Raw genomic sequence first — 144179 nt, 5'->3', positions numbered from 1 at the left:
TGCGACCCCTACTCTATTGGACTAAAATTCGGCAAAGTTTTAGATGAAATCACAAGGTTAAAGCCGCCCGTATATCGTTTCTTGATTGCACACTTCTGAGTTGAGAAAACTGTAAGTGAATGTAACTCTTTCCAAGTGAATGTTCCCATCCTTGCCTACCAGCTTTTATAACTTAACGCAACACGATGAAATTGAATACAATAACATTATATTCTAAAAGCTTCATTTAACCCTTCAGCAGCCACACTGTTGTATTTTGTACAATAAGTTAAATAAAGCTTGTCCAATACTATTCGCTGGAGAAATTCCTCCAGAAATTTTTGAATTTTTGAATTTCTGAAAGAATTCCTGAAATAATTTCAGAAAATAAACCATTTTCCTACTGGATAAATTATGGGAGGAATACCTAGTGAAATTCTTGAAGAGATCTCATGAGGAAATTCTAGAAGAAATTCTAGATATACTTCTGGAGGATTCCTTGGAGGATATTCTGTAGAAATTCCTGAAGGAGTTCTGGGCGGAATCCCTAGTAAAATTTCAAGAGGAATATCTTTAAAAATTCCTAGAGGAAATCTTAGAGAAATTTGTGAAGGAATCCTAGGAGGAATGCCTGTAGAAACTTCTAAGCAAATTCCTGGCGTAATTCCTGGATGAATTCTTAGATTCCTGGAGAAATTCCTTGAGGGGTGAATTCTTGGAACTATCCCTGGAAGAATTCCGGGAGAAATCATGGGAGAAAATGCTGGAGGAATTTCTGAAAAAAATCCCTTGAGAAATTCCAGGAGGATTTCCTGAAAGAAACCTGGAGAAATTTCTGGAGGATTCCCTGGTGGAGTCTCTGGGAATATCCCCCGAAAAATTCGTGGAGAAATTCCTAAAGTAATTCCTGGAGGAATATCTGGAGGAATGTCTGGAGGAATGTCTGAAGAAATCCCTGAAAATTTCCTGAAAGTATTCCTGGAGAATTTACTGGAAGAATCTCTGAAATTCCTGGATGAATTTCTGGCTTAATTCCTGAAGGATGCGAGGAATATTCTGGAAGTAATTTAGGAAGAAATTCCTGGGGTATTTCCTGGAGGTATTCCTGGAGAAGTTCCTGAGGAAATTCTTAGATAACGTCCCGAAGGAATTAATGGAGGAGTTCCTAGTGGTATTCCTGTGGAAATTTCTGGAGAAATCTCTAGAGGAATTCTCGAAAGAATAACTGGATGAATATCTAGAGGAATCTCCAGAGGAATTCTGAGAGATTTCTGTTCCTATTTCTGTTATTTTTCTATTTCTGAAAAAAATCTCTTGAGAAATTCCTGGAGGAATTTCTAGCGGAATTGCTGGTGGAGTTCCTGGAGAAATTTTCGAAGGAATTCCTGGAGCAATCCCTGGGGTATCCTTGAAGAAATTTGTGAAGAAATCCCTGGAGATATTTCTGGAAGAATCCCTGGTGGAATACCTGGAGGAATCACTGAAAAATTTCTGAAGGTATTCCTGGAGAAAATTCTAGAAGAATTTCTGAAGAAATCCCTAGAAGATTTCCTGGAGGAATCTTTGGAGAAACTTCTGGAGGATTTCCCGAAGGAATCTTCAAAGAAATTCCTGAAGAGATTACACAGAGAAATCTCTGGAGGAATCACTCAAGCAATTCCTGATGGAATCTCAGGAGAATTTCCTGGGAAAATACCTAGAGGAATTGCTGACATATTTTCTGAAAGATGTCCAGGAGCAATTCCTGGAGAAATTCCTGGGGGAATTCCTAAAGAAATTCCTGGGGTTGTTCCTGGAGAAACTCCTGGAGGAATTCTTAGAGGTATTTCTTTGGGAATTTCTGGGAGATTTCTATTTCTATTCTTTAATTTTTCTATTTCTGAAGAAAATCCTTTGAGAAAATCCTTTGAGAAAATCCTGGAGGAATTTCTAGTGGAATTTCTGGAGGAATTCTTGGATAAATCCTCGAAGGAATGCCTGAAGGAATCTCTGGGGGAAGTTGTAAGGAAGTCCCTGGGGGAATCCCTCAAAAATTAGTGATGGTATTACCCCAGGAATTTCCTGGAAGAATTTATGAAGAAATCCCTAGAGGATTTCCAAGAAGAATGCTTAGAAGAACTTGAGGAGGATTTCCTGGAGGAATCTTCGGAGGATTTCCTGGAGCAATCCCTGAAAAAATCCTGAGGGTATTCCTGGAGAATTTCCTGGAAGAATTTATGAAAAAAAATCTTCAGAAGAATTTCTGGAAAAATTCCTTGAGAAATTGTTGACATTATTTCTGGAGGATGAATTGGAGAAACTTCTGCAGGATTTCCTGGAGGAATCTTCAAAGAATTTCCTGAATAGATTCCATGGAGAAATCTCTATCTATAGGAATCCCTTAAGCAATTCCTGATGGAATCTCGGGAGAAATTCCTGGACAATACGTAGATTAATTTCTGACATAATTTCTGAAAGATGTCCAGGAGCAATTCCTAGAGAAAGTCCTGGAGAAATTCCTGGGGTAATTCCTAGAGAAGTTGTTGGAGAAATTCCTGGAGGAATGCCTGGAGAAATTCCTAAAGATATTCCTTTGGGGGTTTCTGGAGGAATCTTTAAAAGAACTCTTGGAAGAATTACTGGATGAATTTCCAGAGGAATTCTGGGAAATTTCTATTTTTTTTTCTATTATTTTTCTATTTCTGAAAAAAAATCGTGGAGGAATTTCTGGAGGAATTCTTGGATATATCCTCGAAGGAATTCCTGAAGAAATCCTTAGGGGAATCCTACAAGAGGTTTGTAAAGAAGCCACTGGGGAAATCCCTGAAAAATTACTGATGGTCAGTGAAGAGAATTGTCAGACAAAAGAGACACAAAACAAGCAACAAAGAAGGTGCGACGATTAGTCTTTATCCCTACTGGTGACAGATAATGACATGATCTCGAAATTTTTTGTTGCAGACAAAACGGAAGCTGAATTTGTTGCGTACTTTTCATTTCGTGAATAATCAATTATTACTAACCCAAAGTCGAAACTGTTTGATGATAGAGCTTCACCAGAGTTACAGTGTTTACCGACTCGAAGTTACCGTACGAAAATCGCAATGCAAGGCTTAAAAATCTCTATACTCGTGGTGTACGATGTTAATCTCATTATTTTCAAGTTGGGACAAACTTATGTTGCATGGGTTGTTTTGTCGCAACAAATACAGGTTGCGACATTGTCATTATTGTTGCGCGATGGTTGAATTTTGATTCACTGCTGATGGTGCTCCTCCAGGAATTTCCTGGAAGAATTTCTGAAGAAATCCTTCGAGGATTTCCTGGAAGAATCCTTAGAGGAACTGCAGCAGGATTTCCTGGAGGAATCCCTGAAAAATTCCAGAGGGTATTCCTGGTGAATTTCCTGGAAGAATTACTGAAAAAATCTCCAGCAGATTTTGTGGGAAAATTCTTGGAGAAATTGTTGACATAATTTCTGAATTATGTCCAGGAGCAATTACTGGATCAATTCCTAGAGAAATTGCTGGAGAAATTCCTGAATTCCTTGGGGTAATTCCTGGAGAATTTCCTGGAATAGTTCTTGGCGAAATGCCTGGATAAAATCCTGGAGGAATTGCTGGAGGTTCTCCTTTGGGAATTGCTGGCGAAATCCTTGATCTCTGACGTCTTGATCTCTGTAGGAATTCCTTCAACAATTCCTGGATGCATTTCTGGGGGAATCTCTAGAGGAGCTCTGGGAGAAATTTCTGAAAAAAAAATCCGCTGAGGAATTCCCAGGGGATTTCTAGAGAAATCTCTGGAGGAATTCCTGGAGAAATATTTGAACGAATTTCTGAAGAAATCCCTGGAAAAATCACTAAAAAGTTCCTGGAGTAGTTTTAAGAGCAATTCCTGAAGGAATACCTGTATCAATTCCTGGAGGGAAAACTGGAAGATTTCTTGGTGGAATTTCTGGGAAATTTCCAGAAGATATTCCTAGAAAAAATCCTGGAAGAATTTCTGAAGGAATCCCTGAAAGATTTTCTGGAGTAATTCCTAGACGAATTTTTGAAGAAATTCGTGGATGCATCTCTTAGGGAATTCGAAAAGGAAGACCAGAAACAATTTCTGAAGAAATCGCAGATAGAATTCTTGAACAAATTCGAGAGTAATCCTAAGAAGATTTTCTGAAGAAACTCCAGAAAGAATCCCGGAAGCAATTTCAAGAGGAAGTACTGAATCAATTCCTAAAAAAGATCCTTAAAAAATACTAGGAGGAATTGCTAGAGGAACCCTAAAACAGAGTTCCTGGGAGTATCTTTGGAGGATGTTTTAAAATAAGTTGTTCCAGAGAGAATCACAGAGGCAAGTCCCGAATTAAGCCCTACAGAAATTCTTGGAGAAATCCCTGGAGGATATCCTAGAAGAATACTCGTAGAGATTAACGGAGGAATCTCTAGAAATACTCCTGGAAGAATCTCTTGAAGAATTGCTGTAGGAATTTCTGAAGAAATCTCTATACGCATTTCTGAATTAATCCTTGGATGAATTTTTAAGGAAATCACTGCAACAATTCCCAGAGGATCTCTGGAATAATTCTTAGAGGACTGAAGAAATTCCTGATGGAATCGCAGTAAAAATTTTTGAAGAAATTGCAGATGGAATCCTTGGAGAAGTCCTCAAGGAATTCTAAGAGGAGTTCGTGGAAGAAATTCTTGAGCATCCCTGTAGCAGTTCTTAAAGAATCCCCAGGAAAAATCCTGGAAGCAATTCCTAGAGGCATTCCTAAGGGAATCCCTAAACAGGTTTTGGAAGAAGTATTGAATAAATTCCTGGATGAGTTCCTGAAAGAATTCCAAAAAGAACTCCTGAAGGAATTCTATAAAGTGTTTCTGGGGAACCCTTGGAAACACAGAAGATATTCCCGGGTGAATCCTTGGAGGAATGCTTGAAGGAAAACCTGGAGGAATCCCGGAAGCAATCCCATAAGGAATTCCTTAGGAAATCCCAGGAAAGCTTTCTTAACAAATTCCTGGAAGAATTTCTGCAGGATAAAAATAAAGGCATCCATGTCTGCATTAATTTTTGGACGAATTATTGTTGGAATCTTTGGATGAACAATTATTTAAGGAATTCTTGGAAATTCCTGGAGAAATCATCGAGAAAAGCTCTGAAACAATCACTGGTGGAACTTCTAAAGATATCCCACGAGAAATTCCCGGTGAAATGTCTGGTGAAACCCACAGAGGAATTCTTCAAAAACTATCTGGAGCAATCCATGCTAGAATCACTGAAGTAAGCTATGGAATATTCCTGAAGGAATTCATCGATGTATCCTTGCAGTAGTATAGTATCTGTAAAAAAATCCGAAGGAATCGTGGGAGGAATTCATGAACCATTTCTTGGAACAAACCCTGAAAAAAAGCTATCTGAACCATTCAACCAAGCTTGTTATTTGGTTAAATTCTATGATAAGATTGAAGTGGATCTCTTGGAGAAAATGTCCTGCGATTCTCAAGAAAAAAGGTTTGATAATTGTGGATGAAAACCTCAATTACTATAATAGTCTAGAATAGTTTTTTTTTAAATATTTTTTCTGAAACTCTTAAATTACACTAGTTTACAGCATTTTTGAACTCGGTAAGCTGATGATCATGCCCTGAGTTCGAAAACGCGAAGGAAAAAAATTACAGTAGAGCGGAAAATTTTTCGACTTTCCATACAAGGTTGATGATTTGAAATCGATTTTTGTTCTATTTTTAAGCAACGTCGCTCACTTCACACACCTCATTCTCCGTAATCAATGCTCCGATTGAGCTGAATTTTTTACTGTAACTCGCCTACATATGATATGTCTAATAAACGTCGAGAAAGAATTTTTAAGTTGGTTTTTTCTTATTGAAAAAAATACATTTCTTCAAAAAAATTAGGGAATTTTGCTAAAATTTAAGAAGATCGTCCCTAAAACTCGCCAATATCTTGAATTTCATCAATCTGACGCAAAACCTGTATTCAGATGACCGAATGGTATTGTATTTAGCTTTTAATTTATGGAAAAAGATTAAAAATTGGTTGAACAAATCGCAATATATTTGACTTTTAGTAAATTACATATTTTGAAAAGTTGCAAAACTCGATATTGAGCTAAATCTCAAAAACTGTTCTACTTTAAATTTTTTGAAGGTCGGTTTCGAAATCAGCACTAAATTGTGCTTCAAAAATTTTGTTCGTTGACAGAAGTTCACGACTTTCGTTTTATTTTGTAAACTTGTGTTATTGATAATCGTTGAGTTGACTCGAATTAAAAAAAAACTGGTGGCCAGGGGGGGACGTCCCCCTTCCCCCTGCCCCCCTCTCGCTACGCCCTTGCTTAGTACTTTCTTTGCTCAAGTCAACGACTGCGCGACAATGCGCTATGTCGTTCTGATGAGATCACAACAACCCCACCCAGCTAGCACATTTGGTTATGAACCATTTTCCCATTCATATTTGTTCTCACGGAAAACCATGTTCTGGCATCATCTACAGCTGTTTTTCGTTCGCTCACCAATATCGATGGACTCTCACAACAGATAATCAAAACACTGAGAAGGGAATATCCAACACGAATTGCCACCAAAACAACAAACACGGTTGGCGCGTTACTACCACAGATTAAGGACAAGACACCCAATGACGAACAGAGTAATATAATATACAAAATCAACTGCGACAACTGTGATGGCTGCTACATTGGGATGACAACGACGAAGCTGAAAACGCGCATATCGGGACATCGCTCAAACGTACGCAGACTGACGACACTGAGAGAAGCAGGACACACCAATGCAGACGCAGCGATTATTAGTATTAGGGAAAAGACAGCGCTAGTAGACCACGCAGCAGAAAATGACCATGTTTTCAGACTTGACGATGTGAAGATATTAGATAGGACACAAAAACCATCAAATCTTCCCATCTTGGAAAGTTGTCACATATACAACACGCCACACACGGTAAACAAACGTACTGACACAGACAATCTGAACGTAGTCTACGCTGGTCTACTCCACTCTATCATGAACGTAAAAAGAACAAAATCAAACAACCAAAACAGACCGAATGTAAACATGACACAAACTGACGACACTGACACGACTGAAACCGAACACACAACGCACGAATAGAACAAACTAAAACTGTCATTTTGAAAATTGTACGTAAAGGTAGTGGATAGCGGTCCGGTTTCCGACCAACGAAAATATCTTTTTGAATTTGAAGGTTTTTCGGAACAGAAAAAACGGACAAATTGTAAGTAGACAGTGACATTAAGGTATTCCTTAATTGACAATAATCTTTTATAGCAAAAAACAACAAATGACGGTTAAAAGTTTTAAAAAACTACCACTGGACGAAAAAGCAACAATTTCATTCGGTATGTGTTAAGTGTAGTCCAAAGTGTTAAAATCTATGAAAACGACTATAATAAATTACAGATTCCCTGAGGAAGATCCAATAAGGATCGAAACGTTGGAAGAAGAAAAAATTTAGTTGTTTTTGACCCCGAAAAGACTGAAACGCCAAAACTATTCGAAAGTCTTCAAAACAGTCGTCGTCAATATAGTAAATATCAAATATTATCATTAGTTTTAAAAAACGATCAACGCTTTTTCGTGGCCTAATTGAATTGGCAGATCATTATTGGCTTGGTTTTTGAGAATACACCAATTCAAGACCAACAATTGAAAAGGCCACATCAACATTGCGTAAACAAACACGTTTCTGTCGACTCAGGGCCTTCTGGGATCCACCCACGCATCTCACCACCATTAACTAAGTGTAGAATTAGCTATAAGTTAAAATACACATTAATAAAAACAAAAAACAAAAAACCACCATTAACAGAAAGTCTGATGTTTGCGCTTTCTGTTAGTGGTGGTGAGGTGTGTGGGTGGAGTTCAAAAGGCCTCAAGTCGATAGAAAAATGTTTGTTTACAAAATGTTGTTGTGGCCTTTTCAATTGCTGGTCTTGAATTTGATTTGCTCCTTAAGGGTGTTCCGAAAAGTTCCAGGGGTGTTCGATAGCATTACAGTGACGCATCAAAAGATTTTCAGGAACATTTCATGGAATTTCTTGATTACGTAGCTTTTCAAGAGGTTTTAGGTGTTTTTATGGAGGGGTCTCAAGGACCTTTTGAGGTTGTTCAGGGGTTTCAGGGGCGTTTAAATGTGTTCAGAGGGCTTCAGAGGCCTGCCAAAGGGTTTTAAGGGTGATTCTGGGAGGCCTCTGAAGCCTTCTAAGGGCGTTACAAGGGCTTTCAAGATTGATCAATACATTTCGAAGGCATTCAGGAGAGTTTTAGGAAATTCCACGGACATTCAGGAACGTTTCAAGGGAGTTTCGAGATGTTTCCGCAGTGTTTCATACCATTACAGGAGCGTTTAAAGAGCTTTTCAGGAGAGTATCAGGAATCTGCTCGAGACCCTTTGAAATGCCCTTGAGACCTTCAGGTACCCCCTGATATCCCCCGAAACGAGACTGAGACCCTCTGAAATTCCCCTGGGATACCCTGGAACGCCGCTGAGCTTTCTGTAATGCCACTGTTACCCCTGATGCTCTCCTAAAACTTCCTAGAACCCCTGGGACCCCTTCAAGTACCCCTGAGACCTCTTGAAACTCCCCTGGAACCCCCTGAAACCCTCGTGGACGCACCTGAAACGCCCTCGTGATCGCTTAAAATTCCCTGTGGTGAAACGCATGAGACCTCTTAGTGCACCCTGAGATTCCCAGGGACCCTCTAAATTACTCATGAGAACCCCTGGATCAGCCCTGAGACCGCCTTTATAAACGCCTCTTGGCCGCCGTTGCCATAGTTACCGTCATTTCCACATTTTTTACGCACAAAAACGGGTTTTGCATAGCTCTCCCTCTTTTTATGCCAGGGTATGAAAAAGTGAATTTTTTTTTAGAAGAACACCGTTACGGTTAGGTGGATCAATCGACTTCATTTTTTGTGTGAGTCTCCGAATCATAGTAGTGCCACTTGTGCTCATCTTCCTCCTATGGTGGCTGGATTCGGATTTCGTTCTGAACCGGGATAATTTATATTTATTTCTGGTTCGAGCTGACATAAAAGAGTTCGGCAGGCGCAATGACAAAGTGAACGGTTTTCCCGCGATCACCGGCAAGAGAAAAAAAACAATAATCGATAAAAAGTTTTATTGATCTTTGCGTTAATTTGGAATATAATATGTAAGTAGCAGGTATGCAAACGAAAGCGCACAGCTACTAACCGCGCACAATAAATGCATATATTTCACAACGCTTCGATGTGACATTCGTGGAATCGGCGCGGTGGTGCACTTGAGGGCAACCCGGATACTCCCGGGTAAACCTACCGCGCTGATTGTAATCTCATTACACACTGGCCGCGCCGCACCGCTTCGTCGTAATCAACCGTGTATGACGACGGCGCGGTGCGACGATCGCACTGACTGGTAGATAGATCTCTGGCCGAGAAGGGATCGTGTCATGATCGCAGCCGCGCAGCAATGGTCTGTGAAAAGTCGTGATCAAATTTGAATTTTCAATTACATTACACGTTACATGAGGGGTGCACTTGGTTGCGCAGCCATATAGCAGCGTGTACGATGTGCGAAACGTTTGAACACTTGTTTGAATATCAGTAGAGAATATCGATGTCATATCTTGGAGAAGTGAATTTGCGGATTATATTCTGTTGTCATGTTTTATGAACTCACATTCTCCACACTTTTTGGTGTGGCCATAAGGATAAGATTGCCTCTGTTGCGCCCTATACCTTATGTTGTCCAGTATTCTTCAATAGAAAGTACCAATCCAATAAGCATTGAAAATAGACACTCATTTCGTGCTTTCCCGCCAATCAACTCCCGTTAACCAGCATGAATTGGAAATTTGATGAACTGTTTACTGCCGTTCTGAGAAGTTCGGCAACCAACATGCATTGCACCACACTGAACCCACGGCGGACGACGGTAGCCCATCATATGTGAACGCCTCAACCACAGCGCCAGATTTCCAATTAATTATAAACTTGTTGATCTGAGCCATATCGTTGCGCTGAGCTTGGCAATTTCGCCACCAACCAACCAACTAGGTACAAGGCAGCCAGCGTCCGTCGGTTTCAGTAGTGTTTACAAGTTTGCAACATCCCCACACTCTATAGGGCAATTGCTTTGGTTACAGAGGTACTAGACTTGCTCATTGAACAATGATGAAATATAAGGATGGTGGCGATGCGGTGGTAGCGAACGCGATGTTTTTAATTTTGAGGAATCGCTTTTCGAAATTGCTGCTGCTCATCCATCTAGTGGCGATGGTCGTGGTAATGTTGCAAGGGCCGTCCGTTGTCCGTGGAATGATTCATCAGAAGTGTAAGGGCTTCTGGGTAACAGCAAAACCGTTCAATGTTGTTGACTCTTTGTGACTGGCGGCGCGGCCGGCGTGGTAATGGAACCACAGGACCCGGACAAATGAGTCAAGATTTCCGAGTAAAGCGGCGGTTGACGTTCTTTTGTCATGATGGCGGTGGATTCTGTTCTAGTTCCCAGGAAGGTTTCAACCTGTTTTGGTCAACTAGGAATCTGGCACATTTGAATGAGTTGTTGATTGTGCTGCAAGCGCAGGAACACAAACAAGGGTGGGACGAAGCTAGACGGCCCTGGCGACGGACATAATTCGTTCAAGGATGGAAGAAAGGTTTCATTCTCATTCTCACGCTACCAACGCTTTTTTCCCGGCACAGGTGAGTAGTAGAAAATGCAGTTCGTGGCGTGTCGTGGAAAGTGGCGATAGCTCATTCTTTAGCGTCAGAAATGGAGAAGGTCGTGAAATAAGAACAAGTCGTCTGACTAATGAACCCAACACTGTTTTTCCCAAACATTTATCGGCAAAATCTTGCGTTAACTTTTATCAACGTTTCAGCAATATTTTAAGTAGTCTACTGAGTAAAGACATGTATCGCTTTTGCTATAGCAGAGTTGTGCTACCGTATATGGTGCAATTGGTGCGTGGGTGAATCTTTTTAAACCTCAGCTTCTTCTGGAGCCCGTTTATCGTAACATTACTACCCAGACGGATTCTGTTGTCTTCGGTTCCGCCTACCAGCATGTACTTTGTTTTCGAGGCATTCACTACCAGTCCGACCTTTGCTGCTCCGCGTTTCAGGCGGATGTACAGCTCTATCACCACTTCAAATGTTCTGGCGATAATGTCCATGTTGTCCGCAAAGCACACAAATTGACCGGATTTTGTGAAAATCGTTCCCCGGCTGTTGAACCCGGCTCGTCGCATCACACCTTCCAGAGCGATGTTGAAGAGTAGGCATGAGAGGGCTCTCACCTTGTCACAGTCCCCGGCGAGATTCGAATGAACTAAATAGTTCACCCGAAACCCTTACGCAGTTTTGCACACCGTCCATCGTTGCTTTAATCAGTCTAGTCAGCTTCCTAGGAAAGCCGTTTTCGTCCATGATTTTCCATAGGTTTGCGCGGTCGATACTGTCGTATGCCGCTTTGAAGTCGATGAACAGGTGATGCGTTGGGACCTGGTATTCACGGCATTTCTGGAGGATTTGCCGTACGGTAAAGATATGTTCCGTTGTCGATCGGCCGTCGATGAAGCCGGCTTGATAACTTCCCACGAACTCATTCGTTTTAGGTGACAGACGACGGAAGATGATCGGGGATAGCACTTTGAGGGCAGCATTCAAGATAGTGATCGCCCTGAAGTTCTCACATTCCAAATGGTCGCCTTTTCTTGTGGATGGGGCAGATTACTCCTTCCTCCCACTCCTCCGGTAGCTGTTCGGTTTCCCAGATCATGACTATCAGCTGATTCAGACAAGTGGCCAACTTTTCTGGGCCCATCTTGATAAGTTAGCTGCGATACCATCCTTACCAGCTGCTTTGTTGGTTTTGAGCTGGTGAATGGCATCCTTAACTTCCCTCAGCGTGGGAGTTGGTTCATTTCCGTCCTCCGCTGCACTGGCGTCGTCGTTTCCTCCGTTGCCGTGAACTCCCGTGCCTACGTTCTCCACGCCGTTCAGGTGCTGATCGAAGTGCTGCTTCCACCTTTCGATCACCTCACGTCCGTCCGTCAGGCCTCTTTATCCCTGCATATTTCAGCTCGCAGCACGAAGCCATTGTGGGATACGTTGAGCTTCTGGTAGAATTTCCGTGTTACTTGGGACGGGCACAGCAGTTCCATTTCTTCATACTCCAATTCTTTCAGGCGGCGCTTTTTCTCCCGGAAGAGACGGGTCTGCTGTTTCCGCTTCTGTTTATAACGTTCCACGTTCTGTCGGGTCCCTTGCTGCAGCATTACCGCCCGCGCTGGGTTCTTCTTCTTCAAAACCGTTGTGCACTCTTCGACGGACCATTCGTTCCGTCGATTCCGTTCCACGTACCCGATGGTGTTCTCGGCTGCGTCGTTGATGGCTGCTTTCACTGTACTCCAGCAGTCCTCTAGAGGGGCCTCATCGAGCTCGCCCTCGCCTGGCAACGCGGCCTCGAGATTCTGCGAGTATGCTGCCGCTTGTTTCAGTCGCTCTAGGTTGTACCACGATGGTCGCCGGTACCTTACATTGTTGATGACGGAGAGTTTTGGTCGTAGTTTGACCATCACCGGTAGTGATCGGAGTCGATGTTGGCGCCGATTTAAGATTCCGTCTGCTATGATGATCTTTAGGTGTAACGATACGGGAGACTGTGTTGTAAAAAGATGCTACGATTGGCCATGTCTTTGGAGGCGGCGGAATCAATGAGTCGTAGGCCGTTTTCGTTGGTCTGCTGGTGGGCGCTGAACTTTCCAATCGTCGGTCTAAATTCCTCCTCCTGGTCTACCTGAGCGTTTAGGTCGCCAATGATGATCTTGGCGTTGTGGCTTGAGCAGCGGTCGTACTCGCGTTCGAACTGCGCGTAAAATGCGTCCTTGTCATCATCAGTGCTTCCGTAGTGGTTGCAGTGCACGTTTATTATGCTGAAGTTGAAGAATCGGCCCTTGATCCTCAACCTGCACATTCTTTCGTCGATCGGCCACCAACCGATCACGCGCCTTTGCATATCACCCATCACGATGAAAGCTGTTCCCAGCTCTCGTGTGCTTTGCCGCAACTCTGGTAGATGGTATGATTACCTCTAAACGTTCGCACCATGGATCCTGTTCAACACACCTCCTGCAGCGCTACCGAACCGATGCCGAACCCGCAGTCCTTCAGTTGATCGACGAGTATGCGGGTGCTCCCAATGAAGTTGAGAGATGGGCAGTTCCACGTACCGAGTTTCCAATCACAAGTCCTTTTTGTTCGCTGGGGTCGTTGCCGTTGGTCTCGGTTCGTATTATTATTTACGGCTGGCGCGAGGACCTGACACCAACACCCCACTTTCCGGAGGAACATAGTACACAGTCGAGCTTAGAGTCCTTCCCTGGCACTCGGATGTTGAGCAGCCACCCCTAGCTGTTGTGAGCCGCTCCTCCTAGAGATCAGACGCTCAGGTTTGCAGAAGCAAACCCCCACTTCCCTGTCAGACTACGACCAAATTTCCCATTGGGGTTGGTTACCCGATCTTCCCTAAGGTTGCTCGTAATTTCCACCCGGTACCACGCGGAAGTAGGGATAGGAGTTGCTGGGCAGAGGCTAGTGGATCACAATGGGATCTGAATTACGCAGTATACCCAGCCTTTACCGTGCCTGAACTCATGGAAATGGACCCTGAAAAGTTGGCTATTTGTATCCACCGGTTGATTGTTGGGGTCTTGGAAACGGAGAAAAGCCACTAGAAGAGTGGAAGGAAGGGGCAATTTTGTGGAGACAAGCTAGAGATTGTGAAGTTTCGAGCGGTCTTCATTCGCAAACTATTCACTATCTTAGATCGTCTTCCGTCATGACCTAAAATGAATGAGTTCTTGCGAAGTTATCAAACCGGCTTCATCGGCGGCCGGTCGACAACGGGTACTTTGTGGTACGCTCAGAAATTCTTTTCGGGATTCTTTCTGCGATTCCTCTAGTTAGTTCTTCTGAAATTACTCTGAAGTTATTTTTAACGAAGGTAATGGTAACGCGTAAATAAACCGCGTTATTCGATGTGAAAAAATACAAGGTTATTTCCGGATATTTCAGGGGCGTTTTAGGGGGATTAAAGGGGCTCCAGGATGTTTCAGGTGGGTTTTTAGGGGCGCTTCAATACGTTACAGGGAGTTTCAATGGATTACAGGGTGTTTTTGGCAGGTTTGAAAGTGGATTCAAAGGCGCTTTAGGGGTTTCAGGGTGATCCAGGACGTTTTGGGGAGGGGGGGGGGGTCTATTAGAGGCATCTCATGGGGCTTCAGGACATTTTCAAGGGGTTACAGGGAGATTTCAGAGGCGTTTCAAGAGTTTACTGAGCGTTTCAGGGAGATTTCAGAGGCGTTTTATGGGTTTCATTGTATGCTCCGAATGGGATTTTAGGGGCGTCTCAGGGTGTTTCAAGAGATTTCAGGGCGATTAAGGGAGGTTTCAGAGACATTTTAGGTTGTTTCTGGGGGTTTCAGGGGGGTTCCAGGCTGTCTCATGGTGGCATATTGGGGCGTTTCAAGGGTATTTCAATGGGTTGCAGGGTATTCAACGGAGGTTTCAGAGGCGTTTCTGGGGGTTTCAGGGGCTTCCAGTACGTTTCAGGAGCGTTTCAGAGTGGATGCAGAGGGTTTTTTTTGTGGAGTTTCAAGGGGTTTCAGGATGTTTAATGTACTGCAGAATTCTTTGGAATTATGTCAAATGGGTCTTTGAAGAACCCCTAATCCTGCATGAACTCTTGGAAGAATGTCAAAGGGAGCTCCACGAGGAATCCCAGACGGAACTTCTTTTTTGTAATTTCTTAAGCAACTACGGAAGGAGTGGTAGTTTTGATTTCAGTTTTAACTTGTATGTTTAACGAATATTATGAAAAACAACAATAACAAGAAAACATTACTAACTACCAGGTTCAGATCGCCAATCCATAGGTGAAACCAGAAGAGATTATCACCAAACTATTAATGCCAAAGAACAGGAAGTTCTTTCAGCAGTTCATTCTGGATTCCTCAAGGAGTTTCTTTTGGAATTCCCATTTTTGAGAATTCCTCCCTTTTTTAATCCCTCGAGCACTTCCTTCTGGGGTTTCTCCAAGAATTTCCATTGCGATTCTATTTGAGAATTCCTCCTTTTTGTATTCCTTCTGGGGTTCCTTCAGAGATGCCTCGAAGAACTCCTTCCGGAGTACCTTTTTAGATTCCTATAAAAGTTCCTTCCTAGATTTCTCCGGGATTTTTTTTTCTAAGGTTTTTCAAAAAGTTTATCCATGGTTTCCTTCGGGAGTTCTTTCAAGGTTTTCTTCTCCTCTGTTACACCAGCATTTTCATCGGACATCTCCTCATGGATTTTACCCGGAGTTTTTTATTCTTTAGATTCCATCAGAACATCTTTCTGGGTTTCCCAGAGAAGTTCCTTCTGGGATTCCTCCAGGCTTTCCTTCTTGGTTTCCTTCAGGAATTTACTCAGATATTAATTCCGAGTTCTCTGCAGGAAACCCCTCCGGCATTCTTTCTAAGCCCCTCCAGGAGTTGGTTCTGGGATTCCTCCAGGAGTTCCTTCTTGAGATTCCTTCAGAAATTCCTTCTTGGATTCTTCTGGGAGTTTCTTCTGGGATTCCTCGAGGACTTCCTTCTTGAATTTATCCAGGTTTTTTTTTTCGGGATTCTCCCCCGAACTTTTCCCGGCATCCCTCCATTCATCCCTTCCAGGATTCCTCCAGAATCTCTTAGAAGTCCACGAGGATGCCCTGTACGGATTCCTCACATAGTTCCTTCTGGAATTCCTTCAGGATTTTCTTTCTTAGATTTCACCAGGAGTTCTATCTGGATATCTTCATCAAAAGATATTTTCGGGATTCCTTCAGAAATTCCTTCCGCGATTCCTTCAATAATTTCTTCCGTGTTTTCTTCAAAAATTGAACCAGAAGTTCCTTTTGAGACTCTACAAGTAGCTCCTTCTGAGATTCTTCCAGGAAATTATTCAAGACTTTTCCAATAGTTCCATCTAGAATTGTTTTCATCTAGAATTGGAGTTTCTTCTGAAATTCTTCTGGAATTTCCTTGAGCGATTTCTTTTGCGATTCTTCAAACCCTCTTGGGATGTTTTCAGAAGTTTTTTTTTCTGGGATTCCCAGTAGAAATTCCTGTGAAAATTTTATCCTTCTCCTGCTGGGAAACCTATAAAGAACACAATCAGAAATTTCTTACAAAGCTGCTAGAGGAGCTCCTTAAGAAATTGTTGGAGGAATTCATCGAGGAAGTCCTGTATAAACTAAATAAGGAACTCCAGCAAGCTGCAAACTATTGGTCGTAAGAAGCATTTCAGCGAAATTGATTTTCATACACATTATTATTTCATTATTCTTTACGCAAGATTTCAAGACCATTTTCTCAGATACAGTTGAGCGTCCGATAGCTGCCATATGTAAGGAATCCATGTCCATTATTTCTTATTTACATTAATGTGATGGAAAAAGATAGAACGTGCAATTTTTTTGATTAACTGGATTGCGAAATATTATTTTTCAATAGGCTTGGTAGAAAGCTACGTAGCATCACAAACACATAGAGTCTTTGCAAAGCTCAGTGGTTCCCAAACTGGGGTCACGGATTATACTGATTTCGCAATAACCTAAAGTCCGAGGAGAAGGCGGTAATGTTTTTTAGATTCTGCATCTCAAAGAACACATTACAATAAATCGGTGCTGCAATGCTATGTGGCTGCAGGTCGAGGTCACGATTCATGATAATTTCTCAAGAAGTCTAGAATTTAAAAGTGAGGGCAAAATGAAAACGTTTTTCAAATTCGGCGTCGTATTCATCATTTTAAAGGGTGATGAAACAGAGTAAGAAAACATCAGTCTTATATAGCTCTAATTCAAGTCTTTCCCTTCGAGATTTAGTTATTTTTAAACGATCGCTAGTCTAAAATGTCCAATTTCCTCAAATCAAACAGTCCAGAGTGATGATGGCCCACGCAGACCTCGCAGCATTGCTAGGTACGTGTGCCAAAGTAAAAGTTCCCCGAAAGCGAGAAAAACCCGGCTGGGCGATAAATAAAATCAATAATGCTGTCTGGTCGTTGTCCTGGGCGAACGAATATTTTTCCTTTCTCTCCTCCCAGGCTTGGGTGAATTTTTCGGATCCAACGTGTCTCGATTTCACTTCAACAGTCGTCGTCGGTTGCCATCCGCCTCTAGCCTGCGTCGTTCTCGTCGTCATCGAGGCGTATTTTTCTTGCGTCCTGATTCCTGAAAAGTTTCGCTCCCGTGTCTTTGTCACCGGAGCTCCAGCCAGCGGACTGACGTGTGTGGGGCCAACCACCATCCCACTCTCCACGGTCCTGGAAAAACGGTCCTTTGTTGGAAACTTCTGCACACGCACATAATCGTCAACCGACAGACCAGGGAAAAACCTGGGCCTGGTGGCACGCAATTTTAAATTATAAGTTGCTCGGCGGAGCAACAAACTTGTGTTGTACATGCAAATTGCAACTAGGAAACGGTTGCGTCGACACGAAAATGCTTTCAAAACTGCGACGATGATGATGACGTTGGCGTTGATGGTCGACTGCTGCTTGGGAATAAATCAATCATAGTCGAGAAGGCTCGAGTTAACCGACAGACCAATCTCGTCCAAGTGTCAAAAAGTGTTGCAAATTGCGAAAATCCAAGCACATGAATATGTACCAACAACGTACTAGCTGCCATGGGTAGACGGCAAGGACACCGGGGCAGACCGGAAACGGGAAGCTGCCAGACAGAGGCATCAACATAACCATAAAGACGGTCTTTATAGGCCTCTTGCTTCGGCTGGGTTCACTTTCACTCTCTTTGGGGCTGTTGCTTTTCTTTCGGTCGGTGGGGGAAATGGGAATGACATCGCCCGTCAAGGTCAACGTACGATATGGCTGGGAGGATTGGAGAATTGAAGCACTTTTTGGAGATGGAAATTGTCTGAAAATATTGCAAGCTTGTGGTGGAATGGTTTGTAGTAACATTAGTATTCAATTTTCATGTAAAATTCTCTGTCGTAGATATTTTTATCCAAAATCTAAAAAAATTAATGAATCCAAAGCCTCCTTGCTTTTCAAGGCAGGTTCAAAATGTGTATCTGTAGCACGAATTTGGAAGAACATCTTACGGAATAATTTATTCGGATGTAACTTAAAACTACATTACGATCAAATCAAACCGTGAATCAAACCAAACATTTGAAAAAGTCGCGTTTGAAGATTCCCGTTTCAGTTTTCGTTCAAACGCAAATTTGGTGGGAACATATGTTGAATCGTTATCATTACTGCACCGGGAGCACTTTAGCATAGTTAGTCTGTCATATTTCTGCTCATACCTCACCTTATTAGCCGGTTAGGGCACCCGATCGTTATCAGAAATTATCTTTGTACATTTTTTTTCTATTCCCCCAAAATCTAAGCACAATCGAAAAAAATTCGAATCCTACAGTATGAATAATGATAGATGTAAAATAATACTACGGTTGAATATACCATACTATTTATATAACCTTATACTCATTTGGCAGTATATGCTGTTCTAAAATGTTAGACGAAATATTTCTGTCAAATTCAATTAGAGTTGTGTGGCGTCTACAGTAAACAACATGGATTCGTCCGACGAGGAGTTTTTGGCATCTTCCTGCACAATCAATGCCATAATGAATAGGCAAAGAGATTTCTCCGTTCATCCCATCAATCAGAATAGACGAGAAGATGGTGAGTTTTACCGGCTCTATTCGGATCTTCGGGAATTTCCGGATAAATTTCGTTCGTACACCCGAATGAATATTTCAACGTTCGACTTGATATTGGATATAGTCAAACACAAGCTGATGAAGGATTGGACTAATTTTAATAAACAACCAATATTCCCATGTGAACGATTGATCGTAACGCTGAGGTAAATTGGCCACTTGAAAATAATATTTTACAATAATATGTAACTGCCAGGGACGTCCACACGTCTGGGCAGTGGACGTCCGTACGTCCCTAACTAGCTCACCGTTGTTTTATGTGGGTCTCAGGGTCGGCGATACCTGCTCAGAGGGCTCACGGAAAATCGCAACGAAGCGGACAAACTACAAAGACGACGCAATCGCATGCAGAAGACTTTCATTCATTAATAAGAAAGAATTACGTACATTTTACTTATGTTATTTTCGTTTATATCGGGTTAGTGGTTAGGGTTAGTTTAATGTTGCGGCCGATCGATGAGTTGGGGCCCTTTGAGGACATGCGCATTGGGACGAGACTTGAGTTGACATACCTGTGGCTGGGGTGCTTCCCAGTGAGCCGGCCGTCAGGATCTTGACCCGGCGTACGAGGATGAACAGCCACCGTGATGATCGTTAGAGGCCGCCGGCGAGGATGTTCTTTCTGCTCCAGCGCTCTTAGGAGGGATTTCGTGCGGGCACGGACTTCCAATATACCGCAGTACCTTCCACCGGATGGTGGCCAATCGTCGAGCACCCTGAGCCGTCGGAGTACCAACGGGCAGTCGATACCGGTGGATCACGGCCAAGCAACAGTCGAATCAGTCGCCAGCAACGTTGAGCCGTAGCGTTCGGCCACTCACGATGCGAGTTCGCTTCCAGCCAAATGGGCACCTCAATCAAGGGGCTCGGCCCGGATACACTTTTGCGGGCTACCTTGTCGTCGTCTGCTAGGGAGATTGATTGACCGCCCTGCAGTAATGGGATCCTCCACGTGGTGGGACCGGATCGATGGGTCGAGTCCGAGTATAGCTGAGCGGGTTTCGGACGGGTTTACAATTTTCGACAAACGTCGGATGGGTGGATGTTGGGGGCACCGAGGGAAATCGGCCACTTCTTCAAATCCGGTTCCTAGGGATCGTCACCGGTGTATGGTGCAGCTTCTTCGTGGTGGGATGTCTGTGACGCCGTCGGGCTTGGGTTGACTCTCCCTAAGGCCCCGTACCACTTCGCACTCGTGGCACTTCACCTGTTAGCGGGTAATTGGAGCTAATTCCGCGTGGTAACGGTCGGGTCTCCGCGAATTGGTTTCGAACTTCAAATTAAACTGTCCGTTCACTTCAATGGACTCCTCTCGACTGACTCGTGGACGTCGCCAGACCTCCGGCTTGGGCACGATCTCCAACATCTCCTTTTCCTCTCTCTCTCTCTTTCTCGGTTTTCGCTCCGGACGTGGGTTGCCAGATTCGCCTTTCGCTCGTAGATGGCGAAATGTAGGGTTGGGTTAGTGCGTACACATAAATGTAGAAAAGACAAGTAATTGGAAATTTACTTGTCTTTTCTTTTTTGGGTACTGCATGCGGAGTCTCACATTAACATTTGTTGGTTTGCTAGTTTTGCTAATATCTTTCTGCAATCGCGTCTTTTCTAGGTTGTTGTTAGCGTATTCGGTAACAAATATCATCATGATTTCTAACAGACATCTCGCAGCCGGATCCTCATTTACTTCGCTTGGGTTCTCTTTCCGCATGGGTCGATCGGCCGTTGCTGCAATTGTAAGGGAAACATGCCAGGTGCTGTGGGAAGTTCTGCAACCAATTTACATGCCACCCCCCACGTAACAAATGTTCCGGACGGTAGCCGATGGATTCTGGACGAGTTGGAACTTCCCGAATTGCATCGGGGTGATCGACGGCAAGCATATCAGGATTATATGCCCAGCAGGTGCTGGATCGATGTATTATAATTACAAGCAGTATCATTCAATTGTACTGCAAGCCGTGTCCGATGCGAACTGCAAGTTTATAATGGTCGAGGTTGGTGGATATGGTAAACAAAGTGATGGAGGGACATTTAATGCATCGGACATGTTTCAAATGATGAATGAAGGAAAACTAAACATACCTCCTGATGCTCAACTACCTGATCCTGAGCTCACAACCAAAATGCCGCATCTTTTTGTGGGGGATGAGGCATATCCTTTGCTTAGAAATTTACTACGACCATACCCTAAATCGTACATGTGTGCAGAATGCGAATGTTTCAACCAACGATTCGCCAGGGAGAGAAACTGTGTTGAATGCGCTTTTGGTATTATGAATGCCAAATGGAGAATTTTGATGAAGCTGATTGAAACTACTCCGGAATTTGCTGATAACATCGTGAAGGCGATATGTATTCTGCATAATGTCATCATTGATCAGGAGGGACTTCACTTGCAGCTACAAAAAGCCGCAGAGCTGAATATGGGAGTTCAAAGAAATCAGAACTATTTCAATAACATTTCAACTCAAGTGTAGAATTAGCTCTAAGTTAAAATACACATAAATAAAAACAAACAAAAAAAAACCCAAATTAATCCACCTAGAGGTGATAGTGCCTTTCTCGTCGTATATGTTCTTACGATCTTTCCGTCGACGTAAGTCAAAGTGTTCCTGAATCCTGATATTTATTAAGAAAAGCAAGCATTTAATCAAAGCCATCATTGAATTGACTTAAAACTTATTGATGGCACATACTCCGACGTTGTGTTCAGCGTAAAAGCAAAGCTGAATTATCTCAGATTTCTCAGTTGACTGCTTGAGTACCTTCATTAACATTGGGAGCTGATCAATATCAAGACGATACTAACAAGCTAAGATATAACTTTTTACACATTCACAGATCACTTTGCGGTCTTCGATAAAGTTTTTTTTGCACATTCTAGGTTATATTTTATTGACCGTTAAAAACAAGAACGTAGTGAGTATAGTGAGACGTCTGTTTGTATGTGGGTTTAATATGTCAAGATTTTGTTCTCTTACACATATTTATCGCTTGCATTGATTTTATTTACTTTCGTAGCTCCGGCGAAGCATCAAACGCTGGTTGTGCAACCATGATGAGCCTATTGAGCCTATTTTCTAGTTAACCGTTCCTCGGGTTATTAAAAAAGCCGTGATGTGATGTATCGCATGGTACATTTGGTTACTTTCCGGAACAGGTTCCGGAGCACCACCGGGTCTCCCAAATATAGTCTGAGGCAATATCATTGCTAACGTACATCAGGTTACCTAAAAAAAACACGATTTGATTTATCTTATGCATGGGTACAAATCACTTTTACATTTGACCACTTCCAGTGGAACACCCAGAACTAGTTTCGGGACACTACCGGTTGTCTAAAATATGGTCTGAGGCTATGTTCTTACGAATCGATCATCGTGTTATTAAAAAAGGGTCTCCAGTTGGCCTAGTGGTTAAGGCTATGAATCGCCAATCCGCAAACGGCGGGTTTGATTCCCGTTCCGGTCGGGAACATTTTCTCGACTTCCTGAGCATAGTGTATCATTGAACTTGCCTCATAATATACAAATTCATGCAATGGCGGGCAAAGAAAACCCTTCCATTATTAACTGTGGGAGTGCACTAAAGAACACTAATTAGCAGAGAGGCAGGCCAAGTTCCAATGCGAACGTCGAGCTATAAAGAAGAAGAAGAAGTTATCAAAAAAGCTGCTATTTGATATACTGTCAAACCCCGCTTATTCATCACTCTTTAGTAAGACACTTTTTAACTTGAACCCCGCTCATTCGAAATTTTTTGAATTAAAAAAATGATCAAATGTCTCAGTGTAATACACTGTAAATACGAATGATACGATATTGTGATGTTACTTACACCGGCAGCGGCTCCTCGTGCAGCTGCTACTTCCGAAAGTTCTAATTTGGTGCATTCCGACACCTGATCCGTTTGATGATCAACCGCAGTGAACCTCGGAAGCCAACAATCGTAAAATGTACAAGCTATCAATTCGTACCACCACAATATCTGTAAGATTTGTGTTCAAAAACAAATCATTCAATCTAAACAAAACTAAAATAGAGTTAGTTTATCGAATTGAAAGTTTACACAGGTAATTTAAAGGCAATCATTGTCGAATCAGCGTGGTTTTATGGTACGACACGCATGGATTTGATTCAATTTCACATTTACAACTTTTGGTTCACATTTTACCACTTACCGATTGTCCCTGATGTGGTCTTAGACTAGTTTCATGCAAATTATTAATCAGTTCTTCTAAAAAGTCGCAAATTGATGTAATCCATGTATGGGTTTGGTTCATTCGTGCATTTCGCCAGTTCCGGCGAGACACTCGAATCTGGTTCCGGAACACTACTGACCTGAGACTATTTTCTTGCTGATCGTTCTTCGCGCTTTGAAGAAGCCGTTATTTAGTGTGCTGCGTGTAAGCGTTTGTTTTTTTTTCTACATTTGACCACTTCCGTCGCGGCACCTGGAACCGGTTTCGGCACACTATTGGTTTTCCTAAGTATGGTCTATGATTTTTTTTGTTAACCGTTCATCAGCTTACCTAAAAAGTCATTAAATGTGTCGAATTTATGGGTTTGGTTCTCCTTTACATTTGACCACTTCCGATGGGGCAACCGTAATCGGTTGCGGAACACTACCGGTTGTCCCCAATATGGTCGGAAACTTTTTTTTTGTTAAATCAAGATGCCTTAAAATCCGCGATTTGATGTGTCGCTTGCATGGGTTTGGTTCCCTTTTATATTTGGCCATTTCCGGCGGGACACCCGGAACCGGTTCTGGATCACAACCGATTCAGATATGTTCTGAAAATATTTTCCTGCTAACTGTTCATCAGAATATCAAAAAAGCCACGATTTGATATGTCCCTTGCATGGGTTTAATTAACTTTTATACTATGCCACCTCCGGCGGAACATCTGGAACGGCAGCCTATTTATTGCACCCATAAACAAGTAGAAACGCTCCATAGAAAATCAAAAATCGCTCCATAAAGAATGAACATATGTTCCATGAAAATGAACAATGTTACCCATAAATAATTGAAAACGTTCCATACTTTACAAAAAATGTACCGGTAAAACATAAAATTTTCTCATTAAAAGAGAAATTTTGGACCAATAAATAATACTGAAATGCTCCATAATAAAATACAAATGCTCCATAGAAAAATGCAAATGCTCCATAAAAAATTGAAATTGTACCCATAGAAAATTGAATATTGCTCCATAGAAAAATTAATTTGCACCATAAGAAATTGAAATTGTACCATAGAAAATAGATGAATTCTCCATAAGTATTATCAACATTGCACATTTTCATGGAACATATGTTCATTCTTTATGGAGCGCTTATTGATTTTCTATGGAGCATTTGCAATTTGTTATGGTTGCAATAACCTTTTGCAATCTGGAACCGGTTCCGATATGGTCTGAGAATGCTTTCCTGCTAACTGTTCATCAGGTTATCGAAAAAACTGTGGTTTGATATGTCACATGCATGGTTTTATTTCAATTTTATATTTGGCCACTTCCGACGGGACACCCGGAACCGGTTCCGGGACACAACCGGTTCAGATATGGTCTGAGAATATTATCCTGCTTACTGTTCATCAGGATATCAAAAAAGACACTATTTGATATGTCGCATGCATGGGTTTGGTTAACTTTAATACTTGGCCACTTCCGGCGGGACATTTGCAACCGGTTCCGGAACACTACCGATTCCGATATGGTCTGAGAATGTTTTCCTGCTTACTGTTCACCACGTTATCGAAAAAACCGCGGTTTGATATGTCGCATGCATGGGTTTAGTTCACTTTTATGTTTGGTCACTTCCGGCGCGACACCCGGAACCGGTTCTGGGACACTACCGGTTCAGATATGGTCTGAGACTATTTTTCTGCTTACCATTCATCAAGTTATCGAAAATGCCGTAGTTTGATGTGCCGCATGGATGGGTTTGTAGCGTTTTCATATCTGGCCCCTTTCTGGGGTACCGGTCCGGAACACCTAAATGGCCATAACTCCGGAACGGCTGGACCGATCTGAACCATTTTCAATAGGAAACAATGGGACCAGATTCCGCGTCGAATGAACCGTCGGTCAATAAAATCGGTTGAGATTTACTGCCAAAAAGTGATGTGAGTTTTTTTGTACACACACATATACACACACACACACACACACACACACACACACACACACACACACACACACACACACATCACCTCAATTCGTCGAGCTGAGTCGATTGGTATATAAGACTTGACCCCTCCGGAGGCTCTATCAAATTTTCGTTTTTGGAGTGAACATATAGCCTTTCGGTACACCTTGGTGTACGAGAAAGGCAAAAACATTTCAACTAAAACAGGTGCCTTTGTAAGAACTCATTTCATGAAATATTTCAACAAAATAAGCTGTAAATAATGTAAGCCTTTTTACTATGAATTCAACCAATGCGATTTATTAAAGTAGTCATCAAATGCAATGAAGTCTACCGAGAGAATATTGTGTTTGATTTTCACTCCCGATGAAAAATCTTTACTCCTGCGTTGCTGCACTCGTAATCGGCGACGTGATGACTGTGTAGTATTGTCTTCCTGTCACAATGATTGAGGAACTTCCTGTCACAATGCGGAGCCAGTAGATTTCTATCGATACTGGTTCTCCACTATCTCTACCCGACTCGAAATATTCGGCGACTCAATGTACCGTGAGCCACCAGAACGAAGCGGGGTTCGCAGCCCAGTGTCAAAAATTTCATTTGAACGGCGTATTGGTGTAGAGTGCTGGTATGAAGTATCACCAGCTAAAGCCGATGCTCTGAACACATCGTGTTCCGTCCTCCGATCGTTCAGCAACCGGTTCTTTCGGTACACTGAAACTCCTTATGACCCTGGGAGCTACTGTTGCCCCTGAAGGGGAACCGCCTAAACCCCAAGCAGCTGGTCTCAGCCGCGGCCGCTTCCGGGGTGGGCACTCAAGGCCTCTTTTGCTCCCAGGTCCCAGGACGTTAGACGAAGGGAGAGCTTTCGGATGTTGGGTAAAGGGGGGTAAACTACTTACATTTGCAATTCTATCCTTTATTCGGGCTTTTCCTGGTGGGGCGCGGCGGTTGTTGACGGGGAGCGTGATGGAAAGCGGCGGTAGCCGCCACGAAGGAAAACGGTGATGGCCCCGAGGAAAGTAAGCGCCGAGAAGGGCGGCGTAGCCGCCACGAGGTATTTAGTGGGCCGCCACGAGGTTTGTAGTGGGCCGCCACGAGGATTGTAGTGGGCCGCCACGAGGGTTGTAGTGGGCCGCCGCGATGAACAGCGCAGAGCGGCAGTAGTCGTGGTAACGGCGGCGGTGGCCGCGACGAAGAGCGGCGGTTGCCGTAGAAGACGAAGAGCGGCGGTAGCAGTAGAGAACGGCGGCTGTGGTCATGACAAAATCGGCTTTGGTCGACTAGGCGACGAGGGTTGGCGGTGGCCATGGAGAAAAGCGGCGGGCCGCAGCAACTACCGCTACAAAGGAGGGCAGCGTGGTGGTTATTGGCGGCATTCCGTAGCCACAAGTGCTACGTGTGGGTCGGCGATGGAGCATTCGTTGCGTTTGATGAGCGGTGAGGAGGGGGGGGGGCGCTGGGAGTCCGAGCATATTCTAAACCGTCGGTGCCGGAGAAGCACTGAGCCAGACGTGATGATCACCCCCAATTCCCCTACGATTCTTTCATCGGCAGAGGCCGCCGGTCGGACGTTCCAGAGGTTCCCCGCCCGTTGGGGGGGGGGGGGGTTTTGGTACTAACTCGTCCGGCATTAGTCCGGCAGGACTACACTCGCGAGGATACCGGCTCCCTTGATACCGAACACCAGGGCCGGGTCTTTTCCACGCGGTCTTCGCCCGATCCCGTCGACGTCCGTATCGCGCGATGGCTCGTACTCTACTCCCCGCTCGGTTGCCTCGATCGTCGTTTTATTTGCCCCACACTTTCGTCTTTTATCGTCTTCGTACTTCCGATCCACCATCGCTGTCGACTTCATTACCGAGCAGAGGATGCTCGTCAGTACCAACCGCACACCACTGGTGCTGCCCATCGGAACGTTCAAATTGAACGTTATCGCGAAAAAAACATTTATCCTCCTTCCCCAAACCATCGGCCAAGCAAAATGTTACCGTTTCGTACGGTAACAACACAAATTTATGCACTACTTCTTGCACTTCGGTACGGAACAGTAGCTTTTCCTCCGCGGGCAACTTCCGGACATGGGGTAGCAAACTTTTTCGCCTCGATATCGATTAGACGATGCTGAGCGCTTCTTTTGGAGGCCCGGCGTAGTGGTCGTGCGTCACCTTCATCGGTGTGGTCGATTTCTGTCGGTTCGGGGATTTCAACAATCTCATTTCGATCACTTGTATCATCTGCTCAAGTTTCTTGCATATTGGCATTCCTGGGAGTCTCGGCGCCATCAGGTTGTAAATTTCCGCCCGACTTTCGCGGTTTCATGTGGTCCTTGAGGAACAACAGCGACTAGAGATGGGCAATCAGATCCGGACACGTTCAAAAGATCCGTTTCAGAAAAATGAACTAGTGAGCCGTGGATCTTTTACAGAGATAGTCGGATCAAAAGTTTGTGAGAAAGAGCGTAAAAGAACCGATATTTCTCTTCGTTTTACTCTGGTTCATTTCCAAAACACAAATCTACGACTAATATACGTGTTTCTCTCGCGCCAAGCAAACACTGCCAACAGCAGTGGCCAAGTTCCCTCATCCCTTGCCTTACAACCGCAAACAACGCATGTGATCTCCTGCTGAAGAGAAGTACCGGCAGTCCCGACAGAGCTGACCGAACAATCCGAACCCGAGCTCACACATTATTAGTTCTTTCGTTCGGTTCTTCAGCAGTATGTTGTGTGGTGCTGGCGCTGGGAGAGACATAATGCGGGTCACACCAAGAGAATGAGTGTCGTAAGCTATGTTTGAGAGAATAACTGAGGGGGTTAGAAGCAAATGGGTGTATTTGACAAAAACCAAGTTTCGAGTAAATGAGGTTTAAACGTTATCTCCAATTTTTCATCCCATACAAATTGTATGAAGTTTCAAAATCGACCCAATTTTCTACGATTTATTGTAATTTTTCTAACAATCTTAAAAACAATTATAAAAATGTTCCTGAAAGCTTGAATTCTGAAGATTTTTTTGATTTGCTCAACTCAAAATCGACAAAATGGTCACTTACACCCCTTTGATTCTGGGCCCCTCAACTGGAAGCAAGCAATCCCATTCGTTCAGTGAGGCTTGGTCATGCAGAACTGAGCCGCTGATCCGCTCGAAAGATCCGTTTCACTAATGTGGTGGATCCGGTTCGAATCCGATCACTGAAGTTAGCCGCTTTGCCCACCTCTAACAGCGACTTAAAATGCGGCCAGGTGGTGTAAGTTTCGTAATTGAGGGGCGCTTCATCGCCTGATCGTCCTTCCGGTACTTTTTGTAGCTCCTTACCGAACTGATTCCGCACCGTCTTCCATTTTTTCTTGATGTCGTCCGCTAAAAACGAAAAAGCGAAACATTAGATTGCAACAAAAAGAAATTACTGCGGACTAAATTACTTGTCACGTCTTCTCCAAATTCCGTCGCAATTTGCCGTCAGAGCTTCTCCGCTATCACTTTGTTCCGATACACCTTTAATGTTTGGTCCCAAAGTGGTGTACGCTCAAATACGAGTGAAATTAATGCTTGGACTAAAGTTTGGACCAAGGCTCCAGAAGGTCACGTCAATGATAGGCTCTGCACCGTTCCACTTTTTCCACAAACGTCGCATAGGTTTGCGGTCTGTTGAGGCCTGATTCCTCGTAAAGTTTTCCTCAAAAGCCGGTTATCGATTCCTTTCCAGGAGACAAGATGCAACCTTTGGCGATTTTTTTGAAAAAAATAAATAAAAAGATTTTCCTCATAGTCCTAAATTGTATACAAGTAAATATATTTTATGTACGAAATCGCTCGTCTAGTTTACAAACGCGTTGTTTTCTGCAACGGAAATATTTTTGATGTGCTTGAGATCGTTTCAAAATACTTTTGTATATTTTGTTTACGTTCGGCGAACCTGGAATTAATATCTACGCATGAGCAAGTTCAACGTTTGTCAGATTAGTGATTTCGTTACAATATTCAACTCCATTTGTAGTGTTTCAACATGGTGGTACGAATAGACCGTAGTTTAAAGGCAAATTGCTTCCAATTTACGAAAATTAATTTTACGAAATATTTACGTCGAGGTTTTACGAAAAAATATTATCAGTGCAAGCTAATTACTTCACTATTGCTCCAGGAAATTCCTTCCATGCCTTTTTTTCACAATTTTTTTCCGCAATCATTGCGGAAGGGACATTTTTTCTGGCAGTCCTTTCATGGGTTTAACAAGAATATTACTAAAAAAAAATCAGATAATTCTTTATAATTACCTCCATGGATGCCACCATGAATTTGTTTAAGTAGAGATACTGTCAATATTATTCAAAAAGAAATCTGAAATGTTGACAGAAAGAAGATACTCGCAGGATTTCTTAGATAGGTTTCAGCAAGAATTCTTTTAAAGATTCCTGCTAGAGACTGTCCATATACTACGTAAACTCTTAATGGGAGAGGGTGTTTGGCCAAAGTATATGCTCCATACAAATTTTAATTTTTTTTTTCTCAGGCTTGCCAACGAAGCGCATGAAGAGTGCCTTTAGCATCCCTTTAGAATGTGTCCCTGTCCGAGCATTTACTTGAAAATTTCTCCTGGGATTCCTCCAGAGATTTTTGTTCACCTGATTGTTCCTCTCGGGAATTTTCTTTGTGACTTCTCTAAAAAATAATCTCAGTTTCTCTAAAAAATAATCTCAAGAGACTACATTTCATTGGAATGCCTTAAAGGATTATATAAAATATTCCTTAAATTTCTTTAGATTTTTTTTAGAGATGTCTCAAATTTGCTGGGAACTCCGTTAGGGGTTTCTCCAGGAATTTTTCCAAACGTTTCTGCAAGAGATGCAATTCCAGGTGAAATATTTTTCACATGGATTCGGAGATTCTTACATAAATGGTGTTGTCCTTTAGAAATTTTCCATAATCTTTCTCAGAAATTAATGTTTGAATATCTTCAGTGGGTACTTAAAATATTACACCATTTTATTAAGGGATTTTCCTGGGCTTTTATTTGGAAATTCCTCGGGAAAATTTCTCAAGAGATTATGTTCAATGTTTTCTTCAGATATTCCTCCAACAACTGTTTTGGTTATATTCAGACCTTCCTTCCAAAAGTTATCTAAACAATTCTTGCAGAAATCTATTGCTGAGCATTTTTTTAAGGAATTAAAAAAAACAATTCTTTGAATACCTGCATTGTAACGGAAAATCAGCAACAGAATAATACGAACCGAGACCAACGGCAACGACCCCAGCGAACAAAAAGGACTTGCGATTGGAAACTCGGTACGTGGAACTGCCGATCTCTCAACTACATTGGGAGCACCCGCATACTCGCCGATCTACTGAAGGACCGCGGGTTCGGCATCGTAGCGCTGCAGGAGGTGTGTTGGACAGGATCCATGGTGCGAACGTTTAGAGGTAATCATACCATCTACCAGAGCTGCGGCAACACACGCGAGCTGGGAACAGCTTTCATCGTGATGGGTGATAAGCAGGAGCGCGTGATCGGTTGGTGGCCGATCGACGAAAGAATGTGCAGGTTGAGGATCGAGGGCCGATTCTTCAACTTCAGCATAATAAACGTGCACAGCCCACAATCCGGAAGTACTGATGATGACAAGGACGCATTTTACGCGCAGCTCGAACGCGAGTACGACCGCTGCCCAAGCCACGACGTCAAGATCATCAAAGGAGATTTGAACGCTCAGGTAGGCCAGGAGGAGGAATTCAGACCGACGATTGGTAAGTTTAGCGCCCACCAGCAAACGAACGAAAACGGCCTACGACTCATTGATTTCGCCGCCTCCAAAAATTTGGCCATACGTAGCACCTTTTTCCAACACAGCCTCCCTTATCGTTACACCTGGAGATCACCACAACAGACGGAATCTCAAATCGACCACGTTCTAGGCTGACCATCCGTCCCGTATTTAACCCTTATGTGGCCGACAGGGTACCCGGGTACCCAGCGCCCATTTAAAAAGCACGGTGTAGAAAAAAGCAAAAAATTTGTCGGACACATAACGGTTAACGGGACAACAAAATTTTCAAACGCTCGTCTCTGGAGCATAGTTAACGTTTTTAACTTAATTATTCGTTCTTTCTAGCTGAAATAGCATTATTTACATCATGCAGTTCTGTTTTTGGACATTGATTTTCTTTTTGTTTAGTTTCCGGAATGTGTCCCGTATTTAAACGGGACAAATCTGGTCAGCCTACCACGTTCTGATTGACGGACGGCACTTCTCCGACATTATCGACGTCAGGACCTATCGTGGCGCCAACATCGACTCCAACCACTATCTGGTGATGGTCAAACTGCGCCCAAAACTCTCCGTCATCAACAATGTACGGTACCGGCGACCGCCACGGTACAACCTAGAGCGACTGAAGCAACCGGATGTCGCCTCAGCATACGCGCAGAATCTCGAAGCCGCGTTGCCAGACGAGGGCGAGCTCGATGAGGCCCCTCTAGAGGACTGCTGGAGTACAGTGAAAGCAGCCATCAACGACGCAGCCGAGAGCATCATCGGGTACGTGGAATGGAATCGACGGAACGAATGGTTCGACGAAGAGTGCAGAACGGTTTTGGAGGAGAAGAACGCAGCGAGGACTGTAATGCTGCAGCAAGGGACTCGACAGAACGTGGAACGTTATAAACAGAAGCGGAAACAGCAGACCCGCCTCTTTCGGGAGAAAAAGCGCCGCCTGGAAGAAGCGGAGTGTGAAGAAATGGAATTGCTGTGCCGTTCCCAAGAAACACGGAAGTTCTATTAGAAGCTCAACGCATCCCGCAACGGCTTCGTGCCGCGAGCCGAAATATGCAGGGATAAAGACGGAGGCCTCTTGACGGATGGACGTGAGGTGATCGAAAGGTGGAAGCAGCACTTCGATCAGCACCTGAACGGCGTGGAGATCGTAGGCACGGGAGCCCACGGCAGCGGAAGGAACGACGACGGCAGTGCAGCGGAGGACGGAAATGAACCAACTCCCACGCTGAGGGAAGTTAAGGATGCCATTCACCAGCTCAAAACCAACAAAGCAGCTGGTAAGGATGGTATCGCAGCTGAACTCATCAAGATGGGCCCAGAAAAATTGGCCACCTGTCTGCATCGGCTGATAGTCAGGATCTGGGAAACCGAACAGCTACCGGAGGAGTGGAAGGAAGGGGTAATCTGCCCCATTCACAAGAAAGGCGACCATTTGGAATGTGAGAACTTCAGGGCGATCACTATTTTGAATGCCGCCTACAAAGTGCTATCCCAGATCATCTTCCGTCGTCTGTCACCTAAAACAAATGAGTTCGTGGGAAGTTTATCAAGCCGGCTTCATCGACGGCCGGTCGACAACGGACCAGATCTTTACCGTACGGCAAATCCTCCACAAATGCCGTGAATACCAGGTCCCAGCGCACCACCTGTTCATCGACTTCAAAGCGGCATACGATAGTATCGACCGCGCAGAGCTATGGAGAATCATGGACGAAAACGGCTTTCCTGGGAAGCTGACTAGACTGATTAAAGCAACGATGGACGGTGTGCAAAGCTGCGTAAGGGTTTCGGGTGAACTATCCAGTTCATTCGTATCTCATCGGGGACTGCGACAAGGTGACGGACTCTCATGTCTACTCTTCAACATCGCGCTGGAAGGTGTGATGTGACGAGCCGGGCTCAACAGCCGGGGAACGATTTTCACAAAATCCGGTCAATTTGTGTGCTTTGCGGACGACATGGACATTATCGCTAGAACATTTGGAACGGTGGCAGAACTGTACACCCGCCTGAAACGCGGAGCAGCAAAGGTCGGACTGGTGGTGAATGCCTCAAAAACAAAGTACATGCTGGTAGGCGGAACCGAACACGACCGGATCCGTCTATGTAGCAATGTTACGATAGACGAGGATACTTTCGAGGTGGTGGAGGAATTCGTCTACTTCGGATCCTTACTGACGGCTGACAACAACGTGAGCCATGAAATTCGGAGGCGCATCATCAGCGCAAGTCGGGCCTACTACGGGCTCCAGAAGAAACTGCGGTCGAAAAAGATTCACCCACGCACCAAATGCACCATGTACAAAACGCTAATAAGACCGGTGATCCTCTACGGGCACGAGACATGGACCATGCTCGAGGAGGACCTTCAAGCACTCGGAGTTTTCGAGCGACGCGTGCCAAGGACGATCTTCGGCGGTGTGCAGGAGAACGGTGTGTGGCGAAGAAGGATGAACCACGAGCTCGCTGCACTTTACGGCGAACCCAGCATCCAGAAGGTGGCCAAAGCCGGAAGGATACGGTGGGCAGGGCATGTTGCAAGAATGCCGGACAATAACGCTGCAAAGCTGGTGTTTGCAACGGATCCGGTTGGCACAAGAAGGCGTGGAGCGCAGAGAGCACGATGGGCGGACCAGGTGGAGCGTGACTTGGCGAGCATTGGGCGCGACCGAGGATGAAGAGCGGCAGCCACAAACCGAGTATTGTGGCGTACTATTGTGGATTATGTCTTGTCTTAATGATGTTGAACAAATAAATGTATGTATGTATGTATGTATGTATGTATGTATGAATACCTGCAGACTGCAGAAGGTTCTGAAGTTCTACCAAGTATACCCGCTTTTTTTTTGCACCTGTAGATTTTGTGTTACAAATCAGTCAATTTTGAATCCATTCATAATGATTATATGTGTAAGCAGGTAGACATCGTGGTACCGTGACCGAACAATCAAATCAATTGGTTTAAAGTATATTGAGTTATAGTAAATTAAAACGTGCCCTGGACAAAACAAAAACGGGTTAATATTTCACAAATTTCTTGAAGAAATTGGAAAAGAAATATCTTAAGAAATTCCTCGAATTCTAAAAAAGTACTTGGGGGAAACTTCTCGGGAAACTTTTGGTTAATTTCCTAGAAAACATATTGAGAAATATAGAAGAAAATTCGTGGAGAAATTTAACGACATTCTCGAAGCACTATTCGTTGACAAATCTGGTAGACAAATTTCTGAAAAACAAACTTCTCTAAGAATACTTTGATAGACGCATAGATAAGCAAATATCTTTGGAAAAAAAACTCTTGAAATATTTCTAAAGCAATTTCCGTAGAAATTCCAAGGATACATTTTTAAATATTGCTTTAAAGAATCCGTGATGATGTAACTGGAGCTATCAATAGAAGAAATTAGAGGAATATTTGGAGGAAATCCTGAAGGAATCTCTGGAGGAATTTCTGCCTTCATCACTTAATGTAAAATGCAAGAATTATGAGAAATACCTGTTGCAGTTTCTGGATGAAGAGACTCCTGGATGGACACTTATATGACCGGATTCAGTTATACAAGTAATTTCTGATGGAGTTTCAGGAGGAATCCAAAGATGTCTACCTAGAAGAATTCTTGAAGTAATTTCCGGAGAGAAACTCATGAGGGGATGTCTAAAGAAATTTCTTAAAGAAATCCTGAAAAAAACCTTGGTAGATTTGAAAATCGAATTCTTGGAGTAATTTCTGAAAGATTCCACGGAATAATGTTGAACGAAATCCATAGAAGACTTTTTTGGTCTTAACATTTTTGGATAAATTTATGGAATTATCGCATTAGGGATTTTGAAGGAATTTCCAGGAATATTTATAAAAGAATCCCCACAACAATTCTAGAAGAAACCTTTGATTCTATTAAAAAAAACGCTGAATGCATTTCTGAATCCGTGGATGATTTCTTGAAAGAATTCTCGTACAGATTCCCTATAAAAATCCATACAGGAATTTTTAAGGAAACTCATACAAAATTTTCAAGATGATTTTTTTTGAGAACATGCTGGATTATCCTTTGATGAAAATTCCGAAGTAAATTCTTGAAGAAATTCTGAAACAATCCATGAAAGATGATTTAAAGAGTTTCGAAAAGAAAAAGACCTTCCGGAAGCAATTCATGGAGGATTTTCTAAAGGAATCCTTGGAGCAATATCGGAAAGAATCCAGGAAAGATTTCATAAAAAAAAATCTTTTTTTTTTGCTTCCAGCTACCCTTTGGAAACGCATGCTACACCATCCAACCATAGCAGCAATCAATAACCCGCACCTTTTTCCACGAACCCGATCATCGACCGTCGCCCGTTAACGCAAATCAAAACACCATTTCTTCGGAATTGGAAAGCCACCGGACACCTGCTCGCCGACTCGCTGGCCAATTGTTTTTTCGCTCGAAATCCAACGCCTTTGCGTCGTCGCATGCCTACCCATATCAGGTACCCAGTCCCAGTAGTTACGACGAAATTAAATGCGCTGATCACAGCGTCCTTCCGTGCGCACTATATGTAGGTGAAAATTCGTGGAAACGCGTGCCACTTGTCCCCGAAACGAAGCGCGTTAGAAAATGCAACGTTTTCGAAACGGAGAAATTGGCGCTTGTATCATGCGCGGTAGCACATCAAGCTATTTTGTTGATGCGGGGAATGCGATATAAAATGAGCATTTGGAATCAAATGACTTGCGTAGATATGCACTTCCCCTGAAAACTAAGTGTGGAAGTACATTGTGACAATTTTCGAAAAATTTACATCTTCATCTCGAAAACTTTGGTGGTTTTTTCACAAAAAAAAACGCATATTAACTCGTGCTCGCCTGCAGTTCTTGCGCCGCGTCACGCTTACTAATTACAATTTCCGTACTGAAGGCAGATTATCGCACATGCAAAGCAGATAATCTATACCAGCAGCTAAAATAATGGATTGCGGGAGTAGTAGGATATCTCGTCGTATCAGCAAAAAAATCTCACGTGACTTTCGGGCCTCTCCGATATCTAGAGTACCGACTGGCGAAATGGTGCACTCCGAGCCAGAACAAATTGCTGACGAGTGTGCCCTAATTGCCATCCAATGTACCGCTGATGGTCAGCGGTGTGCACAGGAAGCTTGGAGAACTTCGTGTGAAGCTGATGCGATTCTTCTGGATAGCTCCTCCCGGAAGCTTAGAACCTGAAAGTTTGGAATGCGTTTGCTGCAAGCTTCTCCTGGCAGCTATGAAATAAACATAAAGGAACTTATGAACACCTTGCCTTGATAGCATATGGTAATTCCTTGCTACATCTGCGTAGCACTGTGTTTGCCACAGCTTTTCCCCAAACCGAGCAACAACGATTCAGCAATTTCCAGAGAAATTCCCTACTCCGCTACTCGTTTGCTACACAGCACTGCGTTGAGTGCATTCTCCCGATCCGACCCTCACAGCTAAATTCTAAAAATTTGCATACATATCGAAATTACTACTTCACTTCTTATAGCAGCTACTGTAGGAACTGGCGCTTCTTGATCTTCGAGAGAATCTGTTCTTCTCAACACTCCTCCCACCAGCTCAAATGGAAACTCTTCCCTCCCTTCGACGCAACGAGAACCAACTAGGTACCTTCGAAGAACCCCAGCTCCGAATCGTTGCACTTTCGCTCTCTTTTCCCGTGGTAGGTACGGCTATGAGTGAGATGCATTTCTTCCGTTTCGCGGAATGTACCGTGCTGCACTAGTAAGGAGGTTCATCCGTTCGCTACTGTGACGCCATCGCGATCAAATTAATTACGTTTCACAAGCGCCTCATCACCGTCTCATCTTCGCTGGTTGACCGACCGACCGGCTCGCTCCGGCGGAAATGGGACGCAAAAGTCAAGTAGGTACAGTAAACGTTCAGTACAGCATGTACTTCTTGTTCACATGTCTTGACTTGAGAGAACATTTTTCCATGTTCGAAATAATTGTATTCCGAAAGAAACTAGGGATTCCCAGTCGGTCCAGGAACTTTTTGTAATGATCACAGAAGAGCCACAGAGTGCAGCTTACATTCATTTCATTCATTTATTTAGTTAACATCAAATTCATGATAATACTGAATCAACAATTTGCCGACATAATACTCGATTTGCAGCTGCAGCTCTCCAACGTCGGTCACGCCCAACACTCGCCAGATCACGCTCCACCTGGTCCACCCATCATGCTCTCTGCGCTCCACGCCTTCTTGTACCAACCGGATGGTTAGCAAACACCAACTTTGCAGGGTTGTTGTCCGGCATTCTTGCAACATGCCCTGCCCACCGTATCCTTCCAGATTTGGCCACTTTCTGGATGCTGGGTTCGCCGTAAAGTGCAGCGAGCTCGTGGTACATCCTTCTCCGCCACACACCGTTCTCCTGCACGCCACCGAAGATCGTCCTTAGCACGCGTCGCTCGAAAACTTCGAGTGCTTGCAGGTCCTCCTCGAGCATCGTCCATGTCAAGTGTCCGTAGAGAACCACCGGCCTTATTAACGTCTTGTACATGGTACATTTAGTGCGGGGGTGAAGCTTTTTTGACCGCAGTTTCTTCTGGAGCCCATAGTAGGCACGACTTCCACTGATGCTGCGCCTTCGTATTTCACGGCTCACGTTATTGTCAGCCGTTAGCAAGGAACCAAGGTAGACGAATTCCTCTACCACCTCGAAAGTATCCCCGTCTATCGTAACATTGCTGCCAAGGCTTGTCCTGTCTCGCTCAGTTCCACCTACCAGCATGTACTTTGTCTTAGCCGCATTCACCACCAGTCTGACCTTTGCTGCTTCGCGTTTCAGGCGGGTGTACTGTTCTGCCACCGTTCCAAATGTTGTAGCAATAATATCCATGTCATCCGCAAAACAGACAAAATGGCTGGATTTCGTGAAAATCGTACCCCGGCTGTTGAGCCCGGCTCGTCGCATCACAACTTCCAGGGCGATGTTGAATAGTAGGCAGGAAAGTCCATCCCCTTGTCGTAGTCCCCGTCGAGATTCGAATGAACTGGATAGTTCACCCTAAATACTTACGCTGTTCTGCACACCGTCCATCGTTTCTCTTATCAGTCTAGTCAGCTTCCCGGGAAATCTGTTCTCGTACATAATTTTCCATTCGATGAACAGGTGATGCGTTGGGACCTGGTATTCATGGCATTTCTGGAGGATTTGCCGTACGGTGAAGATCTGGTCCGTTGTCGACCGGCCGTCGATGAAACCGGCTTGGTATCTTCCCACGAACTCATTTAATTTAGGTGAAAGACGACGGAAGATTATATGGGATAGCACTTTGTAGGCGGCATTCAAAATGGTGATCGCTCGAAAGTTCTCACACTTTAACTTGTCGCCTTTCTTGTGGATGGGACAGATTATCTCTTCCTTCCACTCCTCCGGTAGCTGTTCGGTTTCCCAGATCTTGACTACTAGCTGGTGCAGACAGGTGGCCAACTTTTCCGGGCCCATCTTGATGAGTTCTGCTGCGATACCGTGCTTACCAGCTGCTTTGTTGTTTTTGAGCTGGTGGATAGCATCCTTAACTTCTCTCAGCGTGGGAGTATGTTCGTTTCCGTCCTCTGCTGCACCAACATAGTCATTTCCTCTGCTGCCTTGGTCCTCCGTGCCTACATTCTCTTCACCATTCAGGTGCTCGACGAAGTGCTGCTTCCACCTTTCGATCACCTCACGTTTGTCCCTCAGGAGGCTCCCGTCCTTATTTCTGCAGATTTTGATTTGCGGCACGTAGCCTTTGCGGGATGCGTTGAGCTTCTTGTAGAACTTACGTGTTTCTTGTGAACGGCACAGCAGTTCCATTTCCTCGCACTCCGCTTCTTCCAGGCGGCGCTTTTTCTCCCGGAAGAGACGGGTCTGCTGCTTCCGCTTCTGTCTGTATCGCTCCACATTCTGAGAGTTTTGAGCGCAGTTTAACCATCACCAGGTAGTGATCAGAGTCGATATTAGCGCCACGATAGGTTCTGACGTCGATAATGTTGGAGAAGTGCCGTCCATCAATCAGAACGTGGTCGAATCGCGATTCCGTTTGTTGTGGTGATCTCCAGGTGTAACGATACGGGAGACTGTGCTGGAAGAAGGTGCTACGAATGGCCATGTTCTTGGAGGCGGCGAAATCGATGAGGCGTAGGCCGTTTTCGTTCGTCAGCTGGTGGGCGCTGAACTTTCCAATCGTCGGTCTGAATTCCTCCTCCTGGCCTACCTGAGCGTTTAGATCCCCTATGATGATCTTGACGTTGTGGTTTGGGCAGCGGTCGTACTCGCATTCGAGCCGCGCGTAAAATGCGTCTTTGTCATCATCAGTGCTTCCGGAGTGAGGGCTGTGCACGTTTATTATGCTAATGTTGAAGAATCGGCCCTTGATCCTCAACCTGCACATTCTTTCGTCGATCGGCCACCAACCGATCACGCGTCTCTGCATGTCGCCCATCACTATAAAAGCTGTTCCCAGCTCGCGTGTGTTGCCGCAGCTCTGGTAGATGGTATGATGTGATTGTGCTGACTGAGACCTGGCTAGATGAAGTGATTCCGTCGTGCATGCTGTTCAACAATGACTACATGGTTTATCGTGGGGACCGAACGCCGCTGACAAGTACCGAAACGCGTTCTGACTCATCGCGGTGATGTGCACCATCCCGTCCAACCTGATTCCAGTCGATGAAGTTGGAATTGAACATGTGTGGGTGTCCTTGAGAACGAACAGATGCAGTCTTGCAATTGGAGCGGTGTATATTCCTCTGGATAAAGCATCCGATGCACAACTTATTGACCGTCATATATCCTGCATGGAATCCGTGATGTCATCTTCCAAACATGATGCAGCGGCAGTATTTGGTGACTACAATCGTCCAGGAATTCGCTGGATACGACACGTGGATCACATATGTTCCGTGGACGTCGCGTGTTCATCTCTAACACAGTCCAACGTAACATTGGTTGACGGAATAAGCTCAAACAATATGTGGCAACTAAATGACTTGAAAAATCAGTACGGCAACGTCTACTATTTGTTGGTGGTCTACTAGAGTTGGTGAACGGTTCCAGTATTGAAGAAGATGACGATCTTCTCGTTTGAATCGATCCCAATCACAAACCTTTTCTGTTTTGCGTCGAAAACTGTGGTCCAACGATGGATGCATTCGAGGACGACTTCGATTTCAATGCATTAGACTTCAGAAAAGCAGATTTCAGTAGACTGAGTGAGCACCTGACACTGGTTAATTGGTCAATTGTGACTAGTTGCACTACTCTAGATGAAGCTGTTGATAAATTCACGGACATCCTCCAGAACGCATTTGCGATGTTTGTGCCACAACGTCGTCCCCCGAAAAAGCCAGCTTGGTCGAACGCCGAACTGAGACTTCTGAAGCGGAGGTGCAACGCAGCCAATACAGTATACCGTAAACACCGCACACCGATGAACAAGTTGTCATTCAAGTTCGCCAGCCATCGTTACCGTAGTCTGAACTGTAGACTATATCGACAACACGCCGCCTCTACAGAACGTAATCTGAAGCAAAATCCCAAAAGCTTCTGGAACTTCGTGAGATCCAAACGCAAAGAGTCAGGTTTACCGTCGTCAATGTATCTGTACCACCAACGTGCTAATAGCCTGCCCGAAAAATGTGAACTGTTCGCCTCTTTCTTCAGTTCCGTGTTTGCCAATAATCGCGGAAGTGCTGATGCTGCATTGGAATTGACGCCAGCTGATTGCGTAGATGTTACTACGTTCGTTGTGTCACATGAATCCTTGCGAAAAGCAGTAAAAAAGCTGAAGTCGTCTTACCAGCCTGGACCTGACGGGATCGCCGCATGTTTCCTGAAGAAATGCAGTCAGCAATTGCTGGAGCCTCTCGCTTATCTGTTCAATTTTTCATTAAGAGCTTCAACTTTTCCTACGCGTTGGAAAGCATCGTGTATGTTTCCGGTGCATAAAAAGGACAGCAAAAACGATGTACGGTCATATCGTGGTATTACATCGCTTTGCGCGTGTTCAGTTATTTGAGATAATTGTGTCGGAACACCTCTATGAGCCAGCATGGATTTTTCCCAGGAAGAAGCGTCTCGACAAACTTGTGCGAATTCACCTCTTTTTGCCTGCGCAACATTGATCAAGGTCGACAAATAGATGCTGTTTACACCGATCTGAAGGCTGCATTCGACAAGGTTGACCATGATATACTGCTGAAAAAACTAGGAAAGCTTGGATTTTCTTCCAATTTAGTGGAATGGCTGCGTTCATACCTTTGCGGTAGGAAACTAGCAGTGAAAATTGGTTCGTCTATCTCGCGTTGGTTTGTAAGTAGTTCGGGTGCACCCAAAGGAAGCAATCTGAGCCCGCTTCTTTTTTCTTTGTTCATAAACGACGCTATCCTACACCTAGGAGACGGATTTTGCTTAGCATATGCTGATGATCTGAAGCTGTTCATCCTAGTAAATAGTATTGATGATTGTCGCAAACTCCAGACTGTGCTTGATAAGTTTGCAGCGTGGTGCAGTGCTAATAAGATGCAACTAAGCATCCGCAAATGTTTTGTCGTTAGTTTCCACCGCAAAATGAGTCATGTGCCGTTTCATTACATTATTGATGGGGAATTGTTAAACAGAACTGAATCAATTCGTGATCTTGGCGTGTCACTAGATTCGGCTCTATCATTCAGGAATCACCATGAAGAAGTTATCGACAGAGCACGAAGTCAATTAGGGTTTGTGAGCAAACTGTGCAAAGAGTTTAGAGACCCGTACACGCTCAAATCGTTGTATGTTAGTCTCGTTCGACCTATTCTCTAAACCTCTTCGATTGTATGGGATCCATATCACAGCACTGTCGCCTCCCGGATAGAATCCGTTCAAAAGCGGTTCATCAGGTTCGCGTTACGGAACTTGCCGTGGAATGACCCTTTAAATCTGCCACCGTATGGGAGCCGCTGTGAATTGATAGGATTGGAAACTTTGCAGTAGAGAAGAAAACGGCCTAAGGCTATGTTCGTAGCAAAACTTCTACCGGCGGAGATTGACGCGCCCAACTTGATTCAGATGATCAACTTCAACGTTCCTGGATATGCTCTTCGTCGCCCCGAATTCCTCCGATTGCCTTTCAGACGCCGTGATTATGCATCCCTAGAGCCGGTACGATCAATATTGGAGTGCTTCAACAAAGTAGTACACTTGTTTGATTTTAATATTACGACTAAGAGGTTTAATGCTATTCTAACACGTGTTATGTTCAATTAGGTTTATATTTTTATTCATTAAGACACCACTTTCGGATCAAATTCTCAATAATAAATAAATAAATAAATAAATAAATAAATAAATAAATAAATAAATAAATAAATAAATAAATAAATAAATAAATGATTACCTCTAAACGTTCGCACCATAGATCCTGTCCAACACACCTCCTGCAGCGCTACGATTCCGAACCCGCGGTCCTTCAGTATATCGGCGAGTATGTGGGTGCTCCCGATGAAGTTGAGAGATCTGCAGTTCCACGTACCGAGCTTCCAATCGCAAGTCACTTTTCGTCGCTGTGGTCGTCGCCTTTGGTATCGGTTCGCATTCTTCTTTTGTTGATTTTCCGGTGCTAGTCTTTTTTACGGCTGGCTCGCAGGGCCTGACACCAACCCACTAACCCAGGGAGCTGGGCTTACCTTCCCGGAAGCTACGGGTTCTGCATTGGCATTTCCTCCAACTACAGTGCTAAATAGCTAGGCTCGAGCGCCAGTCTTCGCCAGGGGTGGTGTTTTTAATGGGCGCCCAGGAGATAATATTTTACCTGAGCTTCCACCCCAATCCTTGAAAGTAATTCAGAGACGAATCTTTGGAGGAATCCTCGAATGAATTCTCAATGAAAGTTCTGCACGATTTTTCAAAAAGAATTTTCTTAAACATTATTGTAGCGACTGTAGAAGAAATCCTCGCGGAAGTATCTAAAGCAAACCTTGGACAAAATACTGATGATAATCTTGGAGGGAATCCTTGGAGGAGTTTTTGAAGGAATTGTAAGTAAACATAATCTCTGGTGGAACTCCTTAGTTTTTTCTATGTAGAAATTCTTGGAGTATCCCAAGCAACTATTCCCGAATATTTTTTGTAAGATGTTTTTTTGCTTAAAGAAACCTTGGAATAGTAAGTCGAGAAATTCTTGAAGCAGGAATGTACCAATAAATTTCTTAAATCGATTTCCAAAACAATCCATAAAATAATTTTGGAAAGAATCCTAGGAGAAATTCTTGAAGGAACCCTTGAAAATATGCTGAACGAATTGTTGGAGGAATTTCTACAATAATAGAATGGTTAAAACATAATACAATGAAGTCCGAAACGAGTCTTTGGATTAATGCTTGTTAGAGTTCGTGTAGGCATTCCTGAAAAGATTATTGAAGAAATTTCCTAAGGGACCCTTTAAGGAATTTTTGAAAGAATCCTTGAAAATGTTTCGAAGGAATCCTTGCAGGATTTAAAAAAAAAATTAGAATTTTCCTGAATCATCAAAAGGTATCGCAAAAGAAATACGAGGGTGAATGTGGCATGTTATAGACATGCACCCTAAAACGATTTTGTTTTTATTTATGTGTATTTTAACATCACGCTAATTCTACACTTTACAACCCTAAAACGAAACAACACATGCTTGTGCACAATTCACACAGATTTGTGTACTACACACTTATTTAAGAATAACGAGTCCGGTAACTATTTTTACTGGGCTCGAACTGTTAAACAATGATTTGGCGACAAATCAGCTTTTTTGTTTGAAGAGATAACGAACTTCAGTTATGTGTTCTACATTTTACTGATTTCGGTTATTTGAATCACTTGTTACCCGGTAATTCTCACATTATACGGAAAAGGGGAAAAAGTCAGTGAAATCAACTACCGATTTTCAGTAATCATTGCTCCTGTACCGAGTTTTCGCCAATGTAAACGAAAACAAACTGCTGCTCTCACGGGCAGCTGTCAAACATCCATTCATCATCATTTTCCAGGAGCAGCAGCAGCAGCAGAATTCTTATCGAACTCGATTTTGCCGTCCATAGCAGCAGAAGACTTGATCTTTTTATCACCCCGTCAACTCACAGGTAAGGAATACAAATTCTGCGACGAATTCATGGAGAAGGTTATTATGCGGGACTAGAACAGGGAAGATACTGCAATGCGAGGCTTCTCCCGTGTGGTTTAAAGATGGGGTTCCTTACACACTTTAGCACCAGCAGCATCGCGGATCTAGTTTTGTTCAACCACTTTCGCAAATCCGTCGACGATTGTGTACTGTCCACCCAAGAGCTGACAAAGATTTAAAAAGACGATTATTTTGCCGGCATTCATGACTTTCCGCAATGTACCCATGCAGAAATGATCAAATAACATAAAATGCGAGGGAGTGCGAGGTATGGGCAAGTATTGTGAAACTGGGGAACTCGGTAGTCAGCTGTAAACAAACGAATAACTGAAAGTCAGTATATTTCCCCAACAAAAATTGCTCAGATATTATTTGACAGATGATCAACTTTTCAATTTACATACTCTTCGGTAATTGAAAAAAATACCGAGTAGTCAGCAGTTCAAAACCCTGTAAAATTTTACTAAAGTCGGTAATCTAAACTAGCTGTGTACTGGATCAGCCTCCATCACCCATGTGTCAAATGTACACAGTTCCCAAGCAACACATATGGTCACAAAACAGTTACCTGAGCGCAGGTTATGGTTGCGCAGTAAGTAATAATGACTTCTGTGCAACCCTTACATGCGCTACCGTGACTCTTTAGTAACCATATGCGTTGCTTGGGTTACATTTCAGGCTCTAGCTCTGGTATGGGAACAAAGTTCATAATTATTTTTCACTGAACGATGAGGTGCACCATCAGGAATCGTTCAGTGCAAACATAATTGTTGATTTTATTCTCATGCCAGCGCTAGAGCCAGAAAAGTAACTGTGTACATTTGACACAGCAATGAGGCGGATCCAATCGTACACAAAAATGTGTAACTTGTGTAACCGTGTGTGGAACAGGTAGAACTCAGTCTCAACCTCATCAGAGAAAGAAGCGCCGGCAGGAGAAGCTGTACCGCGCTAAGTACACATGGAAGTTCTATGGCAAGCTGAACTACTCGCGCACAGACTTTGTGCCATAATCAGAGACGGCAAATAATGAAGATGATGAATAATGAGCAGACACAAACCAAAACAAACATACTCGTGAACAACAGAGGCCCGAGAATACTCGCATACTTCTTCATTCGTGAGTGACCGAAGCTGGCAAGCACTCGCATGTGATTCGCAAAGCTTCGTGAGTTTTTTGCATTTTGACGAAAAACGCATTTTAACGACTGTCAGTGCTGCTTATAGGAACAATGAAGCAAGCAATGAAGCATAAAGCATTAGTTTATGTTGGATAATCTCTGGATTTGCTATTATAACCACAATAAAATGCACTTTCCGCACCTCCACTAGTTCTTCACGAATAAAAACTCATGAGTGTTTCTGTTTTTGTTTTGCTTCTTACTCACGAAGCAGGCGGGTGCGAATTAACTCACACACTGTTTACACTCGGAATCGTGAGTAAGCCTTGTGTTGGCTTTACACTCGCGAATTGCTTCATGATGAGAGTAATTCCATTAAATGGTCACAATCCGAAATGTGCCGATACAATCACAGGAATCTTTTTACAAGCGAACGTGAAGTGGTCAAGAGGTGGTGGCAGCATAACGATGAGCGTCTTTATGGATCTAGGAGTATGTGGACAGGATGAAAAATTACCAGATCCTAACCTCCAAGAGATTGAGGAGGAGTTAGCCATTTAAGATAGCAAAGTCGCTGGAGCAAGCCAACTACCCAGCGAGCTTTTAAAATACGGTGGAGAAGCTCTGAAGAGCACTAGACTGGGGAACTGAGTCATTACCAAGGTCCATTACCAAGATTTGGGAGGAGGAAGTATTGCCGGAGGAATGGATGGAAGGCATCATGTGTCCCACCTACTGCGATTACACAACTGAGTGTTGCCTACAAGATACTCTCTCAAATTTCATGCTACCATCTATCACCGATTGAAAAAAGGTCGTGGGGCAATACCAGGCTCGATTCATGGGTGAACGCACTACAACGAAGCAGATATACGCCCTCCGCCAGGTGTTGCAGAAATGCCGCGAATACAACGTGCCCACACATAACTTGTTCATCAATTTCAAATCGGCGTATGATACAAACGATCGAGAACAGTTGAACAGCTGGCAGATTATGTACGAATACGAATTCCTTGATAAACTGATACGATTGATCAAGGCGACGGTGGATCGAGTGATGTGCGTAGTTCGCGTATCAGGGACACTCTCGAGTCCCTTCGAATCTCGCAGAGGGTTACGGCAAGGTGATGGTCTTTCGTGCTTGCTGTTCAACATTGCGTTAGAGGGTGTAATAAGGGAAGATTCAAAAATTACGTCCATCGTTTTTCGGGATTTCTAGACCCTCCCCCTCTGTCACGCAATTTCCCTATACTCAATACACGTACACGTCACACTTTTCTAGACCCCCCCCCCCTCCCTAAAATGTTGGTCGTAATTTTTGAACGTTCCCTAAGGAGAGCAGGGATAAACGCGAGTGGGACGATTTTCACGATGTCCGTTCAGCTGCTTGGTTTCGCTGATTGATATTGATATAATAGCTCGCAAATTTGAGACGATTGAGAAAACGTACATCCGACTCAAGAAAGAAGGCAGGTGAATTGGATTAGTCATTAATGTGTCGAACACAAAGTACATGACGGAAAAGATCTCTAAGGAGGAATTAACGCACCCGCCACCTCTAATTTCTATCGACGGTGATGGAATCGAGGCGCTTGGAGAATTGGTGTACTTGGGTTCACTGGTGACCACCGAAAACGACACCACCAGAGAAATTTAGGACCGCATTGTGGCAGGAAGTCAAGTTTACTTTGGACTCCGCGGAACTCTACGATTAAACAAAGTTCACCGTCACATGAAGTTAACTGTCTACATAATGCTGATTAGAGCGGCAGTCCTTTATGGACACGAAACTTGTGCTATTGGTGCAGAAGACCAACGCGCCCTAAGAGTTTTCGATCGGAAGGTGTTTCTTACCATCTACGGCGCAGTGCATATGGAAGACGGGACTTGGAGAGGTGAATGAACCACGAGCTATATCAGCTACTGAGAGAACCATCATCCACACCGCGAAAACCGGGAGGTTACGGTGAGCGGGGCACTTCATCAGGATGCTGGGTAGCAACCCAACTAAAATGGTTCTCGAGAGTCATCCGACCGGTACAAGAAGACGTGGTGCGCAGCGAGCTAGGTGGGTCGACCAAGTGGAGGACGATCTGCGGACCCTACGCAGAGTGCGGAACTGGAGACAAACAGCCATGGACCGAGTGAAATGGAGACGGCTACTATGTACAGCCGAGGCCACCCTGGCCTTAGTCTGACCGGTGAGGTAAGAACGTTATCATAGTTGTAACGTAACGGTAGAATAATAAACTGAAGAAGAAGAAAGTCTTCACGGTAGCAGAAAGCACTCCATATGAAGGATTGCTGTATTCAGCCTTCACTATTCCTTCAGGTGCATCGGGAAGCTTCAAACGGTGACGCCACCGGTGCAGCGATCCCATTGATGGAGCGCCATTCCCGCGGTTCGCGCGACCCACCAGCAACAACAACGGTGCGAAAGTTTCATTCATTAAAACTCTCGAAATGATGGATTGCATCAACTAGGTATAACGTAGCGTCGCGCCATCGCATCGTCCGGGTCCAGGTCGTCGTAGCAAATGGTTGTTGCTGGAAGGAAATTGGCTCTTATGTTGGCTGTTTAAGCGTTTTTTTTTTTTCGGAGGGACACGGCCTGCCAGGTTTTCGCCGGTTCCAGCCGGGTGTCTCACATAATTGGACAGTCTGGGTTTCAATTTATCATCCCTCCGCCGGCACTATCCGGCTATCCGGTTATAGAGGGCCGCGCCATGCCGCGACGACGACGTGTGGCCCACTGAAGGGAAATTGGAGAATGGAAAACAAAAATTGCAATCCGACGCGCGATATGTAGATGATGATAGTTAGCGCCAGATAAGTTTGTAAATGAGGGAGGGGTAAGGTCGTCGTGGCGGTGGATTAACCGGAGTGGGTGCGGATGGGACGGATCAAGTTAATCCAGCCGGGGCGGATATTCATCTTCACGGTCGTAAATGGTGCTAACTCAAGCTTGAAAGTAGTTTGAAATTGCAGGTTGTTAGCGGAGTGTGTGTGTATCCTATCCGGTGTAGGGAACGGTAATTGATATTGGCCCGAAGTGGGTTCTTCGAAAATGGTGGAACTTGCTTCGAGGGTCATCGCTTGAGTTTGGCTCTTAGAGTTCGTTATTTGCTACGCTCATCGCTCGGTAGCCTCGAACGAAAACATACTCAGCATTAAATATGACAAGTATTGTTGTAAGCATTTGGAGTAACATATTTCACAGCTTGTAGACCTTTATAGACTTTTCTAGACCTGCAGGGATCTTAACAAAATCTCCGATCTTGGCAAACTTCTACAAATTTTTGCTGACCTTTGCCACCATTCGCAGAAAGTAATAGTTATTTGAAAGGTAAACCTTCGCACCTTTCTTTCCAGGTGTGCATGGATATTCGCGGCATTACAGAACATTAACAAAACTCCCCTAGAGCAGCAACAATAAAGTCGCATTTAGTTCTGTCAATTTGTTCTACTCATAAACCATTTGCACGCTGCTCGTGATTTCATTGGTCTTCCAGTTTCTTTTTTGAGAGACAAAGAAAAACGTTTTATATGCAGGGACCAACTTTCACATTTCCCAGTAAACATCTTCACTGTCTGTCTGTCTATATCGCATCACACGCCAGTCTGGGCCATCGCACGTATTCGTTAAACGACAAAGGTCTGTCTGGTTGATGATGCCTCCTGATGACACTACATAGCAGCAACGTCAAAGTCGTCGTCGTGGTTCCCTGCGAAAATTCGGCCCGTCGTCGTCTGGGCCTGCCTAGGCGCTGCTGACTGCGGAGCTCGAGTCAACGAACTCGTAAAATCTAATTGAATCCACCGAAAAATATCCAGCCAAGCCAAGCCACGCTGACGGGCGAGTCAGGCCAGACATCAACGAGACGAGTCGGCCCACCTTTGGTCTCCTTGGGACACCTACCTACCTACCTACCAACCAAACCTGCCCACGAGCCCAACAACGGATTCCACCCACAAAAGCTGCGAAGGCAAAAATATTGCGAAAACACAAAACCTCTGCCAATCGAAGGAAAACCCTCCCCACGCCGACGGCAGTTTAACGGTTACATAGGGCACCGCACCACCGGTTCGGTGGGTGGTGGTGGGACAAGGTAAGGTCGCATTCCGGCGGCAGTCAGTGGCGTGTATTACAGCAGAACACAACAATTTTTTGCCTGCGCCGCCGCCACGCCGTCCAAAAGGCACTCTCTCGTTCCAGGAGCGCAGAAGTCATCATTAGACGTGTAACACCAGCAACGCGTCAAAACGCTTCCGTCCTTCCGAACTCTCTCCGAGCTCGTGGTGGGTGTTATTTTAGGAAACTTGGGAAGTAAGGGGAGCTCGAGAGGAGCTGGGAAGGTTACAGGACGAAGCGTTTTGGGTTACCTTCTGTGGAAATTACAGTCTGCATTAGTAAGCTCAATTTTTGGCCAATTTTTATCGTCAAATAACGGTGCTGGCAAAACGAATGGATTTATTTAGAAATTATGATGAAATAACAGACTAGTGACCGGTTCACAGTTCAGTACCCAGAAGACCCAGAAGACCCAGAAGACCCAGAAGACCCAGAAGACCCAGAAGACCCAGAAGACCCAGAAGACCCAGAAGACCCAGAAGACCCAGAAGACCCAGAAGACCCAGAAGACCCAGAAGACCCAGAAGACCCAGAAGACCCAGAAGACCCAGAAGACCCAGAAGACCCAGAAGACCCAGAAGACCCAGAAGACCAAGAAGACCCAGAAGACCCAGAAGACCCAAAAGACCCAAAAGACCCAGAAGACCCAGAAGACCCAGAAGACCCAGAAGACCCAGAAGACCCAGAAGACCCAGAAGACCCAGAAGACCCAGAAAACCCAGAAGACCCAGAAGACCCAGAAGACCCAGAAGACCCAGAAGACCCAGAAGACCCAGAAGACCCAGAAGACCCAGAAGACCCAGAAGACCCAGAAGACCCAGAAGACCCAGAAGACCCAGAAGACCCAGAAGAACCAGAAGAACCAGAAGAACCAGAAGAACCAGAAGACCCAGAAAACCCGAAGACCCAGAAGTCCTGGAAGACCCAGAAGACCCAGAAGACCCAGAAGACCCAGAAGACCCAGAAGACCCAGAAGACCCAGAAGACCCAGAAGACCCAGAAGACCCAGAAGACCCAGAAGACCCAGAAGACCCAGAAGACCCAGAAGACCCAGAAGACCCAGAAGACCCAGAAGACCCAGAAGACCCAAAAGACCCAGAAGACCCAGAAGACCCAGAAGACCCAGAAGACCCAGAAGACCCAGAAGACCCAGAAGACCCAGAAGACCCAGAAGACCCAGAAGACCCAGAAGACCCAGAAGACCCAGAAGACCCAGAAGACCCAGAAGACCCAGAAGACCCAGAAGACCCAGAAGACCCAGAAGACCCAGAAGACCCAGAAGACCCAGAAGACCCAGAAGACCCAGAAGACCCAGAAGACCCAGAAGACCCAGAAGACCCAGAAGACCCAGAAGACCCAGAAGACCCAGAAGACCCAGAAGACCCAGAAGACCCAGAAGACCCAGAAGACCCAGAAAACCCAGAAGACCCAGAAGACCCAGAAGACCCAGAAGACCCAGAAGACCCAGAAGACCCAGAAGACCCAGAAGACCCAGAAGACCCAGAAGACCCAGAAGACCCAGAAGACCCAGAAGACCCAGAAGACCCAGAAGACCCAGAAGACCCAGAAGACCCAGAAGACCCAGAAGACCCAGAAGACCCAGAAGACCCAGAAGACCCAGAAGAACCAGAAGAACCAGAAGAACCAGAAGACCCAGAAAACCCGAAGACCCAGAAGTCCTGGAAGACCCAGAAGACCCAGAAGACCCAGAAGACCCAAAAGACCCAGAAGACCCAAAAGACCCAGAAGACCCAGAAGACCCAGAAGACCCAGAAGACCCAGAACCCTTAGACCCAGAAGACCCAGACGACCTGGGTCTGGGTCTCCTCTGGGTCTCTTCTGCGTCTCTTCTGGGGCTTTTCTGGGTCTCTTCTGGGATTCTTCTGAGTCTCTTCTGGGTCTCTTCTGGGTCTCTTCTGCGTCTCTTTTGGGTCTCTTCTGGGTCTCTTCTGGGTCTCTTGTGGGTCTCTTGTGGGTCTCTTCTGCGTCTCTTCTGGGTCTTTTCTGGGTCTCTTCTGGGTCTCTTCTGGGTCTCTTCTGGGTCACTTCTGGGTCTCTTCTGGGTCTCTTCTGGGTCTCTTCTGAGTCTCTTCTGAGTCTCTTCTGGGTCTCTTTTGGGTCTCTTGTGGGTCTCTTCTGCGTCTCTTCTGGGTCTTTTCTGGGTCTCTTCTGGGTCTCTTCTGGGTCTCTTCTGGGTCACTTCTGGGTCTCTTCTGGGTCTCTTCTGGGTCTCTTCTGGGTCTCTTCTGAGTCTCTTCTGGGTCTCTTTTGGGTCTCTTCTGGGTCTCTTCTGGGTCTCTTCTGAGTCTCTTCTGTGTCTCTTCTGTGTCTCTTCTGTGTCTCTTCTGTGTCTCTTCTGTGTCTCTACTGTGTCTCTTCTGTGTCTCTTCTGTGTCTCTTCTGTGTCTCTTCTGTGTCTCTTCTGTGTCTCTTCTGTGTCTCTTCTGTGTCTCTTCTGTGTCTCTTCTGTGTCTCTTCTGTGTCTCTTCTGTATCTCTTCTGTGTCTTTTCTGTGTCTCTTCTGTGTCTCTTCTGAGTCTCTTCTGTGTTTCTTCTGTGTCTCTTCTGTGTCTCTTCTGTGTCTTTTCTGTGTCTCTTCTGTGTCTCTTCTGTGTCTCTTCTATGTCTCTTCTGTGTCTCTTCTGTGTCTCTTCTGTGTCTCTTCTGTGTCTCTTCTGTGTCTCTCTTGTGTCTCTTCTTGTCTTCTTGCCTTCTTGTCTTCTTGTCTTCTTGTCTTCTTGTCTTCTTGTCTTCTTGTCTTCTTGTCTTCTTGTCTTCTTGTCTTCTTGTCTTCTTGTCTTCTTGTCTTCTTGTCTTCTTGTCTTCTTGTCTTCTTGTCTTCTTGTCTTATTGTCTTCTTGTCTTCTTGTCTTCTTGTCTTCTTGTCTTCTTGTCTTCTTGTCTTCTTGTCTTCTTGTCTTCTTGTCTTCTTGTCTTCTTGTCTTCTTGTCTTCTTGTCTTCTTGTCTTCTTGTCTTCTTGTCTTCTTGTCTTCTTGTCTTCTTGTCTTCTTGTCTTCTTGTCTTCTTGTCTTCTTGTCTTCTTGTCTTCTTGTCTTCTTGTCTTCTTGTCTTCTTGTCTTCTTGTCTTCTTGTCTTCTTGTCTTCTTGTCTTCTTGTCTTCTTGTCTTCTTGTCTTCTTGTCTTCTTGTCTTCTTGTCTTCTTGTCTTCTTGTCTTCTTGTCTTCTTGTCTTCTTGTCTTCTTGTCTTCTTGTCTTCTTGTCTTCTTGTCTTTTCTTGTCTTCTTGTCTTCTTGTCTTCTTGTCTTCTTGTCTTCTTGTCTTCTTGTCTTCTTGTCTTCTTGTCTTCTTGTCTTCTTGTCTTCTTGTCTTCTTGTCTTCTTGTCTTCTTGTCTTCTTGTCTTCTTGTCTTCTTGTCTTCTTGTCTTCTTGTCTTCTTGTCTTCTTGTCTTCTTGTCTTCTTGTCTTCTTGTCTTCTTGTCTTCTTGTCTTCTTGTCTTCTTGTCTTCTTGTCTTCTTGTCTTCTTGTCTTCTTGTCTTCTTGTCTTCTTGTCTTCTTGTCTTCTTGTCTTCTTGTCTTCTTGTCTTCTTGTCTTCTTGTCTTCTTGTCTTCTTGTCTTCTTGTCTTCTTGTCTTCTTGTCTTCTTGTCTTCTTGTCTTCTTGTCTTCTTGTCTTCTTGTCTTCTTGTCTTCTTGTCTTCTTGTCTTCTTGTCTTCTTGTCTTCTTGTCTTCTTGTCTTCTTGTCTTCTTGTCTTCTTGTCTTCTTGTCTTCTTGTCTTCTTGTCTTCTTGTCTTCTTGTCTTCTTGTCTTCTTGTCTTCTTGTCTTCTTGTCTTCTTGTCTTCTTGTCTTCTTGTCTTCTTGTCTTCTTGTCTTCTTGTCTTCTTGTCTTCTTGTCTTCTTGTCTTCTTGTCTTCTTGTCTTCTTGTCTTCTTGTCTTCTTGTCTTCTTGTCTTCTTGTCTTCTTGTCTTCTTGTCTTCTTGTCTTCTTGTCTTCTTGTCTTCTTGTCTTCTTGTCCTAATAGTTGAATGTCTTCTTGTTTATTTACTTAAATTTTCTTAAATTTTTGTTATTCTTCCTTTTGATTCGCTCGATTGCCCTAATTCAAAACGACATTATAATTATGTAAAACTTTGAATTAATCTCGTCATAAAATCAGTTACACCCTTCCAAAATAACTTCCATATGATGATTTTCCAGTCTATCTGCTTCCAAATAACGAGAAATACGGCAGCACCAATGTAACAGAGGTCGTCGCTTCGCTTTGCATTACATACAATCTATGTCCTACACCGCGCTGTTTTCGAGTAAGTCAGTCCTTGTGCTAGGCAAAAGCCGTAGGAAAGTGATAACAATAATTGAGGAACATAATTCCCAGTCGAAACGATTGGAGAGCTATCCTAAGTCAGTGAGGCGAGGTACGGTGCACGCAACCTTCCCTTGTAGGGAGCTTCCACCAGAACTTGCTGGATGCGTGTGGGTCTACGAGGGGAGCAGGGTTGCGTCGTTTACTGAATCAACTCCCTTTATTTGGGTTCCTTTGGAATGGGAAAGCAGGCAGGACTCCCTGCCTGCGAAGAACACTGACGGCGATGAGTGCGAGTGCGAGAATGGTTTTCGGGGGGGCTATGTTGCATGCGAAGAGGAGCCAACAGCGTGAGAGCACGAAAAAAAGCTCTCAGACAAAATTTATCGATCGCGCCGTCATAAGTAGGTGGTACGCAGAGAGCGTCGTCGTCGTCAGCGTTCCATTTAGGAGGTTCATGTCAAAGGACAAGGCAGGACCAGAGAAGGCTGCTGGCATGGCAGAGTGGTGTAAAAACGGCCAGGCAGCAGAAGCATGAACCGTAAAGAAATTGCGCGTGAGAGAATGAGTTGGGGAAGATGGAGCAAAGCATAAAATAGAACATTACAAATGTATGATACATTTGCGTTAACTTTCACGTACCCGATCCCCGACAGCTCATTTTCATAATGCTGGCATTTGGTCAGTTTTATTAAAATGGATAACGAAGTGTGATCCGGTAATCACGAGGGACATGCTTACATGACTGGTTTCAAATCATCGCCCGAATTGACCTGAAAGTAAACATTTAGGCTACATTTCATAAAAATGTCTTACTGCTGAGCACTACAAATGGTCATTCGTGTGAAGTAATGCGTCGCCCTGTTTTACAAATCAGTGTTTATAGAAGTGTTAAAATCTACATCAAGCTCTGTAGCAGACATTCTCCTTCTTCATCTTGGCGTAACGTTCCAACTGGGGCAAGAACTGCTTCCCAGCGCTAGGTACCGGTATGCTTACCGTGTCGGATATACGGGCCAGTTATCACCATACAATTGGACTGCAAACATGTGAAAGCTACAGTTTTTGCAAATCCCTTTTGATAATTTCCTCTAACCTCCCCACAAACACGAGGAGTAGTAGGATGAGAATATTTCGGACCATCGTCGTCGCTACCCCACACTGGAGTCGTAGACCTGCGAGTGGAAAAGCCTTACCAGTCAGCCTTACTCTCCTCTCGCAGGATGATGATGGGATGGCGAAGGGCGAAAACCAACGACGACGATGACGACGACGGCGGCAAAGTAAAATCATACATAATGTAGAAGCGTTCAAAAACCTACTTGACCTACCCTAAGCGACGGCGGCGGTGGCAGCACCAGCGTCGAATGATGATAATAATATGTATCGTAATAAGGTATGGATGGATGGATGAAGAGCGGCATGCAGCGGTAGGAGGATTCGGCAGACGGGTTTCTTCCATGGGAAAAATAAAGCTGGGCGTTTTTTTTTCAGTGTGGTGGGAAATTGTGGGTGAGTTGTTTGGGGATGATATAAAAATAAGACAGACGCATCCCTGGAAGGACACATTCGGGCTTCGAAGTACCAGACTGGGGATTCTGGCAACTGGGCAATTTTTGGGGCTTTTGAACCTTGATAGGTCGATGAACGGATTTGTGACAGGCGTAGACGGGGTTTTCAAATGATTTTTGTGATTTATTTTTGATCGACTGAGGTAAATTTTGTTTGCGTAGATAGTGCTGAAGAAACAATTCAAGAAATTTACTAGTTTTTATGACATTTACAACGCACCTATCGTTTGACTTTGACTTGGACGGCTTTTGGACGCTGAGTTCGCCATAGAGTGCAAGAGCCTCGTGAATCATCCTTCCTCGTCTGCCTGAACGAATCCTACCGACGAGACACGTTTACCACCAGTCTGACCATTGCTGCTTCGCGTTTCATGCGGTTGTACAGTTCTATCACCATCCCAAATGTCGACCACAAGCACACAAGTTGGCCGGAATTTGTGAAAAGGCTGATGAATCTGGCTCGTCGCATCACACCTTCTTAAGCTACGTTGAAAAGTAGGCATGAGAGTTCGGCACCTTGTCACAGTCCCCGGCAAGGTTTGAATGAACTGGATAGCCCACCTGAAATCCATACATAGTTTTTCACACCGTGTATTGTTACATTGCTCAGTTTGATCAGCTTCTCAGGAAAGCCGTGCAGTTTTCGTGCATGATTTTCCATAGCTCTGTGCGATCGATACTGTCGTCTGCCGCCTTGATGTCAATGAACAGTACCTGGTAATCACGGCATTACTGGAGGATTTGGCGCACGGTGAGGATCTGGTCCGTTATGGATCGACCGTCGATGATGCCGGCTTGATAACCCCCACGAACTCATTCGTTTAAGGTGAAAGACGACGGAAGATGATCTGGAATAGCACTTCACAGGTGACAATTAAAATGGTGATCACTCTGAAGTTCTCACATTCCAAATGGTTACCATTCTTATGAATGGGTCAGACTTCTACTACCTGCCACTCCTCCGGTAAAAATTTGGTTTCCCAGATCCCAACTATCGCCGGTTTTGAGTTGGTGAATGGCAACCTTAACTTCTCTCAGCTGGAAAATTAAACAAATTAGATCCTCTGCTACACTGATGTAGTTGTTTCCCCCGTTGCCGTGTCCAGCTTCTCCACGCCATCCAGATGTTCATCAAAGTGCTGCTTCCACCTTTCAATCACCTCACGTCCGTCTGTCCTTTGGGGTAGAACTTTCGTCTTCCTTGAGAACGGTACTGCAGCTCCATTTCCTCGTCATCCACTTCTCACAGGTGATATACTTGGCTGAGTCGGCTGCTTTAACTGTGCTCTAGCCTAGACTCCAGCAATCGTTAAGGAAGAGCACATCGAACTCGAGTCTCGAGATTTTGCGCGTGTGCTGAGGCAACATCTAGTTGCTCCAGTCGCTCTAGGTCTAGATAGTACTGCTGCCTGCATGTCAGAGAAACACCGTTCATCAGTCATAACGTGGTGAATTTGCCTTTCCGTCTGCTGTGATGATATCTAGGTGTAACGATAAGGGGGACTGGGTTGGAAAAAGAAGCTACGCGGTTCCGAGCCATTTGGGCAAACGCCATTTTTCCGACTGCCGTTTGGTTGAAAAAGTAATGAGTAATGAAGGGTTTCATGGGAACATCAACTGAGTCCCAGTGCAATTTAAACAGCTGAAATGAAAAGGGTGTTTCAAACTGATTTCAATGTTTTGAGAAGCGTTCTTTAGGTGTTCTAAGCGTTTTCAGGGGACTTTCTTGGGCGTTACGGGAGTGTTCCAGAGTAACTTAGATAGTTGCCGAGGATCAAGGAGTTTTGAGTGATTCCTAGTACCGTAAGAAATGTTTCAGGAGTTATCGAGAGGATTTTATTTTTTGGGTGCGTTCCATTCTCAATCCATGGGTATTAGGGGGCCTAAGGGGCATTTCAGAGGTCTGAGAGGTTTCAGAGGATTAACAGGGATGTTTCCAAGAAACCTTCAGAGCTTTCTGGAGGTTTAAGAGGTGTTGCAAGGGTTTTAGAGACTTTCCAGGAATGTTTCAAGGAGGATGATTTGGTGTTGCATCAGGAAGAAGATAAAAAGCGATGATGTTTGAAGGGTCCCTATCCCTATAACACAGGGGAAGACTTTTAAATACCTCTATGGAATCTGAAACAGGATCTATTTGAGGGCGGTATAATGTACGGCGTATGACTTTGGACGGACTACATATTGAACGTATAAATTTAATATTTGTTTTCTTGATAAAGTACTTAATTTGCAGTTCGTCCAAAGTCACACGCTGTACATGAAACCATTTTTGGTTAGATTTTGTTTTGGATTTTGTGAAGGCTGTTTGAAATCTTCCCCTAGGGACAGCGATTTTTCAAAACATCATCGCTTTTGTTCTTGTTTTTGTTGCAACATCAAATCACCAATTCCAGTCTGCAGAAAAATGCCGCAAATGTGCGTCGTCGTTCCCCGTGTGCAGCCGTGGTAGTTTAGTGCGTATGAGGTGGCGGTTTGTTTGTTTTCATTTCTTTTGCGGTCCAGAATGCCAATATAGATTTGCGCGGGTGCATTAAGTGGTTCTTTTGAGTTTTGCTTTCGAAATTTGTGCTTTGTTCGACGATGAAAACCAAGCCATCTAGCGATGGAGAGATAAATGGAGGCACATAAATTAGTGAGCTCGTTTCATACTATTGTCTACTATTACTTCAAGTAACGACAGTTAATCCTCATCAAGTTTTTATGTAAAGTAGATAAAGCTCTGGGAGTAACACTAGGCGACCATCTGACACAGGTGGTGGATTGCTTGAGTCCCGTGTGAACTGCTAGCGTCAGTTTAAATATCCTGTCATGTAGCTCGTAGTAAATATTTCTATTTGAACTTGATTCAAGTTTTTCTTAATCATTCTAAGCTTAGCGTTGTGTTCATTTAATTTCTGTGTGGAATAGACTAAAGGTTTTTGCTTCCTGGGGTGGGGTGGCAACGTGCGATAGAATTTTCTCTTTTGCTTGTTTTCGCGTGGAAAAGTGGTCGATTGTTGGCGGCGGTTTATGTATATTGATCCATATCGCGATTCTCGGTCTCTATAACAACGTTTGTTTTACATACATTCCTTCCCATCCTTGATGACCGTAAGGACGTGGCCGGCGCCGTTATTGACCTTAATATTGTTAAGAGCTCTCGAACTGTGTACATTAAGCATGCTGGGTGTCCGGCCATTTGGTCGAATGCCATTTGGCCAAAAGAGTCGTTTGGCCGAATGTTGTTTGGCCGAATGTTGTTTGGCCGAATGTTGTTTGGCCGAATTATTATCAAAACCATAGGCTGTTCTTTCGAGTTATACTGATATAGGAATCAGTGGCATGATCACTTAATAAGTTCATCATCTTTTTCGGCCAAATGACATTCGGCCAAACGGCATTCGGCCAAATGACCCAGAACCGATAATGCTGTGCTAGTCCCAAGCCCCATCCATTGATTCTCTGTGCAATTTCGATTGTTCTGATCACTCACGGAGTAGCAACTAAGAATTGTGCGGCCGTCTAAGCTCATGCTCATGCTCATGCATGCTTTCCGGGAATGTTTCAGGGATTTTCAGGGCTGTTCCGAGGGATCTACTGCAGATTTGAGGGGGATTACAGAGGCATTTCAATAGATTTCCAGTGGATCTCAGGACGTTTAAAGGAGGGTAAAGGGGGGCCTCAAAGAGTTTCAGAAGTGTAGGGGATGTTTACGGGGATTTCTGAGCCTCATGCACCGGGTCTTTGGTGGAATATAAATGCAATATGTACATGTCAGTAATCTATCATATTTTTGGGTCAGCTTTCACCTCAAGTAACTTTTTCCGGCGTGAAATGGCGCAGATGGCTCAGTCGGCAATTGAAACATGAGACTTTTTACTATCATTTGGGGGTGGAAACCCCTCATGGGCAATAGTGGGAAAAATGGTTCAAATACAACAACTTATCAATTTGCCTGTAATACAAGAAAAAAAATAGAAGCCCGCAGTAATCTTCACTGCATTGCGTCACTTTTGGCAATATTTTGCAATATTAGAAGGTTTTTTTTACTTACACAACCCAAAAATTGGAAGTTGCTGTGCGAGCTTCTGGTAAATTCCTTGGAAAAATTTCCAAAGTAACCCAGTATTTTTTTAAGGAACGTTTGAAACATTTTCTAAAAAACTCGGTAGTACTTTTTGAAGGCATCGCTGAAAGTATTATTAAAGGATCTCAGTGTAATCTCGTCTTTAGGTCATACTTCTCCGAAAATCGAAAGTTTGCTTGGAATCCTTTCAACTCACCAGAATACTCTAGAATTACAGGTATGTTCCGTTTTTGTCACTATCCGACTTCGTCAACATTTCATTCCGTTTTTGTCAACACTAAAATTTTCGTCAAATTTATTCCCTCGAACACGAGTTATTTATAGCTTAGCATTAATCTTGAGGCAATGCATCCATTAATGAATTTGAAACAACTACCAATGATGACATAGAAGACGTATATGCCACAGTAGCTTTCAACACATTTCAAATTCAGCTATAAATAATTTTTATTCATGCTTTCTCTCAAGCATAATTTAACTTCTTTTTTGAAAATGAGAAAAATTAAACCAATAGTTCAAAAGAAAAATTAAACCGAGCCAATTTCATTAATGAAATTCTGACAGGAGGTGGAAGGTGGTAACACGTGAATATCAATATCATCATCAACAATTTTGTCGTTTTGTAAAATGGCTCAATCATTTTGCAAGTGTAACAAAAGTTGCTAATGATGATAGATCAATAATAGATGGGATGTGCATATAAACCATCAAAAGACGGATTCGATTATCCGACAATAGGAATAAATCACCATGGATAATCGAACATTGTTTTTATTTCATTAGCTTATTGTGTTAGGGCACAATTCATGTTCCTTCCAGGGATTGCTCCAGGATGTCCATCTGGATATTCCTCCAAGAACTTCCTTCTGAAGATCCTTCTTCTCCTTTCTTCGTCTTATTATTATTATTATTCTTCTTTACGGCTCTGCGTATCAACTCGAACTTGGCCTGCAACTTCAAGTGATTTCTTGAAAGAACTTATACAGGATTCCTAGAAGGAATTTCTCAAGGATTCCCACAAGAAACTTCTGGAGGATCCTCAAGAATAACTCCCCGGAGATTTCTATTCAGAACATCATCTCTGAAGGAACTTCTGGAGGATTTTAGGAAAGAATTCCTGAAAGATTACTAAACTAAACTTCTGGCAGATTCCCTGGAAATGTAGTAAGTAATTGGGGATAATAATGATTGTAATATTATTTTTAATTAACTAGATTTTCAGCCCAAGGCTGGTTCATCTATAGTAATCATGAGGAAATAACATAGATGAAAGATAGAATCATATTGGCAGATCTCTTAAAGTTCCAGTAGGTGTAGATGTTTCTACTGCGCATAAATACCAAAACAAAGTCAAAATATATTTTAAGAAAATCTTTAAAGATTCCAAGAAAGAACTTCTGATGAAATTCTAGAAAAACTGTTGAAGGAATCCCAGAAGAACCCCTGGAGAAATATCAGAAAAAAATCCTGGAGGGATTTCAGAATTTCCCGTAGAAAATTTTGAAGAAACGGAGGAACGAACTCCTATATTTCAAAAGTAAAATCTTGGCGAATCTCCAAAGCAACTCTTGGAAGAATTTTTGAACTAGGACTAAATCCCAGAATGATTTTCTTAGCCCACCTTGTGCATTAGGGTCATTCCATCCCCAAACCGTACACAACGTCAGCGAGCTGTTCTCAACATAATCCATAAGTATGGTTAATAAATTCCTGGAGGAATATTTGAAGGGATCCCCAAAGAAACTCCAGGAAAAATTTAAAAAGAGACATCTAGGTTGATCCGAGAAGAAACTCCTGATGAAATCATAAGGGGCAGAACCTCTTTTCTCTAAAAATTCTTTAGGTGCCGTCCATAAATGACGTAGCATTTTAGAAGAGCGGGGGGGGAGTCTCTGATTATGCTACGAATTATGTTTTAGGTATGGGAAAATAGGCTACGAGGGGGGAGGGGGTATCAAAAATCGTCTAAAACATGCTACGTCGTTTATGGACGACCCCCATCGAATTCCAAAAGATAAACAAGTGACATGGTATAAGGAAACCTATAAGAATTCTGGAGGAACTTCTTGGAGAATCCAATATTTTGGAGAAAATACAAGTGATAGCTGAGGAAAATTCCTGAAGATTTTCTAAAAGTATCCTAGTGAATCCTAAAAGTATCCTAGTGAAGCGAATAAAACACGACAGGCTGCGGTGGGCTGGGCACGTAGCTCGTATGCCGGAGGAACGACAAGCTAAAACCATATTCAGCAGAGAATCAGGTAGGGGTCGTCGGCTTAGTGGTAGGCCGCACACACGGTGGCTTTTTGCAGTTGAGGAGGACCTAAGGGCTCTGAACTGAACGTTGAGGGTGACTGGAAGCGATTGGCGCAGGACCGAGACCAGTGAAGGCGAATGCTTCATTCGGCGTAGACTTACCGCTACGAGTTGTAGTCCATCAAGTATCAAGTAGTATCCTAGTTGAAACTTTTATAGGAATCTGTTAAGATGAAAATCGTGGAGAAATGCGTTCCGGAAGGAAGTGAACATATCCTTTTTTGTTAGGATATCGAAATTACGTTCTTGGAGATTAATCATTCCTGGGAGTATGTCATATTTTAAAACGTCAATCCGGATACTGGAACTGTAATATGTGCCATTCTTGCGTTCAACAAAAATAAATTTCCAAAACTGTGGTCACAAATGTGGTAAAAACCTCTTGTCGACGTCACAGTCAGAAAACTGTAATTTGAACTGTGCTACCAAGATGTGTTGAAATATATTAAAAACAAATGAATTTCATAATAAACTGCATATTTTTACTTTTGGAATGTGTTCTACAGTAAATCTTCCAATTTGTATAAAAATGTTGCAAAATATTTTGTCAAAGAAAATTATTCCGTTTTTATCACTATTCCGTTTTTGTCAACTGAAAATCGCGGACCGTGTTGATAAAAACGGAACATACCTGTACTTTGTTATTATGGTTCTTCTTTATGACTCTACATCCCCACTGGGACTTCGCCTGTCTCGCTTCAACTTAGTGTTCTTTGAGCTTTTCCACAGTTATTAATTGAGGGGCTATCTTTGCCTGCCATTGCATGAATTAGTATATTGTGAGACAAGCACAAGGATAAACTATGCCCAAGAAGTCGATAAAATTTTCTCGACCGCAACGGGAATCGAACCCGCCGTCTCCGGATTGGCGATCCACAGCCTTAAACACAAGGCCAACTGGAGATCCAATGTTATCATGGTGTCTCACTCTAATTCCATTTAATTTTACCTCATCATACGTGTTTCTCGAATTTCGTCTGGAATATTCATGTAATTGCATGTCTTCAACATCTCATTGAAATGTTTGTATTCATTTCGGTATATTCCACGTCTGTCCTTTTTTGTAGATTTTTCTTCCCGCCTGTCATTGCAGTAGAAATGTTTCAGACGAATCCCTGCAGTTTCTCTGGAAATGCCCCAGAATATTAAAATTCCACAAAAACATTCTAAATGGAATCAGACCAGAATAACGAATAAACTACAGATGTGTGTCTACAGATTTCTTCCATTTTTATCAAAGTTCGATATACACTCCCGATCAAAAGTTTGGGGTCACCCCCTCAAAAGCATGTCATTTTTTGGCCCATATTACCGCCAAATCCCGTCCGATTTCAAAACCCCAGGTCTCATTCAAAAGATAATAAGTCAAAGTAACTTTGAACATGATTTGGGTGACACTTTTACAAAAATATTTGTATGTAAACTTTTCCCAAAGTTGCCAAATTTTCTAAAAAATGAAAATAAACTTACGGAATTGTCCTGGAAATTAGGTTGAACAAATTTTAAGATAAGACCGGTAATAGAACCTACTTTCTATTAGCTTTCAATTACGGAACTTGGCTAAAAAATCTAGGAAAAATGTTATTAAGTAAATTAACTCTTGATGTCATCGACCAAAAGTTTGGGGCTTGAAAAATGCCATGTTTTTGAGGGGGTGACCCCAAACTTTTGATCGGAAGTGTACATAGGCTGAACCCGGGACTTCCTGCATACTAGAAGGGGTAGCCACTTGAACACAAGCCCGTCTTTTGACTAGGAGTTATTAATGATAAAACATTTTCTCCTCAAATTTTCAGTATGGATGGAAAACTATACTTTCGTGACCGTTCATGCGAGGAAAAGATGGATGATGATCAAAATGCAGGCTGCCAAACATCTCGTTGTACAATGGTTCTCTCGCTGGATAAAAAATAGAAGAACCCAGAATCAGCCAAATCGACGCCGTCGTCCCAGACGCGCCATCATCAGCAATTGAAAAACGAGCCAAAGGACACGCAAGCAACCTTTGCTCATCACAACATCTGCAGGCCAAACAACAAAACACCCACCAACCTCCCCAAAATAGATGGATGAAACCGAGAAAGAATACCAACTGTTTGTTGGCAACGAACTTACAAGAACAAAACCACGTGGAAAGAAGTTCAACTATCATGCATCCACATCTTCAATCTTTTTCGTGACCTCCTTTTTCCGTTCTGCGTTGCAACACCCCCATCCATTACCATTCCACCAAAGATGACTAATTCTCACTATCAGTAAGTACACGATCAGAACTTTCTCTGGAAGAAGGGTTTTCTGTTATCAATCTCATGAAGCTTGGCTAGAAATTCACAGTGTACCGCAAAAAGTTCAGCCGAAATTTCTTCTCCCCTTGCATCCCCCATGAAGACGCGGATGCAAAACTGCAGGTCCGGTTTTCTTTTTCCGAGTCGTTACCAGTTGGTGGCGTCCAACCGCCCTGGTTCCACTCTCATTTCCATCGCCGTCCAAGAGCTGAGACTCGGAAAAAGTTACATCAAATTTACATTAAAGTCCGCCTCGACGATGTGTGTGCACAGATAAAAATTAATGAAGTTTTACGTGCCATTCCAGTTATGTCATTCAAGATTAGTAATCTTGAAGTTTTGTAAATTTACATGACATCTACACATATATTGATCCATTTTTTTCGCGTAAAATTCAGTGTAAATTTCTATCATTGCTCTCGTAATCCATTAAAGACATGAACTAATTTCACAAAATTTGGGCAAAAATGTCCACTAAATTTGTTTTGGTGTGTATACACTCAAAACTCCATTAAAGTAATGTGTCGGTGATAAATTATAATGAGAATTACATGTTAAATAAATTTGCTTCAATCATGTTAACTTCCTATTAAAAGTATTTTCCTTTTTACATCTTTTTATGAGATTTTTAGCCCAAGGCTGATCCATCTCCACTTCAAAGTATTACAGGTATTTGCGTCATGTACTATATAAATTTTCTTTATTGACTACCTGGCATGCCATGACATATACGATTCCTAATTACACTTGGTACTGAAATTTACATGTTTCCTTCGTTCTGTACTAATATAATGTGTCGTGTCATATGGAGTTCACGTTTCTAAATAATACGTGTAGTGTGAATTCCAACATTTTTTTTTCTGTGTACTGCTTGCAAAAGCTTCGATGCAACCAGGAGGAATCATCCCCAAAATGACGAAGAAGGATCGTCAGCACTCGTTTACATCAATTCGTCATTTTTCATTTGCAGTCAACGGGATGCGATGCAATGATGATGGAAGGAGGATGATCGTCGTCGTCGTCGCCAAGCGCGGTGCGGTCGGTTGCCGCTCGTCTAGTTGTTGTGGATGGATTGTACCGGTACCTACCCGTTCGGTCCGTTGGATAGGGACCAAATGGCGCGGTGCGGCGACGGATAACTTTGTGCAGCGCACATTTTTGACGGGATTGAGATGGATTCGCTTTCGGATCTGATGAATTTTAATTTTTCTTTTTTGGTCTGGAATGACGGGAAGCTGAAAGCAGTTGGGACCAACTGCAATAAGATAACTGAAGATAATCTCCTGGCAAGAATTTGGAGATATTTTTAAATAAATAGAATTATATCATCTTCTTAATGCTGGAAGCTTTGCAAGCTTCTGCCTGGAAGCTTTCCAAGCTTCTGCCTGGAAGCCTTCCAAGCTTCTGCCTGGAAGCTTTCCAAGCTTCTGTCTGGAAGCTTTCCAAGCTTCTGCCTGGAAGCTTTCCAAGCTTCTGCCTGGAAGCTTCCCAAGATACTGCCTGTAAGCTTTCCAAGCTTCTGCCTGTAAACTTTCCAAGCTTCTGCCTGGAAGCCTTCCAAGCTTCTGCCTGGAAGCTTTCCAAGCTTCTGCCTGGAAGCTTTCCAAGCTTCTGCCTGGAAGCTTTCCAAGCTTCTGCCTGGAAGCTTCCCAAGCTTCTGCCTGGAAGCTTCCCAAGATACTGCCTGTAGGCTTTCCAAGCTTCTGCCTGGAAGCTTTCCAAGCTTCTGCCTGGAAGCTTTCCAAGATTCTGCATGGAAGCTTTCCAAGCTTCTGCTGGAAGCTTTCCAAGCTTCTGCCTAGAAGCTTTCCAAGCTTCTGCCTGGAAGCTTCCAAGCTTCTGCCTGGAAGCTTTCCAAGCTTCTGCCTGGAAGCTTTTCAACTTTCTGCCTGGAAGCTTTCCAAGCTTCTGCCTGAAAGCTTTCCAAGCTTCTGTCTGGTAGCTTTCCTAGCTTCTGCCTGGAAGCTTTCCAAGATTCTGCCTGGAAGCTTTCCAAGATTCTACCTGGAAGCTTTCCAAGCTTCTGCCTGGAAGCTTCCCAAGCTTCTGCCTGGAAGCTTCCCAAGATACTGCCTGTAGGCTTTCCAAGCTTCTGCCTGGAAGCTTTCCAAGATTCTGCATGGAAGCTTTCCAAGCTTCTGCTGGAAGCTTTCCAAGCTTCTGCCTAGAAGCTTTCCAAGCTTCTGCTTGGATGCTTCCAAGCTTCTGCCTGGAAGCTTTCCAAGCTTCTGCCTGGAAGCTTTTCAACTTTCTGCCTGGAAGCTTTCCAAGCTTCTGAATGAAAGCTTTCCAAGCTTCTGTCTGGTAGCTTTCCAAGCTTCTGCCTGGAAGCTTTCCAAGATTCTGCCTGGAAGCTTTCCAAGCTTCTGCCTGGAAGCTTTCCAAGCTTCTGCCTGGAAGCTTTCCAAGCTTCTGCCTGGAAGCTTTCCAAGCGTCTGCCTGGAAGCTTTCCAAGCTTCTGCCTGGAAGCTTTCCAAGCTTCTGCCTGGAAGCGTTACAAGCTTCTGCCTTTCCAAGCCTCTGCCTGGAAGCTTTCCAAGCCTCTGCTTGGAAGCTTTCCAAGCCTCTGCCTGGAAGCTTTCCAAGCCTCTGCCTGGAAGCTTTCCAAGCCTCTGCCTGGAAGCTTTCCAAGCCTCTGCCTGGAAGCTTTCCAAGCCTCTGCCTGGAAGCTTTCCAAGCCTCTGCCTGGAAGCTTCCCAAACTTCTGCCTGGAAGCTTTCCAAGCTTTTGCCTGGAAGCTTTCCAAGCTTTTGCCTGGAAGCTTTCCAAGCTTCTGCCTGGAAGCTTTCCAAGCTTCTGCCTGGAAGCTTTCCAAGCTTCTGCCTGGAAGCTTTCCAAGCTTCTGCCTGGAAGCTTTCCAAGCTTCTGCCTGGAAGCTTTCCAAGCTTCTGCCTGGAAGCTTTCCAAGCTTCTGCCTGGAAGCTTTTCATGTTTCTGCCGGGAAGCTCTGCATATAGGGCAGTTCAGACTTTAAACATGTTGAAAATTCAAAGCTCCCATATGATCATTACAATCCTTGGTGCAAAACTAGAGTCCTGTCAAATTTTCAGCCATTTGGTGATTTAATGGTGGCCCAAAAGCAAAATAGGTTTATATGGGAATTACTATGGAGAATTTTCGAAAAAAGTTCTTCGCGCTGTAAAGCATAACCACATGGGTGAAGTCATAGGGTCAAAGCCAAATTAAATTCTTTAGATCTCAATGGTAAATATTGCCGAAGACCGGAACTTATTTCGATAATCGGGTAAAAAGATATTAAACAAATTCTCACTCGTAGGCGCATCTTTATACAAGATGTCCTGCAAGGTGTGCAAGGAGGTAACACGCATACTATGATTGCGTGTCGAACGTGTCGATCGAGCTATGGTTCTCTGTTCAAGCATGCATGGATGAATATTGATTAATAACTTCTGTCTCGTGAGTCGAAACGAGTTGCTGTTTTCGGCAACATTCACCATTGAGATCTGAAGAACTCAATTTGGCTTTGACCCTATGATTTCATCCATGGGTTATTGCTCTACAGCGCGGAGAACCTTTTTATAAAATTCTATATAGTAATTCCCATATAAACCTATTTTGCTTTTGGGCCACCATTGAATCACCACCGAAATGGCTCAAAATTTGACAGTACTCTAGTTTTGCACCAAGGATTGTAATGAACATATGGGAGCTTTGAATTTTTAACATGTTTGAAGTCTGAACTACCCTACTCTGCAAGCTCCAAGCTTCTGCCTAGAAGGTTTCCAAGCTTCTGTCTGGAAGCGTTCCAAGATTCTGCTGGAAGCTGTTCCAAGCTTCTGCCTGGAAGCTTTCCAAGCTTCTGCCTGGAAGCCTTCCAAGCTTCTGCCTGGAAGCCTTCCAAGCTTCTGCCTGGAAGCGTTCCAAGCTTCTGCCTGGAAGCGTTCCAAGCTTCTGCCTGGAAGCGTTCCAAGCTTCTGCCTGGAAGCGTTCCAAGCTTCTGCCTGGAAGCGTTCCAAGCTTCTGCCTGGAAGCGTTCCAAGCTTCTGCCTGGAAGCGTTCCAAGCTTCTGCCTGGAAGCGTTCCAAGCTTCTGCCTGGAAGCGTTCCAAGCTTCTGCCTGGAAGCTTTCCAAGCTTCTGCCTGGAAACTTTCCAAGCTTCTGCCTGGAAGCTTTCCAAGCTTCTGCCTGGAAGCTTTCCAAGCTTCTGCCTGGAAGCTTTTCATGTTTCTGCCGGGAAGCTCTGCATTGCAAGCTCCAAGCTTCTGCCTAGAAGGTTTCCAAGCTTCTGTCTGTAAGCGTTCCAAGATTCTGCTGGAAGCTGTTCCAAGCTTCTGCTGGAAGCTGTTCCAAGTTCCTGCTGGAAGCTGTTCCAAGCTTCTGCCTGGAAGCTTTCCAAGCTTCTGCCTGGAAGCCTTCCAAGCTTCTGCCTGGAAGCCTTCCAAGCTTCTGCCTGGAAGCCTTCCAAGCTTCTGCCTGGAAGCCTTCCAAGCTTCTGCCTGGAAGCCTTCCAAGCTTCTGCCTGGAAGCCTTCCAAGATTCTGCCTGGAAGCCTTCCAAGCTTCTGCCTGGAAGCCTTCCAAGCTTCTGCCTGGAAGCCTTCCAAGCTTCTGCCTGGAAGCCTTCCAAGCTTCTGCCTGGAAGCGTTCCAAGCTTCTGCCTGGAAGCGTTCCAAGCTTCTGCCTGGAAGCGTTCCAAGCTTCTGCCTGGAAGCGTTCCAAGCTTCTGCCTGGAAGCGTTTCAAGCTTCTGCCTGGAAGCGTTCCAAGCTTCTGCCTGGAAGCGTTCCAAGCTTCTGCCTGGAAGCGTTTCAAGCTTCTGCCTGGAAGCGTTCCAAGCTTCTGCCTGGAAGCGTTTCAAGCTTCTGCCTGGAAGCGTTCCAAGCTTCTGCCTGGAAGCGTTCCAAGCTTCTGCCTGGAAGCGTTCCAAGCTTCTGCCTGGAAGCGTTTCAAGCTTCTGCCTGGAAGCGTTCCAAGCTTCTGCCTGGAAGCTTTCCAAGCTTCTGCCTGGAAGCCTTCCAAGCTTCTGCCTGGAAGCCTTCCAAGCTTCTGCCTGGAAGCCTTCCAAGCTTCTGCCTGGAAGCCTTCCAAGCTTCTGCCTGGAAGCCTTCCAAGCTTTTGCCTGGAAGCCTTCCAAGCTTCTGCCTGGAAGCCTTCCAAGCTTCTGCCTGGAAGCCTTCCAAGCTTCTGCCTGGAAGCCTTCCAAGCTTCTGCCTGGAAGCCTTCCAAGCTTCTGCCTGGAAGCCTTCCAAGCTTCTGCCTGGAAGCCTTCCAAACTTCTGCCTGGAAGCCTTCCAAGCTTCTGCCTGGAAGCCTTCCAAGCTTCTGCCTGGAAGCCTTCCAAGCTTCTGCCTGGAAGCCTTCCAAACTTCTGCCTGGAAGCCTTACAAGCTTCTGCTGGAAACTTTCCAAGCTTCTGCCTGGAAGCGTTCCAAGCTTCTGCCACAAAAGCCTTCCAAGTTTCTGCTGGAAGCGTTCCAAGCTTCTGCAGGAGAACTTCCAAGCTTCTGCTGGAAACCTTCTAGGCTTCTGCTGGAAGCCTTCTAGGCTTCTGCTGGAAGCCTTCCAAGCTTCTGTTGGAAGCCTTCCAAGCTTCTGCTGGAAGCCTTCCAAGCTTCTGCCTGGAAGCGTTCCAAGCTTCTGCTGGAAGCTTTTCATGTTTATGTTGGAAGCTTTCCAAGCTTCTGCTGAGAGTTTTCCATACTAGTTTCCAAGCTTCTGTTGGAAGCTTTCCTGGCTTCTGTTGGAAGGATTCCAAGCTTCTGTTGGAAGCTTTCCAAGCTTCTGTTGGAAGCTTTCCAAGCTTCTGTTGGAAGCTGTTCCAAGCTTCTGCTGGAACCTGTTCTAAGCTTCTGCTGGAACCTGTTCTAAGCTTCTGCTGGAACCTGTTCCAAGCTTCTGCTGGAACCTGTTCCAAGCTTCTGCTGCAAGCCTTCTCAGCTTCTGCTTGCAGCTTTCCAAGTTTTTGATTGAAGCTTTCCAAGCTTCTGATGAAAACTTTTCAAGCTCCTGATGGAAGCTTTCCATGCTTCTGATCGAAGCTTTCAAATCTTCTGCTGAAAGTTTTCCAAGCTTCCGATGGAAGCTTTCCAAGCTTATGATGGAATGTTTCCCATTTGAAATTTTCCTGTGATCTTTTGATACCACTCCGATCAAGAGCCCCAAATAATTGAAACTAAGTATTAGAACCCTTACTTTATTGGATAAACGACCTTGTTGGTGTACCCCTTCAATTCTATCTCTCTCGATGCAAATTGAAACTGTATTTTCTAGGTAACTGAAACCGTAATTCGATACATCCAAATTGCATGTTTCATGCCCATGAAACCGAAGCTCATGGTTCGAACATAATTTCTCCTACAAATTGCTCCATTTATCCTTTCCGTATAGTTGCTTGCACTCTCTAGCCCACCAACCAAACAGCCATTTATGCATTGTAAAATACTGCACTTCAGTCGTCGGTCGGAGGAAATTCTCTTCTATCACGCTCCATCCGTAGATCATCTCCGCGACGACTCTAGTATGTACGTACCAGTCCGAACGACCACCGTCGTCCAGCGAACGTTCAATAAGATGTCCAGTGCGCACGCATCCAAGCGGGGTTTCGACCAATTGCTCCAATGTAGGGTAGAAACGTACATCCATCCGGTCTGTAATTATCGGTTTTGTCCAGCCAGCGCAGCAACACCTGGCCCACATAAAACGCCCGTTTAACCTGCTAATGAACGCATGTCGACGCGCTGTAAAACGTTGCTGCTTACATGTACATTGACCAACCACTCCGAGTGGTTGAAGAACTCCATGCAAAACGACTCATCCGCACCTACGTAGTTACGTACACACTAAATCACTCGCTGATGGAATACGCACCGGACCCGATCCGAAGTCTTGTAGATTTTCCACAGCGCACGCCCTCTGGACTGGAAAACACTTGACGTTTTAATTACCCCTTCCGATCGGAGACTGACTCTGGACGTGTTTACAAGTGTTCCACCAGCGTTACGTTGTCGTGGTTAACCGAAATCCGCTTGTTCGAACGCATTCTTAGATGGCATCTCCCCGCATAGGGTGCACCGTGTGCCAGGAAGAAAATTTTCAAGAGATTCATCATGACAGCGATGTCGTCTGCAAAGCAGACAAACTAGCCGGACTTCGTAAAAATCGTATTCCAGCTGTTGACCTGGCTCATCACATTACACCTTTTAGGTGTAATGCAGGACATCGTGTCTGTCTCCTAGAACTGAGAGACAGCGCACCAGAACGCTCAAGGGCCTTTGTGACAACTTTTTTACATAACTGATCCATCGTGTAACAACAGCAAGACTTGCGGGAACATGCAGACCTGGTTCAATTTGCATAAATCCTATGTTTCACCCGTCATAAATCCATAATTAACAATTAATGATGATGAATGCGAAACGGTGCGCCGGGGATTGGCTACCGGGGAAAACGCATTCCCCTGATGAAAATCTGCAACAGCCTTCCCCGCGCATGGATTCGCACTGCGAACGGTGGACTGCGTTCTTCTGCTGGATGGGCGTCGAATACCTCCCAAGCAGCGACGTCGGCAGCAGCGAAACCACCGACCGAACCGAGTCAAACTCAATCACTTAGCAAGGTGTTAATGAGGCGCGTGGATTTTAATAACACGGACAAGCCCTTCGCCGTGGGCCATTGATGTCGATGAGGATTTCTGAGCCCGGCGAAGGGTGCGAAACTAACTAGTATGGGAGAACTAGACGCGTCAAGTCGCGCCGAGATGTTTACGTTTCGATCGTAATCACCCTTCAGCGAGAAGCGGCCTTGGGTAGGGGAAAAGCCACGCACCGATGCGACTGAGAAATTGCACAACATTGTTTCGGGGTGCCGACAAAGAGCCGGGTAATCCTGGGGCTGCAAATTGGCGGTTTTTCAATTACAGTGAACGGCTGATGATGATTAAGAGTATGGAAATACCGAGGTGTTAAGAACAAATCGTCTGCAATCGGGGTAATTGCGTTCGAAACGCATGATGGAGATGAATGAAGTCTGATATTTAAGCGTCGGATTTGACGTAAAATTACATTCCATTTTATCATTCTTCATAGTTGTAGGAAATCTTGAACAGAAGTGTCAGAAGAATCCATCACAAGGTTGGAAAATTTTCAGCAGGAGCTTGGAAAGCTTCCAACAGGAGCTTGGTTCGCCTCTAGCAGAAGATAGGAAAGCTTCCAGCAAAATCATGGACAGCTTCCAACAAAACCTTCCAACAGAAGCTTGGAAAGCTTCCAGCGGAAGCTTGGAACGCTTCCAGCAGAAGCTTGGAAAGCTTTCATCAGAAGCATGGAAAGCTTCCATCAGAAGCTTGGAAAGCTTCCATCAGAAGCTGGGAAAGCTTCCATCAGAAGCTTGGAAAGCTTCCACCAGAAGCTTGGAAAGCTTCCATCAGAAGCTTGGAAAGCTTCCATCAGAAGCTTGGAACGCTTCCATCAGAAGCTTGGAAAGCTTCCATCAGAAGCTTGGAAAGCTTCCATCAGAAGCTTGGAAAGCTTCCATCAGAAGCTTGATAAGCTTCCATCAGAAGCTTGGAAAGCTTCCATCAGAAGCTTGGAAAGCTTCCATCAGAAGCTTGGAAAGCTTCCATCAGAAGCTTGGAAAGCTTCCATCAGAAGCTTGGAAAGCTTCCATCAGAAGATTGGAAAGCTTCCATCAGAAGCTTGGAAAGCTTCCATCAGAAGCTTGGAAAGCTTCCATCAGAAGCTTGGAAAGCTTCCATCAGAAGCTTGGAAAGCTTCCATCAGAAGCTTGGAAAGCTTCCATCAGAAGCTTGGAAAGCTTCCATCAGAAGCTTGGAAAGCTTCCATCAGAAGCTTGGAAAGCTTCCATCAGAAGCTTGGAAAGCTTTCATCAGAAGCTTGGAAAGCTTCTATCAGAAGCTTGGAAAGCTTCCATCAGAAGCTTGGAAAGCTTCCAGCAGAAGCTTGAAACGCTTCCATCAGAAGCTTGGAAAGCTTCCATCAGAAGCTTGGAAAGCTTCCATCAGAAGCTTGGAAAGCTTCCATCAGAAGCTTGGAAAGCTTCCATCAGAAGCTTGGAAAGCTTCCATCAGAAGCTTGGAAAGCTTCCATCAGAAGCTTGGAAAGTTTCCATTAGAAGCTTGGAAAGCTTCCATCAGAAGCTTGGAAAGCTTCCAGCAGAACTTTGGAAAGCTTCCATCAGAAGCTTGGAAAGCTTCCATTAGAAGCTTGGAAAGCTTCCATCAGAAGCTTGGAAAGCTTCCATCAGAAGCTTGGAAAGCTTCCATCAGAAGCTTGGAAAGCTTCCATCAGAAGCTTGGAAACCTTCCATCAGAAGCTTGGAAAGCTTCCATCAGAAGCTTGGAAAGCTTCCATCAGAAGCTTGGAAAGCTTCCATCAGAAGCTTGGAAAGCTTCCATCAGAAGCTTGGAAAGCTTCCATCAGAAGCTTGGAAAGCTTCCATCAGAAGCTTGGAAAGCTTCCATCAGAAGCTTGGAAAGCTTCCATCAGAAGCTTGGAAAGCTTCCATCAGAAGCTTGGAAAGCTTCCATCAGAAGCTTGGAAAGCTTTCATCAGAAGCTTGGAAAGCTTCCATCAGAAGCTTGGAAAGCTTTCATCAGAAGCTTGGAAAGCTTCCATCAGAAGCTTGGAAAGCTTCCATCAGAAGCTTGGAAAGCTTCTATCAGAAGCTTGGAAAGCTTCCATCAGAAGCTTGGAAAGCTTCCATCAGAAGCTTGGAAAGCTTCCATCAGAAGCTTGGAACGCTTCCATCAGAAGCTTGGAAAGCTTCCATCAGAAGCTTGGAAAGCTTCCATCAGAAGCTTGGAAAGCTTCCATCAGAAGCTTGGAAAGCTTCCATCAGAAGCTTGGGAAAATTCAATCAGAAGCTTGGAACGCTTCCATCAGAAGCTTGGAACGCTTCCATCAGAAGCTTGGAAAGCTTCCATCGGAAGCTTGGAAAGCTTCCATCAGAAGCTTGGAAAGCTTCCAGCAAAACTTTTGAAAGCTTCCATCAGAAGCTTGAAAAGTTTCCATCAGAAGCTTGGAAAGCTTCCATCAGAAGCTTGGAAAGCTTCCATCAGAAGCTTGGGAAAATTCAATCAGAAGCTTGGAACGCTTCCATCAGAAGCTTGGAAAGTTTCCATCAGAAGCTTGGAAAGCTTCCATCAGGACTTGAAAAGTTTCCAGGCAGAAGCTTGGAAAGCTTCCATCAGAAGCTTGGAAAGCTTCCAGCAGAAGCTTGGAACGCTTCCAGCAGAAGCTTGGAACGCTTCCAGCAGAAGCTTGGAACGCTTCCAGCAGAAGCTTGGAACGCTTCCAGCAGAAGCTTGGAACGCTTCCAGCAGAAGCTTGGAACGCTTCCAGCAGAAGCTTGGAACGCTTCCAGCAGAAGCTTGGAACGCTTCCAGCAGAAGCTTGGAACGCTTCCAGCAGAAGCTTGGAACGCTTCCAGCAGAAGCTTGGAACGCTTCCAGCAGAAGCTTGGAACGCTTCCAGCAGAAGCTTGGAACGCTTCCAGCAGAAGCTTGGAACGCTTCCAGCAGAAGCTTGGAACGCTTCCAGCAGAAGCTTGGAACGCTTCCAGCAGAAGCTTGGAACGCTTCCAGCAGAAGCTTGGAACGCTTCCAGCAGAAGCTTGGAACGCTTCCAGCAGAAGCTTGGAACGCTTCCAGCAGAAGCTTGGAACGCTTCCAGCAGAAGCTTGGAACGCTTCCAGCAGAAGCTTGGAACGCTTCCAGCAGAAGCTTGGAACGCTTCCAGCAGAAGCTTGGAACGCTTCCAGCAGAAGCTTGGAACGCTTCCAGCAGAAGCTTGGAACGCTTCCAGCAGAAGCTTGGAACGCTTCCAGCAGAAGCTTGGAACGCTTCCAGCAGAAGCTTGGAACGCTTCCAGCAGAAGCTTGGAACGCTTCCAGCAGAAGCTTGGAACGCTTCCAGCAGAAGCTTGGAACGCTTCCAGCAGAAGCTTGGAACGCTTCCAGCAGAAGCTTGGAACGCTTCCAGCAGAAGCTTGGAACGCTTCCAGCAGAAGCTTGGAACGCTTCCAGCAGAAGCTTGGAACGCTTCCAGCAGAAGCTTGGAACGCTTCCAGCAGAAGCTTGGAACGCTTCCAGCAGAAGCTTGGAACGCTTCCAGCAGAAGCTTGGAACGCTTCCAGCAGAAGCTTGGAACGCTTCCAGCAGAAGCTTGGAACGCTTCCAGCAGAAGCTTGGAACGCTTCCAGCAGAAGCTTGGAACGCTTCCAGCAGAAGCTTGGAACGCTTCCAGCAGAAGCTTGGAACGCTTCCAGCAGAAGCTTGGAACGCTTCCAGCAGAAGCTTGGAACGCTTCCAGCAGAAGCTTGGAACGCTTCCAGCAGAAGCTTGGAACGCTTCCAGCAGAAGCTTGGAACGCTTCCAGCAGAAGCTTGGAACGCTTCCAGCAGAAGCTTGGAACGCTTCCAGCAGAAGCTTGGAACGCTTCCAGCAGAAGCTTGGAACGCTTCCAGCAGAAGCTTGGAACGCTTCCAGCAGAAGCTTGGAACGCTTCCAGCAGAAGCTTGGAAAGCTTCCAGCAGAAGCTTGGAACGCTTCCAGCAGAAGCTTGGAACGCTTCCAGCAGAAGCTTGGAACGCTTCCAGCAGAAGCTTGGAACGCTTCCAGCAGAAGCTTGGAACGCTTCCAGCAGAAGCTTGGAACGCTTCCAGCAGAAGCTTGGAACGCTTCCAGCAGAAGCTTGGAACGCTTCCAGCAGAAGCTTGGAACGCTTCCAGCAGAAGCTCGGAACGCTTCTAGCAGAAGCTCGGAACGCTTCCAGCAGAAGCTCGGAACGCTTCCAGCAGAAGCTTGGAACGCTTCCAGCAGAAGCTTGGAACGCTTCCAGCAGAAGCTTGGAACGCTTCCAGCAGAAGCTTGGAACGCTTCCAGCAGAAGCTTGGAACGCTTCCAGCAGAAGCTTGGAACGCTTCCAGCAGAAGCTTGGAACGCTTCCAGCAGAAGCTTGGAACGCTTCCAGCAGAAGCTTGGAACGCTTCCAGCAGAAGCTTGGAACGCTTCCAGCAGAAGCTTGGAACGCTTCCAGCAGAAGCTTGGAACGCTTCCAGCAGAAGCTTGGAACGCTTCCAGCAGAAGCTTGGAACGCTTCCAGCAGAAGCTTGGAACGCTTCCAGCAGAAGCTTGGAACGCTTCCACACAGAAGCATGGAAAGCTTCCACGCAAAAGCTTGGAAAGCTTCCAGCAGAAACTTGGAAAGCTTCTAGCAGAAGCTTGGACAGCTTCCAACAAAAGCTTGGAAAGCTTCCAGCAAATGCATGGAACACTTCCAGCAGAAGTTTGGGAAGCTTTTGCTTTGCTTTTGCTTTGCTTTTGCTTTGCTTTTGCTTTGCTTTTGCTTTGCTTTTGCTTTGCTTTTGCTTTGCTTTTGCTTTGCTTTTGCTTTGCTTTTGCTTTGCTTTTGCTTTGCTTTTGCTTTGCTTTTGCTTTGCTTTTGCTTTGCTTTTGCTTTTGCTTTGCTTTTGCTTTGCTTTTGCTTTGCTTTCGCTTTGCTTTTGCTTTGCTTTTCCTTTGCTTTTCCTTTGCTTTTGCTTTGCTTTTGCTTTGCTTTTGCTTTGCTTTTGCTTTGCTTTTGCTTTGCTTTTGCTTTGCTTTTGCTTTGCTTTTGCTTTGCTTTTGCTTTGCTTTTGCTTTGCTTTTGCTTTGCTTTTGCTTTGCTTTTGCTTTGCTTTTGCTTTGCTTTTGCTTTGCTTTTGCTTTTGCTTTTGTTTTGCTTTGCTTTGCTTTTGCTTTGCTTTTGCTTTGCTTTTGCTTTGCTTTTGCTTTGCTTTTGCTTTGCTTTTGCTTTGCTTTTGCTTTGCTTTTGCTTTGCTTTTGCTTTGCTTTTGCTTTGCTTTTGCTTTGCTTTTGCTTTGCTTTTGCTTTGCTTTTGCTTTGCTTTTGCTTTGCTTTTGCTTTGCTTTTGCTTTGCTTTTGCTTTGCTTTTGCTTTGCTTTTGCTTTGCTTTTGCTTTGCTTTTGCTTTGCTTTTGCTTTGCTTTTGCTTTGCTTTTGCTTTGCTTTTGCTTTGCTTTTGCTTTGCTTTTGCTTTGCTTTTGCTTTGCTTTTGCTTTGCTTTTGCTTTGCTTTTGCTTTGCTTTTGCTTTGCTTTTGCTTTGCTTTTGCTTTGCTTTTGCTTTGCTTTTGCTTTGCTTTTGCTTTGCTTTTGCTTTGCTTTTGCTTTGCTTTTGCTTTGCTTTTGCTTTGCTTTTGCTTTGCTTTTGCTTTGCTTTTGCTTTGCTTTTGCTTTGCTTTTGCTTTGCTTTTGCTTTGCTTTTGCTTTGCTTTTGCTTTGCTTTTGCTTTGCTTTTGCTTTGCTTTTGCTTTGCTTTTGCTTTGCTTTTGCTTTGCTTTTGCTTTGCTTTTGCTTTGCTTTTGCTTTGCTTTTGCTTTGCTTTTGCTTTGCTTTTGCTTTGCTTTTGCTTTGCTTTTGCTTTGCTTTTGCTTTGCTTTTGCTTTGCTTTTGCTTTGCTTTTGCTTTGCTTTTGCTTTGCTTTTGCTTTGCTTTTGCTTTGCTTTTGCTTTGCTTTTGCTTTGCTTTTGCTTTGCTTTTGCTTTGTTTTTGCTTTGCTTTTGCTTTGCTTTTGCTTTGCTTTTGCTTTGCTTTTGCTTTGCTTTTGCTTTGCTTTTGCTTTGCTTTTGCTTTGCTTTTGCTTTGCTTTTGCTTTGCTTTTGCTTTGCTTTTGCTTTGCTTTTGCTTTGCTTTTGCTTTGCTTTTGCTTTGCTTTTGCTTTGCTTTTGCTTTGCTTTTGCTTTGCTTTTGCTTTGCTTTTGCTTTGCTTTTGCTTTGCTTTTGCTTTGCTTTTGCTTTGCTTTTGCTTTGCTTTTGCTTTGCTTTTGCTTTGCTTTTGCTTTGCTTTTGCTTTGCTTTTGCTTTGCTTTTGCTTTGCTTTTGCTTTGCTTTTGCTTTGCTTTTGCTTTGCTTTTGCTTTGCTTTTGCTTTGCTTTTGCTTTGCTTTTGCTTTGCTTTTGCTTTGCTTTTGCTTTGCTTTTGCTTTGCTTTTGCTTTGCTTTTGCTTTGCTTTTGCTTTGCTTTTGCTTTGCTTTTGCTTTGCTTTTGCTTTGCTTTTGCTTTGCTTTTGCTTTGCTTTTGCTTTGCTTTTGCTTTGCTTTTGCTTTGCTTTTGCTTTGCTTTTGCTTTGCTTTTGCTTTGCTTTTGCTTTGCTTTTGCTTTGCTTTTGCTTTGCTTTTGCTTTGCTTTTGCTTTGCTTTTGCTTTGCTTTTGCTTTTGCTTTGCTTTTGCTTTGCTTTTGCTTTGCTTTTGCTTTGCTTTTGCTTTGCTTTTGCTTTGCTTTTGCTTTGCTTTTGCTTTGCTTTTGCTTTGCTTTTGCTTTGCTTTTGCTTTGCTTTTGCTTTGCTTTTGCTTTGCTTTTGCTTTGCTTTTGCTTTGCTTTTGCTTTGCTTTTGCTTTGCTTTTGCTTTGCTTTTGCTTTGCTTTTGCTTTGCTTTTGCTTTGCTTTTGCTTTGCTTTTGCTTTGCTTTTGCTTTGCTTTTGCTTTGCTTTTGCTTTGCTTTTGCTTTGCTTTTGCTTTGCTTTTGCTTTGCTTTTGCTTTGCTTTTGCTTTGCTTTTGCTTTGCTTTTGCTTTGCTTTTGCTTTGCTTTTGCTTTGCTTTTGCTTTGCTTTTGCTTTGCTTTTGCTTTGCTTTTGCTTTGCTTTTGCTTTGCTTTTGCTTTGCTTTTGCTTTGCTTTTGCTTTGCTTTTGCTTTGCTTTTGCTTTGCTTTTGCTTTGCTTTTGCTTTGCTTTTGCTTTGCTTTTGCTTTGCTTTTGCTTTGCTTTTGCTTTGCTTTTGCTTTGCTTTTGCTTTGCTTTTGCTTTGCTTTTGCTTTGCTTTTGCTTTGCTTTTGCTTTGCTTTTGCTTTGCTTTTGCTTTGCTTTTGCTTTGCTTTTGCTTTGCTTTTGCTTTGCTTTTGCTTTGCTTTTGCTTTGCTTTTGCTTTGCTTTTGCTTTGCTTTTGCTTTGCTTTTGCTTTGCTTTTGCTTTGCTTTTGCTTTGCTTTTGCTTTGCTTTTGCTTTGCTTTTGCTTTGCTTTTGCTTTGCTTTTGCTTTGCTTTTGCTTTGCTTTTGCTTTGCTTTTGCTTTGCTTTTGCTTTGCTTTTGCTTTGCTTTTGCTTTGCTTTTGCTTTGCTTTTGCTTTTGCTTTGCTTTTGCTTTGCTTTTGCTTTGCTTTTGCTTTGCTTTTGCTTTGCTTTTGCTTTGCTTTTGCTTTGCTTTTGCTTTGCTTTTGCTTTGCTTTTGCTTTGCTTTTGCTTTGCTTTTGCTTTGCTTTTGCTTTGCTTTTGCTTTGCTTTTGCTTTGCTTTTGCTTTGCTTTTGCTTTGCTTTTGCTTTGCTTTTGCTTTGCTTTTGCTTTGCTTTTGCTTTGCTTTTGCTTTGCTTTTGCTTTGCTTTTGCTTTGCTTTTGCTTTGCTTTTGCTTTGCTTTTGCTTTGCTTTTGCTTTGCTTTTGCTTTGCTTTTGCTTTGCTTTTGCTTTGCTTTTGCTTTGCTTTTGCTTTGCTTTTGCTTTGCTTTTGCTTTGCTTTTGCTTTGCTTTTGCTTTGCTTTTGCTTTGCTTTTGCTTTGCTTTTGCTTTGCTTTTGCTTTGCTTTTGCTTTGCTTTTGCTTTGCTTTTGCTTTGCTTTTGCTTTGCTTTTGCTTTGCTTTTGCTTTGCTTTTGCTTTGCTTTTGCTTTGCTTTTGCTTTGCTTTTGCTTTGCTTTTGCTTTGCTTTTGCTTTGCTTTTGCTTTGCTTTTGCTTTGCTTTTGCTTTGCTTTTGCTTTGCTTTTGCTTTGCTTTTGCTTTGCTTTTGCTTTGCTTTTGCTTTGCTTTTGCTTTGCTTTTGCTTTGCTTTTGCTTTGCTTTTGCTTTGCTTTTGCTTTGCTTTTGCTTTGCTTTTGCTTTGCTTTTGCTTTGCTTTTGCTTTGCTTTTGCTTTGCTTTTGCTTTGCTTTTGCTTTGCTTTTGCTTTGCTTTTGCTTTGCTTTTGCTTTGCTTTTGCTTTGCTTTTGCTTTGCTTTTGCTTTGCTTTTGCTTTGCTTTTGCTTTGCTTTTGCTTTGCTTTTGCTTTGCTTTTGCTTTGCTTTGGCTTTGCTTTGCCCAGCGTTCATACTTTAATGAACATCTGAAGAAAAGATGTTTCAAATAGTTAGGTTCAATCTTTCTGCGAAAGACTTTTCTGGACATATTTTTGTCATGGCGATGGAGACAAGAATGATGGAAACAAGCCTGGAATGGCTCACTAACATCCCGGGTCAGTTCTTTTCATTCTACCTCCATCAGCATCATCATCAACCGAAGAGAAAAGACGCGAGGACGGCATGAGGGCAGTGGAACGAGCAGCAATTTTTATCGCACATGAGAAATCAATTTTCGATGCTTTAATTTGACGAGAAATTGTCACTCGGGATTGACTTGTGCTGCCAAACAATGCAAGCCATTATGTTTGATTTTATTTTGCCCTCGCTTGGCAGCAGTTGTCTGCCTTGGTCACAGCACAGCCAGCCGTAGCAGGAGAATGGGTTGTTTGGGCGCGCAGCGCGCAAATTGAAAAGTTCACGTTGACAGGTCGTGAACCGTGACTGAGATTGCGATGATGACGACGACGACGACCGGGACTAAGCGAATCGAGCGCATGTGGAGGTCCTTCTCCCGCGTGGAGAATTCTCCGTTCGAAGTAAATTGGATTCTTCGGCTGCTGGGGTGTGGTGAAATTTGAGACCTTGGGGTTCGAAAATCGTGTTGCTTTTCTACAAGGGTATGCGATATGCTACAGTATGGTGCTGCAAATATGTCGTTCCTGTTAAGACTCCAGATCAGTCTGGAAACCTTTCGTTAAAGACATGCACGTGGCAGGTAACTTTTGAACAGTTCCAGCTTTCTTCACAGGCACCAATGACCTACCGCATACCCTTCTTCGCCAGTCAGCGGTAGTGGAAGAACTTTGCTGGCTACCTGCCCTCAAGATGCTATCAAACTGCACGGAGAGCGAGCGGTCCTATAAAATAGGCCGCGCGCAATTCGTGAGCTATGATTTACTGCGAATTGGTTCCCATGCGTTCCCATCCACATCCAGGCTCCAGTTTGCTCCAGCCAGTCCAGCCAAAGTGTGTCTCGCTAAGTGAAAAATGATACCCTTGGCTGGCCTAGGATCAAACTCGCAAATTGTCTGGTTGGCCCATTCGCTAGAATCAACAACATCGAACCTGTTGTTTGAGCGCGCAAAAGATTTCCCCTTAAAAATAGATCACAGACCAGACCTGAGTGAGGAGGACTGTGTACGGGAGAGTACACTAATTAGAACTTGCTGAACGTTGCAACTTTAAGAAAAACCCGAGGTTTGATCACAAAGTGTAAGCACTGCTTGTTGTGCGCTCTCGCCACAACAAACAAAACACAAGCGCATGGCATCGCTGGGCTGCTGCTGGGCTGGGTGATGAAAAAGTTTCTGCGATCATTGAACAATTTTTCGGTCACTTTGAAAATGTGCTCATCGAAATTTATATGTTTGTCATTTTCATTTATTTAGAATTACATTTAATTCAAGATAAAACTGAATCAACAATATTTCTTCATAAATACACGGTTCGTGACTGCCGTTCTTCATCCTCGGTCACGCCCTATGCTCGCCAAGTCACGCTCTACCTGGTCCGCCCATCGTGCTCTCTGCGCTACACGCCTTCTTGTGTCAACAGGATCAGGCTTTGCAGGAATTCTTGCAACATGCCCTGCTCACCGTATCCTTCCGGCTTTGGCCACTTTCTGGATGCTGGGTTCGCCGTAAAGTTCAGCAAGCTCGTGGTTCATCCTTCTCCACCACACACCGTTCTCCTGCACACCGCCGAAGATCGTCCTTAGCACGCGTCGCTCAAAAACTCCGAGTGCTTGCAAGTCCTCTTCGAGCATGGTCCATGCCTCGTGTCCGTAGAGGATCACCGGTCTTATCAGCGTCTTGTACATGGCGCACTTGGTGCGTGGGTGATTTTTTTTTTTTGGAATGCAGCTTCTTCTGTAGCCCATAGTAGGCAAGACTGCCACTGAGGATACGCCTTCGTGTTTCACAGCTAGCATTATTGTCAGCCGCCAGTAAGGATCCGAGGTAGACGAATCCTTCACCACCTCGAAGGTATCCTCGTCTATCGTCACATTACTACCTAGACGGACCCGGTCGTGTTCGGTTCCGCCTGCCAGCATGTGCTTTGTTTTGGACGCTTTCACCAACATTCCGACCTTTGCTGCTTCGCGTTTCAGTCGGGTGTACAGTAATGTGGGGCTAATTTAAAAAATATATCTCCGGGATATGATTTCCCAAGTGGAGTTATCTACTGGTCGAAATACAGGGGATACTCAAAATAACTGGGACAGGTAAAATTTTCACTTTTCGAAAAATGTTCAACTCGCTGTAACTTTTTGAAAAGGGCATCAAATATTCTCAAATTTTTACTGTAAGTTCATCAACTTATTGTGTATCAGTGGTCCAAATTTGGAAAAGATCGGGCTATTCTTCACGAAGATATAGAGATTCATGAAAAGGATATAATTATTCGATTGCCAACTTTAAGCTGTTATATCTCCGGATTCAATGAACTGATTGCAATGAAATTTTGTCCATTCATGACTTATATGATGAACTCTTAAAAACGTTTAACTTAACTTGAAACTTTTAACAAGAGAAAAAGTTATTACGATTTCATTTATTTCACGATTTTTTAGTAAATTCATCGATTTCTAATATGTATCCCATTACTTTCTCAATTTATTAGCGGCTATGTTGTAACTTTCCTTCAAAACACATTTCTATGTAAGTCATTTAGAGGGAAATTAATTGAACTATAATTTGCATCTTGGATTTTGAAACGATGTTGAAGTTTTGGATAATTTGGTGTTTTATTAGAAAAATAATCTAATCGTTATAATTTTCTTCCATGTTAAGAATTTAAAGCTAAGTCAAAGGTTTTTCATAGCTCATTATACAAGTCATGATTGGTCAAAATTTCATTGCATTCGGTTCATTGAATCCTGTTAAGGCCGTAAATGTGTTGAATTGCTCGACTAAGATCATTCGTATAGTTTTGAACATCCCAACCAATTGTATTTCTTTTGTAACCATTACCGCTATGAGTTTGCTTTGAATAAGTGATTTATTTATACATCTATGAAGTAAATCTTCCTCCCTTTGGTCACTATTACCACTACCAAGAAATAGTATAGTCTAATTGTGTTCTACTGAAAATGGACATAAACCTCTTTGTAATTAGCTCCCGCATTGTATAAGAATCACATAAAAGTCAAAGTGACAATCAGTACTAGAAGACATTACCAGAAGATATCACAACCAGTACTAGAAGACATTACCAAAAGATACAAACCAGTAATAGAAGAGTATCATTACAATAAGACATTACACCAGTGAATATCATCCGAAATATGTTCTGTTGATACCAGATAGTTCAAGTGTACAAGTGTACTAGATACCGTAATAAACCATGAAATACCACCAGTAATCACAGACAAATGGTTCTAGTGATTTAAAGATGAAGAAACGAACCATCCCAGTGTACCTAAGCCAGACCATTATCTACGAATTGAGCTTCTGGCATTAACAAATCCGGAGATATAACAGCTCAAAGTTGGATATCGGATAATTTTACCTTTTTCTAGAATCTTTATAACTCCGTGGACAATGGTCCGATCTTTTCCAAAATTGGACTACTGATACACAACTAGTTGCTGAACTTACAGTAAAAAATTGAGAATATTTGATGCACTATTCGAAAAGTTACAGCGAGTTGAACATTTTTTGAAAAGTGAAAATTTTACCTGTCCCAGTTATTTTGAGTATCCCCTGTAAGTGAGCTGTGAAAAAATGAGCGAATTCGGTTGATATTTAGGGGTGGCGCAAAGGGCTTAAGTGGAATTTGTGCTAAAGCAAATATTCAAAAAACATTTCAAATTTAATTTTCAAACTAACTCGGTGATTCTAGAACCAAATTGGACCAAATTTGACCTCAGAATGGCGATATCTCTACAGATTTTTGGAATGATTGAAAAAAAGTGTCTCATTCTAGTATTTTTTTTTTAATTGATTACTAAAATATGACATTTTCTTCAGATATCTCAAAAACCAGTAGAGATATCGCAACTTTAAGGTCAAATTTGGCCCAAGTAGGTTCTAGAATCACCGATTTAGTCTAGAAAAGTTATGTTTGAGAATCAAATTTGAAATGTTTTGTAAATATTTGCTCTAGCATAAATTCAGCTTAAACCTTTTGCGCCGCCCCTAAATATAAAACGAAATCGCTCATTTTTTCACAGCTCACTTAGGGACCGTTCATAAACCACGTAGATTATTTGTGGGGAGGGGTGGAGGTCTGGCCAAAGTCTGCACTCCATACAAATTTAAACATTTTTGTATCGACAAAAGTCTAGGCCAAATTTTGGTCTACGTGAGATCGCTGTAAGAAATTGCATTTTTAGGTGAGAATGGTGCCTGTTAAGTCAGGTTTCAGGTCAATGTAAGAACTGTCGTTCGAAGTGACATTGGGCCTAGAGGGTAATCCACCGATTCCACGGATTCAATATAAGTCAAAGAATCTGACAGTGGATGCAAAGTATCTTAGAAGTTGTATTCTATTAGTCTAGTACACAATATGCATTCCCTTCGTATTCTAAATGTGCAGAATAGTGGCCCAATGTCACCCCGCATGACGGTACGTGATGATTTCAATCGCTCGTCAACGGCAATGAAGTGGAATTGACTGCCTAAATAAGGTTTTTTAAATACTTTCTCGAGCATAAGTCATTGGAATAGGTTATTGTATCTACAAGCGCAATCAATCTAGAAGCTCCGGAAGCTCTTCTAAAACCACCCTTCCAAAACCCTTCTAAAACGCCCATCAAACGCTTTGAAACATCCTTTTTCACCCCAGTGATGCTCAGCTGAAAGTCTATGAAGCGCCATACAAATCTTCTGGTACCTCTTGAAACTGAATTACACACCCTGAAACGCATTGAAATGCCATGAAACGCCTCAGAAGCCCCATTAACCGCACTGAATCCTCATGGAACGTATTGTTGCGCCCTGAAGCGTCTCTGAAAATCCCCTGAAATAACAGTGAAGCTCACATGAAACCCAGTGAAGCTCCCTAGAGCCCCCCGAAGCCTCTTGAAATGCTCTAAAACGCCTTGAAATCCATTGAAGTACCTTGAAACGCCTTTGACCTTCTAGAACTCTCGTAAAGTGCATCTGAGAGCCCTTGAAACCTCTTTTGGCCCCACTGAAACCTTCCGCAACCCACGCAAATGCCTTTCACGCTTTGTAACGCCTTGTTACGCTTCTGAAATCACAAAAAGTCCTGAAACTCTCGCGTAGTTCACCTGAAACGCATTGTAACGTCTCCGAAAATTTCTTCATATCCCTGATAAGCTTATCTAGGAACTTTGAAGCCCTCAAGACCCCTCTGAAACCTGAAACGTCTTGAAATGCATTGTAGCACTTTTTTTAATCGCCTTTGAAATCCCCCTGAAATCTCCGCGAAACTTACCTGAGAGCATCTGAAGCTCCTAAATCCCCTCCGATAGCTTCTGTAATCTTCCATAAAGCTCACTCTAGAGCCTGTGATGACCACTTTGAGTATTCTGAAATGCCCAGAAACGCATTGTAACGCCATGAAAAGCCTTTGAACCTCTCTAAAATCCTATGGAGCACACTTTAGAGCATGTGAAGCCCACCAACACACCTCTCAAACCTCCTCAAACGCTCTGAAACGTATTTAAACGCCTTGAACCCCCCTTAGGTCCCTCTTAATTCCCGCGAAGTTCAACTGGGAGCATGTGAAACGAACCCTCTAAAACCTCCTGGAACCTTCTGAAACCAAACCCTTGATGAAAGCACTAGTTCATCAAGTCGCATCCATCGGTGTGGCGCCACGTATTTGTTTACAAAATTTCAGGCTCTGCATACTTCACTAAGTGGAAATTTGTATGGAAAACCGTTCTTATCTACATGTTTTCCAAACAAATTGTCTAAAACAATGTAACCACTGACGTTCAAGGGTAGCCTAGGATATGCGGAATAAGTTTATCGAGAACCGTGACTCGCTTGTAGGAAGGGGAGATTTTTTTTATTATTTGATTCGGCTCATAAGACGCTGCAAAATTTGAGCACGATGCGTTCCGTCGTGGAAGAACGAGATCGTGAAGCGATAGAAGAGCTGTACCGCGCTAAGGACACACGAAAGTTCTACGAGAACCGCTCGCGTAGAGGCTTTGTGTCACAAGCCGACATGTGCCGTGATAATCACGGGAATATTCTCACGAGCGAGCGTGAGGTGGCCGAGAGGTGGCGGCAGCATTACGATGAGCACCTCAATGGCGACGTTGCAAGTACCGAAGGTGGCGTGGTAACAGATCTAGGAGTATGTGCACAGGACGAGAGACTTCCGGCCCCTGACCACCAAGAGATTGAGGAGGATGTTGGCCGGCTAAAAAACAACAAAGCCGCTGTAGCAGATCAACTACAAAGCGAGCTTCTAAAACACGGTGGAGAAGCACTGGTGAGTGCACTACACTGGGTTATTACCAAGATTTGGAAGGAGGAAGTATTACCGGAGGAGTGGATGGAAGGTATCGTGTGTCCCATCTACAAAAACGGCGACAAGTTGGATTGCGGGAACTACCGCGCGATCACACTACTGAGCGCTGCCTGCAAGGTACTCTCTCAAATTTTATGCCGCCGTCTATCACCGATTGTAAGAGAGTTCGTGGGGCAATATCAGGCTGGATTCATGGGTGAACGCGCTACAACGGACCAGATGCTCGCCATCCACCAGGTGTTGCAGAAATGCCGCGAATACAACGTGCCCACTAGCACCGGAAAATCAACAAGAGAAGAATGCGAACCGATACCAATGGCGACAACCACAGCGACGGAAAGGGACTTGCGATTGGAAGCTCGGTACGTGGAACTGCAGATCTCTCAACTTCATCGGGAGCACCCGCATACTCGTCGATATACTGAAGGATCGCGGGTTCGGAATCGTAGCGCTGCAGGAGGTGTGTTGGACAGGATCTATGGTGCGAACGTTTAGAGGTAATACTACTATCTACCAGGGTTGCGGCAACACACGTGAGGTGGGAACAGCTTTTATAGTGATGGGCGACATGCAGAGGCGCGTGATCGGTTGGTGGCCGATCGACGAAAGAATGTGCAGGTTGAGAATCAAGGGCCGATTCTTCAACATTAGCATAATAAACGTGCACAGCCCTCACTCCGGAAGCACTGATGATGACAAAGACGCTTTTTACGCGCAGCTCGAACGCGAGTACGACCGCTGCCCAAACCACGACATCTAGATCATCATAGGGGATCTAAACGCTCAGGTAGGCCAGGAGGAGGAGTTCAGACTGACGATTGGAAAGTTCAGCGCCCACCAGCTGACGAACGAAAATGGCCTACGCCTTATCGATTTCGCCGCCTCCAAGAACATGGTCATTCGTAGCACCTTCTTCCAGCACAGCCTCCCGTATCGTTACACCTGGAGATCACCACAACAACGGAATCGCAAATCGACCACGTTCTGATTGATGGACGGCACTTCTCCGACATTATCGACGTCAGGACCTATCGTGGCACTAATATCGACTCCGATCACTACCTGGTGATGGTTAAACTGCGCCCAAAACTCTCCGTTATTAACACCGTACATTACCGGCGGCCGCCCTGTACGATCTAGAGCGACTGAAGCAATCGAATCTCGAGGCAGCGTTGCCGGACGATGGTGTGCTCGTTGTGGCCCCTCTAGAGGACTGCTGGAGTACAGTCAAAGCAGCCATCAGCAACGCAGCCGAGAGCACTATCGGGTACGTAGAACGGAGTCGACGAAACGATTGGTTCGACGAGGAGTGCAGAGCGGTTCTGGAGGAGAATGATGCAGCGCGGGCGGTAATGCTGCAGCATGGAACCCGACAGAATGTGGAGCAATACAGACAGAAGCGCAAGCAGCAGACCCATCTCTTCCGGGAGAAAAAGCGCCGCCTGGAAGAAGCGGAGTGCGAGGAAATGGAACTGCTGTGCCGTTCACAAGAAACACGTAAGTTCTACCAGAAGCTCAACGCATCCCGCAAAGGCTACGTGCCGCAAGCCGAAATCTGCAGGGATAAGGACGGGAGCCTCCTGACGGACAAACGTGAGGTGATCGAAAAGTGGAAGCAGCACTTCGACGAGCACTTGAATGGCGAAGAGAATGTAGGCACGGAGGACCAAGGCAGCGGAGGAAATGACTATGTTGGTGCAGCAGAGGACGGGAACAACAGGGAACAACCAACTCCCATGCTGAGGGAGGTTAAGGATGCCATCCACCAGCTCAAAAACAACAAAACGGCTGGTAAGGACGGTATCGCAGCAGAACTCATCAAGATGGGCCCGGAAAAGTTGGCCACCTGTCTGCACCAGTTAGTAGTCAAGATCTGGGAAACCGAACAGCTACCGGAGGAGTGGAAGGAAGGGATAATCTGTCCCACCCACAAGAAAGGCGACAAGTTAATGTGTGAAAACTTTTTAGCGATCACCATTTTGAATGCCGCCTACAAAGTGCTATCCCAGATCATCTTCCGTCGTCTTTCACCTAACGTAAATGAGTTCGTGGGAAGTTACCAAGCCGGTTTCATCGACGGCCGGTCGACAACGGACCAGATCTTCACCGTATGGCAAATCCTCCAGAAATGTCGTGAATACCAGGTCCCAACGCACCATCTGATCATCGACTTCAAAGCGACATAGGACAGAATCGACCGCACAGAGCTATGAAAAATCATGGACGAGAAGCTTACCAGACTGATAAGAGCAACGATGGACGGTGTGCAGAACAGCGTATGGATTTCGGGTGAACTATCTAGTTCATTCGAATCTCGACGGTGACTACGACAAGGTGATAGACTTTCCTGCCTACTACAGGTATGTTCCGTTTTTGTCACTATTCGTTTTTATCGCTATCCGTTTTTGTCACTATTCGATTTCATCAACATTTCATTCCGTTTTTGTCAACACTAAAGTTTTTGTCAAATTTTTTCCCTCGAATACGAGTTATTTATAGTTTAACATTAATCTTGAGGCAATGCGTCCATGAATGAATTTGAAGCAACCACCAATAATGATATAGAAGACGTATACATTACAGTAGCTTTCAACACATTTCAAATTTATGTGTAAATTCATGTGTTAATTTCTCTCACGCATAATTTTACTCCTTATTTGAACATGAGAAAAATCAAACCAATGGTCCAATAGAAAAAATAAACCGAGCCAATTTAATTAATGGAAACCTGACAAGAGGTGGCAGGAGGTAACACGTGAATATCAATATCATCATCAGCAATTTTGTCGGGTTTGTAAAATGGCTCAATCATTTTACAAGCGTAACATAAGTAGCTAATCATGATAGATCAATAAGAAATGGGATGTGCATTAAAATCATCAAAGGACGGACTCGTTTTTCCGGCATTAGGAAAAAACACCCTAGATAATCGAACTTTTTTTTTATTTCATTTGCCTATTGTGCTAGGGCACCTTAATTGGTATCCATTAGATCCCATTGGAAGTCCATTTGGGTTTTTCTCCAAGGACTTCCATCTGAAGATCCTTCTTCTCATTTCTTCTTCTTCTTCTTTTTCTTCACGGATCTACGTACCAACTGAAACTAGGCCTGTCTCTTCAAGTGTTTTTCGAGAACTTAATCAGTTTAGGGTTTATCTTTGACTGTCCTGTCATTGTCTGAATTTTTACATTACAATCATGTTACAAAACTTTTTAAGTGAAATAAATATAACGCGATTTTTACACGATTTTCTTGAAACTACGCTCTGTGCTGAATTCTTCTCTCCTGGTAGCTATTTCTTTCCGACGGGGCTCAAATTTTTACCAGAGATATCTCTTATCATCCTTAATACCCTGCCCAAATTTTCCCGACCGTAACTGCTACATGCACTAGCCTAACTGGAGATTCCTATAGAGTTTTGTCCGGGATTTCATCTTTCGGTTGCTCCAAAATGCAATCTTGGCTTTCTTCAATCATTCCTACTAGCGATTCTAACTTGTATTCCTCCAGATTCCTTAATGGGTTTCTTCTGATTAATCATCAGGAAAGAATTCAGAAACTTCTTTAGGTGAATAAGGAGTTAAGTCTTTCAGATATAAATATTTGGAATGCGACCAGGGTTTTGTCGAATAATCCCTCTGTTATTGGCTGTTTCCGGTCAAAATGGATTTTTAGGCGGAATTACTTTATATCTTCCAACGTTTCGGCCCTTGGTTTGGGCCTTCCTCCTTGAGGAAGGCCCAAACCAAGGGCCGAAACGTTGAAAGATATAAAGTAATTCCGCCTAAAAATCCATTTTGACCGGAAACAGCCAATAACAGAGGGATTTTCAGATATAAGTTTCTACAGGAAAGAGGAGTCTAGGATCCTGAAAAACAATCTATGAATTTCTCCAGCAACTCCTGAAGAGTTCTCAGAAGAACAAGAAACTAAGAACTCTCAAAAAATCCTAAAGAAATCCTATCAATTCTGAGAGTATTCCTTGAGGAACAATTCGATGATTTCTTGAAAGAACTTTCTCAAGGTTTCCCATTATGAACTTCTGGAGAATTCTCAGGAATAACTCTCCGGAGATTTCTATACAGAACATTAGGAGGACTCCCTGAAGAAACTTCTTGAGGATTTGAAGAAAAATTTCCTGAAAGATTACTAGATTAAACTTCTGGGAGATTCCAGACCAAGCTTCTGAGAGACGCAGTAAGAAATCGGGGAGAATTATCATTATAATATCTTTATTAACGAGATTTTCTGCCCAAGGCTGGTTCATCTAGTAATCATGGGGAAATAACAAAGATGAAAGATAGAGAATCCTCTTGGAAAATTTCTTAGAAGTATTCATATAATAGTTCCAGTAGGTGTAGGTCTACTGCGCATAAATACCAAAACAAAGTCCTGTGGGAATCCTTCAAATAAATTTTTGAATGGAGGACATTCCAGGGAAAAACATCATAAGAAACTCTTTAAAGAATCCAAAAAGAACTTCTGATGAAATTCCAGAAAAAAAAATGTTGAAGGAATCCCAGAAAGACGTTCTGGAGACATCTTGATCCGAGAAGGAATTTCTTAAGAAAACATTAGGGGCAGAACCTCTTTTCTTTAAAATTCTTATCTTATTCCAAAGGATAAACAAGTGGCATGAAGTACAAGGTAACCTAGAAAAAATCTGGAGGAACTTCTTGGGGAATCCAATATTCTGGAGAAGTGATTGCTAAGAAAAAAATCCTGGAGATTTCCTAAAAGTATCCTAGACGAAACTTTTTCAGAAATCTGTGAAGATGATACTCGTGGAGAAATGCCTTCCGGAAGAAAGTAAACATATCCATTTTTATTAGGATATCGAAATTATGTTCCTGGAGATAAATCATTCCTGGAAGTATGTCATATATTAAAACGTCGATCCAGGTACTGGAACTATAATATGTGTCATTCTTGTGTTCAACGAAGATAAAGTTCCAAATTGTTGTGAAAACCACTTGTCGGCATCACGGTCAGAAAACTGTAATTTGAACTGTGCAACCAAGATGTACTAAAAGATATAAAAAAACAATTAAATTTCATAGTAAACTGTATATTTTTACTTTTGGAATGTGTTCTACAGTAAAACTTTCAATTCGTATTAAAATATTGCAACATATTTCATCAAAGAAAATTATTCCGTTTTTATCACTATTCCGTTTTTATCAACTGAAAATCGCGGACCGTGTTGATAAAAACGGAACATACCTGTATTCAACATCGCCCTGGAAGGGCGACGAGCCGGGCTCAACAGCCGGGGTACGATTTTCACGAAATCCGGCCAATTTGTCTGTTTTGCGGATGACATGGATATTATTGCTAGAACATTTGGAACGGTGGCAGAACTGTACACCCGCCTGAAACGTGAAGCAGCAAAGGTCGGACTAGTGGTGAATGCGGCTAAGACAAAGTACATGCTGGTAGGTGAGACTGAGCGAGACAGGACAAGCCTTGGCAGCAATGTTACGATAGACGGGGATACTTTCGAGGTGGTAGAAGAATTCGTCTACCTCGGTTCCTTGCTAACGGCTGACAATAACGTGAGCCGTGAAATACGAAGGCGCATCATCAGTGGAAGCCGTGCCTACTATGGGCTCCAGAAGAAACTGCGGTCAAAAAAAATTCACCCCCGCATCAAATGTACCATGTACAAGGCGTTAATGACACATTCTACCGTGACGTTACAACGTTTTGACGCACTCGTAGTCAGAATTTCCTCTATAACTCATGAAAACGAACTGCTTAAAGGGGAACTTTATTCTACTGAAAATCCGTTTTGTGATAAATGGCTCGGAGGGCCAAGTTATTGCTATCAACAGCATGAATACTGCTTCGTGAAGGTTAATGACACCGCACCCATCTTTGGTTTAGTATCACCCATATTCTTCTAGTTTTGTTCCAAAGACTAGCGCGCTGAGATCTTTTATTTTGCACCTCCAGATATTTTAATTTTTCAGCATATAACTCATCACGCCGTCGAAATAAGGCACATTCTACCGTGACGTTACAACGTTTCTATGCATTTGTAGTCAGATTTTTCACTATAATTCATAAAAACGACTGTAAACTTCAAAATATTTTATCATAATCAGATTTCTTTCCGCAATTTCCGATATTTGTGACCTGTTCAACATTAAGTTTTCATTAGAAAAACTTGTTTAAAATGCGTATTTGTAGCGTGACGTAACAACGCGCTAGAATTCGACCCCCCCCCCCCCTCCCCCCTACCGCGCAACGAACATCCTGAAAAATTTGCTCGGATTTTAAATAAAACATATACATTTCACACATTCGTTTTTGGATAATCGACTTTTACATTTCGTGACGTTACAACGCCTGTTCAGTTTCAAACAGGGTTGTTACGTCACGAAAATTCACATCATTTTTGAATCAGAATAATCTGACAAAATTGCCCGAATTTGTGAATATATTATTGCATTATTTTTACTGCTCTAAGAGCAACTTTATTCTATTAAAAATCCGTTTAGTGATAAATGGCTCGGAGCGCCAAGTTATTGCTATCAACAGTATGAAAACTCCTTCATAAAGGTTACTGGTACCCATCTTCGGCCTAGTACCACCCATTTTCATCTAATATTGTCCCAAAGACTAAACTGTTGATATTCATTACTTCGCACCGCCAGATATTTAGATTTTGCAGCATAAAACTAATCACGCCGTCGAATTAAACTTTTTTTTCAATCATTTATGCAATGTCATTGATTCAATTAAAAACGCTTTAAGATGTGCGAGCAGTTATTGAACCAAAGACATACCTAAGGATCTGCATACCACTTAGGGGCATCAATTTCTGTGGTTCCAGAGACAAATAGACCTAATTCTTACAAAAAAAATCCATCCTGTATATCAGAGTCATAATTACTTAGAGAGTTAGTGTCTTTGGCAAAATTGTTTGATAAGTCAAAAACTTATAGCTGATTTACTATTGGATGTGAGATTCAGACACACTGGGCGACGCTTATTAAAAGTTTACAATAGTTTAGAATTTCTCAAAAAGTTTTCAACAAATTTTGATTAGTTGAGAAACTATTTTTTGGCAAAATCTTTGGGCACAGAAGATACAACATGTTGACTATTTTTTTAATAAATATAAAGTGCATTATTTTTATTTTTTTATTTTTTGAACCAAACGGCTTTGAAACTGTAAATTCTTGACAAGATATTTTTTTTCCAAAGACATCAACATTCTTAAAGTCTAAGTAATTAGAGTCCCGAGATATATGAGGTTCAATTTCGTAGGTGTTACGTCTGTTGGTCGGTGATTCTTGTTATACCAAAAATAGATGTAACACTGACGTAATACCCATCTCATATATTTCAAGATCCTAACTATTTAGACAGTTGGTGTCCTCGGCAAAATTGTTGAACTTTCAATTGATGGGCCGTATGATTTCAAATCCTTCCACTAGAAGGCGCTAGAGGGCATACACATTTTTAGTTTACTTATCTCAGGATCGTGATTAATTGGAAAGATCGTTGCTTCATTAAAGTTGTTTGGTAGATCACTAGACTTTCAGTTTAATAGCCGTATGGTATTAATTTCTGCCACACAGTAGTGGTAGTTGCAAATTTTCAAAAGCATGCGAATTTTATTAATTACCCAAAACACATTCAACAAGCCGTAACTTTTTATTAAATATATCAAAAATTCTCAAACTTTGACTGATAGTTCCTCATCTTGTTATCTGTAATATCTACAATTTTGGACTTGATTGGTTAGCTCTACACAAAAATGGAACGCTTTAAGCAGAATCATATTTTTGACTGTGTTCTATTAACTCTTATATCTAAGGAATAAGTGAATCAAATCAAATTAAATTTTGAAAGTTAAGAATTATATATTGATCTTTGATTACAATTTGATTTGAATGCAATATATCCAAAGTGAAAAAAGTTCCAGCTTGTAGAATACTTTTCAAGAAATTCTAATCCCTTGCCTGCTTTTACAAAATGGAAACTAACGTCTTGTAGTGGCAAAATCTCGCATCTATTGGTAAATCAACTGCAAGTCCTTTGCTTACCAAACAACATTGCCGAAGAAATAGTATTTCTATGTAAAAGGGATCCTAAGATGTATGAAATTTAAAATTTGTAAGTTCTCTAGCGCCGCCTGTTGGTGGAACTATAAATCAAACTATCCATCAACTGTAAGTCTTTGACCAACTTAATAACTTTGTAATTTCGTCAGTGTTTCGTCTGTTAGGCACTCATATCACAGAAATTTTCGGTTTGAGTGGTATTAGATTACGATTAAAAAATTTTACAATATCGCAGTACAATTACATCGTAGATTTTGGCCAAACACCATCTCCCCCGTCCTTCAAAAGCCTACGTAGTTTATTAACCGGCAATGGAACGCAATTTATAAACGATATCTCGAAAAAGAGCTCATACACAACGAGAACGAAACTGTTTTGAATAAAGTACTACGTTTGTCCAATTCAGAGGCCGTCCAATCCAGAAAGATTTGGTCTTTTCCATAGAACTTTTTTTCGTGACGTTACAACGCAAACTTCAACCAGATGAAACTCAGGCTTCCGTGAACCGATTTTCTTTTTTTTAGTCTCATTTGAAAGATCTTTTCGAGTACAAAGAGCATGCAAAATTTCATATTTGTAACGTTTTCCGTATTTGAATAAAATTTAAAAATGTTGATTTTCCGTGACGTTACAACGCAATAAAAACCCATACTATGATCAGCCGTATTTCAGAGTTGTAAAGTCTTCCGCTTAAAAAACCTTTTTATGGTAAAAAATCTACATACATTTATCTACAAATGATGGAAGACTTTTCAAAAATCAGTGTGTTGGTGTTTAAAATACGATAGTTTGGATGAAAAGCGTGCCTAAACGACTTCAAATCACGATTTTAATGTTAATTTTAATCGTCGTTCAATTTATATTTATTGTCACACTCATATCATGTCGAATACATTTTTGGATGACAAAAGTAACCTAGAATGTTATAAAAATGTCAAATATGCCATAACTCAACTTTGAAAAATTGGTATTGATGATTCGGGGCCCGTAGAATGTGTCTAATAATACCGGTGGTTCTCTACGGACACGAGACATGGACGATGCTCGAGGAGGACCAGCAAGCACTCGGAGTTTTCTAGCGACGGGTGCTAAGGACGATCTTCGGCGGTGTGCAGGAGAACGGTGTGTGGCGGAGAAGGATGAAGCACGAGCTCGCAGCACTTTAAGGCGAAACCAGCATCCAGAAGGTGGCCAAAGCCGGAAGGATACGGTGGGCAGGGCATGTTGCAAGAATGCCGGACAACAACCCTGCAAAGTTGGTGTTTGCTAACCATCCGGTTGGGTCAAGAAGGCGTGGAGCGCATAGAGCACGATGGGCGGACCAGGTGGAGCGTGATCTGGCGAGTGTTGGGCGTGACCGACGTTGGAGAACTGCAGTTGCATCGAGTATTATGGCGGCAAATTGTTGATTCAGTATTATCATGAATTTTATGTTAACTAAATAAATGAAAAAAAAATATACAAATAAATTAGAAACAAAATGCAAATTTTTCAGAATAACTTTGTTACACGCACGAAAAAGGCAAAACAACATCATGTTAGAACAGGCTCATTAATATGTTTTCTATGAGCGCTTAATAAATCCTACTATTGCTGAACTGCTGTGTGGACCGGATCGAAATCACGTTTTCTTCGGGGAACACGTTCTTCCCGGTTGCTGCTGCTGCTGCTTCTACTGGGCGCGAGACAACCACCTCCCTCCCGGAACGATTCTGTCCCTTCGGAAGGTTCATTGTTGCTGCTGCTGCTGCTGCAGTTTACGCTACCCGCGCGATTCGTGCGGATTCATATTTTTATCCCCCTCTCCGGCGCCTCCCGCCCGGCTACACTTTTCAATGCACTGCCGGACTTTATAAAATTTTTATTATTATATCTTGTCTTGTTAATCATGTCTCACGCAGAATAATCGTGCGCAAACTAATGTTTTTTGTCGTGAATCCCGGACCCGCCAGGCTCCAACGTTGCCCTGCGTTCTCGGCGTTCGACGCCGATTTCAGAGCTCTGAGAACTAGGAGCGAAAGTTTTCTGTATAGAGGGCAAATAGTTTTTTACGTCTGGGTAATCCTGAATCTGTGGGATTTCGTGCGATAATGTGTCGCAAATTGATTTCAGTGATAGCACGTATACTCAAAGCTTTCTTCTTGAAGTAGTTTCAGGGCAATTCATAACAAACATTAATTTTTTTTTCATTTATTTAGTTAACATCAAATTCATCATAATACTGAATCAACAATTTGCCGCCATAATACTCGATTTGCAGCTGCAGCTCTCTAACGTCGGTCACGCCCAACACTCGCCAGATCACGCTCCACCTGGTCCGCCCATCGTGCTCTATGCGCTCCACGCCTTCTTGACTCAACCGGATGGTTAGCAAACACCAACTTTGCAGGGTTGTTGTCCGGCATTCTTGCAAGATGCCCTGCCCATCGTATCCTTCCGGCTTTGCCCACTTTCTGGATGCTGGGTTCGCCGTAAAGTGCAGCGAGCTCGTGGTTCTTCCTTCTCCGCCACACACCGTTCTCCTGCACACCGCCGAAGATCGTCCTTAACACCCGTCGCTCGAAAACTCCGAGTGCTTGCAGGTCCTCCTCGAGCATCGTCCATGTCTCGTGTCCGTAGAGAACCACCGGTCTTATTAACGTTTTGTACATGGTACATTTGGTGCGGGGGTGAATCTTTTTTGACCGCAGTTTCTTCTGGAGCCCATAGTAGGCACGACTTCCACTGATGATGCGCCTTCGTATTTCACGGCTCACGTTATTGTCAGCCGTTAGCAAGGAACCGAGGTAGACGAATTCTTCTACCACCTCGAAAGTATCCCCGTCTATCGTAACATTGCTGCCAAGGCTTGTCCTGTCTCGCTCAGTCTCACCTACCAGCATGTACTTTGTCTTAGCCGCATTCATCACTAGTCCGACCTTTGCTGCTTCACGTTTCAGGCGGGTGTACAGTTCTGCCACCGTTCCAAATGTTCTAGCAATAATATCCATGTCATCCGCAAAACAGACAAATTGGCCGGATTTCGTGAAAATCGTACCCCGGCTGTTGAGCCCGGCTCGTCGCATAACACCTTCCTGGGCGATGTTGAATAGTAGGCAGGAAAGTCCATCACCTTGTCGTAGTCCCCGTCGAGATTCAAATGAACTGGATAGTTCACCCGAAATTCTTACGCTGTTCTGCACACCGTCCATCGTTGCTCTTATCAGTCTAGTCAGCTTCCCCCCCTATAACAAACATAAATACCCTAAATACAATAATTACTTGAAATTGGAAATAATAAGGAAGAAGCTACGTATGTATTTCATTTCATTAACAACAACATTAAGACATCGCAAAATTGTGAGTTGATGTTGAATTCGCTTGTTGACCATAACTGTAACTAATATCCTAGATAAGTCTAAACATAAAAAAGCCGAGTGAGGTCACCGTATATTATATACGGAGTGCATCCTCCAGCGGTTTCCACCAGTACGACAAATTCATTTCCAAACCCGAAACACACGGTCGGTCGTAAAATGCACACAATATTTGAAAGAAATATAAATTGAAAACAATATTACCTAGGTATTCATTCCTCCTGGTGCAAAAAGAAGGAGATCCACAGAGTTGCAAACAGTGAAAGACGCTGCATCAGTTGGTTCCGCAGTCGTACACCTACCAACCAACCGACCGTTGTTTGATTTTGTTATTTTCTACGGACATTCGAGTGCAACGTGGAGAAGGTTCTTTCTTTTTAGTTTTTTGGTAGCACACACACGTCCCGGCATAAAACCCGGTTCTGCCGGCGTAGTTCGCTTCGTTTCTAAAATTTATGAATGAAAATAAAATTTCTGCACTTTTCCCCGAAAGCTCACTGCGGTGCGGTGTTGCTGTGTAAACGAAGCGTACTGCTGGAGAACGGTTGCGCGGTTCATTTGGGAGATGCCTTCCTTGTGACGGCTGCTGGAGGTCCTCTAAATGGTCGAATGGTGGGAGGGAGGGGCAATTGAGAAGACATTTCGTAAGGAATGCTCTAACCAAGAGGCCCACCACAGTGTTCTGGGGAGTGATCTCTTAAATTTTTATATGTGTGTACTTTTACAGCTAGGAAGTTCCTGTTGGAGCGTTGCATTTGAGACCGAGGATGGGGAAGCGATTCGATTCTGGATCCAAGGAGAGTGGTGGTACAATATGGCTCAATTCTCGTGAGGGAGGCAAATAATAATACTGGAATAAATGTTGCACACGAAAATGGAGACACTGTGGGAAAATAGCTAAAGTGATTGTATCTAGTGCAGTATTTGTCATGTTAACAGACAAGAAGAATATGAATAATTTTGTACATATTTCGGAGTCGATTGAACTTCGGGTTGGCAAGATCTCCCAAACAACATTCCCATGATCGCCAAAGCCTTCGTATCTCCGGAACCACCGAGAAGGCATTGCTTCAGAGAGGGGCTAGTGCACACCACACCCTCAAGGTTAGTTGCGTAGCCTGCAGCAACGAACATCGATGACTCGCTTTGGAGAGTCCACCAAGGTAGCATGCTGGCGCTAAGCCAGTTTTCCGAGTGGTCCTTACAACTCCCTTTGTCCTCGGAAGGCAGGCAAGGTCGCAACCACGCCTGCTTCCAACTACACAGCAAGTATCAAGAAGTGATACCGCGTGCACAGCGATTTGCCAGCACACAGAAGGAGGGGGCTTCTACCTGCCACGACCTTGCCGAGGACCCCTTTCCAACCGCGGACTCGGATCCAACCTAGTAGACCGACGCCACGACTGCAACGCTACCAGGATGTCCTCCCCCACTGTAAGGGTCGATTTCGACCGCAGGGCACCGGTATAAGCTACGTAGCCGTCTATTGAACCAGCCATTCTCGAATCCACTCTGTAGCTCCAAGGCGATGTGGGTGATAATCGTTGAAACGGCGTTCCAGCCGTCATCCCTACACATTGTAGATACTGCCGACGCAACCATGGCCCGAAAGGACCTAGGTCAGGTGGAATGCTACTCTTCCATGGCGCCTATTGAACCAACTATCTAACGGGATCAACCTGTGGCGTGCGCTTACTGGCATACAATCCAGAGCTATTGGACATCATCCGGGACAGTGCCACTATAGTTTCGGAGGCTCTCTTGAAGGTATGAAGGTATAATCAACTTGGCTATCGAAGGTAAGCTTATCGTCGATCATCACCAACAAGTGAACAAGTGTTTGACGGAGCGCTTCGAAGTGATAATGCAATCCGCTTATACTGATTACCGCTTGCTGCTGCAACTTCCGGTTATTCACAACTACTACCTCAGTTTTCTAGTGAGCCAATTCCAATTTGCTGGAGCTCATCCACTTCTCTACAACTGCGATTTAATGGGCTGCAGTCAGTTTCCCTTGTTTGCTGGATTCACCGTAGATCTCCTGCTTTATGTCGTCAGCAAGAATTTCTCCTCTCTGGAACTGTATAGGTCGATGAGCTATATCTGCCGTTGTGCGTTGCCGTGGAGGTTTTGAAAATTTCTCCTTAGCTGCAGACAATAGTACTCTGTCTGAAGGGAGATCGTTGGCCGCCTTGCATGGAATATCCCGGTTGCCGTAGTTTGCGTTGACATTTTTGGTGGTGGTGTTGTTTTTCAGATTGTTACGTACATTACTGTATTGCTGTCTTTTATTTTTTTCGTCGTCGCCTAATAGCTTTATCTTCTGGATGTAAGGAGAATGGTGGTGGTGGTGGTACAATATGGCTCAATTCACTTGAGCCACAGTAGCAGTGAGTAGCACATCAGCGAATCTCCGTCCTCTTACACTAAACAACCCAGCCGATTTTGTATCAAGGGAGCAATTTGCGGATGCCCTGCCGTTTAACTCACTGTGGTGGACAGGTCCCACATTGACTTTTCAGATCTTCGGGGTGATAGATCGAATAATCCAGATGTCAGAGGTGCAAGAAGAAATTTAATGGGTGAATCATCGATAAACGTGCTTGAGAGTTGAGAATTTGAGTCCTCTTTATGAAGAAGTAGGACGAATGCCATGATGAATGCAGAACTCAAAGCTTCCACACCCTCAATATCTGCTAGTTTTGCCTGAAAAGAACGTTGTGGTCAAGCTTCTAGTGAGAACTATCCACGAAGAATACCTCCACGTTGGACCACTGCAGTGGATCTGTTAGCAGCAGTCCGTCAAAGCTTCCCGCACCTACGTCCTCACTTCTGCTTAACGGAGAGCTCGCCAGCCCACTCCTTGCGAAGCGGATAGCATCGCCACTACCACTACCTCCTACGTTTTGATTTGATTGTTAATTTGTCTGCACATTTAGGTTCCACTAGTCGCACGGAAAAAGAGTTCCACCAGAGCCCTGCTTCAACACGGTAAGGGACGAAATACAGGGGGTGGCCAAAATGTTTGGGATAGGCAACTCTCTCACAAAAAAATTCAACATGCTGTAACTTTTCATAGAGTGTATCAATGAGAGTTTTTGACTGTTTGTCAATATATTATATGTGCATCATTTGTACAAATTTGAGAATTTTTTATACACTCAATGAAGAGTTACAGCATGGTGAACTTTTTTGTGAGAGAGTTGCCTATCCCAAACATTTTGGCCACCCTCTGTACTGTGGGGGGTGTCCAGGTACCTCACAGGCTCCGCAAAGGTTCTCCACAGATCGAGCATCTGTTTCACCCTCTCGATCACTCATTCCTCGGCATGTGTCGCTTAACACCTTGAATTGGGGTAAGTAGTCCTATTCTTACCCAGCAGCTATGCGACTGACTCGCAAGCGGTGGGGGAGGGGGGTTGTCAGACCCTGGGACTGTAATCACTGCTGCCTTGAAAACCCTGAAGCTTACGCACACCCGCCCGGAATCGGCGATGACATCGGTTCGCTGTCACTTTGATGACCCATACCCGCAATCCACCATGGTTGCTTGCAACTCGTTTAGTACCCAGTGGTGGACCCGTCCTATTCTGACGAAGACAAAACCGATAGTTCAATCTCGACCAGCCAGGTGCCTAGGTCGATCCATTGATTCCGGTTGGGGGTTGGCTTCCGGTTAACTACTGGCGCCCCGACGACCAAAACCAGTAACTTGTCATTATCTACTCGGTCTTGTTCCCGACGGTACATCAATCCTATAGTATACTCCGGTCACGGTCTGAGATCCTCTGGTTTTCACGCCACATCCTTTGCAGTTCGGTAATTTTCGCGTTCCATTTCTCTTCTTCGCGGCACATTTCGCGGACGACATGGTCAGCAGTAATTCCTGGCATATTCCTACGTGAATTCTTCGAATATTTTTCGACGACATGCTCCGGTGTCTCTTCCACGATCCCGCGTTTAGGATAGAGCATTCTAGACGAAGATACGTGACCAAACCAGATTCAGATATTGCCGTAAGAACCATATCCTAACAGGAACTACATCAGGTAAAAGTGCGCTTCTCCATGCTTCTTGTTCACCCACGCAGATATTTTCGGGATGAGCTAGTGGGTCCACCTTCCATTTCCCACATAGTTCCACTCTTACTGCTACTTATCCAATGGGTCAATTCTGACGAATTCATCCTCGGCCAGGGTAATGCATATGAGCATCATCCCCGCAATATCGAATACTGCCTCTGATGAAATCGTTCGATAGTGGGAACACCGTGTTCAGCTTCCCTGGATTTACACCTTGTTTTCAGCACTGCGGTCCATGCAGGAACTCCATATCTCAGAGTGGAGGCGGCAACGCTTGCCAGAAGGCGTCTCTTGCTGCTTCTCGGTCTGTCAACCCAAGTAACAATTTAATTGCTGATGGGTTTTGTTTGATTTTTATTAAAGTTTTATTACAGCAATAATTAAAACTCGCAGTTTTACGACTGCTTTTATAAAAACCATTGATAAAACGTTCAATAGTATGCTTGAAGATATCCATAAAGACAGATTTTAAGAGTAAACAAAACTTTCCGATTTGTAAACCATCTAGCAATCATTATTACCACAATAAAACTGTTAAAACTCTCAACAGATGGCGATCCGTTCGATTAATAACGACATCTGTTGGTCGAAAAGCAGAACTACGACATTTCTAGGTTTATTGCGGTCATCATAAAAGTAAACTTGCTTTCGTTTTACTTTCGCTGATTATGGTTGTCGCCATATTGAAGAATTAGCTAACGTGAATGGAAAATAGTTAATTTTGCTCAAATTTGCAATGAATTGATAGTTTGCCACCATTTCCATAACATGCTCACATAAATAAACTGCCTCTGCTGAGTTTTCTTGTGATTCGAGATAGTTTTACTAAATAAACAAATTGATTCATTTCATTCCAAGATGATAATATTGACTATTCTTGAAGCGCATTAATTTTATGATTTTGCAACCCCAATATTCACGGTTAAATTGAATGCGCATAAGCCAACCAACACAATAACCACTAAAATATTACTTTGAAATGACCGCTTCTACTTACGTATAATGTATCGTCCTGAACTTTGCGTGCCATCGAAGAAGCTTCTCTGCATCTTGAGCTGTCATTGTTTTTGTTGAAAAAAAAAAACAACAATCGAGAATGGGAAATTTCTCTACTAGGTTTTAAAACGATTTTATTGCTACTCTTAATGCGGTTAGCAAAACCTCTCCGAGAGTGGTCCACTTAGCCGGAAGATGCTCTTAAAGAGGTTATCAAGAGGTTTTGATGTATAAATCAGTTTTATAGCAAGTTTTATAAAATTGGTCATGAAGATCCCTTGTAGAGCCGAACAAAACTTAAAATGTTACTTGGGAACGCAACGTTTGGCATGATCCTTGCTACCGCGGCCTTTGACGCCTGTTCGCAGGTGAATCGTCTTGTGCATTAAAACTAGAACGGTCGCGGTCGTTGATCTTCACCCCCAGGTGCTTCAGCGCATGATCTCCGACGTACGCATACCATGAACCTAAATATTATCGAACTTGAGTGAACCTAAAATCTTTTTCCATAGGGTTTCAGCTTATGGTCTAACCCAGTGATTTCCAAAGTGGGCGGAATCGCCCCCTTGGGGGCGAAAATCAGGCCCAGGGGGCGAAAATTTGAGAAATCAAAATTGGGGGACGAAAATACTAAAAAGGGGGGCGATTTTTTCAATGATTGGAAAACATCAAAAGTATTGAATTGCAAGTCGAGAATGTCAACGTAATCATAAAAACTTCCTGTCATTCAAGCTTACAGTTCAAGTTTTGTCTAGGATAATAAAAAATGCTGTGACTGTTAAACATAAGCATCGACTTAATTTCACAGAATTATTGGTATTTATGTGAACGCTTTGGTAAAATTGCTAGAAAAGACTGCTACACGTATTTCTGAAGTGTTTGTGTGATTCTGGAAATCTAAATAAAAATATATTTGAAAACTACTATAATGAATATTCGTGAATCGTGACTATTTTTTTGTCAAAATTATGAAAAGAACATAGTTTTTTTTCGCGATTTGATAAGAAAAATTGCGTTTAAACTCGTAGGCAGACTTATTCATGGAATTTCCAAGCAAAAACATGAGGATCAGACGAATTTCAGTATGTACTCTTTTCTGGTGAAATTCGTGTCACAGTGTTTACAAACAACTGTGTTTGAAAATATTTCAGAGAAGCTTCTCGGAGGAATTCCAAAATTTACTGTTAGTTAATTTGAAAACATTCCAAAAATTTAGCGAAAAATTCTATTTAAATCTAGTCATGAATGCTGCATATTTACTGATTTGATCATTTATTTAAAACACAGAAAGCATTCAAATTTATACGAAGCTCGTTGATTTGAATCTGGGTGTGGATTTGGAGAAACGTAACTACATTTGAAAATACACCGATATTCATTATTATTATTTTTCTTTTTTATCAAGATTTTCAGTCCTCGGCAACACACCGATATTTTTCTGAGTTGCACTTTCTTCACATAACATATTTTTGTAATTGTTTTCAAATTCTCCATCAGTCTTATTTGGCCACTTGTGACCAAACATTGACTCTCATTTGTTGAAAAAGTTTTTTTTAAGAACAATGATAAAACATCTGGTTGGGAATATCGAGTGTTCATATGTGTTCACAGTCCGTTCTATTTCGATTAATAAATGTTCAATTAACAACGGTTTAAGAAGTAGGGATAAACACGATTTCAATATTTTTGTAAGTACGATTAAAATTCAGTATATTTTTTTTTTCAAATGCGGAAAATCAACGCATTTACAAAACAATTTAATGAAAATGAGAGCTACACAGATTTAGATACACTGAATGGTATTGTTAGATTTGCCACAGTAGCGCTTTTAAAGGCTTTAGCTAAGCACAGTTTCAACCTTCTACTATAGAAAAAATAAAATCTCACATAGGGGGGCGAAAATATTTTTTTGAAGCTCTAGGAAGTCGGAGGTCCCACTGTTCGTCAAGGGTCAATCAAATTCTATACAGATGGCTCAAAAGTTGGAATAAAAACGGGAGCAGGAATCTACGGCCCTGGAATACAAATTTCAGTGGCGATGGGACACTATCCTACGGTGTTTCAAGCAGAGATTCTTGCTATTTTGAAGTGCGCAAATATCTGCCTTGAGAGAAAATACAGATATGCAAATATTTGTATTTTCTCAGATAGTCAAGCTGCACTAAAAGCATTGTGCACTTACAAATGTACTTCAAAGCTTATCTGGGAATGCATTATTTGATTGCGCAGGCTGTGCCAAGGGAATTCAGTAAACTTATACTGGGTTCCAGGTCACTGTGGCATTGAAGGGAATGAAATGGCAGACGAGCTTGCTAAAAGTGGTTCCAATTTACAGTTTTCTGGCCCAGAACCATTCTGTGGTATATCAAACTGTACAATTAAAATGAACCTGAAACGCTGGGCTGAGCAGAGGGTGATATCCAATTGGATGGATGTCAAAAATTGCAATCAGTCAAAACGATTTATAACACCAAATGCTTATAAAACTAAGAAGCTATTAGAGCTCAACAAGAGAGCTCTATGTACATACACTGGCCTAGTAACTGGACCCTGCCCGAGCAGGTATCACTTGAAAAATATCGGCCATATTCAGAGTGATATCTGTCGTTTCTGTAATACGGAACGTGAAACCTCGGAACATCTGCTTTGCAGTTGTGGTGCTTTATACACGCGCAGGCAAAGATTTCGAAATAGTGGTTGCTTGCAACCCAGTGAGATCTGGTCTGCAAAACCTGGGAAGGTCTTGGAGTTTATTAATTCCATTGCACCTGACTGGGAGACGACGCGTCGTGGTAGTAGCTGATTACTTGACACATGGTAATTAGCTGGCTAGATGCGAATATCAAAACGGCACATGCCGCAAAAGTTCAGCCTATTGGACGCAGTGGCTTAATTTCCCCAACAGGGGAGGAATAAAAAAAACCAAACCCTTGTTTCTCTTCGTGTTCCCAAATGCATCCATCATGCTTCCACCTTCATCCGTTTTGTCATCCCATGAAAGTGACCCAAAACGCGTTTCTTGAACCATCCCCGTCAAACCCTCCCCCATTACCTCCTAGCATTTCCCAATCAACCACCCAAGTCGCCTCATCCACTGCAGATGGAAAAATTATTTGTTTCCCAAGCCCACGCTTCCATTTTGACGTGAATCGAGGACAACGATGGCGACGACGCTGAGGACGACGCAGCCCCGAAAAAAGGACGACGATGTAGGTAGGAAAACGCCAACGTCATTCGCCCCGTCTCGATTCTTATCCGCACGAGGATCACCATCATCACATCCACCGGCACCGGCAGCTCGGCAAAGTCACGACGACGGAGAAAGGAAGTTGTAATAAATTTTCCATTGAGTAAGGTTAGGGAAGGATATTGGCTGGCTGTAACAACGCTAGAGCTGGCTGTCGGTGCGACTGCGATAGTCTCGAAAAACGGTGCTGGAAGAAGACTCCTTCCACAACAACTGGTTAGGCTAAGAAGCAGCCACGCCATCAAACCGGCGAAAGATGTTGGCGTTAGCATCGTTTTCGTCGTCGTCGTCGTCGTCCTTGCCGTTCTCGTCATCGTGGTCGTAGCACTTTTTACGAGGCCGTATACTTTCCTCCTTGCTGGCAGCTACACGAACGCCGGAGAAGAACGAAATTCAAGTCATCAATTTTTCCTCGGCGCTTTTCTCCGGGGACAGGATTTTAAGGACAGCTAGTGCAGCAGCCACCAGCCTCGCTCAACAATACAACGACCATCGGAGGATAAGGTTGACGGCGACCCTGGTAGTATGTTTGATGCGGTCATAGAATACGTAGGATGCCTAAGAATCATCGGCAGAATCCTTGTATACTATATCAACAATACTGCGAGATTTAAGGTACAAGGTCCAAATAAAAAGTTGCTCTAAAACTGACTAGCTGATATTGTACCAGAGACCAACTCGAGTTCAATCTTACTTGATATTGTAGAGGTACAATTTTCTTCATTGAATGTGAAGTATCTTTCCCCACTAGACTAGGTGTTGGGGGTTAATATGCAGCTTATTTTTTTTTTTCTTTTCTCTGTATTAACGAGATTTTTAGCCCTAGGCTAGTTCATCTCGGGACCCACGCTTTACTTCCCTTCCGAAGGAAGAACTCACATTTTGTGAGTTTGTCGGGAGTGGGATTCGATCCCAGGTCCTCGGCGTGATAGTCAAGTGTTCTAACCATCACACCAGGTCCGCTCCACGGCAGCTTATTTAATGCAGATCTAATTTTATGCACTGGATGAAAAAAGGAAACAGAACAATATTGTGCATGAATGTACATGGTAACTATGGCCACGGTGGATAGAGGGCGTTTAGAGAGGAGAGCAAAGGGAGGTTGCAGAGACGTTTCAGAGGGCTTCAGGGGCTCCCGGGGAGATCAGAGAAGTGTCAGAGGTCAGGGGGTCTCAGGAGAAGTAATTGACTTTTCATGGGGTTCCAGAGGTTAGTCTATTGGACGCATCAGTGGAGTTACAGGGGGTCTCACGACCGTTGTAGTGGGTCCCACAGGTTTCCAGTTGGGTACAAGGAGGATTTAGGAGAGTTTCAGGAGGTCTAAAGAGCATTTTCGTAAGCCTCAGAGAGTTTCAGAAAAGGTCTAGAGAGCCTCAGAGATGATTCAGAGGACCTCATGGGTGTTTCAGGGGGGCCCACGGGATCTCAAGAGGTTCCAAGAAATCTCAAAGGCGTGTCACGAGGTCTCAGGGGATTCCGCGGGATTTTCAGGAGAGTCTCAGGGGATCTCAGTGAGTTATAATGGTAACAGCGTAGGGTCTCACGGGCATTGCAAGATGTCCTTGGGAATCTCAGCGGCCTCAGGGGCGTTTTAGAGGGTCCCAAGGGCGTTTTATGGAATCTCGTGGAGTTTCAGGGAGGATTCAGAGGTGTTCCTATTCCAAGGGGTTTCAGAGGTGCCCCAGAAAGTCCCAGGGGTATTTAAAGGTAACTTAGGAACGTTTTCAGGTACCTCCGAGGCATTTTAGGCGGTATCAGTAAGTCTCAAGAGCATTCCAGGAGTTCTGAGGTGCTTCAGGAGGTTCCAGAGAATTTCAAAAAGTTGCGGGGGTCTTGAGGGATTTCAGGAGGGGTCTCAGGGGCGTTTCAGGGGTCCCAGAGGGTTTCAAGAGTGTTTCAAGGGGTTTCGTGAGCGTTTGACAAGTACGTTTAAACAAGATGTACAATGAAGATTAATGTGATGTATAGACTGTTTCAGAAATTATAAATACACTTCGTTTATTAAATAAAATTATTGATGATTTCTACATACTTCTTTTCCAATATACAATATTTTGCTCCACATTTTTCTATTTTCTTTCAATTCTTATGGTATTTTGAAGAACAGTCGTGTTCTCTAACAATTAACTTCATTCTCCAAATTTTCATAATATTTTTGGAGGTATTTTATTTAAATAATTATTTCAGAAACGTTTCTAGCACTTTCTTTATACATTTTGTAGGGGGTTATTTAAGACGTTTCTTAAAAAACTGCCTTCAAGAATGTCTTCTTTCAAGAATTCTTATTTTTATTTTTGTTTTCTTCGATTCCTTCTAAAATTATGCCATTCTCCTAAAGATTCCTTTAAAACCGTCCATAGATTTGTTTAAACATCTTTCTGGAGACAAATTCTTGCAGATATTTTGTCACGAACTAGGAATTTATTTAGGAAGCATTCAGATAATCCTGCAATGATTCTTTCAGAGACTCTTGCACTGTTACTGTTAGTGATTGTAGCAGAAATCTTTTTCGAGGTTCCTGGAAACATTCATGCAGAGATTTCTCAAGGATTCATGAATCTGAAAATTAATAAGCTGATTATTCATGGGTTTTATTCAGAAAATCCTTATCAAATTTATGTCCTCGTAACTTCAAAAACATTTTCATGTCTTGCTAGTTATTTTGGATCTTGATAAATTTGTGTGTCCCGTCACCAAGAGATTTTAGTAGAGTAAACCCCAAGTAACAATGAAAGCTGAACAGGGAGAGTCACAGCCGATCAATGGCTGATTTATGGTGTCAATAGCTGAATAAGATGGATGCTGAATGTCAAGTTGAATAGTAGTTTGTTTAGTGTGTAACGTACCTCCTGTTCAGCGTATGCTGAATATGATACTCAATAGAAGATTATTCATCTACTCTACATTCCTTTGTTCAGCTTATCTTCACTATTATTGAATGTTTAGCATTAGGGCTATTTTATGCAACCTTTATTGGTAATAACATACAATCACTTAAAAAGTTGTGCGGATAATAAAAAAATCACTAAAATGGACCGTAAATATAAAAAAGCAACTGAAATAGCGCTCACATGAAAAAATACTGAGGAATGAGAAATAGTTTCGAGGGCCATATATTCTGAAAACATAGAAAAAAGATTTTGTCCTCTCCGATGATCGAACGCTGGATTTCAAAACTGCTGCAGAAGCCACAATATCAAAAAGCCATCTAAAAATAATACAGTATCGCTTGACTGAATGTTTTCACTTGATACATTGATTAAGGTATCAATGATATCCTGGTGTTAAATAATTACCAGGGAAAAGAGAATCACATAATATTAGGCATCAAGCATTAAAAGATCTCTTACGGATTGCAAAACATCAATACCGAAATGACAATAGAGATGTGGTTTCCACGTCGAAAGTGCCAGCGTTCCCTAAACATATATAAAAGATAAATGTTTTCCACGCCTTAGTAGTATTTATGGATATTTAGCTGTAAATTTTATTCATTTTGCGTGACTTTGCCAAAAATTCACGATTATCAAAATCGAGAAGCTCTGAACTGTAAATAAAACAATGATGTTTTGACAGCTGCATATGCGTGCGTTCGTACTCATGGCCTGGTGGTAATTCTAGCTAGACCTCTGTGGGATAAGTTATGTTTTTTTGTTAGTACTGCATAAGTGATGAATAATTGCTGAATTAAAGATGATTAAGGGACTCAAAAACTTCATCTGATCCTTATCTATTTATAGAACATAGAACAATAAATGATTCCCATTCTGGATATAAGCGCTTTTACAACCTTGATTCAGCCGCCTGGTGAGCTTAAATCAACTTATGGCTGAATAAAATCACCAAAATTAAATGTTTAAAAGCTGAACAAACGATTACAGTTCTTTTTCGCATTTTGTTTGAATGAAGGCTGATTTGCACTAGCTAGAGAAGCACTTAATCAACATCAAATTGTTACCTGGAAATGCAATTCGAAGCTTTCCTGAATCCTCCTCAAACCCAATATGAAACGTCTCTAAAACTCTCTCGAGCTTCTTCGAAACCCCCGGAAACTCCCCTGAGATCTTCCGTAGTTTCCTGGAACCGTCCATCTGAATTCCCTTTAAATTCCTAGGAAACCACCCTAAAACCTCAATGAATCCCTAGAAGTCCCTCTAAAACCTCCTGGAAGGCCCTGGACCCCTTATGGAACCCCTCTGACAACTCACCGATAGCACCTGATATGCCCGAGAATTCGCCTGAAGCCCTGAAGTTGTGATACCACTCAGAGGCCCGCGAAGTCTTGTGAAACCCGTTTGACACCCCTGAGACCCCCCACAAAGGGGCCGGCACCTATAAATCCTTCGTAAAACCATTCTGAAACTACGAGAATTTATCGGTAGAATACATGGTAGCATCAATGGATTTTTTAAGGTACCTTGTAATATAACTTGACTACTAACAAAATCCTGCCAGGAGCCTTGATATCCTGCAACGATGTTTCCCATTTTTGGCAGATTCTTATGGATCATTCACTCGTATTCCTGCCTATCTGCTCAAAATATTGTGTCAGGTGGAGTGGTGGTGTGATGGTTAAAGGCCGTGATTATCACACCGAGGACCAGGGATCGAGTCCCATTCTCTATAGACTCTAAAAATATGAGTTTTTGCCTTTCTCGTACACTAAGTGTACTGGAAAGGCTATATGTTCACTCCAAAAATGACTTTTCGATAGAAGGCCCGGAGGGTCGAGTCAAATATACCAATCAACTCAGCTCGACGAATTGAGGTGATGTCTGTGTGTATGTATGTGTGTGTGTATGTATGTGTGTGTGTATGTGTGTATGTGTGTGTACAAAAAAAACTCACATCACTTTTTGGCAGTAAACCTGAACCGATTTTAATGACCGACGGTTCATTCGACGGGGAATCTGGTCCCATTGTTTCCTATTGAAAATGGTTTGGATCGGTCCAGCCGTTCCGGAGTTATGGCCATTTAGGTGTTCCGGACCGGTACCACAGGAAGGGGCCAGATATGAAAATGCATTTAACACATGCATGCGACACATCAAACCACGGGATTTTCGATAACCTGATGAACGGTAAGCAGGAAAATAGTCTCAGACCATATCTGAACCAGTAGTGTTCCCGAACCGGTTCCGGGTGTCCCGCCAAAAGTGGCCAAATATAAAAGTGAACCAAACCCATGCATGTGACACATCAAATAGCAGCTTTTTCGATAATCTGATGAACAGTGAGCAGGAAAATAGCCTGTGATCAAGCAGAGACTACCGGTAGTGTTCCAGAACCGGTTCCGGGTGCCCCACCGGAAGTGGCCAAATATAAAATTGAACCAAACCCATGCATGCGACACATCAAATCGCGGCTCTTTTGGATAACCTGATGAACGGTTAGCAATAAAATGAAATCAGACTATATTTAGGAAAACCAATAGTATTCCGGAACCGGTTCCGTGTGTCCCGCCGGAGGTGGCCAAATGTGGATGGGAACCAAACCCATGCGTGCGACACATTAAATAGCAGCTTTTTCGATAACCTGAAGAACAGTAAGCATGAAAATAGCCTTAGATCACAGCAGAGACTACCGGTAGTGTTCCGAAACCGGTTCCGGGTGCCCCGCCGGAAATGGCCAAATATAAAAGTGAACCAAACCAAATGCATGCGACACATCAAATAATGGATTTTTCGATAACTTGGTGAACGGTAAGCAGGAAAGTAGCCTTAGATCACAGCGAGACTACCGGTAGTGCTCTGGAACCAGTTCCGAAAGTCCCTCCGGAAGTGGTCAAATATAAAAGTGAACCAAACCCATGCATGCGACACATCAAATCGCGGCTCTTTAGATAACCTGATGAACGGATAGCAAGAAAATGGTTTCAGACCATATTTGGTACAACCAGCAGTATTCCGGAACCGGTTCCGTGTGTCCCGCCGGAGGTGGCCAAATGTGGATGGGAACCAAACCCATGCGTGCGACACATTAAATAGCAGCTTTTTCGATAACCTGAAGAACAGTAAGCATGAAAATAGCCTTTGATCACATCAGAGACTACCGGTAGTGTTCCAGAACCCGTTTTGTATGTTTCGCCAGAATGACCAAAATGTGAAATGAATCAAATCCATGCATGCACATCCATTTCCGACTTTTCAGAAAACCTGTTGAACAGTTAGCAAGAAACTAGTCTCAGACCATAAGTATTTAAAACAATAGATACAGTCTTGGAACCGGTTCCAGGTATCTCATAGGAAGTGGTGAAAACAGCGATAAATATGTGTAAGAGAACAAAATCTTTACAAAACTGAAGCAGGCTCAACGAATCACACGTTTTTCCTAATTCCTGTCGCATCAACCTCGAACAAAATTTTTCAATCCCCTTTTGCGTCTAAAATTACTGCGCAAAATTTTGATCCGACTGGTTGCTCCTCGCGCTCTTTGATATGGTTTAAATTTGAATTGGATTCAGTATGAAAAATTTCACTTGCTTCAATTTTTTTGGTCAAATTTTATGAATCTGGTAACCAGTAAAGTGGGCAGGAAAAAGTTTATCAAAGACTGTAAAGTGATTTTTTGTTGTGAAATAAATAATATTTTAGCTTGTTATAAAGTCTTGGTATTGATCGGCCTTCAGTAATAGTAAAGGTGGTCACGCAGTCATCTAAGAGGTCTGATATTTTTCAGCTGTCTATACATTGACCAGAACGTTGGAAATATAGGGAAATATGTGCCATCAATAAGTTTCCCAACGATGATGGCTTGGATAAAATTCTTGCTTTTATAAATAAAGCATTCACAGGATTCAAGGTGCTTACGTCGACGGAAAGATCATAAGTACATATTCGACGAGAAAGGCACTATCACCACTAGGTGGATCAATCCGGGTTTTTTCTTCTTCAGATCAAATGTGAAGCCATGAGTCCCGAGATGAACTGGTCTTGATTTACAAATCTCGTCAATATAGGTTTGGGTACACATTTATTCGAAGATTGTGTAATTTCTGTATAACAGGTTTAACTTTTGGCATAAATCCAATGGTGCACGTTGCACTTTCAACTCTCGCAAAAAACCCTTCACTCATCGACCCGTGTGTTCCGCCCGGATGGATCCTTGGGAGGTGGTGGTCATAAATTTTTGATCTGCGACGGTGAGCCTTTCTCCGTGTGATCCACCCGGATTAGGACCCGGCTATTGGATGCCATCAGCCCAGGGGCGGGAAGTGTTGCCAGTTGGCAGGGTGGCGGGCTTGGTGGCCGGTGCGGGGCAACCGAGCTATAAAAGAATTATTTTCGGTACGTGACGTGTGCCATCGCAGCCAGCGCATATCGGTGTGTCAGGTCGGATCGGTTGGTCGGTCGGTGCCAGCAGCCCCAGTGAAGGTGGTGTCGTAAGAACGTCGCTTCTGTGAGTATGGATCACCGCTGCCGCTGTAAACAACGAAACAGTCTATGCCTGCCTCGGGTCGGGTCGGATGCTATTTGTTCCTATATCGTAGGTATCTTGAGGACCCGCGCGCTGGGATGCCGGCTGACGACGACTAGGTAGAGAGGTGCATCGAATGCACTCGTGAATAATACAGTCGCACAGTTGCATTTTATGTCGTTGGGGAACGCTGGTGTAATAAAACCGGAAGATGTAAGATGTCTTGGTCTGTTGGCTGTAAAACGAGATAGAATATAGGCTTAATGGAGCCCGTAATTTTTCAGAATTTCTCAAACAACCGTAAAAATTGAACACATTTGTACCTTTCTAATCACACATGCAATACTCTTTTTATAATTTTAGATTTTTGAACAATATTTGAAACAAATCTGAAAATAAATCATCAAATGAGATGCACATTACTTGCAATTTTTATCTCTTGACCACAAAGTTCCCAACATATTGTTCAAAAAAGTACAGCTTTTTTCAGCAATCGTTGTATTCTTCAAAACTACTCGTCCAGAATATTGTATTCATTTCCCTTCCAGAGCCATCCATAAATTTCACTTTACATCAAATGTAAATTGGCACAGATTAATTCACCGTCTGTTCTAGTGTCCATCAGGCAGGACACTCGTCGACAGTCATCGAGAGTAACAAGAGCATCCCAAACTCCCCTGCCAACAGACCATATCATATCAAGTATCCGGACATTCATTCATCGCGCGCTTGCACACAGCTTGTTATCCCTTTGTCCGAATCTCGAACAGCAGCCCGAATTTGGCATTCTCGTTCGCATCAAACACTCACACAGAATTTGCGAAGTAAGGTAGGTACGTCGTCGACACACCACACGAAACAGAAAGTCAATTAATGAATTATCTGTCCCCTGTTCGGTCCGCCTTGAACCCACTGACTGCCCGTAGAAGGATCCATAACTGTTTCCGCTCGGCCCGTGTGTCGTCCGCATTTTCCCGCGAAAAAAGATGAGTGATATTCAAATTTCTCCATTCCGCGAAGCATTGCGAGATTGCGTTTCTTTTTTTGCATCCTTCTGTGTGTTTCGGATGTAACACATTTTCAGCTTTGTCTGGCTATAAATGGATGACTTGTACGTTGGTTATGGGGTGGAGGCAAGAGTTCTGTAAAAAAAAGTGCGAGCCCAAAGCCTATTCCTCGCACGAAGTTGGACTGTACCTGTTTCCCGGAATGATGCTAATGAACAATTCACTTGGTAGGCTGAACAAGGCATTTTGTTTCAGTAATGTCCCGAGTGGGAATTGGTGTCAATATTTGTTTGACCCTCTAATTGTAACCTAAGGTCCATTTGGACCCCAGACAACTTTGAATAATGGCAAACAAGATACCTTTTGCATACTTTGATATTTATTTCATTGCAAAGTTAAACCGGGTGATTTTGTATACCTGGGGCGCATCGAATTCTTTATATCTCCTGATTCTGATGTTTAAGATTTAATGTCTTTGGCAATTTTGTTCAGTAAGTCAAGCGCCGTCTGGCGGAACATTAGCTAATTCGAAATTTTCTAACAACAGGCCACTATTTGACATAAAAAATTTAGTAATATAATGTCTTCAAATGCAATTATCTAAAGATCCTGAGTTCGTAGAAGCGTAGTTGCTGAGTAAGTCAAGCGCTACCAGAGTGTATACCGTTTGATTCGAAATTCCACCACTAGGTGGAGCTAGTAAGCATGCAATTTTTATATCTCATATATATCAGGATCCTGATCCCATAGAAATATTATGTGTTCGGCAAAGTTGTTTAATAGATCAATGACTTTCAGATGATGTAAAATTTAACTCAGAACTCCACACATAGGTGACGCTACTGAATAGGTAAACTTTATATTTTATATATCTCAGAATTCTGGTAACTTGAAGACGGTGTCTTTAGCAAACTGTTCGATATATTGGTCAAGAATTCACAGATGGTGGAACGTTTGATTCGGAATCAGAGATACCAGGTATACACATTTTTCTGTATAATACAGATTTTTGACCATCTGTACAGACAAGATACAGAGTACCGTCGTTGGGGGTGAGAATGGGTCAAAAAAGGATACTCAAAGATTGTTTGTTAAATAGCAAATGCAATTGAAGTCGGAATAGCTTTTTATTTGGTATGTATGTATACTCTCCTATATGGTAATGATAGTTTAGCAAGAAAGTATCACGTTATATGAATTGCTTACTAAACTACAAATGATTGAAAATTGACCTGAGATTCCCTTAGAGGGGGTGAGAATGGGTCAAAGTATTCGAAATCACCTATCTTTTTTTTTTTCTCCCCTGTTGGGGAAATTAAGCCGCTGCGTCCAATAGGCTGAACTTTTGTGGCATGTCCCGTTTTGATATTCGCATCTAGCCAGCTAATAACCATGTGTCAAGTAATCAGCTACTGCCATGACGCGTCGTCTCCCAGTCAGGTGCAATGGAATTAATAAACTCCAAGACCTTCCCAGGTTTTGCAGACCAGATCTCACTGGGTTGCAAGCAACCACTATTTAGACATCTTTGCCTGCGCGTGTATAAAGCACCACAACTGCAAAGCAGATGTTCCGAGGTTTCACGTTCCGTATTACAGAAACGACAGATATCACTCTGAATATGGCCAATATTTTTCAAGTGATACCTGCTCGGGCAGTGTCCAGTTACTAGGCCAGTGTATGTACATAGAGCTCTCTTGTTGAGCTCTAATAGCTTCTTAGTTTTATAAGCATTTGGTGTTATAAATCGTTTTGACTGATTGCAATCTTTGACATCCATCCAATTGGATATCACCCTCTGCTCAGCCCAGCGTTTCAGGTCCATTTTAATTGTACAGATTGATATACCACAGAATGGTTCTGGGCCAGCAAACTGTAAATTGGAACCACTTTTAGCAAGCTCGTCTGCCATTTGCTATCTAAGAATATAAGTTAATTTTATTGATCACTAGCTGACCCGGCAAACTATGTATTGCCCCATTTTAATTGTGGATCTTTCTTTACGACACTTTAGTTCTGATGGATTTGAATATCTTCTGTTCTGATATTTTCTCAATTTTTCTAATGTTTTTGTTATTTTTTAATGGTAATGCTCTTACGCTGAGAACAAATCTAGACTAACATTTGAAAAGGGTGGAACAACCATTGCAAATTCTCACTTGTTCCGTCCCTCCTGGGCCGTATTCCAATATTTTTATGCAAACTTTTCCCGTTAACAGATAGAGGGGAGTCGGATCTATCTGTTACTGGTAAAAGATTTCATGAATAATGGGGGGTAAGCCTAGGAGGGACGGGAGAAGCAGAAATTCGAAATGGCTGTTACGCCCTTTTCAAATGTTGGTCTAGAAATTATACAATTCAAAAATCTTGTTGTTGATTTCACGTTATCTTCCATTTGAGGCATTTGACTTTATCTTATTTAATTTTTGGTTGTTTTTGCCTTTCTCGTGCACCAAGGTGTACCGAAAGGCTATATATATAGAACATATGTTCATTCCAAAAACGAAAATTTGATAGAGCCTCCGGAGGGGTCAAGTCTTATATACCAATCGACTCAGCTCGACGAATTGAGGTGATGTCTGTGTGTGTGTATGTGTGTGTGTGTGTGTATGTGTGTGTGTATGTGTGTGTACAAAAAAACTCACATCACTTTTTGGCAGTAAACCTCATCCGATTTCAATGACCGACGGTTCATTCGACGCGGAATCTGGTCCCATTGTTTCCTATTGAAAATGGTTCGGATCGGTTCAGCCGTTCCGGAGATATGGCCATTTAGGTGTTCCGGAACTGTACCCCAGGAAGGGACCAGATATGAAAGTGCATCAAACCTATGCATGCGACACATCAAACCACGGCATTTTCGATAACCTGATGAGCGGTAAGCATAAAAATAGTCTAAGACCATATCTGAACCGGTAGTGTTCCGGAACCGGTTCCGGGTGTCCCGCCGGAAGTGGCAAATATCAAAGTGAACCAAACCCATGCATGAGACACATCAAACCACGGCATTTTCGATAACCTGATGAGTAGTAAGCAGGAAAATAGTCTCAGACCATATCTGAACCGGTAGTGTTCCCGAACCGGTTCTGGGCGTCCCGCTGTAAGTGGCCAAATATACAATTGTACCAAACCCATGCAAGCGACACATCAAACCACGGCATTTTAGATGACCTGATGGACAATGAGCAGGAAAATCATCTCAGATCATATCTGAACCAGTAGTGTTCCGGAACCCGTTCCGGGGTTCCCGCCGAAGTGGTTAAATCTGAAAGAGAAACAAACCCGTACATGCGTCACATCAAATAGCGGCTTTTTAGATTACCTAATGAACGGTCAGCAAGTGTTTCGGAATCGGTTTTGAGTGGCCGGAAGAGGCCAAATGTAAAAGTGAACCAAATCCAGGCATGTGACACATCAAATCGTGGCTTTTGCGATAACCTGATGAACAGTTAGCTAGAAAATAGCCTTACGTCACGGGTAGTGGTCCGGAATTGGTTCAGAGAGTCCCGTCGAAATTGTCAAACCCTGCATGTGACACCTTCAATTTGCAGCGTTTTTGGTTAACCGATGAGCAGTTAACAAGACAATAATGTTAGACCATATTTGGTTCAGCCGGTAGTTACCAGGAATCAGATCCGGGTAGTAAAATTTTTAACCAAACCCATGGATGCGGTACATCAAATCACGACCAGTCTTGTAAACATTCGACACTTTTTACTACCTTCATTTCGTTGCCGCAGTCGGGTGTCAGTCGGCTTTGTTACATTCGTGCGCAATCGTTACCTCTTACCTACACACAACACGAGCAGTAGAACGTAGACTGATCACGACTTATCGACAACCTGATGGAAAAATAGGGTCAGACCACATTAGATTCCCGGTAGTGTTGCGGGTTCAGCTGTGGCTTCGAAAGTGGTTAGAAGTAAAAGTGAAGCAAACCCATTCATGCGATACATCAAATCGCGGTGATTAGGTAAAGGTGAATAAATAGCAATAAAATATTCTCAGACCATAATTGGGACAACCGGTAGTGTCATGGTCCATGACTCATGGAATCAGATCCGGCTATCCCACCGGAAATATAGACAAAACTAAAACGATCTCATCAAATCGTACCATTTCAGATTCCTAAGGTGTAAAGTTATAGAAGGATTGGTCAACGTTGAGCATGAGCATGAGCATGAGCATGAGCATGAGCATAGATGACCGCACAATTCGTAGTTGCTACTCCGTGATTGACCAGAGCAATCGAAATTGCACAGGGAACCAATGAATAGGGCTTGGGACTAGCTTACTATTCTCAATGTGCACAGTTCGAGAACTCTCAACTTTAATAAGGTCAATAACGGCGCCGGCCACGTCCTTGCGGTCATCGAGGAAGGGAGGGAATGATAGTAAGACAAACGTTGTTAAAAAGACCGCGAATCGCTGCATCTCCACGTTTGTCTCAGGAAGGAATTTTTGTTAGTAGGGTAAGGTACATTGTCAGTCCGGGAGTCACCTATGGTTGGTGATATGATTTGACAATGGATCAGTATACACAAACCGGCGTTAACAACCGACCACTTTTCGACGCAAAAACTAGCCAAAAATAAAATTCTATCGCGCGTCTCCACTCCACTAGGGAGCAGAAACCTTTAGTCTATTCCACACAGAAATACACTGAACGCGATTCACTTGTCGGCGCCCGGATTTCTTCTCGACCGGCGAGATGAGCACAATAAAATCGACGACGACAACGCGGCCGACCGAATGAAAAAAGCGGCAATTCCACATTGCCTCCGAAATCACACTAAACTGTCCCGTACGAAGATGAGCACAATAAAATCGACGATGACGACGCGGCCGACCGAATGAAAAAAAGCGGCAATTCCACATTGCCTCCGAAATCACACTCACAATAGAAGGATTGGTCAACGTTGAATGGAAAAATAAGAATTTGATCGCGTAAATAGAAGATGGTGGCTGTTTTAAGGAATTTTGAGCTCTAAAACTATGTAAAATAAGTGTATTTGGTATGGGAAATTTGTTTGAAGTCAACCAGAGTATCCAAAATAGCGGTCCAAAGTCCAAGATAATGGCCCAGTATTCAAGTTAGTGCCTATTTTATAGGATTTTTAATTCTTGCATTTTGGGCATATTTTGTATGAAAATATGTCCAGAATTCAAAATTTGTAATCAGAAAACCCAAGCCACAGACAAACAGACGTATCACTTGGAACAAATTGCGATAAAAAACATCGTCACGAAAACATAATCGCCCAATGCTATCCAGGGGCCTGTAGCATAATGAAAATTTCACTAATAATATTAGTCTTGTAGCTTGTAACTTATAATTTTCTGTTGCATAAAAATACTACAAGTACAAGTTACAAGTCCAATACTACAAGTCGGTTGGACTAATATTATTAGTAGAATTTACAAGTGTATGTTGCATAAACAAACTACAAGTATAAAATATTAGCTATGACTTGTACTTTTGATTACAAGTCTCAAAGGTCTTGTAAAATAATTTACAAGTTAGATTTAAAGTATTGCAGAAGTCATATTTAGTTTTGAATATATCGATTTACCATTTTGATGAACTCAAAAGATATTATTTATCTAACATGTCAACCTTAATTCCAGTTTTCAACGATTAAGATTGGCAGTATGTATTCGAAACTCATTGAAGAGAAAATTCCGTTGATGTACACTTTGTATCTAAAATATAATTTCTGCTGAGTCTCTCAAGTTCTTCAAAATTTCTACAATACCCATCTTTAATTGGAGGTTCTTGGTAAAGTTATATATTATGGTCACTGCATAAGCACAGGTAAAGTTGCAGATGCGAAATAAATTTGAATCAATTGCTTGTATTGCGCATCATTAAGCTAATCAAGAGTTACAATATAGGGTAAAACACTTCGCCCCCCTAAAATTCTGCTCTAATCTTCGCCACTTCATACATAAAAAATGGAATTTGTATGGAGAGGGCGAAGACTAGAACAGTGGCGAAGTCTAGTGCTTTTACCCTACATACACTAACTCGAATCGAGTTGCGACATATAAAAGTAGGTAAAAGCTCATTTTTTGCATCCCAGATTACTTTGGATTTTAACAAGAAGCAAAATACATGGTGCTAAATCTTTATACATTGTTTTTCAACCAGTACTATTAAATCTTTGGGACATTTTACTAAAAATCTAGGTACTTGCGGCCGAAAATTATCCAAACAGCACATGCTTTTCTTCATCTATTGTATAGAGAATGCAAAACTTCGGAAAAAAAAGAAGTTATTTCCGGATGTTACGCGGAAAATGCAGAATATAAACAAACATCAACTGCCATTTCAAATTAATAGTGAACTGTCGGATGAATTTTGACAGGTAAATGAACCAAAACAACTTGTATTTTCATGGTCACTAATATTACAAGTGCTAATAATATTAGTGGAAAATTGAGCCTTTATGCAACACAAATTATTAGCACTTGTAATATTAGTACTTGTAACTTGTAACTTGTAGCTAATATTATTAGCCCGATTATGCTACAGGGCCCAGGCTGTGTTACGCAAACTACTCAGTAGGTGGCAGTAGTGAGCAAACGTCAAACAGAAGCAAAAACGATGCGAGTGCCGTGACCGAGCGATTTGCGAACTACAAAATATTTTAACTAACCGTTACAAAGGGTAACGATGAGAAGTGGGTAGAGTGAGACGTCTGTTTGTCTGTGCCCAAGCTGTGCGCTGTTTCACAAGGTCTGCAATATGACTATAGTTTGAATGGGGAAGAATGCCGGTCTTCGTCCAAAACTGGTAATAAGAAAATCATAAACGACATGCCAAAATTCAATACGGCGACTATGTTATGTAATTTTAGGTGCAGAGTCCAAAAATGAATACCAGAACATCAAAGATGGTGTCTCAATGTTCAAGATGGCGGTTAGTTCAGTTGGGGTAGATATCCGGAGTCATAAAATGATGACCGGAAAATCTAAAATGACGTTTCAAAATTTTGCGGCTTCATGACACTTGTTTGGTTTGAGTTTTGGATCGTTGTCTTATATTTTCTGAATATTGGATGTTATGCTAATATAAAGTGTATCCATATTGAGTAGATTTAGCAAGCAGTTTTCATTTTGTATTTATGTCAATGTCATCAACATGTCGCTCGAGTTTTGTTGAAAGGATATTTTAAAGCACGAGAAATGAAGAAATGAAGAAACTTTCAGGAGGAATCCTAAAAAATCACAGAAGGGAATCCTGCAGGATTAGCTGGAATAAATCCCGGAGAACTTCTTGTAGGAACTCCAGCTACATCTACAGGACTTTCTTTAAGGATTTCTCACTTAAAGAAAGTCCTGTAGATATGTCTGATTATGGAAAAAATCTTCGATAGAACTCCAGGAACAATCCCTAGAAGAAATCCTGGAAGAATCACTGAAGTTGGTCCTGGAGGAACCTTATAACTCCTGGACTAATCCCTGGATGAGCTACTATACGAATCTTCTAAGAAACTTCGAATCTTTAAAACATTTAGAAGAATCTCTAAAGGAATTCCTAAATGAATCCTTGTAGAAACTCCTGTTTGAACTTCCTGAAAAAACTCCAGAGGGATTCCCTGAAGAAACTCATAGAACTAATAATGAGTGATGGTACTCTAGGAGGCTTACTGAAATGATATCCGAAGCAACTCCTGTTGGAATAGCTGGGGGAACTTCCGAAGGAATCACTGATGAAGCACCTGGAGGTTTTCCTGCCTCATCTAGGAATTACTAGGGAGATTCCCTAAGAAACATTTGGAGAGATCTCCGAAGGAACTTCTGGAGCAATCCCTGAATGAACAACTATACTGCAGGAATCTTCAAAAGAACTCCCGGAATAATCCCTGGAAGAACTTTTATAGAAATTCCTAATAGAACTCCTAGAGCACCCCTGAAAGAACTCTTGGAAGAATCTCTGAAAATCTTCATGTTTAAGTGAAATCTCCGAGGGAATGTCAGGAGGGATCCTTGCAAAAAATCCAGGACAGATCCCAAAAGGAAATTCAGAAGAAATTTCTGAAAGACTTCCAGAAGGAATCATTGAAGGAACTCTTGCAGAAATAACTGAAGCAAATTCTGGGGTAACGCTCGAAAGAATTCCAGAAGCAATTCCTTGAGGAAGTCGAGGAAAGAGGGTTAGAGGCGTATCATGGGAGCATCAGGGGCGTTTTCGCGGAGTTTCGTAGGGTCTCAGTTACGGTCCATGGAATCACAGGGGGATTCCAAAGGCATTTTAAAAAGCTTCAGAGGAATTTAGGCGTGTTTCAGAGGCATTACTCAGGCGTTACTGGGGTATCTGAATGATCTCCGGAAAAAAAATCCATGATGAAACTCCTAAAGGCATCCCTGAATCCTCTTGGATAAATCTCTGAAGGAACTTCTAGAGAAATCCCTGAACAGAATTTTAGAGGAATCTTTGAAATCACCATTGAAAAATGTACGAAGAAAACCCTAATCCTTGAAAAAACTACTACATATTTTCCAGAAGAATGTTCTGGAGGCATTTTGTAGGGATCATGAGGAATAATAAATATAAGATTTGATAAATATGTTCCTCTGCTTGAGAAATCAGTGAAATATAAATTATGAAAGAAATCTAATGAAAAATGCAACAAAAACATAGTTGCAAGAGTTTAGTTTATGAATATGTACACCCTTCAATTCCATTTGTATTTATTCAGAACTTCTAAATAACAGTCTTCTGCATAGTTTTCTTAAAACAATAGAAACCAAAGATAGACAGACCAAAATTTCAATGAACAGACTTCGAATTGATTCGGATGCTCTAAAATCTGTGTAACACAGAAAAATCTGTATACATATTTATATGGCATCCCTAATTCCAACTCTGTATTGACTTCTTATGACAAGTACGTACTTTGACCTCAACTATAAGGTCACCTCCAGGGTTTTAGGACATTTCCCCGAATTCCATTACCCCGAATGATCCATTACCCCGAATGACCCATTTCCCCGAATGACCCAATATCCGTATGATTTATCCACAAGCCTACCTCGAGACCCGCCATGGGTGATCAACGGTACACCAAGTGTTTCACCACATTTTCAAAAAAAAAAATCTTCTTTTTGCATATGTTGTTCTCTTTGACCTTACTACCAAAGACATTCTAACTACTATGTGGTCATCACATATGTATCCTTCTTTCAAACATAGGCTATTCTTTCTAATCATCAATTTAAGCAATTTGTTGGCGTCGCAACTGTTATCATTTTTATCACATATTTTTCCTTCTTTTAATCATAGGCTGTTCTTTCAACAGTTATACTGTTATATAGAAGAGTGAAATGATCACATTAGTTTATTTCTTTCGTCCATATGATTTGAAACCAATTGTTCAGTAGAGATTTTTTCCTTCTTTTGGTTATTGCCTGTTCTTTTAATCATACTGGTCAGGGATCTGTTCAAAGAGTCCCAGGAGATCATATTCTTGGGTATTCTCACCGCAAAAAATAGGTAGAATAAAGTTTTATCAACCAAGCTAATTCGTTTCGGGATGAACGTCATGATTTTCCTTCGTATTGGAAAATACGAAATTTATAGTTAAAAAAATATTCGGGGAAATGGGTCATTCGGGGTAATGGAATTCGGCGTAATGTCATTCGGGGTAATGGAATTCGGGGAAATGTCATAGAGTTCACCTCCAGTGTTCAGTCGAGTCAAGTACGAGAAAATATAATATTATTTTTTTTTTTTGCTGCCCTGAAGATATGCAACGCCTTAAAGAGGCTTTCAGGGGAGTTTCAGGAGGATTTCAAAAGCTTCAAGGTGTTTAAAGGCGTTTCCTGGGGTTTATAAGAGACTTCTGAGGATATCAGTGACAGACTTTCAGAGGGATTTCAGAAGGGTTTTTAGAAGGGTTTCAGCGGGTTCTGTATTAGTTTAAGTGTATAATTAGGATTGATTGGCCTTTCAGTGAAACCTAGTACTTTACGAAGTAGGAGAGAGTAATCATTGTTATAAAAGAACACGGTGGATACAATCGCAAGCGAGTGAATAAAGAAATTAAATGGAATTTGGAACTAATAGAGGGTCATTATAATTTGATCAACACAATCATAATGACGATCGTCTTGCCTCACTTCCTGGCCTAGGCTGGAACGACTAAGGAGTATAGTAGTTAGATGATGACTACTAACCCTGGATAGGCAAAAAGTTCTTGGTTGTGATCTGTTTTATGTTTTTCGGTGTAGATTCCAGTTCTTTTCGGTTACCGTGTTTTTTCTTAACTTTCCTTATTCCCTGAAATCTAATTATAGCGAAGTCATGTTGTGATATATCATAGGAATAAGTTTAAGAAAAATCTATGAGAGTCTCAATGGGGGTTCAAGGTGATTCCAAAAGTTGCAAGGGGCTCCAAGCGGATTGAGTATAGTCTAAGGAATGTGTTCGGAGTCTCATAAGGGTTTTTGCGTCGTTTCAAGATGTTTCAGTGGATGTAAGGGAGAGGGCTTTAATACAGCTAAAGTGATGTTAACAGGGGTCTTAACCCTAAAAGGGATACCTTCATGGCCTCAGTTTCGTCACCTCGCTGAGTGTGTTCCATCAAAGACGAGCTCTGAAAGGCGCCTGGGGTCCAATGGACCCCAGGTATCCCTTTTAGGGTTAAAGGAGACTAATGAGGGGTTATGAGGCGTTTCGAGAGCTTTCGAGAGGGTTTCTGAGGGCTTGAGGGGTTTCAGTGAAGCTTAAGGGAATTTTAAGGAGTTTTATATGAAGTTTCAAGCAAGCCCGTGCACAGAAATGGCGCCAAAGGAGGGTTTTTTTTTCGTATTCTCGGCAAAAGACGGAGGGCGCCTAGTGTATGGAACACTGGTAATGCGGGGGGTTTAACCACCTAATCCCCCGCCCCCTTGTGCACGGCCTTGGTTTCAAGACATTTCAGTGCATTTCAGGAGGTTTAACCTTTTGGCGCTGGAATGTTTTGACACTGCAGTCACAACCTTGCTAGTCTCGAATACGTTTTTTATGCTTGGTTCCATCGCTAAAGTCATATATCAGGAGGCTTCAGTATAGTTTAAGAGAAGCCGAGGTACGTGGTCTCAGGGGTCTCTAAAGACAATTTTCTGATGAATTTGAAGGCGTTTACAAGTATTTCGATGTGTTTCAGGGGACTTCAGTACAGTTTAAGAAATGTCTACGGCAGTCTCAGGAGATTCTCTGAGGGTTCAAATCGTTTCAAGCGGTTTCACACCCTTGCAAATCTTTGATCAACTTCAAGTGCTGAAATCTCGGCTAATCACTTGACGTTTGTCGTTTGATGTCAGCGGTACCCATGGGTGCTGCTATGAATAAAGTAATTTTTTGCTGATATTTCAGTTAAATTTTGATTTGCCGAGCACTTGGTTGTGCGGAATTTGGCAAAAGAATGAAAATTAGCCGAGCTCAACTAAGCGTGCATTACAGGGGATTTAAGGGTGAATGGGTGATGGGGTAGTTGGTTCTGATGAATGTCAAGACGGTTCAAGGCGTTTCAGTGGATTTCAGAATTCAAACCTACTCCAAAAGAACCATGTTAAATTATCAAGTAACTGTTACGAAATGCGACAGCTCAAGACCCTGTTGATATGGAAGAATAGTATACTGGAAAAACTTCTTATTAGAAGACACTAAATGTTGCTAATTGACAAATTGAGGGATGAAATTTGTGAAAAAAAAAATCGCGTTCTGCGGGATTTGAACTCACGACTCCGTATTCGCTAAACCGGGAGGTTAGTATCTTGGGAAAAAATATTGGGTGGGTCGGGGTCTACAAGTGATAAGCCGCAAAGTTCGTAAGCATTGCACTAGGCAGCTCTAGTGAGCATGCTAATTCTTAAAATCGCATATCTCAAAATTCTGAAGTAACTTAGAACGTCGATGCCTTCGGCAAAATTGATCAGTTGTGGGCCTTGCAGGCCCGTGCACAGAAAAGGCGACAAGGGAGGGATTTATCCTAATTTTAGCAAAGGACGGAGGGGTGCCCAGTGTATGGAATATCGGGAATGGGAGGGGTTCAACCTCCAAAACCCCTCTCTTGTGCACGGGAATGGGGCCTTGCGGACATACGGTCAGCGGCGTTAGTTGTTTAGGCATTTCATAAGCCTCAGAGTGTGGGTACGATTCTGGGTGATTCGAGTGTTATACGTTGTCTAATGCTAGTAATCATTAAGTATGTTAAATCTAAAGACGATTAAAGACGGTGTAATGTTTGACAAATAAAATTCAGATAGCGCTGCTAGTGGCTAGTTTGGCTGTTTGAGTAATATGAACCAAAGGCCCTAAACAGTTACTAAAATCACTGCTTGACCGAATAACAATATTGTTCATGGTGCTTCAAATGATCACTAATTATGCTTGTTGATCCAATGGCACACACTGAAGTGGTTATTGGAGTTTAACTCTCCATTAGCTCAACCATGAGTCAGTCAAGTCGTGCATTGCATTGGGGTCATTATGACCCCTAAACGTGCACTATGTCAGCGAGGTGAACGCAAGCTAATGTACGAAAAAAGTTAATGAGTTCTAACTAGGTTTCAGCGATTCTTGAAGGTATGAGCCAAAGTATTGCCAAAGTATATGAGCCAGATTCTTCATTCTGGGCCAAAGTAGTTATTCGAAGAGATAATTATGTGACAAAACTATTTATATATGAATATCAAATTATGTTTACGTTTCGTTTCCAGTCCCTACTCGGGAACCCATCGTTCACCAGTCGCTCGTAACTTTGTCCCTTTCGGTCGGCGTGTCATCATCGCGTACCGGAAGACCTGTCCCAACCTCAACCTTTCGCAACTATCATCGGTAGAGGGTACTGAGTGAGAACAGTACGCCTAGTTGGTGAACGGATGAGGCCCGAGAAGGGACCAATACGGTAGCAGACAGACATAATGACGCAAATATAATTGAGATGGAGCCGAGCGATTGTCCTCCAGTTCACGTCTTGTTTTTCTCCATTGCCATCCATCCAGTCGGGAGGCTCGGATTGAACCATACTTGCCACATGTGTTGTGTGGAACGTCAATCTAGAGTTCCAGCCCATAAATCCTCAAGCTCAAACAGACGCAACCTTCCAGACTCGGTTCGTTTCTCATTCTCGCACAGCATCCATCGCGTTGTCGTCGTCGTCGTCGTCGTAGTCGGTGACAACCAGGCAAAACAGCGGAACCTACTTTGCATATCGTCATCGGTAGCCAGCCACGATTCACGAATTGAGCTGCGCGCTTCGCAGGGCTCACCGTGGTGGTCAAACTTCTCAAGAATTGGCCTCTTCCATGGGGACTACTGCTGGCTGACTGCCTCGCAGAACTGATAACATCGAAAACGGAATCACTCGTTCGCACATTTTCCACCTCTCCTCTACTGAGCCCTCTCCAACGGTCATTCTCACCTCGATTTTCATTCAACATTCTTAGCCACCTTGTTGCCCACAGGGTGACGGAGGATGGCGAAGGGAATCGAAGACGGAGGAGGTCCCTGGTACTTATGCTTCCAATCACCACCGTTGATTTCCGAACGCTGAAGCTGCGCCGGTTGTGGTCTGTGGAGGTTGTAATGTAGGTACCACTTAATTTCGTTAGCTTCGTCTTCGTTCGGACCTGGCTGGCTTTGGGTTTCGTGTTCATTAGGGATTCATTTGATCTGCTGATTGCGCGTTCCGGGAATATTCGCGCTTCGGTGGACCCACCGACCGACTATCTCGCGCAAGGGTCTACCGGTTTGACCATTCTTCGTCCACAGCAGCCCACACTATTGCGGGTGGCTGTTGATTAAGTGGCTTCTAGCGCATTAGGATGTGCTTCTGAGGCTGCTAGCGGTGCGGTGGATAATGCATATTTGCCTAACCAGTCAATCCCTTACGGGTGATCTACGCGAGCTTGATTGGAGATGAAAATGCATGACGTTACATAGCAGACAGAGCAACCACTTTTACTGTTTTACTGTGTAAATTACAAGAAGGTAGTTATTCTGGTTAAAGTAGCCATAAAACCTAGAGCTTATTTATAATTTTCATGCTTAATAAGTTATTAAACAACAAGTTGCTGATTTGAAAAGTTATGAAGTCAACGTCTGAATTGGATATAAACTAGAAGAGCAAATTGTAAGTGTCATGAATGAATGGATATCATTAGGGTACGAAAAGACAAACTGAATCTGGCAGTGGCAGTTTCAGAAGAATAAAACTACAGGCCCTAAAAAATCAGAAATTGAGATTAATTGAAGCATTACAATGAAACATTTCTCTAGAATAGTTTTTTTTTTGAACCTCGAGAAAATTCTTCAGCAAAAAACAGGAACAGGAACTCTGTGAGATATTCTTCTATTTCTTTAAATATCTATTTTTCTGGAAATAGTTTTTTTTACAAGAAACAGTTTATCAATCTCTTGCCGCAATAATCGATATCAAATCATCATTCAAGTTTCATAGGATTTTCAAAAGGATTTCAGAGGGGTTCTCGGGGGTCCCGGAGGTTTGTTAGGGTTTCTAAGAGGGTCTCACAGGAGATTTGGGGGGGGGGGGGTCGCCCACGGCAATTGAACATTGTTAATAAGCAAAAGTTTGCGGTAATTCTTTTTTTTTTTTTTGGTTTTAAAAAGATGGATTTGGGTGTTTTGAAGAAACAAATTTTCCCAATTCTTTTTTCTTATAGTGTGTTTTATTCGTGTTCTTTTTAGGCATTTCAATGGGAGTCACCCAAAAATTTTCCAAAATTTATTTCTCTTACGAGTATAAGTACGAACCCATTTTGGCGATTCTTTTCTACATTTATTGTACAACTGTTTGTTTGTTTGGTTTGTAATAAAAAATACTTGATTGAGTTCCAGGGGCTTTCAGGAACCCTTAAACGATATATTTTACTAATTGCCGTTGATTAGTTCAATTTGTTTCACCAGAATTTTCCAATAACTTTACAATTTTATTTTATTTTTTTGAAATTTAATGGCCATAGATAAAAACAAGGAGGAATACCTAATGAAATTTGTATATGAGTTTTTGTTGGAATTTCGGGAAGAATTCCTGCTGGAATTACTGAATGAACTTACGCAAGATTCTCTAAAGTGATTCTGCTGGAATATCCGGTCCATATGAAAATTCTGAAGACATTTCACCAAGAATTTTCAATGGAATTCATATAGTAATTCTTGCAGGGATTCCTGAATTAGTTCGGGAAGAAATCTGGCCTGTTGGAATTAGTGGAGGAGGACTGAAATAATTTTTGAAAGAATACTTGAAAGAAATTTTGAAGGAATCTCTGCAGAAGTTTTTATTCTCTTGAAGATTTGGAGAAAAACTAAAATAGTTTTTTAAAACTAAAATAGTAGATTTCCCAGGAAACATCATGGTAAATGCTCAAAATAACTATAAATATCTGATTTTTTGAGAATACGGAAAAATTGTAAAAAACCTTTCATCAATCTCGATTACTGCAAATAGCCTTGATACCATTCAAGAAAACATTAGCATCATCTTTTTCTCTTCTAGCCTTCGGGCTTCTCGGCGCCCCTCTGAGGCTGGCGCTCTTGGCGGGGGTCATTCTGGCCAACCGCACGCTACGGCTCGGGGGGGGGGGGGGGGTTGGTGGATGGGTTTCGGAAAGGGTTTACCGGGGGATCTATGGATGACTTACTTTTCAAAGTTCCAGGTTTTCAGTTTCAGGTGACATTTTCTATATATCCCCTGGAACGCCATTGAAACCCATGGAACGCTTATGTAGCCCCCTAAAACCCGTTGGAAGGTTCGTGAAACCCCTGCGAATCACTAAGCCTTTGAAACATCCCAGAAACTCTTCGGAACGCCCATGAAGCCATTTCAAAAGCCTTAGAACGCTCCTGAAATCCTTTGAATTCTGCTGGAACACCATAAACCGTTCCTGAAACTCCATGGAACTCCCCTAAACTGAACGCTCGGAAAGCACCTGAACCCTTTCAAAACCCCTTTAACGCTATTGAAACCTTCTTAAATTTGCTAAAGCACCCTGTAACTCTTGCTAGAACGCTCCTGAGACCCGTGTAGCGCCCCTTAAATACTTGTGGAACGCCTTCGGAACCCCCTGAAACCCCTTTGGATGACTCTAAAATACTTTGAAGCCTCATTGAACGGTGCCCAGCCATTCGGGGGAATGCCGTTTGGCCGACTGTCGTTTGGCCGAACGCCATTTTTCAGAATGACATTTGGCAGAAAGGGTCGTTTGGCCGAATTATGATTAAAATAATTTAGAGGCGTGGGCAAACTCTGGCTAACATGCATGCCGCCAATATGATCATCAAAAATATTTCCTTTTTTTATCATAGACTATTTTTCCTAGTTATACTATGAACTGTGTGCACTTGAACGTTGGAACTGTGAATATTTTGGTCAAAGATTTTTCCTTCTTTAACTGTTCTTTGGAGTTTTACTGACATAGGAAACAGTGGCATGGTCACTTAAGTTCATCATTCGCTTTTCGGCCAAACGGTATTTGGCTTGGTATTCAGCCGAACGGCGTTCGGCCAAATGATCCTTTGGCCAAATGGCAGTTGGTCAAACGGCATTCGACTAAATGCCATTCGGCCAAATGATCCTTTGGCCAAACGGCGTTCCATCAAATGACATGCGAACAAATGGCATTCGGCCAAATGCTATTCGGCCAACCCGAAACCCTTGAATACCACTAGAACGCTGCTTGGAAAGTTGGAGTGTTTTAGATTAGGGTTACGGTTGGTTTAAGGAAATGAAGTTGTTAGTGAAGTTAAGGTGAGTTCAGGGCGTGCTCATGATTTAATAAAAGTCATACTTACACTGCAAAGTATTTTCAGAAACTGTAGGCCCCCTTAACCCCCCTCAAAATCCCCTGTAACACCCTAAAATGCTCATCTTAAATGCCATCGAAATCCCCCTAAAACCCCCACGGACCCCATGTAACGCACCTGAGACCCTCAGAAACCCCCTACGTATGCCTGACTAACGCCTCTGAAACTCGCCGAAAATCCTCTGAAGCTTTCTGAAATGCGCTCGAAATCCCCTTAAAACCCCATCAGATCACAAGTAACGCAACTGAGACCCTTAAAAACACCCCGAAAATATCCCTGAGGCCCTTCCCCGGTGGAACGCTTCTGACCTCCAATAACCCTTAAGCCAGATGATAATCATTTTCTACAAATTGTTTTAAGTTTAAAGCATTATTTTCAACAAATAAAAATGACCCTCACCCGAAATCACGGTAATCTAAAACACTTTTCAAGAGTTTAATAAGTTTTTTGTTCGACTTGTAGTAATTCCTTTACAAAATAATTGAACAAGACATTTTTCTGCTTCTTGTTCAGTTTATGTACAAATTAGCACATGTTACTGTATAATGTGTTTTTCATAAGTCGTATAAGCGCTTTCGTTTCATCATACTTCGACTCAGAATACAGAGTGAAAATCAACTTTTTTTTTACTGAACAGTAGCCGAATTAATGTGTTGTTCAGTTGTTAACCATAATGCTGTGCTAATTCACCACTGCTGAACAGGAGAGAAAGCGTGGTTAATATTAAACCACGGGAATTTTATGTTTTGATTCGAGTGCTTCATTTCATCATCTCTAGGATGCGCAGACAGGAAGACACGTAACTGGCAATCAACGGGTCTCGAGTTCGAATCTTGATTTGGGAAAATTTATGTGTAGTTATTATTAGATAATAGTTGTTCATAGCATATCTAAGTGCCAATCATAAACTCTCGTAGAATTTGAAAAAAATTGTATTTTATTTATTTTCACTATTTTTTTGTCGAAGCTGAATAACAGCTCTACTATATATTTTTTTTATCTGTATCAACGAGATTTTTAGCCCTAGGCTAGTTCATCTCGGGACCCACGCTTTACTTTCCTTCCGAAGGAAGAACTCATATTTTTTGCGAGTTTGTCGGGAGTGGGATTCGATCCCAGGTCCTCGGCGTGATAGTCAAGTGTTCTAACCATCACACCAGGTCCGCTCCACACTACTATATAATTGTTAAACGCTTTTAACAACGAACAGTTCAGTTGGTACACAACACTATGCAAATTTGTGTGGGCAAAACCCGAACAAAGGTTGTACCTTAAAATTATTTAAATATTATTCAGTATCTTGCTGAATTAGTTAGTCATAAAGGTGCTTCTTAAATGAGTGATTGTTAGTTGGGATTGAAATTGCCGATTTATTATCAAAGATTTTTACTTCTTTGAATCATAGGCTGCTCTTTCGAGTTACACTCATAAGGAGAACCGTGGCATGGTCACCTAAGTTCATCATTTACTTTTCGCCCAAACGGCGTTCGGCCAAATAACCCTTTCGACCAAATGGCGTTCGGTCAAATGACCCGCAACCTCTTGAAACACCTCTGGAACATCCATGAAACCCCCTAAAGCCCCGTACGGCTCTCTGATGCGCACCTGTATTTCACCAGGAATGCCCGAAGGACCCGCTTAACCCTCTTGGAACGCCCCTGGTGCGCCCCATGCATGATTGAAATTGAAAACAAATCAGGCAATTCGGCACCAACATTTCAAAAGGGCGTAACTGCATTTACAACCAATGCCTTCTCACAAAGCTGTGGAGCGTATCCCATCCCTCTCGAGCAATCAACTAGCACAAATAGAAAGATAAAATCCTCCTCTTTCGATTAATGGATGTGAATTGCTTGAGATGAATGAAATACGACCCAAAGCTCTGTGAGAAGGCATTGGTTGCAAAAGCAGTTACGCCCTTTTGAAATGTTAGTGCCGAATTATGCAAACAGTTAGGATTATGCCAGCGTTCAACAACTGCATCAAAGATACATAATAAAAGCGTGATGAAAAAAAATGTCTAAAAAAATTAATTAAAAAGTAATTTTAAACAAAGCAAAATATCAAGGACTATACAAAAGTCTGGCTTTAATTCAAGGGCCCTGGGTAGATAATGGAAGGTTATTAGGGTGCCCTTCTACGTGATTTCAATTTTTTGTATGACGAATGTCAGTCCATACCAAGGACTGCTATTTCAGTAAATATGAACACTAAATTTGTCCTGTTATCAAGATGGAGATAACGATTATCCGGGGAGGAGAAACGGAGGCATGTGTTGCTTCTGCTAACTTCCCAAGAGATGTTCATGGTATTTCTCCTTCTTCGGTAGTCAATTTTGTTCACTATTGTAAAAGTATAAACGCCCAATTTATTATTGGATGTGACCACACAATATGGAGCAGAACTGATATCAGGTGGAAATTCAAGCCATTCTAAAGGGTGCCAACATTTGTCGGAAAAGAAGATATAGTTTTGCCAGGACCCAGTGGGTTAAGGGGGTTCCCAGGAGTATTTTCAAGGCGTTCCAGGGGCGTTACAGGGGTTTCAGGAGCGACCCAGGGCTTTTCAGAGGTGTTACAGAGAGTTAAGGGGGTCCCATGGGTTTCCAGGAGAGTTCTGGTTTTTTTTTAAAAGCATTGCAGGGTGTTTCAATGGGTTTCAGGAGCGTTCTAGAGGTTCACAAGAGGCTTCATCAGGGTGTCTAGTCACAACACAAAATGAAACTCCCTGAGTTTTCCAGGATTTTCCAGAGTTTCCCAGCGCCCAGGGACCAGGAGGGAATTTAAAATGTTAATAAATCCAAAATTGGCCTAAATTTAATAAAATTTCTATACTGTCGTTCTTCGCATATTTGTCCCATGTTATATGAGATACCCTACAACATGGGACAATTGAGCGTATAACGGCAGTATACTTCTCAAAAATTATACAGAAATATCGTCAAAACTTATGTTAAAAATTTAAGGAGAAATGCGCAAGAATTATTATCCAAGAGACTCCCTGAATTCTTTCAAGGACTGTTCAACAAAAATCTCTCGAAAAACGGTTGAGGATTATTTCGAAACTTTTCCCAAAGTTCTTTTGGGTTGATTGCAAGGAAATTGTTTTGACATTTCCACCTACAATGACATCCAAATACTCAGAAAAACCACAAAATATTGAGCAGTTCAATCAGTAATTCCATACAGTTTTGAATTTGAATTTGAATGTTTCTACTCTATGCTGGTGGTGTAGTAAGGTTGATATTTCGAAATTCCACCCAACCATTCCAGAATTCCCTTTTAAAATACATTTCCAGTTTCTCACAGAGTTATTTCTTGAAATTATCAAATTATCTGGCTTTCTCCAGTTTTCCCAAGTACATCCAGAGGTTTTTACGTATTTGCTTCCATAAATAGCTTCTTCTTCTTCTTCTTGGCGTAACGTCCTCACTGGGACAAAGCCTGCTTCTCAGCTTAGTGTTCTATGAGCACTTCCACAGTTTTTAACTGAGAGCTTCCTCTGCCAATGACCATTTTGCATGTGTATATCGTGTGGCAGGCACGAAGATACTCTATGCCCAAGGAAGTCAAGGAAATTTCCTTTACGAAAAGATCCTGGACCGACCGGGAATCGAACCCGTCACCCTCAGCATGGTCATGCTGAATACCCGTGCGTTTACCGCCTCGGCTATATGGGCCCATAAATAGCTACTACCGAGATTTTTCACGATTTCAAGTTTTTCGAGGTTTTTCACGGGGTCTTTGCAAGAGTATGTACCCCCCGGACCTTTTTCTAGAGCTTCTCGCTAGATACCTCCCGGAAATCTTTCCAAAATTTTTCCAAAATGTTTTCAGAATAGTTTTTCAAGAGTTTCTCGAGGGATTTTTGCAGAAGTTTTATAAGGGATTTCTTCAAGAGACAGTTTTCAGATATTTCTCTTGAATTTCACGTAGTTTCTCCCGGAATCATTTTTAAAGGTTTTCAGAGCTCCTCCTTAGACTTCCTTAATATTTCCTTCTGGGGTTCCAGAACTTTTTCCGAGATGATCCAGTTTCTCTCAGGATTTCTATCGTAGTTCCTCTCGACATTTCTCGAATAGGTCTTTGCGAAGATATTCGCAAAATTAGACCGGGATTCCTTCACATATTTTTCTGAGAATACAAGATATTCCGAAAAAAAACTATTCAAAAAAAAACTCCGCAAGAACTCCGGGAGCAATTTTTAAAGAAATCCCAAAGAAGAACATCCAGATCATACAAAAAAAAATTGTAGTTAGAAGTCACAGAATGTTGCTAATTGACAAATTGAGAGATAAATTTGTGAAAAAAATCGCGTTCTGGTGGGATTCGAACCCACGACCCCGTATTCGCTAGATCGGTGCTTTAACCGGTTGAAGCACCGGTCTAGTGAATACGGGGTCGTGGGTTGGAATCCCACCAGAATGCGATTTTTTTCACAAATTCATCACTCAATTTGTCAATTAGCAACATTCTGTGACTTATAACTACAAGTTTTTATGTATGTTCATGATAAACCAGCAAATTTGGTAAATGCCAGTAAAGAGCAACATATATCAGGAACATTCAAAATCTCTGGATAGTTTCTGGTAGAGATTCCGGAAAGAGCTCTGGAAAAAATCCCGAGAAAATCGGTAAGAAAGTAATGGTTGAATCCCTGCAAGAAATTAGATAATCAACTACAAGAAAAAGTCTTGGTAAATATCAGAAAAATAGCACGGAACGAACTCCATGAGAAATACCAGCAGTAGCTCTTGCAGAAATCCCAGAAGACTCTCTGAAACATCTTAGGAGAAGATCCAGCATAAATTTCGAAAAACACTGAGAGGCATCCCAGGATCAATACCGGCAGGAAGCTCCGAGTGAAATCTCAAAAGAATTCCCGCGAGATCCTTTGCAAAATATACCAGCTAAAACTTCTGCAGAAATTCAAAGAGAAAATCTAGAAGAAAGCTATCGGAAATTTCTTGAAGAAATCACAGGAGAGATTCCAGGTGATGTGCTAGACGGAGTTCTCGCATAAAATTGGCGAAAGCTTCTGAAAAACATTGGAGGAGTTTTAGTAAAAATTTCAAGTTATAATTCCTTCAAGAGGAATCTCGAGATAAACTCTGACAGAAATCCCGCAACAAAATCTGCGGTATATCCTGAGAGAAACTCTTGTGGGGATCTTGGGATAATAAGTCCTGGTAAAAACCCACGAGAACTCTGGTTGCAATACTGGGAAAATCTCTAGAGAAATTCTGCATGATCCCCGTAAAAACTCCAGAGAAAAAATCCATTGGAATCCCGGTATCCTGGAAGATTCTCAAGAAGAAATCCCGGAAAGAAATGTTCGAATCTTGGGAAAATGCTGCTAGGAATCCGGGAATATCTCTGGAGGAAATTCTAAACGGAATACCAAGACAAATGGCGTGACAAAAATACGGAAAGAATCTCATAAAAAAAACCCTGAGAGTAATTTCAAGAGATACAGGGGATGGCCAAAATGCTTGGGATAGGCATTTTTTTTCTCTCACAAAAAAGTTCAACAAGCTATAACTTTTCATAGAGCGCATCAAAAAATCTCAAATTTTGACTGTTTGTCAACCTATTATGTGTGCATCATTGGTACAAATTTGGGCTCGATTGATTAATATTTCGCAAAGTTAGAACTGTTCGCGTAAAACACTATTTTTTAGACAACTCATTTTTGAGGTGTCATATCTCGGAAATCAGAATTGAATGAAATTTTGAACGTACACTAACAATATGCAAATGTTTCACAAACTATTAAAACATATGTGCTTTTTAAGCGTTGAAAAAAGTTATCATGGGTTGACACTTTTTGGATTTTTCTCGAAAAAAATGTAATTTTTTACATCAATGTCAATAAATTTTAGTGTTGATATCCAAAGATTTTCCACTTATGTTCTCAAGTTATCTCTAATCAGATATATCAGAGCCTGTTAAGATTGAAGGAAGAACGCATTTAGTAATTTTTGTGTGGTATTGTAAATTTGATTTATTTTCCTCTATATGGGTAAAAATTTTAATCCAGTATGACTTAATTCGCCGTGAGAAAATATTACATTTTATAACGTCGTATTAAGTATCAATATATTGTTGATAAACGTTAAAAAAATCATTCAATTCGGTTCACTGGTTTCCGAGATATGACAGTTCAAAAATTAGTCTAAATAATAGTGCTTTACCCGATCGGTTCTAACTTCGCGAAAAATTAATCAATCGAGCCCAAATTTGTACCAATGATGCACATATAATAGGTGACAAACAGTCAAAATTTGAGATTTTTTGATGCACTCTATGAAAAGTTACAGCATGTTGAATTTTTTTGCGAGAGAAAAAAAGTTGCCTATCCCAAACATTATGGCCATCCCCTGTGTTTCCAAAGAAATTCCAGAAAAAAAAAAACGGAAATAACGTTGTAGCTGATTTTTGTGGATATACTAGCTCTACATAATCGAAAACTCATTTTTTTTCATACCCATAATGTGGTAAAATCTGAGAACTTCATTTCCGAATGGATCTACAATTATTACAATTTACTACTTTTTATTCACACGATCCAATGTTTAACCATCCGTAACTCGCGCGGTTGGCCACAACCTGCAGCATTCGAAGGTTAATTATTTTTTTCATCGGTACAAAATTTCCATGAGTATTAACGATATTCCCTGAATATTCCAAGTTTTTTTTTCCATTTTAATAAAATTCCCTGAGGATTCTTGGTTTTCCAGGTTTTTACAGGTAGTAGACAGCCTGTTCATGGGCTTTTGGGGGTGTTTCAGGGACTTTCAAGGGGGTCGCAATAAATTTCAGGGGCGTTCAGGGTGTTCCCGAGAGTTTTAGGTGGTTTCAGGGGCGTTCCAGTGGGTTCATTCCTGACATCAGCTTGAACCTCATCAGGAACCTTGAAACAGCTTGAACCCTTTCCGAAACATGCCATGAAACTTCCTTGAAATCGCACCTGAATCCCTCTGGAATCTCTTTGACTGGTATTGCAAAAAAAAATGATCCTAGTCGCTGCCCATAAACCATGTAGACACATTTGTTTGACATCTCTAGACCACCCTCCCCGCACCCTTCCCCCTAAGAGCCTTACGTAGATACGTAGTATATAGACTCTTATTCATGTGTCATCATCCAACAAATCTTATTAGATATTTTTTCTTCTTTCACGGAAATCATGGATCATTTTTATATTATCAATACTCAAAATGGGTCAAAGCTAGAAAGATCTGAACCAAATTTGTGAAGACATAATCTCAAATAGCGTAATTCAATTGGATTTCTTTTAGATCACTGATCCACGAGGATACCAAATCCCATTACTTCCCGTTTCCATTGGAAACCGGTTATTGCTCACAAGCCGCAAATTTATTGTTTTAATTCCCATAGATGGCACCATCGCTCGTGAACCGTCGTAAATAATGGCCGCCGCGTCGCGTATATTTCCTATCGGCTCTTGTACTCGCATCCAGCCCCAACCGTGCACGCGTTTCAATTAGCAAGACAATAAAAATATTTTCCCCATTACCTTATCTGCGGAGCTCTCCCGCTCTGCACCTGCTCTGCCTTCTCCCTTGTCTGTCTAATGCCGGCGACAAAGGTGGTAGAACCTAACCAGCGAAACAGGGACAAACTATTCACAACAATCCCATTCCCATTCCCAACCGTTGTCGAAAGCGGCCGTTGTTCTAGCTGTACCCTAAAGTACACATACAAATAATAGCAAAACGTGCATTATCGCTATCGTGATCGACGTTCAGCCACCGCTTCCCTCCCATCATGCCATCCCCTTTGCGCGAGTTTCTAGTTTCATCCACCGTCGACGGCGACATCGTGAACGGCCACAAACTCACGCGTGGGATTCCCACCCCCTTGCCAGTGCATTGCCAGTAGTACCCCGCGCGCCGGTGGTGCTGGGTCCTGTCAAAGCGCCCACCATGTTTTCCAATCGCCCGCACTCGTCACTTGTATATAAACAACCATGATGGGTCCTCGCAGGGGGTTGCCTCCTCTCCACCCCCGCAGGATTTTCTCTCCTTCCACTCCACCCCATGCCAGGGTAGGATAGTTGGCAAAGGTACATAGAGACCGGGCAGCTAGCACTGTGCACCCCTCGCACTGTTAACGCTGCTGCGACGAACATGCAACTGCACGGTGTGACTATCGGAGGATGAATGTTCGAAAATGATTATACTAGAATATCCGTATTTGTGCATAATCTGCCATAACTGATCTCGATCAATAGTATCATAGCGCGTTCTGACATGAATCCAGCCTGATAATACCCCAGAGTATCCTGTAGGCAGCGCACAGTAGTGTGATCACTCAATAGTTTCCACAATCCATCTTGTTGCCCTTTTTGTAGATGGGACACACGATACCTTCCATCCATTCCTCCAGTAATACTTCCTGCTCCCAAATCTTGGCAATGACCCAGTATAGTGCTCTTACCAGTGCTTCTCCACCGTATTTTAGAAGCTCGCTTGGTAGTTGATCTGCTTCAGCGGCTTTGTTGTTTTCAAATGGCAAACCTCCTCCTCAATCTCTTGGAGGTTAGGGACTGGAAATCTTTCGTCCTGTGCACGTACTCCTAGATCTGTTACCACGCCACCTTCGCTTGCAACGTCACCATTGAGGTACTCATCGTAATGCTGCGATCACCTCATGCTTGATCGTAAGAAGATTCCCGTGATTGTCTTGGCACATGTCGGCTTGTGGCACAAAGCCTCTACGCGAGTGGTTCAGCTTCTCGTAGAACTTCTGTGTGACCTTAGCGCGGCACAGCTCTTCCATCGCTTCGCGGTCTCGATCTTCCTGCTGGCGCTTCTTTCTCCGGAATACTGAGTTCTGCCTGTTCCACGCTTGACCGTAACGTGCCTCATTCGCCCTCGTACGATGTTGCAGCATTCTCGCTCATTCTGCTTTCTTCTCGTTTTCCAACTGTTTACATTCGCTGTCGTACCAGTCGTTTCTATGATTTGTAGTCGCGAAGCCTAGTGCTACAGCCGAGGTACTACCTATGGCGAAATGGATATCCCTCCAGTCATCTTCAAGTGTATTTAGCTGCGCAAAGCTGCTTTTCCGTTGGTAGGGCCACTGCTAACAACTACGCGTAGTCTTGAGCCACTTCTATGTACGTTCCGCAGCTGCTCTAACCTTAACCGACCAAACCCTAGCTAGGCTAAACCTATTACCGTCAAGGTTATTGTTTCTTCGAGACCACCAGAAGGGTAAGGGTTGCACAGAAGTCACTGTGACTTACTGCCTTACTGCGCAACCCTTACATGCGCTGCGCTGTCGTGACTGTTTTGTGTTTTGTTGCTTAGGTATTGCTTCGGAGAGAAGCTAGAGCAGTTTGGATACTTGATATGCGAAGCCTAATCTTGCAGCTACGAACTTCGAAACTCGGAGAAAAGCAAGGTATGACGCTGACGTATTACCAGCTTGATAATGGCCTTACCACTGTTTGAGTCCTCGAAAGGCGAGGCATGGTCCGCAGGGTCACCAAAAGTATCAAAAGTGTTAAGGCGTGTACCGCAATTTGGACTTCCCGCATACACAAGTCTACACCATCACTAAACACATTCGATTGCCGCCAAACCCTACGTCTCTCCAGAACCACCAAGAAGGCATTACTTCAGAGAGGAGCTAGTGCACATCAGCCTCTTAGATCCATTGAAATGAAAGGTCCCTGAGAACCCCTGGGAGCCCCACGAAACCCACTGCGACCTCCTGAAACGCACCTGTGACCCCATGGAAACTCCCTGGAAGCCCCCAGAAACGCCCATGCGATCCCTTGAAATGCCCCTGAGGCCCCTTGAAACTGCCTGAGATCCTTGGAAACTACTCTGGATTACTTTGAGACCTCCTAAAATCTCTTGACATGCGCATGAGACTCACTGATACTCCCTGAATCGCCACTAAAACCTCTGGCACCCCCTGAACCTCTTTGAGACTCTCAGATATACCCTTAAGACCGGAAACTAGTCGGCTCTTTCATTCCTACGGCGTTCTTATGGGAGTGACGTCATGTTCCATATTTGTAAACATGACGTCACTCCCATAAGAACATCGTAGGAATGGAATAGCCGACTAGTTTCCTACCGCCACACCTATGGGTTAATCGACATCGACGTCGAACCTTCATTAAACTTTCCTGGAACCCACTGAGACTCCCTTAAATTTCCCTAAGATCTCATGAACACAGTAAGACACCCTGAAACGCCACTGAGACCTCCTGAACTGCACTTAAGATCCTCTAGAACCTCGCTTGAACCTCGTTAGACTCCCTGAAACACCCAATGAACCCCTGAATTGCCTCTGAAACTCCCTGGAATCCTTTAAGACCCCTGAAACGCTTCTGAGACCTCCAGTACTCCAGTGACGCACCTCCTGAGTACTCCAGTGACGCATCTGAAACCACCTTAACACCTGAAGACTAATAAGGGATACATCGAGAAAGAGTTCTGTGGTCTGGATGCATCGAACGCAAGTAAGAGACGCAAGTGATTCGACTGCACCCACTGCAGTGAGCATCCAAAACCAGGCAATTTTGCCACAGTACTCCGAGACCATACAGAACCTCGATGATCTGCAATTTACTGTGTATTCAGCTGCGATGGCTGTTGTCAAGATGCTGGGATTACGGACGTGCCCACAAGGAGACGGTGATGGTCGCACACGCTCCAGCACACAAAAACCCGCGTGGATGCGACATATCGAGAATCGGATCACCACATTGCGGACCAAGAAGGTCGATTGACACAGTACAAGCAGGGAAATCGATCAACGAGACAAGATCGTTATGTTGCTGAAATTGTGAAGCCCTCAGAACTCCATGATCTCACAGAAGTCAACATTACGGAGATCCTCGACACCTATGTACAGCGGTTGGGAAACGACTGCGGCGTTATGGAGAATGTTCGAAGCGGAAAGAACAAAACCCGATGTTCAACATTAACGAAAGGGAGTTCTACAACTGCATCCGAAACGACAAGCCTGATTATGAACAAAGCCTTCCGGAGATTGGGCCAATCTATGGGAGAATCCTGTCCAGCACAGTGACGATGGGGTGTGGTTGGCAGAACAAGAGCGGCAGTGTATTGGAGTAAGATACATGGTCGCGGTCGTAGTAATCGTCCAGGATATACGTGAGGCTACCCGGTATACCAGAAATTGGACTGTACCAGAACCCAAGTTCGTGCACAATTGGTATAAAAAACTTACAACGGTTCACGGGCGGATGGAGGAATGTTTCAACATGGTGCTAGAAGACCCCACGCAGCTACCAGAGTTCATTACCAGGGGTATCACTTATGTTCTGCCGAAGGATCAGACCACAGTCCAGCAGAGTACAGACCAATAACGTGTATTTCGAGTCTGTTCAAAGTGCTATGGTAGGTAATAACCTAGGTAATAACGAGGAGGATACAAGCCCACTGCAATGCGAACAACGTGATGACCGAAGAACAAAAAGGGTGCCAAGTGAACATGCAAGCCATGGCGTACATCGACTACAAGAAGGCGTACGACTCAGTAACGCACTCGTACTTTCTTAAGGTACTGCAGTTGTACAAGGTATACGGGAGCGTCATCAGGCTGATGCATCACAGGATGGCGATGTGAAGCACGTTACCGACGGAACAGTAACAGCTGTTGTGTTGTGGTCCAGAGCTCTCAGCATCAGGAGGGGGATATTTCAAGGCGATATCTTTAGTTCGCTATGGTTCTGCCTTGCGATGAACCCCCTCAGCAGAGCACTGAACTACTGCAACTATGGCTACCAACTGAAAAGTGGGGGCAGAGGTACAAGAATATCCCGCATCTTCTTTATGGACGACCAGAAGCTGTTTGCGGAATAAGTACAGAGGCTGCATCCTCTGTAGCAGCTTCTGACGGTGTTCAGAAACGACATCCGGTTGGAATTTGGAATTGACGCATGTCGGTCAGTCCATCTTCGCCGGGGTCAAGTAGTGGACGCCAGCTATGCCAGCGTCAACGAAAAACCTGCAATTTAGAGGTATTCGTCACACAGCGATTAAGAAGGAACTTCAGGACAAGTTGTTTTGAGGAGCTTTCTATCAGTCGGCCACAAGGTGAAGGCGATCAACAAGTTTGCTGTGCCTCTGTTAACCTACAACTTTGGGATGGTAAAGTGGACTAAAACTAACCTCGAGGCGTTCACCAAGCAACGCATGTGCCATCCAAAATTGTCCACCGAGAGAGCCACCCTGCCATGCGCAGTATAAGAAAGAGGCGTCACCGATATCCAGGCTAATGTGTCTCCTAGATCCAGCAGTTACGGGCCTGTTTCGTAGAAAGCAAGAACCGTCGCACCGTATATGTAGCTGACAACGGTTATAGCGCCCTCCATCTGGCGCAGGAGGATTACTAGCTGCACTGCGACATCAAGACCGTTGATGAGATGATCGTATCGTGGAAGCAGAAGAAGTTGCATGGGACGCAGCCTCATCGACTGGAGCTCGAGCACATCGATAAAGCGGCGTCGAACACGTGGCTGGTGCGGGGTGACCTCTTTTCGGAAACAGAAGGTTTCATGCTAGCCATCCAGGACCGGGTAATTGCGATGAGGAACTATTGGCGGTACATATTGCATGAAGACGTGGAGGACCGCAGAAGGAAGTGCAATTCAGTAGGGGAAACGATCGAGCATGTCGTTGCAGGCTGTTCAGTGTTAGCTGGATAAGCCTACCCCGAAAGGTACAACGAAGTTGCCAAGATTATGCACTAACAGCTTGCTTTAACCCTTTGAAGTCGGATTTTTTTCTAAACGTTATTACAGAGTTTTTTCTACGAATTTATATTTTTAAATTTTTTAAGGCTTTCAAGCTCAACAGCATGAAATGGGTAGAGTATGATGCAGAATATTTTTTCTATATATTCTAGGTGATCCAAACTGTTCTTGAGTTTAGAGCCTGAAATCTACGGGTGAAACGCTAACTCCATTATTTTTGAAAAGCTACGATTTGCATTCTTTTATGTCCAGTAATGCTTCTGAAAGTTCAAAACACAGTATCAGAT

General features: G+C 43.0%; 1 pseudogene; it reads right to left on the bottom strand.

The window, feature by feature from the left end:
• Nucleotides 1–27171: 27171 nt before the first annotated feature.
• LOC134288291 (uncharacterized) lies at nt 27172–95943 on the bottom strand (annotated as a pseudogene).
• Between the last annotated feature and the right edge of the window lie 48236 nt (nt 95944–144179).

This window comes from Aedes albopictus, chromosome 1 (genome assembly GCF_035046485.1).
Source record: "Aedes albopictus strain Foshan chromosome 1, AalbF5, whole genome shotgun sequence".
NCBI lineage: Eukaryota > Metazoa > Arthropoda > Insecta > Diptera > Culicidae > Aedes > Aedes albopictus.
The sequence above is the reverse complement of the archived record's forward strand: the minus strand, read 5'-3'. Positions and strand labels throughout refer to the sequence as shown.